Source organism: Ambystoma mexicanum, chromosome 5q (genome assembly GCF_040938575.1).
Source record: "Ambystoma mexicanum isolate Mex_15411 chromosome 5q, UKY_AmexF1_1, whole genome shotgun sequence".
Taxonomy (NCBI): domain Eukaryota; kingdom Metazoa; phylum Chordata; class Amphibia; order Caudata; family Ambystomatidae; genus Ambystoma; species Ambystoma mexicanum.
In genome coordinates this window covers 999,521,994-999,666,172 of record NC_090933.1, presented here as the reverse complement: position 1 = coordinate 999,666,172, position 144,179 = coordinate 999,521,994, and positions in this window count along the sequence as shown.

Below are 144,179 nucleotides of genomic sequence, written 5' to 3'. Positions count from 1 at the left end.
GAATCTGTGTTGCAATTGTGCCCTTTGAGTTTGAGTGTAAGCTTGGAAGGCCGTCAGTCTAAGTCCTCCGGCAGCTGCTGCTCTACATATCAAAGGTGGACTTTCTTGGAGCAGTTTATCATTGCCACTGCCTGAGAGCCGTGTTAGCTACCACTGTTTGTTTCTGTTTTATCCCTGCGTCTTACTACGTGGGACTTGTGGTGGTTTGCCTCTCTGGGTGCTGGGATCATACAGCAACAGACATGTGGGACAGTCTTATTAGAGCTCAGAACTGCCACCGAACTAAACTCAAACCAGATGCCTGACCACTGGATCCATGGCCGAGAGCACCCTGAATTGGAACAAACTAATTGGGCTTAGCGAATCTTAACATTCTTGGATTAGAGATCCCTTTGGGGAAGGTGACCACTGATATTTAAAACTCTATCTTTCATAACTAACATTTTACTCACCTGTTGGCTTTGCCACTATTGCCAATTTCATCACTTTTAAAGATTTGCAATATCTGACCAAAGGGACATGGGACGTCACGACCCTAGGCTTATTTACCTTTGTAGAGAATAACTTATTAAATGTAAGGCTCCTCATTTTAGATGTTTCTGATGTCTCACTTCTTTTGTATGCCTGCTGTATCCCATCTTGCCCTGAGCAATGAATTCCAGTCTTCATTCACTTACCCACTTTCTCTAAATTGTTTGTCTGCGTGTCTGATATAGACCCTAATTCCATGGGGCAAGGCTTTTCCAGTCTTCAGTGACTTACCTGCTTAGTATAATTTGTTTGTCTGCATGCTTGATGTAGCCCCCAATTCCATGAGGTGAGGTCTTTGCAGTTTTCAGCCAATTACCTGCTTATAGTCCAAATTGTTTGTCTGCATGTCTGATATAGCACCTCATTCCATGAGGCAAGGCTTTCCCACTCTTCATTCACTCATACCTCATTGTCTAATTACATTCTGGGTTCCTAATTCAATCTGCCTACTTGTGCCAAGCACTGTTTTACTTGTTTTTGCATGTATTCTAACTTTCACCTTCCCCTCCTTCACTTCCTTTTCCTTCCCATCTCCCCCTTTTTCTTGTTCATCATTTGCACATTCCAAATCGGCTCACAATCTACTCAGAATGTTTAATGTTTGTCTCCTTCCCCAATAACCATCCTTCACCTCTCCATCCATGCCCCCCGCTATTTTGCTTTACCACTTTCATGTTCCAAATCTTTCAAGACCTTTTAAGAACATTTTGTTTTTATTTTGTACCTTGTTCCTCTACCCTTTCCCCGCCCTTGCACCTCGAAACAGACATTTGCTGTATAGTGCACATTACAAATAAACAATAAATAAATAAAATAAATAAGTGCAACTCATATACTTTCTGGAGGGGCCTTAAGCTACTCTATGATAAGTATGAATACACAATAACTATTTTAGAATGCACAATGCGATTCAGGAAAAGCAAACCACTATTACACTTTAAGAAAGACACAATGGGCCTCATTATAATCCTGGCGGTGGCCGTGCCTGCTGCCGCCGGAGTTTCATTTTTAATGGCATTCGTCATTGAGGAATTACCGGCTAATACCAACATTGCCGGATCCCGTAACTCCTGCATTGCCAGGTGCCAGTGCCTGTCAGTCCCCATTCCCATTGAGCCCTATAGGGCTCAATGGGAATGGGGATGTCGGATGCACCTGCACCATCAAAGACGGTGCTGGTGCATCCAACATGCTGCGCTCGCGGCTGCTGCTCTGCCCGCCAGGCGAGCACTGCTCGTGGTATGGCATTCTGGGAACTACGGTACCGGCATGCTTACCGGTATCGTAGTTCCTGGACCGCCATCCTTATAAGGAGGCCCAAAGTATTTCAAGGTAAGTAATTGACCTATTGACACATAACTATCAACTACCTAATAGCTAGTTATATCAGTATACTTTCATGAAGTGAATAATACAGTTTCTAATGTAAGTAAGATTTTATGAACTATTCACCAAAGCAATTCAGGGAAGCACAACCCAGGGTTACAAGTTTAGAAGAGCAACAGATATTCAAGGTGATTAAATTGATATAATTTTAAGAGTGGCTACAAGAAACCCATAGACAAGCATTAACTCAAAATACTGTTTAAGATCTGTATAAAGCAGATCAGGGAAAGCAAAACCCAAGGGTACACTTTAAGAATGACAATCTGTTATTCAAGGTAGGAAAACCCTATTGGTAAGATTTTACATTCATTCAGTTAAGAATAATAAAACAGTACGTATAACTTTTCAGAATGGTTGAAGCCCCATGCAAAAATGTATATTCTTTTTAGAGGAACAGAATGCAACTCAAAGGTAAGCCTAAACTTAGGGAAACTTTGTCAGTTCTTCTTTCACAGAGATGCAGTTACCACACTAACCTCTTTAGAAAGTAAGTATTGTTACACTTCATATACTTTCAAGATGGAAAACATATAAAGTCTTTCCCTAGTCTATAGCATGGGTTATCACAGAGGCAGAAGAGGGACAACAGTGGTCAAGGAGCCAGCTGAAATGCCGGTCAGGATAGGTTTCAGTTGCAGGAAAGTCAATGTTCCAGAGGGTATCTTCTTAAACAAGTAGGCATTAGTTTCAGAGTTAGTTAGGTTTTCAGGAACTTCACAAAAGGCTCCGTATATGCGTTCCAGTGTTAGGCCTGGGCAAGTGGTATGGGCAAACTCCCAACCTCACAAATCACCAGTCATCATCACAGGATGCACACCACACTTAAGGAAAGTATCACCAAAACCCACACAGTACCTTAGGAGAAAAGAAGAGCTTCTGGGTTGATACTTTCAGTATGCAGTAGCGCAGGACCCGGTCCATTGATCCATGGTCAGGAGACGAAAGAACTGGACACTGGATGGGAACTTGCAGCAGCAGTAATCAGAGGAGGCCTCCACAAAGGCTTATTCACAGATTCTTGCAGCTCTACAGATGTGGCACCTTTTTACAGCAGCCAGAGGAAGAATTAATATGGCTGGTCAGATTCACTTCACTCTCTCGGTCCTGCACTCTGGTGAGGGGAATTCAGGGATTACAATCATGTCTCTGGAGTACCAGCATAAGTCTGCCAAAGTTTGGTATGGATTCAGCCCTCAGAAGACCATGCACTGCACTCAGCCTTGAGTTCCTAGGGTATTGGCAGTTTGCAGCCCAGAAAGGTCACAGCATGTCATGGGATGAATCAAAATGCAGGTCCTCCTGAGACTAGTGGATCATGCCAGACTCTGGGTTGGACTAATTGTTCTCAGGACCCCCAGGCTAGTTGAAAGGAAGGGTTGTGTGAGGCTCTGGTTATACAGCAGGCTTTCTGGTAACTGGAAATCACTACAGATGTCTTTTCTTCATCTTGCTCTTTGGATCATCTTGCTCTTTGGATGCTCTTTGCAGCATTTTCCAGGTTCCAGGTAATCATCAGGAACTACAGCACAACATCTGCACACTATCCCTGCAGTTTACAGAAAGGGGGCGGGAGGGTCTGACTGTTCAACCAGGACAGCCAGTCCTCCATTTGTACTTGGTTCCTTTCAGCCAAGATGAAAGACCAAAGGGTTGTGGAGTTTTGGACTCCATCGCTTTTTGCCTTCTCAGGCACTTTGGAGCCTCTGGCGGGAATAAAAAGGTTTCCCTCTGAATGCAAAACCTCCACCAAGGTCATTCCCACCAAGAATGGAAAGGGAAGACATCAGAAATATGAGAAATGGCAAAAAAAGTAGTAGTCTTCCATTCGAGCACAATGATGGCCCTTCTTTGCATTACCAAGGCTGATTTAACAGCCTGCGAGTAAAGATGACTAAACATCATAAAGGTAAAACCACTGCCACCAGCCATTCAAGTAAACTTGCAATTTTAACACAAATGATACCAAGTAAGTAAAAAAGAGGATTATGTGGTATCTCCCCAGCACTTCATATAAGGTGGTGTGTGCTGGTACACTTAAATCCATGTAAAAGGGATGTGAATCCCAGTTTACTTCTGGAGAACAGTATTTCACCCAATAAATAATAAGAAAATTAAAAGGAAGCCATTGCATTTAAATTGCTGGGTGCTGTCACAGTATATTACAGTCAATCCAAAGTTATAGGAAACTATAACTCCAATCACACACTATGGAGAGACATATAAAGGCCACACATACAAAGAGTAAAAGACTAGGTGGTTGGGAAAAAGGATTCCCACTCACCTAGGGACAAGGTCAAATAATTACCAAGTCCAAGCAAAAGGTTCTGGGGTTGACACAGGTCAGGAAAATTTATCCTAAATATGAAAATCATACCTAACACCCGCAGATGTGAGTGCTGCTGTTGTGATCATGGATTTATAGAAATAGAAAAGAGATTAAACAGACAACTACTTGACCCACATGTTAACCCAGAATCAAGTACAACACATAAAGTCCTTGAAGAAATAATAAAAAATAATAAAAAATAAGAAATAATAAAGCCCATGCCTAACGATATTGCGGAACATATGGAAAGTCTCATGACATACAATGCAAATACTGGGACTTTCATTTCCAAACTACAAACTGGGTGATCTTGGCTACAAGGCTTAGACAAGGCCCACCCGTATTTCCTCTGGGAGGATTTGAGAGATTGGGTGTGCACATCCTAATGCACTGCTGGCAGCACTGGATTTCACCTCAATATATTTCAACCTTTTACAGACAGCAAGAAAGCAGTCTGCCTGTGATTACTGACAGAGTGGTTGTTGACCTTGTTGACCTTGTGATATTCACACTCACAAATAACAATGTGTAATTCAATGGACAAAGCTAACCTCAACACACTGAGTGGCCATGTGCAGAAAAAGTGTTAATTGATATGAAAACCTGTTGTTGCAGGCCTGAGGAAGACCTCCTACAAAACCAATTCCAGAGACCACTAACACACTTATGGTACATTAATGGCATTTTCATGATTTGAAAATAAGTCAAACATTTACTTAAACAACGTAATGAATCATTCAACATATTCTATGACCACATTACATTTTCAATAGGAACTTCCAAGATGAGCATACGCCTTCTGGACACCATCATCTCTGTTGGAAAGAATTGCAAGTTGTATACAGAAAACCTAAAGACTGGAACAAGTGACTGCACAGGATAAGGTTCCATCTGATCCACACACATCTGTAATCCAACCAATCTAGTACCAGAACAGGAGGACAAGGGACAAGCAACTCATCCAACTCCACACATCCTTTCTGCAAAAGGGAAATTCAGTCATACAATTTCATAGGGAGCTGTGCACTGAATATTCCAAAAGATAACCTGCTACAATTCAATGAAAGCAGAAAAAGTACCACTATTGGTCACTTTTAGCTGGAATTGATGCAACTGTACAACATTGTTAAGAACCTTCAACCAATATTCAACAAGGATAAAGAAATGAAAGACACCTTTTAAGAAATCCAGTCTCCCCCAGATTTAAGTATACGCATATAACTAATCAAAACAATCTAGTATATCCCTAACAAGATGTTATTCCAATTGGGTCAAGGACAAAGGAGACCCGGAAAGTTAATTTTCCATGTTATGAGATGCAGAACATGTCTACACATCTGAGCTGAATTTGTATGGCAACACTACCCTGCAGAACTGAGCAGTACAGACTCAAAGGGCTTCATCCAATATTATTTACCTCATCCAATTAAGAAAATGCCAGCTAATGAAAAAAATGTAGCGGAAACCTACCAGGAATTTAGTGAAAAAATGAACCTAGATAGATATACCATTTGAACCACAAACAGAAACACCAGAGAGACAGTACATCACACAGACTGGTCACACACTAAATGTTCTAATAGATGTGGAATTGAAAGGAGCTCTCCCAAACACAAGACACAGAAGAAAATGGGACCTTTGCTTTTTGAGGACTCATGAAACCGAGATGTTGGTTGCATGTCTCACTGTGGTGAACTTTGAAGCAAAGTCCATCAGGCAGCTTGCCATGTAAATATTGGTAATGCATCTCACATGTGAATGCAGGTGACAGTTCACTATGCATATCAATTCAAGTGGGCATTGTTCCTGGTGTACATGGGTGACTACAAAGACGTAAACACTACCATCAGATCCTTTCCACCAACCATAGGACACGAAAAAGTGTCCTGTCTTTTGTACGCAGACGATCTGATCCAACTAGATGAAACACCCATCTGTCTCCAACGCCAGCTTGACGTCCTATCTAAATACACATTGGCCAATGACCTCGAAATAAATAAATCAAAAACTACGATCGTGATACTACTAGAGAACCTGCAAAAGAAAAGAGAAAAATCGAGCTGGGTCTTGGAAGGTGTCACAGTGGAACAGGTTTCTGAAATCAAATACTTGGGAGTTATACTTGATAGTACAAAAAAAGAAAAAGCAATACAGCAACCTCTCTACAAGAAAATTGGGGCACCTTACCTCTCAAGCAAAAATCATTGACAGAAAGTACGGCAAGTTCTCTTTACTTCCCACAATAAAATGTTATTGTGGCAAAGAGATTCCATCAGTCACATATGGTGCCGAGGCCATGCCGCTTTTACTAAAAACAATTTGGTCGCAACTTGAAAGTCTGTTTCGGAGAGCAGTCCTTAATCTACCCAAATCAACTCCAATGGTCCTCATTAGGCACGAATTGGCCATAACATCACTCGAAGCAATCATAGCTCGTAACAGTATAATGCTCTACAGGAAAATCTTTGATCCAGCCAGTCAATCGATTTTCAGGTTGGCTAGAATGGAGATGGAATCCAGAGCAAGCAAAATGATGACTGAATGGGAAATTGATCGTAAAGAAGATCTCTTGGCATGTGGCAGCTCTACAGAAGAGCTGCTCCAAAATCCCCAAAAAAAAAAAAGATTAGATGAGACTGACTGGATTCTATCCTTGGATAAAGTCTTCAACTATAAATTGACAGCACATTTGCCAACAACTCCAAGAAAGCATGGCTTAATCTGCTTCCATCAAATGAAATCATGAAAATAAGAGGTTTGTCGTCTACATCTGACTGTCTGTTCTGTGAAAAACCCAAAACAATTGAATCATTGCGACATCTTCTCGTGTCTTGCCCAGGAACTGCTCACTTCAGGTCTCCATACTTGTGACACCATCTGGCTAAAGCCTATATAGTTGAAGAAGAACTCTGGTGGTCCCGGTTGATTAGTGGAGCTCGACCATCATGGGCTATTGCTGTGACAATAATATTAGACCAGATCTTTTCGGCTTTGGGGGGGTCGAAATAAAAGGACTTACATTTTTTGCGGTGAGCAAAAAAAAATAAAGAAGAAAAAACTCATGGACACATTTCTACATTGCTACAAATTGCTTGTTTAAAGGATAGTTCCGGGACTTTTTTTTATTGTCCCTACGGTTCGGCCATGTGTTTTTAAGCATAAATCGGTAGATCGTAGAAAACTTTCCTATGGACCTTACCCGACTTTTCGTCCATTAACGCACTCGAAATCAGCCGCCATTTTGTGATAATCCTATCATTTCCCCCCATCGGCCTGGCACACCTGCGTTTGCGGCACTAAATCAAATCCCCCGCCCCTGAGCCTGACATCAGCAGACGCGTACCGCCCATTTCCCAACGCCAAAGCACGTTTCGTGTCAACAATCGCTGCGCCTCAGCTAATGAAGTGTCGCCATGGAAATGGCAGGACGCCTCTTTCCTCAATAAGTATAAACATACCGTTTCACAACACACAGCAGCAGATTTTCAATTCCATTCCTCTCTCTATGTTACTTTGAGTATTCTGTGACTCGTTTCTGTGCTCTGGTCAGCTACCTTCGCCACTTCTAGGCCTTGTGAACACCTGTACCATCTCTGTAAATTATTTTACTTTCTTTACCACACAATGGCTACAATAATGCCGTATATGTACGAGCCCGAGTACACCGAGGAGGAACTACTGGAAAGGCAAGCACGCGAAAACGATGGGGATTCGGACGGCAGTTGGGAGGACCAGTCAACGGATGAAGAGCCTGGACCATGTCGCATGGACGGCGTCTCCACCTGGTGCACGTGCAATCGGTGCGAGCTAATGCCAACTGAGGAGGAGAACTGCTGCTGCCGTGAAAATTCCGGGTGCTTGGCCTACATTTCGGAAGGCGAGCCAAGTCCGCAATGCATCACCGAGCTGCCAGAGTTCGGGGAAGCCTGCCTCTCACGGACCGTGTTGAGGATGATGATGGTGCTTATGCACGAACTTCGCGGCACTGTTCGCCCGCGTAATCCGAGTAACGAGTAAGTATACCCTGGTTGTGATGTCAGTGATGCCACTACTATTTCATAGTCGTCTCCCACATATAAAATTACATCTACATATCATTCGAACGCATGTAAATTGGTTCCATATTGTGCATTTTCTAGATAGAATTTTTTTCAAAGCAGAATGACATTTTTTACCTGAATCGACATTGATAAGAAAGTTTTGTCATTTTAATACAGTTTGCATCTTTCTTTTTCACAGGTGGTACAGGCTGGTGGCCTATCGTTGCTTCACTTGGTGGCTTCACGGGAGGCTTGGACACCGCGTTCGGAGAGTAATACCTGCCTGTGCGGTACTTGCCATTAGACAACATTTCCCCAGCGACAGTGGACAATACCGCGGATTTTCCCTGGATGTGCTGCAACCGGAACTTTACAATGTGTAATGTTTATTATTTATGTTCAATTGAAATTAAGATCTAAAATAAAACCCAACATATATTTTAACAATGGTTGTTTTGATTTTTTAAATGAATCTAGTATGTCTCCATTGAATAGTCTTCCTGTGCCTTGTCTTGTCACACCACATGTCTCCGGCCAGCATCCTCCCTCACGCTGGCCGCCCACCTTCAATCCACATAACCATTGAACCCACATGCAGCAGACATACATATGTTATTTTGCGGGTTGGCATCAAGCCTCCCGGCCTTGCCTCCTCCCCCAAAAATACTTACCACACCACTTTGTTCAAGCATTGGCAATAAAAGGCCATTGGATTTTATTGATACAAAACATGGTTATAGGTAAATAATCAATATGGTTGATCATAATAAATCATCCTTTTGGGCACCGGGTACAGGCTGACTAACTGCCTAGGCATCCAGGGTCTCCAGGGTGAACTGCACCCATATATTCTCCTGGGAGGGTGAGGTATTTATAAACTCACCCCCCTGCCTTCCATGTACTAGATCCTGCAGCCTGCCTCTTACATGCAGTTAGATGGCCTCTCCTTGGTGAGGCCCTGCGGCAAACGAGTCTTGTCTGCACGACCACCGCCCCAATCCACCCCCCGCCATATCAAAGGCAGTTTGCACCGGGGTACTTGCGCTGGCAAGTGGAGCTGTCAGGGAGCGATAAAGGCCAAGAGGTGCCAAAGACCATGTACACTTCAAAGTGGTCTATAGAGCATGGGTTGTTGTTCCCATGTCTACCTCCAGACCCCGTGTCTCCTGCCAAGCATCCTCCCTCACGCTGGCCGCCCACCTTCAATCCACATAAGTGTGTCTCCATTCATGAGTCTTCCTGTGTCTAGTCTGCACGACCACCGCCCCAATCCACCCCCCGCCCTATCAAAGGCAGTTCGCACCGGGGTACTTGCGCTGGCAAGTGGAGCTGTCAGGGAGCGATAAAGGCCAAGAGGTGCCAAAGACCATGTACACTTCAAAGTGGTCTATAGAGCATGGGTTGTTGTTCCCATGTCTACCTCCAGACCCCGTGTCTCCTGCCAAGCATCCCCCCTCACGCTGGACGCCCCCCTGCAAACCGCATAATGCCACGACATATACACGTCATTCATTCACAAACACACCCCTGTTTCGAATTCTTTATAACCCACTTCATATTTCGAATGAGAACTTCTTTGCGCTTTGCTAGTCAACCCGTGAAGGTGCTGGTTATCTGCTCTTCGTCTCTGTGAACTTCCGTGACCACTTCGAGCAAACTCGTCAGTTTGCAACCTGTGAACTGCTCCCTATTCTACGACAAGAAACTACTCTGATCCCTGCATCTAACTGTTTGTTCGTCAAGGTAAGGCCATGTACCATAATCATTTTGCGTCCAATTTTTTAATTTATATCTATTTGCTAGTAGTCATCAAATTGCATCCATGTTTTCTTTTCGTTCAAGACAGTACATGCAAGGAACTAGTCACATGTTCTGAGTTTAGTCAAATTATTTTTCTATTTTTTTAAAGTTATTCAAATACTTATCCGCATGTGAATAACGTGTATAGTTCCAAGAACCAAAACGAACCTTGCATTGGACCTTTTATGTGTCATTTAATTTTTTAACACATTGGTATTCATTGAGAATTGTTGATCTTTACTTTTCAGAACTTTCCACAATGCCTGCCTGTTCCATTGGCGGTTGCCCTTCGAAGACCCATAATAAATCTGAAGGTACTATAATGCATGTTTTCCCTAAGACAATAGATCAGATAAGAGAATGGGTCCGATATTGCGGATATCCACCGTCTGAGCTTGAAAGTAGAGTACTAGAAGTCTTTGCGGACAAGAGGGGTGATCGATACCGCATCTGCAGCAGGCACTTTAGCTCAGACATGTACTACACATCATTGCTAATAAAGAAGAAAACACCGCGAGTGAGGCGAAAATTGCTCTCAACCGCTATTCCCACTCTATTCGTCCACATCCCTCCACTGGTGAGTCAAGTTTACAGATTTAGCTCTCGGCCTTGCGGTAGTGTGTAGCATTAGCTAACAATAATTTCCCCATTTATGTATCCACTCAATATGAAGGCGGAAGATTCTCCATCCGTGTCGTTATTGCAGTCATCAGCCACTTCAAGCGCCTATCGGGTAATCTTACTTAGCTATTCTGCCACTGACTTGTTTTAGGCATGTAAATCAATAGTTTTAATTTATCGTGTAATTATTTTACCTAATGGTACACCCTAGTACTCGCCCTCTAGTCTTTGTTTTCAGTTATAATTATTGTTATCCAAAATAATGCAAGTACTGTCTTTCAGGGAGATGCTGAGGAGTCCAACGCATTGACGACAACCGTTGATGTCACTCAAATGCTCGAGGTACGTTTCCGGACAGTTCCATCGATGGAGATCATCAGATCTTGCATTCTTGTAGCGTGATTGTTACACACAATGTTTCTTTCGTTTTTAGCCATTGATATGTCCTTCTGTCGTCGCCCTCCTATGTGTCTTCTTTTTTCAATATTGTGTTCATACTAATGAAAGTCCCATGTTTCAGGGAGTCGATGGAGCATTAGTCCAAGAAGAAGGGGGAGCATGCAGTTACGGGTCGGCGCAACAGCTTGCAGAAGTGTGCAACGCAGTTACAGCGTCCCTTGATGTTCTTATGCATTTCGAGGTATGGATACTGACAGTTCGATCAAGCGAGATCATATGACGTGATTACATCCACTATACTTCCTTATTTATTAACGCAAGTACTATGTTTCAGGGAGATGACGGAGCCTCTTCTACAAGAACATCACCCCTAGTAGTGGATGCAGATCTCTGGGTGGTGACACTTCCTACGATCGAGCAAATCGAATCATATTTAGATATCCATTATTTATTTTAGACAACTGATCATTTGTGCAGGTCTATTTAGATGAGCCGTTGACGCCTGCACAAAGTTTATGTTCTTTTTAACAAAATAGAAAACCATACTAATGCAATTACTGTGTTTCAGGGAGTTGCTGAAGCGTCATCTTCAATAATATCATCAATGGAAGTCTATGCGGAGCCCGAGGTATGGATCTTGACAGTTCCATCTAACTAGATCAACAATGCGTGAATAATTGTCGTTTGAATGTTCTACACAATGCGTTCATTCGTGTTTTGCTATTGAGATGTATGTGGGTATTGGTCCCCAAGTACATTTTGTGTTTTCAATATTATTATACATACTAATGAAAGTTCTATGTTTCAGGGAGTCGATGGAGCGTCAGTGCGTGATGGATGTGCTTATCATGAAAATATAGTCGTTGCAGCGCAAGAGGAAGTGGAGACATGCACACACGAGTCGGAGCAACAGCGTCCAGATGTTGAAGTTCGAGGCAAGAAAGTTTCAAAGAAAAGAAAGCAAAAGAAGGTTAGTGTCCTGGTCACTATATTATGTTGTTTTTCACTGTTAATAGTTCAATACTGTAAGTTGTGTTTAAACTGAACATCCCTTTTCCAATCTGTCCTCTAGTTGCGAGTGGGTGTACGAACTACATCTACACAGACAGTGAAGCGAACGAGAGATGTTGCTTGTCAAACCTTTTGGCAGGGACTTGAAACTGGAGATGCATCGTGCCAATGGGAAGAATATGAAGTGATTGACAACGGAGCTATACCACCACCAGCCATTGATAGCGAATGTCCTCCTGGTAGTTCGGATGCAGTCGAAGATCAATTCACAGAATCCACACCCGTAAAAACTAAGACCGCGAGAAAGTTGAAGAAATTGTTTTATTCTCCCATCGCCGGAGAAGGAACAGATGTTGCAATGGAAGAGAATGTAATGGACGACAATGAAACACCATCAATATCACTGAACATAGCAGAAGACGATATCAGAGATTGTACCTTTAATGTGAGTGACATGTCCTCAACGTTACAGGCCGAACCAGCTGGGATGCAGAGTGACAGTATAAGGAAAGAGGCCAAATTCATTGTATTCGATAGTTGTTTGATTGATATTATTATTATGCTGAAATGTGGGCATTCAGTTGGTGGGGAAGTATGTGGGGAGCCATTGATTAATGTGACTCGTGCAATTCAAGGCACTAACCTTAAAATACATGCCACCTGTACACAATATCATCCGTTCTCATGGTCTGCACAACCCATGCTGGGGCAACTGCCAGCAGGCAATCTACTTTGTGCAGCGGCCGCACTTTTTAGTGGTTCAAGTTTTAAAAAGTTAGAGTATTTCTTTCAGTTTGTGGGAATCCATTTCATTGTGAAAACTCAGTTCTAGAAATACCAAACCGATTATCTATTTCCAGCCATTAGCGAAGCTTGGAGAATGGAAAAAATGTCTATTGAAAGTACATTCGCGGGCAAACGGTTCAGGCTAGCCGGTGATGGACAGTGCGACAGCCCAGGATTTTCAGCCAAGTACTGCACCTACCACTTTCCACTTGGAAAGTAAGAAAATTGTGAGTTCGGTGGTCGTGCAGGTGTCACAAAGTACATCCTCAGTGCCCATGGAGAAAGTTGGCTTTGTAGCATCATTGCAAGAACTACAATCGCGGGGAATGGTGATCGACCTGATAGCCACGGACAGACACGTTTCAATTGCCAAGACAATGAGAGAAGAGTACAAAAATATAAATCACCAATTTGACATATGGCATCTTGCAAAAACAATCAATAAAAAAATGTCGGCTGCAGGTAAAAAAAAAGATATGCAAGGTATTTCACAGTGGTCCAAGTCAATCAGCAACCATCTTTGGTGGAGCTCAAAAACATGTGAAGGGTCGTTGGAAATTCTACTGGAAAAATGGCGGTCAGTAATGCTACACTGTAGCAACGTTCACCGCTGGACCACAAACCAACATTTCCACAATTGTGAACATGGCCATTTGTCCACAGAGGAGGCACGGAAGAAGAAGTGGTTGATTCCTTCATCACCCACTTACAAAGCCATTGAAAAGATTGTATTTGATAAAACTATAACAAGAGATTTGAGGGGACTCACGGAATTCTGCCACACAGGAGATTTGGAGGTGTTCCACAATATGTGCCTAAAGTACAGGCCAAAACGATTGCATTTTGGCATGGAGGGCATGATAAATCGGACTCTTCTAGCGGTCTTGGCACATAACCATAATGTTGGCCGTCAACAAAGTAGGACGACCGGAACTTTAGGGACGCTTCGCTACAATAAGGCCTTCACTAAAAGAAGTAAACAATGGGTGATCAAACCAGTGTTTGAGGATATGCAATATGAGTTTATTGAGAGACTTATTGTTGATGTCCTAGATAGGCACATACATGGAGTTGTGAACGAACCTGTGCAGCGGACAACTGCATTGCTACCCAACATTGCCTCTGTTCCATGTCCACCTAAAGCAGAGCTCATTGAGAAATACACATCACGGTTTAAATGATTGTAATTTGATTGTCTGTTCTCTCGAGTCTCCTCATGTTGCAGGCCCATTGAATATGTGTAGCTATGTATTGTGTAAATAAAAGTGATTGCTCAGTGTACATGCAATGTGTCTATCCAACCTTGTTCATTTGCGCATTAAATTAAACCAAACAGTAATATAAATCATTTTTCAAAACATATAGAATGTCTCCGTATTTATGGTTCTCTGGGGCTGCAAAGCACGCAGACAAAATGCAAAGATGGAGTGTAAATTTCAAGTCCTGTGAGATGGCCTTACACTGAATGTAGCTAACTAGGAATGTGTGCTCGTTCAAAGTGAAGGTCAGCTGCTTTGATTTTTTGCTCGGGTGCCGGAATGGCCCACGACTCAGTATAAGGTTCTATTGTTATTTGACCTTGACAGGCCGGGACCATCCCGAAAGACTTCTTTTTGGGGGTGTGGTGCAATAACGTAAGAAACGATAATGAATAAAATTTCAGAAACGATAGCCATTTAATGTTCGTTCATTAGAAGAAATAACGTCGGCATAGAAGGAGTGGTATTTCGGGGCTGCCCTACGCACAGACACAATGGAAAATGCAAATATAATGTAAGTAACTCTTTAGATGAGTTTATACCGCAATTTAATTACTATACAGTAGCTTTAAAGACGGGTTAAGTTGTACTTGTTCGTTCTATGTGGCATATTGTTTTGTACTGCGCACTATCTTGAGGAGAACCATCTCCTTTTACGGAAGCACCTCAAAACCTTCCTCTTTGCTTCTGCTTTCTCTCTCCCTCTCCCCTGCTACAATTGGTCCACTGTCTGCGACCTCGGTCCTGGGCCCTTCCACTCTCCACCTGCACTGCCTCCCTGTCAACCCTTGCACTGGGGGACTGTCTCAGTATCCTACAGCCCCCCCTTCCCAGCACTTGTTCTGCACTTACCTTGCACTCGCCACCAGCTGGCCCTATGTATTTATTATTTTATGCTACTTACCTTGTACTCCACTTCCCCCCTCCCCTTCCCCTTGCACTTTTACCTTCCCCCTACCCCTGCACTTCTTCTCCTTGTTCCCCCCCCTCCCTGCCTCGCCACGCCTTGAAACACTTGTGTATAGGCGCGTTGCAAATGCCATATTATATCATATCAGTGACGAAGTGGTCCACTGGCGCTCAGGCGGCTCTGAAAAAGGCGGAGGAGAGGGGGTGGGTTACTGGAAATGACGCACTGTCCTAGCTATGAAATAATTTCCCGACCTAATATATAAAATGAATAATTTTAATAAAGATCTGATGGTGAGACTAATTTCATTTTTTATGTTTTTAAAACAGGTACATCCTTCATTATTGTCTGTGTCACGAGTACCAGACACCGGCGGACGGCTTTTATAACCGCCAGTTGCTTCTCCGCGTGAACAACGTTACCACCCTGACCATTTTATGGGACGATCGCCAAGTACAAGTATGCCCTTACGCGGTACTAATGGCTAGATGCAACATACATACCGTTGTGGTGGCCTAGTGCCTCGTTGTTGGAACAGCCATGCGATTATCAGTGCGACCGAAGAGCTTATTTTATCGTAAACCAACACCCTGTGTACTGCACACGAACATCGCTTGCCTCAAGACGAACTATTTTGGATCGAGAGCAAAGAAAAATGCAAATCGCTGAATATTCTCTAAACATTTGATGTCCAATAAATGTACTTTACCAAATGTACCGTGTTGCTGTTTGATTTAAAAGTACAGTTTCATATTCCGAATTGTGGCGGGCTGTGTTGTGAGCTGATCTGTGTTGGTTTCCGGGTTCTGTGTGGAGTCGCGTAGAAGACGCCTGGGCGCGTTTGCCTACGCAGCACAGTCACTTCACGGAGAGAGGCGGGGAATATGAATGTTTTGATAAAGTCTGTTTCAGGTGCGGGGGATTTGATTTAGTGCCGCAAACGCAGGTGAGCCAGGTCGATGGGGGGAAATGATAGGATTATCACAAAATGGCGGCTGATTTCGAGTGCGTTAATGGACGAAAAGTCGGGTAAGGTCCATAGGAAAGTTTTCTACGATCTACTGATTTATGCTTAAAAACACATGGCCGAACCGTAGGGACAATAAAAAAAAAGTCCCGGAACTATCCTTTAAGTAAATCTTCTCTTCTTTTCTTTTTCAAAACTTCTTAGAAATCTAGTAAAAATCGCTATTGGCGATTCAACCTCATAATTAAAAAAAAAGTGCTTTTTACAAAGTGTTTTTAAGAGGTAGAATCACTGCAGTCACTCAGTAATGTGTCATCAGAATAAACTAGGATTTTAACATTTGTTGCCTTCTTTAAATGTGTTCATTGCTGTAACTTTTTATGCAAAAATAATTCACTATAATATATATATATATATATATATATATATATATATATATATATATATATATATATATATATATATATATCTATCTTCAACCATTCAACCAACTAGTCAACATCACCAGTAACTGAGTTGCACTCCCACAGGTGTTACATGCACATAGATCAGCCAGAGTCCGGGTCTTTATTTCTTAAAAATCTTCGGAAGCATAGTCAAGGAGTGGCGGCATTACAACAATGACGCGTTTCAAAATGTACCCGTTGCTTGTTGACATTACCCAATCCCCGATGAAGACACATTTAAATAAAGAAGTAATGAGTGTCACATGACCAGGAGACTCGGCAACTAGAGTAACAACCATAGATCCATATACATGCATAATGCTTAGTCCAACCTTTGTGTTGGATTGCATCATACGCTGCTTCTCGTATTGAATTCGAAATTACATCGCCCATTTTGGACTGTGTCCTTGCACTGTATGCTACAACATTTGCTACACATACAGCACATACCTGAGTTGGCTTGATAAAGCGCTCTGAGCTGGTATAAAAACATTTTCCGGTCCCTTCATCTAAAAGAACATTTTTAATCCATACCCATTGTAATTCATCCAGTGACAGCTCATATTTTTCAAAGTACGGATTATTCATAAACATTGTATAAATGTATGCATATGTTCAGAGGGCCATGGTGAAGAATAAAAGTAATGGTAAGATGTAATATACTGGTACTAGCTATAGGTTCTAATGTGAACTGCACATGTAAAATGGAAGATGTGTCATTCCAAAGTGCGATGTGCGAGTGCAAGAAGCAAATTCCTATACACATCGCATTAGTTAAAGTACAAAGTACTTGCCCCGGGAAGATAGTTCAGCTGCAACCTGCTCGCCTTGGAAACAAGACGACACGAAGCAACACATATTCGAAACCCGGGTCCGCGCTTAAAAACCTCTGGGTACTAAGCGCATTATGAATACACAACTAAGAGACATATTCCTGTAAAAGCGCCTCGATGCCCTCGGGCTGAGTGAGTGCTTTAAGAATGTAAATTAAATAAATAAAAAAGTGCAATACGTAGCCAGCAAAAAATAATAAAAGGTATAATAGCAGCATCAGAAATCAAAATGCAGCTGCAACATTCTTCATACCAAAGTGTGATGTGCAAGTGCAAATAACAAATTCCTATACACATCACATTAACTAAGGTACAAGGTGCAATGTGTAGTCAGTGAAATACAAAACATAGTGAAAGCATCAACGATGCATCTCATATATAGTGTATAATGGACTTTCAAGTTCCCAAGCCTTGCTTACAAGACTAATGTCTCGTGAACTGCAAACCACAGTCGCAAAATTATGACCCTTAAGTGGTACTCTTAAATGCAAAATGCAAATTCCAAATTAGAACAAAGAGTGGACAGAGTGCTCACCATAAAAAAAAAATCTTGACTGCAAGCCATATCATAATTAAGTATGATTAACTGCAATAGACCCACATATAAGCCTATACCTCATGTTATCTTGTAGCAAAAACCCACCTTGGTAATACATAGTGCATTCTCAGCCTATATGTAACAATTGTCAAAATGGAAAGTTTCAAGTTGACAATGGCTACATATACATTAAGGTGCAAAGTGCTAGTCATCATTGTGGTCATAGGCTGCACAACAGGGAGCGCAACGGTAAGGTGGGTTTAGTAGAATTTCCAGGGCTTTGTTGCATTAAGTTTTCACCTTAACGTCCGTGCAACTAAAGATGTTCCTTGAATTTCAACAGTTTTGTTACAATGTATTGCTCACCTTAACGTCCCTGCAACTAAAGTGTTTTCCTTGAATTTCACGGGTTTTGTTATTGCAAACATAATTGACATTAATAATACAGACAATTCAGCTTATCGAAACACTGTATTATGTCTAGAAAGTAAAATAAAAAGCAATTAGACAACCACATTCACCCCAAATAAACATGTTGTTACAAAAAAAGTGTTTGCATACGTACTTAACTTGTTAGAATATTTACATGTATGTACTGTTCATGAATAGTTATTAAACTCTTACAGTAACTGGCAAGACTAATGCCCATATATATGTTGATGTATTTAAAAAATAAATGTTTAAAAGCCGCGTCTACTAAGGGTACATGTGCGGCTACGCACAGCAATGACTGTGATGAGGGGGTAACCCACATGTGCGAAATGAGCTAATAGAACATCTGCATCCTTCGGCGCATCCACACATCTTCACACCTAATATGCCAGCCAATGATTTCATTTGCTGCGGTTCCGCGCCTGCATGCTATATGTGCTAACAAACAAACCAATTGAACATTGTGAAGTATGGACGCAAGTATGCCCATGCGTTTGACGTGACCCACGACTATGTAAGTCAATGGGCCATAGAACTCCTGTGACACAGCTAAGCGGCTTCTCACAAAATGCATCAGCCAATCATAACACGCGTTGCAGCTCCGCCCCTACACGTGACTTGTATACGTGTAAACGAACCATCCAATCACATGGTGCGCTGTATCAACATGGCTATGCCCACATTGTTTCATGACATGCGCGTATACGAGACCGCCCAAACAGATGCTTGGCAAGTTTGTAGCCGCGAACAATCACCACACCCACTGAAACATAACTTTACATTATTCATTGCTTTCTGTGCTTGCTAGTGAAAGGGTTTTTGAGTAAGTAAATGCACTTTACCCCTTAATCTCTTCATCCTTTTTACCCAGTTTTCCCAAAATACAATTTTCCTTTGTCTTGTGAATTGTTTAGTTTGTCTATTTTTTGTTTGACTTTTATTTTTTTTATTTTTTTAAACGTTTACATTTCTTTCAGCATAGTCTTGTTCTTGTTGTCATTTGATTCTTTTATATTTTCCTCCCCGGATGGACATTTTAACATGTCCGACCATGACAGTAGGAGCAGAGAGGATGATGTCATCATTTTGGTCGACAATCCTTCACCACCAAGGAAGAAGCATACAGGTATGAAGAAAACTGCAGACAGTGGGTGCTTCTTCAAAGGGAAGGAACACCATTCCAAGAAAGAGGTGGAGGAGGTACTGTGGACCTTCTGCAATAATACTCTATGCCGTGGGCCTTCCAATATTCCATCCAAAAGTCTGTGAACATCAATAATGATTAACCATCTGGTGAGAGTCCACTGGGACAATGTTGATGATGAACATCGTAAAGCCAATGAACATCGCAAAAGAGAAATGCATGGGACCCATTCCTTGTATAGACAAACATCAGCACCACCTGCAGAATCGCCATCCACCAGTACAGCAACAACACCAAGTGGAAATGAAGCCTCTACATCAGCAGTGGTATTGATTGCACTGACTCTGTTACCGACACCCTATCTTTTCCAAGATGTAAATCATGTGCAAAGGATGCTGTGAATGGGTAGTCAAGGGAGATGCCACAATTGAGCAATGGCTAAAGTCAATGGCTGAATATCAGATTACCTGTCATGCTTAGCATTTCTTTTTAAGTGGCAATTGTTTCCCTTTTCAAAAAATATCTATCAAAAATAATATATGTTGGCTTTTATTTTAATTCCCTTTGTTAAATGTTTCGCCCTTATGTATTTTCCTCCCCTATTCCACCCACCTCTTTCCATCCCCCAAAACGGCCCTTTAAAGAGCCACATTTACGTTACAAAAATACATAAAAGTAAACACAGACTGCAAAAATATATTACAATATCTATTGTAATTTATTTTATGCTGTTTCAGTACTCAAAATTGTCAATTGCTGCCTGTAGCCATGGTTATCAGAGCTCTCCAGGCGTTGCGCACCTTAGCCACACAAAAATAAATCCTGCTATTCATTGGCTAATACTGTAACCATGGCTAGAAATATATATTTCTTTTTATTCTTTCTATGTGCATATATACATTACACATATAAATGTATCCAAATTCATACCAAATAACTTTCTATGTCCTTGCCACTTTCTTCCATATATGAACTCTGAAAAAATGTGCTTAATATTAATGGTAAAGGCCATTTATACCATGCACTATCACCACTGCAGTGATACTACAGAGTTTATCATAACAAAACAAATACAGCATTGTGTATGTTTTTTTCTCATAAAGATACTAAAAGAATATTGATTGTATTCCAAGTATATAACCATTACCAAGTTGTGTTATTTAATCATGCTATAGAGGAAAAAAAACCCTGAATGGAGAAAAAAACATCTGTTCTGTTATTTTGAATACTTAACATTTAAGTCATTATGAAATTCGTTTTGCATCAGCAAATTCGAAAAAATATTGCCTACAATATCCACAGTTCATACACCAATAAATGCATTTCACTACAATGCACAGATGTAACAATACTATACAAAGATTACTTTATGCTACATGATGACTAATTTGCAGATTACTTTATGCAACCTTCACCAGGCAACCAAGACATATAACATAACTATGTCTTCAGTTGTACAAAGAAATAAATGAAGACACACCAACAGAGTAACATTATTGTGAGTATTTATCTTTTTAAACTATAGTCATACCTATATTATGAATAATATATAGACAATAAAAATTAACGTATTAACACTTATCAAAAACTACACTAATAACATAACAAATGTAATTTCCATAGGACTTATAAAATCTATGTGCGCCCTTTGTTTGGCCAGCTACACATATGAGAATGACATTTCATATCATATACATCATATTTAAAAAAACTTAAAACTACACATTATTATCTAAACTACTGCTAGCATTGATACTGCTACACAGTGTGGAATACCTTGTTTTACTATCTCAAATGAATTTCTTAATTATAACAATGATATCTGCATTGCAATTTCATAACTTCTTTCATAATTTGGTGTACATCCTTTTTCTGGCCACCTGCACACCTTAGAAGCTAATCACAATTATCTTAAACCTACCATACAAAATTAAAGAATATGCACAGTTTAATGACTGAATGGATTGTCTGACATTTCTAAAAACTCATCACTGCACATAAAACATATTTATACAATTAACAAAGTTATGTTTTCAGTCAGTTATTTTGATTTTGTATTTCAATTGCACTATATGTTTTTGTATTTACAACATATGTTTTACTTGTGTCATATGTAAACAGATGTCAGCTTCTATACTACCTCACACTCAAAATAATGTACATGGAACTATTTATATAACCTCACACTTATAGGGAACATGTGTACATATTAAAATATGCACAGCCCGATTCATGGAATTAATGTGCGCTGAAAATTCCCGTGCAAGCGTACGAAACCGTGCGAATCGCAGTGCAAGTGCGAAAATAGCAGCCAAACCCGCGCACATCGATTCATGGAAGTCTGTGCGCGAGTAAAATGTGGGATGTACGCTGAAAATCTGCGTGGCGCACGCCGGCGCACAGGTCATCTAACGGCGTGCTCTACAGCCACAGCGAAAGCGCACATAGAGCGGCGCACATAACAAAAGTAGGCGTAACACAGGGCGTGACAGGTGGAATGGGGAACAATGCGTGAAAATGTGGGTGTCATGGGGGAAGTACAGGAGGCAAGTGTGCGGAACGCCCAAACGCTCGCCTACAACACGTATACAGGGAATCGAATAGGGCAAACCAGAGCACCGGCGAAGACTTGCACAGGCCTAAACACGTACGCCACACGAAGGCAGGCGGTAGCGTCCCTGCGCATGTTAGGGAGAATTCTCTGTTTAGGCTGAATTTCCTAAGCTAGTGATTCCCCCAGCAGCTTTGCTGGATTTTTGGGGTTATATTTTCTCCTGCCAAGAGTGAGACTCGTGTACCCTCACTCTTGGGCATGATTTGAGTGTGTTTCTTTGAATCTAGATGTGTTTAATGGGCTATGGGGTCTTTTACCCCATAGGGCTTCATGTGTTTTTGTGATGTGTGTTACACAGCACCCTCAGTGCAGTGACACAGGGGTGTCATAGTGACCCCCCAGTATAGACTCCATACCCTGGGACTGACTACTGTCTCCCAGGGCATGTAAAGTCACCATTGACTTTACTAGTCTTAAATTCTGAACAGAACCAGTACAAACCATCATATTGTGGACGTACTGGCTGGGGCAATTCACTTGCCCCGGGGTCTGTTAGTCGAGGGGGCACGTCTCCGTCCCCCCTGATCGAGTTTTGGCTGGTGGCAGTGGATACTACTTTTTATATTCAACCGTGAATATTTTCCTATGGGATTTCCCATTGTTTTAGGCTATTACCTTTATTTAATTATTTACGGTAGCCTCGAACATGCCGCTGGTTTATTTAATTAATATTAATTCTCCGGTTGGTATTTTTTGCCAAAACTTGATTTTAAAATGGCGTTTGTGTTCTCTTCTGTGACTCCAACCCAAGTCGAGCCCTTTGTTCCACTTTTTGGCGGGCTTCTCCACAGAAGCCCTCCAAAGTGGTGCCACTGTGTCTGGGGTACTTAGGAGGGGTGGAGGGGTATTTAGGCACCCTGGACTGAGTTGCCTAGGCAACTCAAGTCGCACTCCATCCTGATTGGCCCAAGTGGTGAGCCAGCCGGCTCACCACTTAGCATGTTTGAGTGACAGCTAGGCTGAGTGAATGGGGGTTTGCTGCATAAAAGCAGGGCTTTGGGGACTGGAACTTGAGAAGTCGCCACAGGAACTAAGAATCCGACGAGGGAGAAGCTGAGCCGACCTGCCACGACACCACCACCGGTGGAGCCCTGCTGGACTGCCTCACCACTTTTCCCAACGACAGAGGAGATCTCCCGCCGGAGAGTCTTCTTCCTTTGACTGGTGGGGATAACCAGTTTCACCGTCTTTTCGCTTTCCCGACGTATCTCGTGGCCACCTTGCCCGTGCCAAGCACCCCGGCAACCGGGATACCACGTTTTACCACAACCGCGAGACAAAGGTACCACCTTTAACCGGAAAACTCAGCGGCTGGTTTCTGCCCTGGTAGTGCAACGACCTTCATCTTTCCTCCAAGTCGAGATCTTCTCTTCCCCTGGACGACAACGCAACTTGCACCCACTACCAGGAACAACTGCCACCGCTGGAGGATCCTTCCAACTTAAGGTACCATGTCCCGCCTGGCTTCCCTTGCTACCGACTGTACGGGGTAGATTTAGCCCCCGGCTTTCGAACCTGGGTTAGCCTGGGACACCTTGGCTAAACTTGTCTAAGTCGCTCCCAACGCTTTTCTGAACCCTCTGCAAGACTTTCTAAGCCTAGTGTAACTGTGTGATCTTGGGCGCATTTGTGCTCTGCTCTCTCTAAGAGTGGGCCCAGCCTTTGGACTTTGACTCACCAGTGACTTTTTGCTCTCTGCCTTGCTAACAGTGTTCCGGAATCGTAGAGTGGTGTGCCTTTTCCTTTTCTGTCTTTTTCCCTCCCTTTTTCACAAACTTATTAGAGTGCAATCTAGTTAAGCGCTCACCTCTGTATGAAAATAAGTGGTGTTTTACTGTGATTTTCTAATAGGGAAAAAGGGGTGCATATATCATAATAGTAACTGTGTTTAGAATATTTTACAATAAGAGTGCTGGAGTGTTTCAACTGTGTGTTTTTAAATAAATTATTATATACTTTGATACCAAAGCTCTGGTCAGTGTTTGCTTGTTTTATTGTATCTGAGTGCCTATTGAGTATACTTTGCATACTGCCTAACTCTCTTGAGGGAAGTCTGACTGCTCAGCCACAGCTACCAGGTAAACCTGTGTGGTACAAACTGCTACCAAGTGGGTTTACTGCCAACACCTGTAGTCTTAAATCTTTTGCAGTGTTCCCTAAGGGAACTGCACAGGTTTCTGCCTAACAGCGCATGAAAAAAATGTGCGCCAAAATGTGCGCTAACAAAAAGCATGTATATACAGCTCTGATGATTGTCCCATACTGTGGCCCTCTAGGACAAATGACATGCAAAGGGGTACGCGACAAAATACGAACACCCGCTGTGTCAAAAAAAGCGTGTGCGTGTATTTCGGGGGTGCGCGGGAAGTTTCACACACGATTGGCCTTGGGCGAGCAGGGTGCGTGTAAATCTGGCGTTGCGGGAAGTTTCACACGCGATAGGCCCTGTGCGAGTGGGGTGCGTGTATTCCTGGGGTTCGCTTGATGTTTCACATGCGATTGGCCTGGGTATATGTAAATCTGGGGTGCGCAGGAAGTTTCACACGCGATTGGCCTTGGGCGAGCGGGGTACATGTATTTTGGGGGTGCGTGGGAAGTTTCACACGCGACAGGCCCTGTGCGAGTGGGGTACGTGTATATCCGGGGTGCAGGGGAGTCCTACACATGAATTGGCAGTGTGGGTCCTCCCAGGTGTTCCCTCTACACCCTCCACGGCCCCTGCAGGCAGCCCACACCACAGGGGACTACCCTGCACCCCTGGTCATGTCCCGCAGGCAGCCCATCCACCATGGGCATGCCCCCCAGCCAAGCCACATATCACCTTGCTCTACTGATCACCAACGCATGACCCCCTTCACCCTCACCCCCCAGCAGTGCAGTGCATCTGCCAGCAGGCCCACACTCATGTCCCACTCATGTCGCCTTGCACCCCCACCCCCCAGCAGTGCAGGGCACCTACCAGCAGGCCCCCACTCATGTCTCACTCATGTCCCCTTGCACCCCCACTCCCCAGCTGTGCAGGGCACCTGCCAGCAGGCCCCCACTCATGTCCCATTGCACCCCCACCCACCAGCAGTTCAGGGCACCTGCCAGCAGGCCCCCACTCATGTCCCCTTGCACCCCCACCCCCCAGCAGTGCAGGGCACCTGCCAGCAGGCCCCCACTCATGTCCCATTGCACCCCCACCCCCCAGCAGTGCAGGGCACCTGCCAGCAGGCCCCCACTCATGTTCCCTTGCACCCCTACCCCCCAGCAGTGCAGGGCACCTGCCAACAGGCCCCCACTCATGTCCCACTCATGTCCCATTGCACCCCCACCCCCAGCAGTGCAGGGCACCTGCCAACACCCCCCCACTCATGTCCCCTTGCACCCCCACCCCCAGCAGTGCAGGGCACCTTCCAGCAGGCCCCCACTCATGTCCCCTTGCACCCCCACACCCAAGCAGTGCAGGGCACCTTCCAGCAGGACCCCACTCATGTCCCACTCATGTCCCCTTGCACCCCCACCCCCCAGCAGTGCAGGGCACCTGCCAGCAGGCCCCCACTCATGTCCCCTTGCACCCCCACCCCCCAGCAGTGCAGGGCACCTGCCAGCAGGCCCCCACTCATGTCCCCTTGCACCCCCACCCCCAAGCAGTGCACCTTCCAGCAGGACCCCACTCATGTCCCACTCATGTCCCCTTGCACCCCCACCCCCCAGCAGTGCAGGGCACATGCCAGCAGGCCCCCACTCATGTCCCCTGCACCCCCACCCCCCAGCAGTGCAGGGCTCCTGCCAGCAGGCCCCCACTCATGTCCCATTGCACCCCCACCCCCCATCAGTGCAGGGCACCTGCCAACAGGCCCCCACTCATGTCCCCTTGAACCCCCACCCCCCAGAAGTGCAGGGCACCTGCCAACAGGCCCACACTCATGTCCCCTTGCACCCCCACCGCCCAGCACTGAGGGGCACCTGCCAGCAGGCCCCACTCGTGTCCCCTTGCACCCCCAACCCCCAGCAGGGCAGGGCACCTGCCAACAGGCCCCCACTCATGTCCCACTCATGTCCCATTGTACCCCCACCCCCCAGCAGTGCAGGGCACCTGCCAACAGGCCCCACTCATGTCCCATTGCACCCCCACCCCCCAGCACTGAGGGGCACCTGCCAGCAGGCCCCCACTCATGTCCCCTTGCACCCCCACCCCCCCAGCAGTGCGGGGCACCTGCCAGCAGGCCCCCACTCATGTCCCACTCATGTCCCCTTGCACCCCCACCCCCAGCAGTGGAGGGCACCTGCCAGCAGGCTCCCACTCATGTCCCCTTGCACCCCCACCCCCCAGCAGTGCAGGGCACCTTCCAGCAGGACCCCACTCATGTCCCACTCATGTCCCATTGTACCCCCACCCCCCAGCAGTGCAGGGCACCTGCCAACAGGCCCCCACTCATGTCCCATTGCACCCCCACCCCCCAGCACTGAGGGGCACCTGCCAGCAGGCCCCCACTCATGTCCCCTTGCACCCCCACCCCCCAGCAGTGCGGGGCACCTGCCACTAGGCCCCCACTCATGTCCCACTCATGTCCCCTTGCACCCCCACCCCCAGCAGTGGAGGGCACCTGCCAGCAGGCTCCCACTCATGTCCCCTTGCACCCCCACCCCCCAGCAGTGCAGGGCACCTGCCAGCAGGCCCCCACTCATGTCCCATTACACCCCCACACCCCAGCAGTGCAGGGCACCTGCCAACCAGCCCCCACTCATGTCCCCTTGCACCCCCACCCCCCAGCAGTGCAGTGCACCTGCCAGCAGGCCCCCACCCATGTCCCATTGCACGCCCGCCACCCAGCATTGCAGGGCACCTGCCTACAGGCCCCCACCCATGTCCCCTTGCACCCCCACCCCACAACAGTGCAGGGCACCTGCCCGCAGGCCCCCACTCATGTCCCCTTGCACCCCCACCGCCCAGCACTGAGGGGCACCTGCCAGCAGGCCCCCACTCGTGTCCCCTTGCACCCCCAACCCCCAGCAGGGCAGGGCACCTGCCAACAGGCCCCCACTCATGTCCCACTCATGTCCCATTGTACCCCCACCCCCCAGCAGTGCAGGGCACCGGCCAACAGGCCCCCACTCATGTCCCATTGCACCCCCACCCCCCAGCACTGAGGGGCACCTGCCAGCAGGCCCCCACTCATGTCCCCTTGCACCCCCACCCCCCAGCAGTGCGGGGCACCTGCCAGCAGGCCCCCACTCATGTCCCACTCATGTCCCCTTGCACCCCCACCCCCAGCAGTGGAGGGCACCTGCCAGCAGGCTCCCACTCATGTCCCCTTGCACCCCCACCCCCCAGCAGTGCAGGGCACCTGCCAGCAGGCCCCCACTCATGTCCCATTGCACCCCCACCCCCCAGCAGTGCAGGGCACCTGCCAACCAGCCCCCACTCATGTCCCCTTGCACCCCCACCCCCCAGCAGTGCAGTGCACCTGCCAGCAGGCCCCCACTCATGTCCCATTGCACGCCCACCACCCAGCATTGCAGGGCACCTGCCTACAGGCCCCCACCCATGTCCCCTTGCACCCCCACCCCCCAGCAGTGCAGGGCACCTGCCAGCAGGCCCCCACTCATGTCCCCTTGCACCCCCACACCCCAGCAGTGCAGGGCACCTGCCAACAGGCCCCCACTCATGCCCCACTCATGTCCCCTTGCATCTCCACCCCCCAGCAGTGAAATGGCGATCTCTTGACACAAACCAAAAGTCAACTATGTACATCAACACATGTCCGCCACACGAAGGCAGGCGGTAGCGTCCCTGCGCTAACAAAAAGCCCGAATATACAGCTCTGATGAATGTCCCATACTGTGGCCCTCTAGGACAAATGACGTGCAAAGGGGTACGCGACAAACACGGACACCCGCTGTGTCAAAAATAGCGTGTATTGCGGGGGTGCGCAGGAAGTTTCACACCCGATTGTGCCTGGGCGAGCGCGGTACGTGTACTTCAGGGGCTCGCGGGAAGTTTTACACGCGATTGTGCTTGGGTGAGCGGGGTACGTGTACTTCAGGGGCTTGCAGGAAGTTTTACACGCGATTGGGCCTGGGCGAGCGGGGTACGTGTATTACTGGGATGGACGGGGAAGTACAGGAGGCAAATGTGCGGAACGCCCACACGCACGTGCCAGAAAAGACGCGCTAATACGGAAACACATATGCCAGCAGGAAGCAGGCGTACGTGGACCCACGCAATATAAAAGTGCGCGCAAACAGCAAGCAAGCTCAGACGCCAGGATGAACATACCGTTCCTAGCAGCAGTGGTCGTGGGATACCGCATGAGGCGGAGGAGGATAGTGAGGCCCAGAATTTTCACACCCAGAACCAGCCTTTTTGGCATGCCTGATGACCAGGTGTATGGGAGGTACAGGTTTCCACCTCACATAATACTCGACCTGGTCAGTGAGTGGGAGGATGACCTCACATCACCCACGCTCTGCTCCCAAGCACTCAGCCCCCTGGAGAAGGTCCTCAATGTACTGCACTTTTTGACCACCGGATCATTTCAGCGGACAAGTGCCATAGTGGGGGGGAGTCACAGGCCACGCAGTCACGCTGCCTACACCAGGTCTTGGCCATCATGACTGCACGCCCATCAGTTCGCAGGCACATATACCTGCCCAGGACACCTGCAGAAAGGCAGGCTGCCGTCCAGGATTTCTACAGGGTGGCACAATTCCCCAAACTCCTAGGTGCCATTGATTGCACCCATGTGGCTCTACGTCCCCCCAGGGCATCAGAGCACATCTATAGAAACCGCAAGCACTGGCATTCCATCAACGTCCAGGTAGTATGTGATGCCAAGGGAATCATCACCTCAGTATATGCCAACTATCTAGGGTCCACCCACGACAGTTTCATTTACAGAATGTCAACCCTAAACCGGGACATAGAAGCTGGGCGGCATGGCGATACATGGCTGCTCGGTGAGTATAAATGCCACAGCACATGCATGCATGCCAGATAATGAGTAATGTCACAACCCTACTAATGATACCCATCACCACCTCCCTAGGGGAAAGTGCCTACCCTCTGAGCACCCACATGATGACGCCAATTTAGAACCCCACCACGCCACCCGAGGTAAGATACAACACAGCCCATATTGCAACCCGGGGCATGGTGGAGCGCACATTCGGAGTGCTCAAGTCACGCTTTTGCTCCCTTGACCGTTCTGGCGGGCAGCTGTTATATGCTCCCCCAGAAGTGTGCAGGATCATAGTGGCAGCATGTGTCCTGCACAACGTTGAAACATGCCGGGGCCTGCTGGTGGACATGGTGGTGCCCCCACATCCCCAACCACATACATGCCCGCTGCGCATGGGAGGGGAAAGGGCACAGGGTGAGGCAGCCCGAACGCAGCTGGTGGCTAATTACTTCACTTAGAATCACACCCCTGTGGAGTGCACACAGCCCTGGCACATACCACCTGACAATCAATGATGATGACTCAAGGGACAGTCAACTGTCACTACCATACCTGCCTGAGATTGGTCACCTGGAAGTGTCACAATGTGTGCATACCTACCTACAGAAACACCACCAATGCTGTGTCATCAAAAGACACATATGCTGCTAAATGCATGACCCCCTTGCAAAATACAACATGAGAACAGTGCCATGTCACCCAACCCCTCCCCAGCACCAGCACCCAACACACCATGGCATGTCATGCTATGTGAGAGCAAACAAAGCAATCCCAAAAACCTGACACAAGTGTCACAAAGTACAGTGTCCCTAATGGAAACTGGCCACAAACAATATGCTCCCTGTAATGTTGAACTAACAACACACATGACCAAATACTTACCAACAATACAATGCAGCTAAACAAGCTCAAACATAACTAAAACATGACAGTACTAAGTTAAAGTAGTCGTAGTCTTACAACCTGAATATGCCACCACATTGCCCCCTTCCATTGTAGTCTTGCAGGCTTCAAAACTTGTCTGTGTACTGCATACAACATGAACTCCATCTCCAAAGTAGACGGCCTTGTGAAGACATGAGGAATGAACCTGCATATTCAGAGGGAGACATGGAAGCAGAAGCATACATAATTCCAACATGCAGTGTACAATACAACTACAATATACACAAGGAATGTCTACACAGTATTGACTACAGACTGCCCACACAGCTCATGGGAGCCCAACATCACTGTGTACATCACTCGCACTTGGTCACACCCTTTGCAAGCCCATGGAAACGGGAAGCAGGAGTGTTGTGTGTCTCACGAACCCAAGCATCGAACCCAAACTCAGGACAAGCCTGCATGTGCCCAGCCGGAATACAGTGGATGCCCACGGGAGCCACACAAGGCAACACACTGTCAATAAATAATCAAAAATCAAAAAAGCAAAAATCAAAAATCAAAAATGGCCATGTGGGGCCTGGGGGGGCACCCAGGAGGTCCGAGGACAGGGGGGGCACCCAGGAAGTCCGAGGACAGGGTGCGCACCAACAGCCGTCTGTGTGGATGTTGGGAAAAAAAAACTCCTCCATGGGCTCATGGCCTGCACGGCTATGCCAATGTGGGAGAACTGCTGCTGTCGCTCTGAACACCCTCTGCTGCTGCCACATGAGGTGGTGGTGCTATGGGAGGCAGCCCACGCAAAGCCCTGGTATGGTCCTCCATGGCAGCAAGCATGCAGGTGTGGAAGGTCTCGTTCTGGCGGATTATAGTGCGGAGATCCCCATGCAGCACCTGACGTGATGCCCGGATCTCCTCCCGAGTTGCCTGCATCTCAGCTGAGAGCAAACGTGTGAGCCGCTCCAGCTGCTGTTCTGTCCTCAAGTTAGTGGAAGTCTCAAGGTCAACAAGAGTCTCCCTGAGGTGATGGAGTTCTACCATCAGGGCTTCCCTGTGGCCCTGGGACTCTATTGAAATTGATTGGCGTAGAGTCTCCAGTGCTGCCCGTCTGTCCCTGTTGGACGCCAACATGTGCTCCCTGTGTGATCGGCAAATGGAGTCTGTTGCCTGCTGTAGTAGCTCCATTTGCCTTTCAGGAGGGACAATGGAAGTGGCCACCCTCTCCATTGCTTGAGCCATCATCTCAACTGATGCTGCCTGTTGGGTTGCCATACCGTAAATGGATTGTTCCCATGTGGTATTGCCTGGTGGCGTACGGCCACCGCGTCGGCGGGCACCACCCCTGTTTGGGGCAAGGCGATCTGCGTCTTGCTGTGCCGGCACTGCCTGAGGCTGCAGGACTGCATTCCCCCTCTGATCAGCTGGCCCAGGAACAGGAGCAGATGTTGTGGAATGTGAGCCTGCACCCGCAACCGCCAAAGGCTGACTAACCAACACTGACATCCCTATAGAGGGTTCTACCCCTGGTGCAGGTGGGTTGGACAGAACAGAACCCCTTCCAGAAACACTTACCTGCGACGCCACATAGGTCTCATCATCCGAATCAACACCTGAATAGAGGTCTGGGGAGGTGCACCTAGAGACACCCTTTGACAGTATCGTCTGCAGCAAGAGTGGGTTCTCACCCACCACCACACCACGTCCCCCACTGGTGGCCGGTTGTGCCTCAGGTTCCTCCTGGGTCTGCACCATCTCCCCAACCTCAATAGCATCAAGTGCGTCATCCCCTGCAAAAACATGAAAGACAAAAAATGGAAACAGGCATTAGCACCATAGCACACAAATAGGCCTGACAAGCTACAGAACCAGTACCTGATTTACACATGTCCCACATGACTATAACCCTCCCATGCATGCACTGTCACAGAGTTGGAAGGGGAGGCATAAGTCTGACACTGATGACACCAAGATGGAAGAGCAACACATTTGCGGCATGCTGCGTAGCACTGCCATCACACATTGGCCTGTGAGTGCCATGTCCTATACACATAAATGGCACATGCCATCCCACTGATGGCATGTACCATAGCCATGGTACATTCCACAAGTACATCCATATGTCAGTGAATGAGTACTGTCACCCATCCATGTGAGATGGACATGAAGAGATGAAAAATGCCACATAGTGTGAAAAGATACGCCATGTGCCACACACTGCAACACATCCAGTGTACAAAAATACAGTGATTGCAGGGCCATGTACACATCAATGGTTGTGCACTTCAACATGACAGGAAACAACTAGCATGTTCCACATTCAAACAGGCCCAAAAACATCATGTGATCAGGACAAGACTCATTCAGCCTGAATGGTCAAATCTTTCAACTACCAAGGTGACACATGTGGGCCTATGTGGGGTTCTTCACTGACAGAAGCATGTCACATATGTCACAATAGGGCTGAGGAATGTGTTGCAAAAGTGGGAGAATTGAAACAATCAGCCTGAAAGAACACTGAAAAATACAAACAATGTTGTTGCATGATGCCACCTCAAGGGCAACTGCCGTAATGTTGCGCTAAATTACTACTGTGGGCAGAAGGGATAGTGTCACACCCAAATTCAGGGCCGCAGAATGTTTTGGATGAAGCACATGAGTGACCCATACTACTCAGTCACACACACCCTCACCTGCCACTCAATCAGAATCCGTCACCCAAACAACATACACATGCATTACACACACACGCATGGTGTCATGATGCCTACCTCTAAGGAGCCAGGCCGGGCCCAGCAACCCCAGAGGCAGACATCATTTTCCCCAGGGAAGTCTCAGCGGGCCCAAGTCGGGGCCCTTTGGACTCAGTCCTGGCGCCTTAGGCGCCAGGCTCATAGGGACCCCAGTCCTGGCGCCTTAGGCGCCAGGCTCATAGAAGAGGATATGTGTTTAAGTGCTTGGGTGCACACTTACCTGATGCAGACTTTGCTGCTTCATCCAGGCCCTCTTGAGGCCTGAATGGGACTAATTAACCTGTAGGACTACTTCACCACCCGGGTGTGGTCGGGGACGGATACATACCTGATTGGTGGAAGGATACATACCAGGAACTTCTTCCAAGGCTATTTAAACCCCACCCGAACAGCCACACATGCTTCGCGTTGTTCTGCACCTAGCAGCTGGACGCTCACCGTGTCAGCTCCTGCATCCTGACTTCAGCCACGCCTGCCAGCACCCTGGAACACCTGCAAGGGGAGAAAGGAAGAGAATAGGAGAAGAAAAGCCCTTACCTGCTAAATCTGCATCCAAGAGTCATTTCTCCAACGGCCCTGAAAAGGAAGACATCATTTTAAAGGCATTTTGTTTCGATTGCTGCAGCGCTGCATTTTACTCACCTTTGCAAAGCGCTTCCATCTTCAGCAGCGATCTTCCGGATTCAGCTACGCCCCGGCGCCTAGAGGAAAAAAGACAAGAACAAAGGTGAGAGGGAGAAAAGGAATAAGGAAAGCTCAGTTTCCTTTTAAGTCTTACCTGTTGGATTATTGCCACTGCATTTCGGGTCCTGCCGCTTCCTGGCATCTCCGGACCCCGGCCCCTATGGGGAAAAAAGACAAAGACATTGAATGAGCGAATGCAAAGACATTACCTGAGCGCTCATCCAGAACTGTTTCACTTCGGGTCGGCGCCATATCTCCGGCACTCTGAACCCCGGCCCCTAAGGGGAAAAAGACATAAGCATTAGCGCTTGCTGCAATTAGACAACGAACATTATTATTAAGCTTGAACTTTTGAACAGAACTTTTACAGCGCCTTACCTGAACAGTCAAGCTTACCTGAACTCCCATCAATCCTCAATCCAGTGAAGTAACTGGGTTTCAACGCGACCCTGCATCAGAAGCAGGATGGAGAGCTCATCCTTCCAAACCCTAAGGTGAGGCTTCACGGGGAATCATGGAGGAGGTATCGTGGAGGGTTGGAAGGTAGTGGGAGGCTTGAGCATTGTTCCACAGTTGGTAATACTCCCTTTTCACGCACAGGAGGGTATCCAACGAGCCAGGGAAGCCAGAATAGAGGGGCCCTTCCTGTCCATCTTCAGAGGTCTGCGCCTTCGACGCCGCGCCTCCGTGGGAACCAGGTGAGCGTTACAGAACGCGAAGCCTTACCACAATTTCCCACCTGGGCGCTATGGAGACTTCCGAGACAGATCAGCTGGTCCATCTTTTAGGGGAATTACGGGCAGAAGTGCACTCAGCCCGCCAGGAGACTAATGCTCTCAGAAGGGAACTAATCCTATCCAAGGAAAGAACTGATGATCTGGCCAAAAGGTTATTGCAGGGCCAGGCAGAGCACACTCCTTTACCTGTTTCCGGAGATATTTCTACAACAATGGGTTCGAATAACCCGGTACAAATCAATCTACCTGGACACATGCCTTTGGCCCCGCCGGAACGTTTTGCGGGGGATCCCAAGAAATATGCCGTTTTTATGAACCAATGCCGTTTACACTTTTTATGCAGGCCCGGGGCCTTCCCCAACGACCAGACCAAAGTAGCCTTTGTACTATCTTACCTCAGTGGCTGTGCTGCCGATTGGTCTATTCCATTGGTAAATCAGGATGATCCCATTCTCCGGGATTTCCAGGGCTTCCAGGCCAGCATGGAAAGATTGTTCGCTCGACACTCGCAGGGACAGGCCCTTGACAACGAACTGCTATCCTTACGACAAGGTAATCAGGATCTTTTGTCCTATATCGCCACCTTTAATAGACTAGTTGTGGAAACCGGATGGCCTGAAAATAAAAGGATCACATTGTTTCATCGAGGCCTGCGCGGAGAGCTTAAAGATGTTATAGCTCAGATAGTAGATCCACCCCAGGCCTGCGCAGACTACATAGACTTAGTGGTTCAACTTGATCACAGACTTCAAAATAGAAAAGAAGATCGGCTCAAGTATGAAACCAGAGTACCTATCAAGACCCACGTTAACTCCAAGAGTACTGACGTTTCCGAACCTATGCGAATTGGCAGTGTTAAAGGACCATTAACGCAGAAGGAACGAGAGAGAAGGCGACAAATGCAACTTTGTCTGTATTGCGGAACTTCCGGTCACTTTCTTCAAAGTTGTCCAGTTAAACCACCCAAGAAGGTGGTTGGAGCACTGATAACGAGTTATTGACACCTGGTTCGGGAAACGACCTAGCCCGACAAGCGTAGGGGTCCGCTTGCCGAGCTTGAAAACAAACTCTTTGACCTCGCATTTTGTCATGCCAATGGTGCTTGTGAACCCAAAACAGCCTCAGCAGTTGCATGCTATAAAAGCATACATAGACAGTGGAGCTATTGGAAATTACATAGACCGTGAATTGGCTTCCAGGATTAAGCTTCCTCTCCGCCCGAAAGTAACCCAAGATGTAATTACTACAGTTGATGGAACCGAAATAGCCTCAGGGCCTGTAACGCATTCCAAAGTTGAAATCACTCTGGTGGGTCAGGACGGACATCGGGAAGCAATCGTGTTTGATGTGATCAAGGCCCCACAATTTCAAGTACTTCTTGGAATCCCTTGGTTAGAAACACATAATCCGAGAATAGACTGGCGAGCAAAGAAGATAACTTTTCCTGATTGTGAACCAACCTGTTACCCAAGGAATCCAGCTATGGGTCTAGCCTCTGTAACTTCCACCCCTATACAGCTACCATCTGAATCCCAAGAATTCCAAGACGTTTTTCAGAAAGAGCAGGCTAACACCTTACCTCCCCATCGATCTTACGATTGCCAAATCGACTTGGTACCCAATGCACAACTACCTTGTAGTAGGATTTATGCTCTTACTGAACCTGAGAACCTGCATTTGCGCCAGTATTTGGATCAATACCTGGCCAATGGTTTCATTCGCCCATCAAAGTCACCAGTCTCTTCCGCTTTGTTCTTCGTACCTAAAAAGGAAGGAGACCTTAGGGCCTGTATTGACTACCGCGCCCTAAATCAGATAACGATTAAGAATCGTTACCCTTTGCCCCTGATACCTGAGCTTATCGACCAAGTAAAAGATTCTCGTGTGTACACCAAGCTAGATCTCCGAGGAGCTTACCACCTGGTACGTATAAAAGAGGGCGACGAGTGGAAGACTGCATTCCGCACCAAATTTGGGCTCTTCGAATATCAAGTAATGCCCTTCGGTTTGTGCAACGCACCTGCCGCCTTTCAGTACTTCATGAATGATGTTCTTCAGAAACTTATCGATGTTTGTGTCATCGTTTATATTGACGACATCCTGGTGTATTCCTCCTCAGAATCTGATCACAGAAACCATGTTAGGGCAGTTCTTGAGAAATTGCGCCAGCACAAATTATTTGCCAAGCTCGAAAAATGCGTTTTTCATACCACAGAAGTGGAGTTTCTCGGATTCATCCTGACACCTCAAGGAATCCGAATGGACTCGCGGAAAGTGGACGCCATTCTCAAATGGCCATCTCCTAGCTCTGTGAAGGGAGTGCAAAGCATGCTTGGCTTTGCCAATTTCTATCGAAGGTTCATCCCGGAATTTTCTCGAACTGTTCAACCCATCACAGCTCTCCTAAAGAAAAATAAACACTTTGAATGGACTCTTGAGGCTGAACAAGCCTTTCAGGACCTGAAAACCAAATTCACCTCTGCACCTGTATTGAAGCACCCTCGCCCAGATCTCCCTTACATCGTGGAAACCGATGCATCCAGTTCGGCCATGGGAGCTGTCCTGTCGCAAAGAGACCCAGAAACTAACCAACTACACCCTGTAGCCTTTTGGTCCAGAAAATTCTCTCCACCTGAACTCAATTACGCAATTACCGACAAAGAACTACTGGCTATTAAATCAGCTTTCAAGGCTTGGCGTCACTATCTTCTCGGTGCAAGACACACCATCACCGTAATTACGGGCCACAGAAATTTGCAGTATTTAAAGACGGCCAAAGCTCAATCTTCGCGACAACTCCGATGGGCTTTATTCTTTGCGGAATTTGATTTTGTAATTACCTATCGCCCTGGCTGCAAGAATGGTACGGCAGATGCCTTATCCCGGATAGGCATGGAAGAACCCAATTCGAGTTTAGAACCTGTGCCAATCATACCGGAACAAAGAATTCTGGGCTTGACTTCATTGCAAACCATTGAGGACATCCAAGCTCAAGTAAAATAGCTTTTTGACTCTTCTGCCTTACTGGAATGGAGTCAAAAGGGTCCTCACTACACCGTTAAGGATGATTTACCCTACTTCCAAGAGCGGTTATTTCTGCCAAGTAAAGAATTGCAGGAACTTGTCATTACCCGTCATCATGAATCATTAATGGAAGGACACCCCGGTATCGCGAAAACAGAAGAAAAGATCAAACGCCACTTCTGGTGGCCTTCTTGGAGAAAAGACATAAAGTCATTTGTGTTGTCTTGCGGAATCTGTGCCCAAAATAAGAGTCAAAAGAAAAGGCCAGCCGGCCTACTTCAACCTTTGGACATTCCACCAGCACCTTGGCACACCTTGTCAATGGACTTTATAACTGACCTGCCTCCTTGTGGTGGTTACAACACGATTCTCGTAATAGTGGATCTATTCTCCAAAATGGCCCATTTTATCCCTTTAAAAGGATTGCCGTCAGCTTCCACCTTGGCCAAGGAATTTATGGAAAATATAGTGCGGTTACATGGTTTCCCTTCCATATTAGTCTCAGACCGTGGAAGTCAATTTATCTCCCACTTTTGGAAGAAATGTTGCCAACTAGCACAAATAGACGTGCGGTTATCCACCAGCCACCACCCCCAGACCGACGGACAAACCGAGAGAACCAATCAGACTCTCGAGCAATATCTGCGGTGCATGTTACACCAATCCGAGTTGAATTGGAAGGACATCCTTTGGATTGCAGAATATGCATACAACAATTCAGTGCATTCTGGAACCGGACAGACTCCTTTTTATACCCTGTATGGTCACCATCCTCGGACCTCTGACCTAGATCCACCTCTGACCCTGGAGATGCCTGCAGTAAATCACCTACATTCCACAATAACCCAAGCCTTCAAAGAAGCTACAACCCACTTACAGCAAGCCAAGAAAAAATATAAAGAAAACGCTGATTTGCACCGAAGTAAAACTCCTCCTTACCAAGTAGGAGATCAGGTATGGCTAGCAACTAAACATCTACCCCTCAAGGGTCAGCAAACTTTTAATCCCAGATTCATTGGGCCTTACCCCATCAAAGCTATTATCAACCCAGTGGCCTTTAAACTCGATTTACCATCCAACATGCGGATTCATCCCGTTTTTCACGCATCTCTTCTAAAACCAGTACAACCTGGAACCAGACTGTCTGAGCCCCCAGGCCCTGTCCAAATTGATGGAGAATTAGAATTCGAAGTGAAAGACATTTTAGATTCCAAGATAGTTAAGTCGAAACTCTTCTATCTTGTTGATTGGAAAGGATATGGACCTCAGGAAAGATCTTGGGAACCCAGTAACTATGTTCACGCACCACGATTAATTCAAAGATTCCATCGAAGATTCCCGCACAAACCAAAACCCCCGGAGGAAAAGACCTTGGGAGGGGCCTTGAGGGGGGGTACTGTCATGATGCCTACCTCTAAGGAGCCAGGCCGGGCCCAGCAACCCCAGAGGCAGACATCATTTTCCCCAGGGAAGTCTCAGCGGGCCCAAGTCGGGGCCCTTTGGACTCAGTCCTGGCGCCTTAGGCGCCAGGCTCATAGTGGACCCCAGTCCTGGCGCCTTAGGCGCCAGGCTCACAGAAGAGGATATGTGTTTAAGTGCTTGGGTGCACACTTACCTGATGCAGACCTTGCTGCTTCATCCAGGCCCTCTTGAGGCCTGAATGGGACTACTTAACCTGTAGGACTACTTCACCACCCGGGTGTGGTCGGGGACGGATACATACCTGATTGGTGGAAGGATACATACCAGGAACTTCTTCCAAGGCTATTTAAACCCCACCCGAACAGCCACACATGCTTCGCGTTGTTCTGCACCTAGCAGCTGGACGCTCACCGTGTCAGCTCCTGCATCCTGACTTCAGCCACGCCTGCCAGCACCCTGGAACACCTGCAAGGGGAGAAAGGAAGAGAATAGGAGAAGAAAAGCCCTTACCTGCTAAATCTGCATCCCAGAGTCATTTCTCCAACGGCCCTGAAAAGGAAGACATCATTTTAAAGGCATTTTGTTTCGATTGCTGCAGCGCTGCATTTTACTCACCTTTGCAAAGCGCTTCCATCTTCAGCAGCGATCTTCCGGATTCAGCTACGGCCCGGCGCCTAGAGGAAAAAAGACAAGAACAAAGGTGAGAGGGAGAAAAGGAATAAGGAAAGCTCAGTTTCCTTTTAAGTCTTACCTGTTGGATTATTCCCACTGCATTTCGGGTCCTGCCGCTTCCTGGCATCTCCGGACCCCGGCCCCTATGGGGAAAAAAGACAAAGACATTGAATGAGCGAATGCAAAGACATTACCTGAGCGCTCATCCAGAACTGTTTCACTTCGGGTCGGCGCCATATCTCCGGCACTCCGAACCCCGGCCCCTAAGGGGAAAAAGACATAAGCATTAGCGCTTGCTGCAATTAGACAACGAACATTATTATTAAGCTTGAACTTTTGAACAGAACTTTTACAGCGCCTTACCTGAACAGTCAAGCTTACCTGAACTCCCATCAATCCTCAATCCAGTGAAGTAACTGGGTTTCAACGCGCCCCTGCATCAGAAGCAGGATAGAGAGCTCATCCTTCCAAACCCTAAGGTGAGGCTTCACGGGGAATCGTGGAGGAGGTATCGTGGAGGGTTGGAAGGTAGTGGGAGGCTTGAGCATTGTTCCACAGTTGGTAATACTCCCTTTTCACGCACAGGAGGGTATCCAACGAGCCAGGGAAGCCAGAATAGAGGGGCCCTTCCTGTCCATCTTCAGAGGTCTGCGCCTTCGACGCCGCGCCTCCGTGGGAACCAGGTGAGCGTTACACATGGGCACTCACCGGACAATGTTTCATAATCGGGTAGTTCTCCCACACCTCGGATCTGTTCCTCTGTGACGAAGGTCCCAGCAACAGACTCATGTTCAGTGAGTTTGTTGTCCTCTTGTGGACACCCATCGCCAGTCACCAGAGTAGCAGCATGACTTGAGGCCAGCTTGTCCTTTGCTCTGCATTTCAGGTTGTTCCACCGCTTGTAGCAATCATCAGCTGAGCGCCTCACAAATCCAAGGGCACTTATGTCGTTGGCGATGGTCTGCCAGTGTGCCTTACGTTGACCAGGTGTGGTCTTGGACCCTGCAGTCACCACCATTTCGTGGCTATGTTGCAACACATAGCTCACAAGTGCATTAAGCTCTGCGTCATTAAAGCAAGGCTTCCTTGACGTGCGGGAGTGTGTAGCCGTGCCTGGGGTCTCAGCCTGTCGTGCCAGAGCACCCTTCTTCCTCTTTTTAGAAGGTGGAGCGGAGCCAGAGTGGCTAACGCTGCTCTGGTCAGTAGGGGAAGAATCACCGGTGGACTGGGTTGTTGGAGTGTGCGAATGCACATTGACCATAGGACTTGGTGCAGGTATTGTCTGAAGTGTGATGTTGGCAGGGGGAACATCAGTGGACCAGGAACGACACTGTCCTGGCTGGGAGAGTCAGAGCTGGGGCGGATGGAGCTACAGCTGCCCCTGCAGCCTCACCACCCTGCATACTTGGGGCAGCAGATGACATAGCTGCCCCAGATCCACGTGCGTTAGTGGCAACTTGCACCGCCACACGTGGCCTAGACTTGCTGACCTGGAAGTCAGCCAGGGAGTCATCCTGTGGCAGGTCAGGTGCCACAATGGGCTGGTACAACAGGGGCTGAGCTGGGATGGTCTCACCCACATTTCCCTCAACCATGGGGGGCGGGCATGGGTGTCCCTGATTGGTCCTCCACACATGGGGGACTACGGGCACCCTGAAAATCATGGCCACATCCCCTACTGTGCCCACCACGTCCCCCTTTTGAAGGTTGGCCACCTTTGCCTCCCTTACCGCTTGGTCGCCTCCCAACCATGGCACTGATGTTGTTGTGCGTATGGGAGGAGCAGTAAATTATTGTCCTGTGCAATTGGGGGTGTTAGGGAGAATTCTCTGTTTAGGCTGAATTTCCTAACCTAGTGAGTCCCCCAGCAGCTTTGCTGGATTTCTGGAGTTTGTTTTTTTCCATCCTGCCAAGAGTGAGACTTTTTATCTCCCACTCTTGGACATGAATGTGTTTAATTCCTTGGAATGTCAATGTGTTCTATGGGCTATGGGGTCTTTTACTCCATAGGGTCTCATATGTTTTGCCATGTGTGTTACACCGCACCCTCCGTGCCGTAACACTGGGGCGTCCTAGTGGACCTCCATCATAGACTCCAAACCCGGGGACTGACTACTGTCTCCCCGGGCATGTAAAGTCACCATTGGCTTTACTAGACCTAAATTTACTAACAGAACTAGTACAAACCATCCTATTGTGGACGTACTAGTAGGGGTAATTCGATTACTCCTGGGTCTGTTATTCGAGGGGGCACTGTCCCGTCCCTCCTCGTCGAGTTTTGGCTGGTGACAGTGGAAACTACTTGTTATATTTGACCCCGAATGTAACCCTATGGGATTCGTCCCAGTGTTGGAGATTGATACTTTTTCTCGTTAATCTCTAACATACCACCGGTCTACTTATCTTAAATAAGTCGATCGGATGGTATTTTCTGCCAGAACTCGGCTTTTTAAAATGGCGTCTGTGTTCGTCTCTGTGACTCCTAAACCAAAGGTTGAGCCCTTTGTTCCACTTTTGGCGGGCTTCTGTACAGAGACCCTCCAAAGTGGTGCCATTCTGTCTGGGTTACCACAGGGGCGTGGGAGGGGGTTTAGGCACCCTGGACCGAGTTGCCTTGCCAACTCCAGTCGCACTCTGGTGTGATTGGCCCAAGTGGTGAGCCTCCCCGCTCACCACTTAGCGTGTTTGAGTGACAGCTAGGCTGAATGAATGGGGGTTTTCTGCATAAAAGCAGGGCTTTTGGGACTGGATCTTCAGAAGTCGCCACAGGACCTAAGAATCCGACGAGGGTAAAGCTGAGCCGACCTGCAACGACGACACCTCTGGTGGAGCCCTGCTGAACATACTCACCACTTCCCGACGACAGAGGAGATCTCCCTGCCGGAGAGTCTCTTCCCCTGACTGGTGGGAACAACCAGTCCCCTTTGCTTTTTTTATGCCTCAGGATGCAGTGGTCGAATTGCCCGTGCAGAGCACCTCGGCAACCGGATAGCCACTACCCCTGCACCGCGACCAAAAGGTGGTGCCTTGTGACGGCGCACTCCGCGGCTGGTCTCTTCCCTGGTGGTGCAACGATCTTCAGCTTTCATTCGAAGACGAGATCATCTCTTCTCTTGGCAAAGACCGGACGTGCATCCACCACCAGGAACAACTGCCCCCGCCGGAGCTGTCTCTCCACAATCAAGGTACTGTGTCCGCCTGGCTTCCCTTGTTGCCGGATAGAGTGAGGTGTCTTAATCCTCGCCTCTTCATAGGGTCGCCTCCAAGCTTTTTCTAGCGTGTTGTTCTGAACTGGTCCAATCTGCCGATAACAATTTGCTACAAAGACTCGAACGCATCTCCACTAAGGTACTTTTTGGGACATATCGCCTTGCCTCTCTCCGAGTGGGCCTGGCCTCTGAACTTTGGACTCTACAGTGGTTCTTGTCTTCTTGTCTTGCATCTTTGCTCTTACACGTATTGGTACCGAGTTGATTTCTTAACCCGCCTTTTTCTCTCCCATCCTAACGAATACTAGAGTGCCATCTAGGTTAAAGCATACACCTCTGTCTGCAAATAAGTGATGCCGTTGAACCTAGACTTGTCGAACTATTGTTAGGGGGATTGATCTTTTTCTCATAGTAATTGCGATTGAAGTTGTTTACCGTATTAGTGCCAGAGTGTTTTATATAGATGTGTCGTTAGAAATAAATACCTTTATATCTTTACACCGAAGCCTTGTTCCGTGTTTGCTTGTTCTACTGTGCAGATTGCCCTATCTTGTATACTCCACATACTGCCTAACTCTTCTTGAGGGAAGTCTGACTGCTCAGCCACAGCTACCAAGTGAATCTGTGTGGTGCAGACTGCTACCAAGTGGGTTTACTGCCAAACACTTGTAGTCCTAAATCTTTTGCAGTGGTCCCAGAGGGAACTGCACAGGTTTCCGCCTAACACTGGTGTACAGCGGTGGGATTTGTATCGAGTATACAGTTTAGAGTGCTTTTTGACACTTTAGGATAACTAACCACAAAGCTTAGCACTAAAAAGCAACTTTCAAAAACATGTCTACTATGGAAGCTTACAGTCAAGAATCGTTGTCAGGTGAAAATACTGAGAGTTTACGAGCTCTCTGTAGGCAAGAGAATCTTCCTGTAAGGGGCAAGAAGTTAGAACTAATAGAGAGATTGCTGGCGAACCAAAGTCTGGGTACTGGTTCAGAGGAACCAACTTCTCCAGCAAATGTAGATAACAGTGATGGTGTTGATCTAAATCATAATTCTGATGATAGTGATGAAGAGGCTGAAGAGGAAGGAGAGGCTAACGAAACTGTCTCCCCTGCTCCTCTACCTGCCTTACCAGCTGTACCTACGGGGCCCATACCAGGTCCCACATGTAACCCTGTTTATTTTGAACTTGAAAAAATGAAGCTCGAATTAGAATACAAACGGTTCTTGGCTCAATCTGAACGAAACCAAGAGCTCGAGTTCAGACGGATGAATGCCCAGGCTGAGCAGAAGCAAGCTGAGTTAAGACCAGGGAAATAGAACTTAATCACGAGTTAGAGATGAAAAAATTCTCTGTGGAAAATGCTTATCTCTCCTCTGGTTCCTCTAGGAGCTCCAGTCCCAAAAGACCCCGGATGCCGAAGGAATTAGTGGGTATGTATGAACCGAGATTGGATGTGTTGGATTGGTTAAAACTGTTTGAGTACAATCATGGGCTCCAGGACATCACTGGAAATGATTTACTTCCCTGGTTGTTCTCTAGGCTCCCCCCTGTTGCGACTGATGTGGTAATGGAGTTGGGGGAGGCGGATAAGAAGGATTACGAAAGTGTGAAACTAGCTTTGATAGCTAGGTTCGGGAAGACCCCTTCCCAGTATCTTAAGCGGTTTAGAACCCTCACTATGCATGATGGTACCCCTTGGGCTACCTGGGTGAGTGAAGGGTTGAAAAACTTAGAGGGATGGATTAAGGGTTACAAAGTGAACACTTATGAGGGTATGAAGAATCTTTTTATGTTGGTGTCTATTTATGATGCCTGTTCTCCTGAGCTCAGACAGCACTTGGCTGATTCGAAGGAATTGGATTCCCGGAGGCTGGCTAAGGCTGCTGACTTATGGGTTGCCAACCGGGCTACTCATAAGGATTCTGGGGCAACTCAGAAAAAGGATGAGGGAAAACAGCCTAAAAAAGACTCAAAAGAGAATTTGAATAACTCAAATTCCAAAGAGGGCCCCAAACAAAACCAGAAGGGTAAGCCACAAGGAAAACCGCAGTAGAATAGTGTGTCTTCTGGTGCCAAATCGGAAGGAGGCCAGAACAAGCCACCATTCCAGAAAGCATTCGGTAAATGCTTTTTTGTGGCTCGACTGACCACGTGAAAGGAGATCCCAGATGTAAGGGTAAACCTTCAGGGGTCCAGCTTGTCTCCTTAGCCTTCGCTCCAGAGGAGGAAGTCCAAATGGCAAGTGTAAACTTTCTACTGCTAGCTGATGAACCCATCGGAGTCTCAGCCAGCGTTTCTTTAGTATCTCTGGGGTTGTGGGAACAACAGAATTTAGATGTCTATAATTCTATCCCCGATAATACTAAAGAGTATTATAAGGACAGTGTCCAGGTGAATGGTCAGGAGACTCCTGCCATTAGCGACACTGGGGCCAGCATAACTGTGGTGGACAAATCATTTTTTCCGGCTGAGGATGTTGCTAAGGCACCCAAACGCCTCACCAAGTTAGCTGGAGGGCCTGTGCAGATGCTTCCCCAATTACCAGTTCTCATCCAGTGTAACGACATGACTGTGAAGATACCTGTCAGCATACAGAGTGAGGTACCAGGACGCGTACTGTTGGGTAACGATTTGAAAACTCTCGGAGTTGTATCGCATACCACCAGACCTCCTAGTAAACGGTTACAGGAGATAACCAGACCTGCAAGAGAGAGGACCATGCGCAGTACTCTCGGGGAGATTATGAAGAAAGAAATCACTCCTGCCCCACTGGAATTGTCGGCCGCTGTCTCCAAGACATCAGAAGCAAAAGGGAAACCTAAGGCTTCTATCCCGAAACCAGCAGCCAGCATTCCAGTGCAGCCAACGAGGACTTCCCCGCGGTTGTCCAACGTTACACCCGTAACTCCACCTCCAGCTGAGGCTGAGAGGGAGGTCCCAACCCTGTGTGGTAGAGTTAGACTCTGAGGAAGAGCTAATGGACGGCCAAGAACTCATTGGAGATCTGGATCCTGTTGACCATCCTGAGCTGCAGTCTTTACTAGCAGAAGGTGGACCCAGCAGGGCAGACTTCAGTAAGGGACAGAGAGAATGTCCAACTCTGGAAGGTCTTCGCCACCAGGCAGAAGCTCAGGCTGAAGGGCAAGAGCCTGGGAAATACAGGTTGCACTGGGAAGATGGCCTCTTCTACCGTGAACCGACCTAGTCTGCACCTGGAGACTACAAACGACTTGTAGTACCCCAAGAGAACAGACCACAGTTCTTGCAGTTAGCCCACGAGATTCCTTTGGCTGGTCACCTGAGTTTCAAGAAGACTTACGAAAGGCTCTCTCTCTACTTCTATTGGCCGAAGATGGGGGCCGAAGTGGAAAAACACTGCAGGAGCTGCCAGACCTCTGGTAAGGTTGGCTCCAAGAATGTGGCACCTTTAGTGCCTCTCCCAGTTGTGGGAGTCCCATTTGAGAGAGTAGGGATTGACATTGTTGGTCCCCTTGATCCTCCAACCTCCTCAGGCAACAGGTTTATACTTGTTGTAGTAGACCATGCTAATAGGTATCCTGAGGCAATTCCTATGAGGACTGTTACAGCTCCGGCTGTGGCTAAGGCCCTCCTTGGTATTTTTACTAGGGTCGGGTTTCCTAAGGAAGTAATCTCTGACAGGGGGTCAAACCTTATGTCCCACTACATGAAAGCCATGTGGAAAACCTGTGGAGTTACTTACAAGTTCTCAACAGCTTACCACCCACAAACCAATGGGCTGGTAGAACGGTTCAACCGAACCATGAAGAGCATGATAGGTGTCTTAGAGGAACCCCTTAAGCGTAAGTGGGACCTTCTACTGCCATGCCTTCTCTTTGCTTATAGAGAAGTCCCTCAGGAGGGAGTAGGTTATTCTCCCTTCGAGCTTCTCTATGGTCATCCCGTCAGAGGTCCATTGGCCCTGATTAAGGAGGGGTTGGAGAGTGCTCCTTCCCCCAAGCCAGTCAGAGAGACTGACTACGTGATAGGTCTCAGGAGGAGAATGTCGCACATGATGACGGAAGCAAGCGATAACTTGAAAGCTGGACAAGCATTGGTCAAGCACTGGCACGATCAAAAGGCTAACATGGTTGAGTTCGCTCAAGACCAGCTCGTTCTCGTTATGATCCCAACAAGACAGAGGGCCTTGCAAGACAAATGGATGGGACCCTTCAGAGTTTCGGGTAAACTGGGAGAGGTCAACTATCTGGTGGACTTGGGCAATCCCAAGGAGGCTCCGACAGTCTTCCACACCAACCGACTCAAAGCGTATGTCTCAAGACCTGATGTAGGAGCATTGCTTCTGGCATCATCCGAGGAAGAAGAAGAGAGTGAAGCTGTTCCGGATCTCCTCAGAGGCTTACCTTTGGACGAAAAAGTTGAAGGAGTAAATCTCTCTTCAAATCTGACACCCGAGCAACAAGAAGAGTGCAAATCTATGTTGAATCAGTTTGCCTCTCTGTTCTCGCTCTCACCAGGCTTGACCCCTTGGGGCCAGCACGACATACTCACTGGTGACTGTCTGCCAGACAAAAGCAGAGGATACCGAATGTCAGAGAATGTAGGAACCCACATAAAAGGTGAGGTCAGCAAGATGCTCGATATCGGGGTAATAGAGCCCTCTACTAGTCCATGGTCTAGCCCAGTTGTGTTAGTACCAAAGGCCGGATCTAAAGAGCTTAGATTCTGCGTGGATTATAGAGCCCTTAATGCAGTCACCAAGACTGATGCCCACCCTTTGCCAAGAACAGATGAGTTGGTGGATAAACTTGGCGCCGCCAAGTTCCTCAGCACATTTGACTTGACGTCAGGCTATTGGCAAATAGCCCTGACAGACCATGCCAAGGAGAAAACTGCATTTTCTACCCCTGTTGGCTTATACCAGTTTAAGGTAATGCCTTTCGGACTGAATAATGCACCTGCTACATTTCAACGGATGGTAAACCAGGTTCTGAATGGGAATGAGGACTTCTGCATGGCATACTTGGATGACATCGCAGTGTTCAGCAATTCCTGGGAAGAACATGTAACCCACCTGAGAGATGTTTTGCAGGCTCTTGGACGAGCCGATCTGACCATAAAGGCGAGTAAATGCCAAATTGGACAGAGTAAGGTAGTCTATCTTGGACATGAGGTAGGAGGTGGAGAAATAAGGCCTTTGCTCAGTAAGATTGAAGCTGTGCAAAATTGGACAACACCTACTACTCAAACCCAAGTGAGAGCCTTCCTAGGCCTCACTGGGTATTAGAGGAATTTCATAGAGAACTATGGGACCATAGCTTCTCCACTGAATGTCATCTCCTCGCCCAAATTTCCTAAAAAGGTTAGATGGAACGAGGAGTGCAATCAAGCTTTTGAAAACCTAAAAAAGGCTCTTTGCCAAGCCCCATTACTCAGAGCTCCTGATTACCGCCAACACTTCATTGTGCAGACAGATGCTTCCAATGTAGGGATAGGTGCCGTACACAGTCAACTGGATGGGAAAGGTAGGGAGCACCCCGTTTGCTTCATCAGCCGCAAGCTGAAGGATCCTGAAACAAGGTGGGCAACAATCGAAAGAGAGTGCTTTGCTATCGTGTGGGCTCTGAAGAAGTTTAGGCCGTACTTGTATGGTTCTACTTTTGCCATTCAGACTGACCACCAACCCTTGAGATGGTTAATGCAAATGAAAGGGGAAAACCCAAAACTATTGAGATGGTCGATCTGCCTGCAAGGGTTTGATTTCAGCATTGAGCACAGGTCAGGGTGTCACCACCAAAATGCTGATGGTCTCTCTAGGATGTATGTCATCGACTAGAGGTATGAGATTCATCCAAGAGTGGATTAAATCCTCCTGTCCCTTAGTCTGGTTTAGGCTGAATTTCCTAACCTAGTGAGTCCCCCAGCAGCTTTGCTGGATTTCTGGAGTTTGTTTTTTTCCATCCTGGGAAGAGTGAGACTCTTTTTCTCCCACTCTTGGACATGAATGTGTGTAATTCCTTGGAATGTCAATGTGTTCTTTGGGCGATGGGGTCTTTTACTCCATAGGGTCTCATATGTTTTGCTATGTGTGTTACACCGCACCCTCCGTGCCGTAACACTGGGGCGTCCTAGCGGACCTCCATCATAGACTTCATACCCGGGGACTGACTACTGTCTCTCCGGGCATGTAAAGTCACCATTGGCTTTACTAGACCTAAATTTACTAACAGAACTAATACAAACCATCCTATTTTGGACGTACTAGTAGGGGTAATTCGATTACTCCTGGGTCTGTTATTCGAGGGGGCACTGTCCCGTCCCCCCTCGTCAAGTTTTGGCTGGTGGCAGTGGAAACTACTTGTTATATTCGACCCCGAATGTAACCCTATGGGGTTCGTCCCATTGTTGGAGATTGATACATTTTCTCGTTAATCTCTAACATACCACCGGTCTACTTATCTTAAATAAGTCGATCGGATGGTATTTTCTGCCAGAACTCGGCTTTTTAAAATGGCATCTGTGTTCGTCTCTGTGACTCCTAAACCAAAGGTTGAGCCCTTTGTTCCACTTTTGGCAGGCTTCTGTACAGAGACCCTCCAAAGTGGTGCCATTCTGTCTGGGTTACCACAGGGGTGTGGGAGGGGGTTTAGGCACCCTGGACCGAGTTGCCTTGCCAACTCCGGTCGCTGTGATTGGCCCAAGTGGTGAGCCTCCCCGCTCACCACTTAGCGTGTTTGAATGACAGCTAGGCTGAATGAATGGGAGTTTTCTGCATAAAAGCAGGGCTTTTGGGACTGGATCTTCAGAAGTCGCCACAGGACCTAAGAATCCGACGAGGGTAAAGCTGAGCCGACCTGCAATGACGACACCTCAGGTGGAGCCCTGCTGAACCGACTCACCACTTCCCGACGACAGAGGAGATCTCCCTGCCGGAGAGTCTCTTCCCCTGACTGGTGGGAACAACCAGTCCCCTTTGCTTTTTCTTCGCCTCAGGACGCAGTGGTCGAATTGCCCGTGCAGAGCACCTCGGCAACTGGATAGCTACTACCCCTGCACCGCGACCAAAAGGTGGTGCCTTGTGACGGAGCACTCCGCGGCTGGTCTCTTCCCTGGTGGTGCAACGATCTTCAACTTTCCTTCGACGACGAGATCATCTCTTCTCTTGGCAAAGACCGGACGTGCATCCACCACCAGGAACAACTGCCCCCGACGGAGCTGTCGCTCCACAATCAAGGTACTGTTTCCGCCTGGCTTCCCTTGTTGCCGGATAGAGTGAGGTGTCTTAATCCTCGCCTCTCCATAGGGTCACCTCCAAGCTTTCTCTAGCGTGTTGTTCTGAACTGGTCCAATCTGCCAATAACAATTTGCTACAAAGACTCGAACGCATCTCCACTAAGGTACTTTTTGGGACATATCGCCTTGCCTCTCTCCGAGTGGGCCTGGCCTCTGAACTTTGGACTCTACAGTGGTTCTTGTCTTCTTGCCTTACATCTTTGTTCTGACATGTATTGGTACCGAGTTGATTTCTTAACCCACCTTTTTCTCTCCCATCCTAACGAATACTAGAGTGCCATCTAGGTTAAAGCATAACCTCTGTCTGCAAATAAGTGATGCCGTTGAACCTAGACTTGTCGAACTATTGTTAGGGGGATTGATTTTTTTCTCATAGTAATTGCGATTGAAGTTGTTTACCGTATTAGTGCCAGAGTGTTTTATATAGATGTGTCGTTAGAAATAAATTCCTTTATATCTTTACACCGAAGTCTTGTTCTGTGTTTGCTTGTTCTACTGTGTAGATTGCCCTATCTTGTATACTCCACATACTGCCTAACTCTTCTTGAGGGAAGTCTGACTGCTCAGCCACAGCTACCAAGTGAATCTGTGTGGTACAGACTGCTACCAAGTGGGTTTACTGCCAAACACCTGTAGTCCTAAATCTTTTGCAGTGGTCCCAGAGGGAACTGCACAGGTTTCCGCCTAACAGGGGGTCAAAGGGGTAGGGTACTAGATGGAATTCGTACCCTAGTGCTCTAACAAGGCTGTCTGAGACCCCTGGGGGAAGATGACGGGTCACGCAACCCACAGGCAGCCCAAACACAAAAATAAACGTGCACGCAACCCCTCGTTGACCACGTGCGTGGAAAAATAAACCCACACTATGCTGTGGCACCCAGAAACACAAAAATAAGCGTATGCGTAATACACACAGCCTACAATGACCTCTGAAGGGGTAAGCGACACACGGGGCAAGCACAGTAGCTAAGTACGTGCGGAACTCACCGTCTGCCTGGAAAAAGAACGTGAAAAATACGCTGGCAACACCCCACCAAAAGAAGAATTGTACGCTGTCTGAGGAGACAGGACAAAAGGAGAAGTGAACACTGTTTGAGGAAACAGGCCCAAAAAAAGTAGAAAAATGAAAGCTGTCAGAGGTAACAGGGAGTACGAAATTGCGTGTGAACCGACAAGAAGTACAGAATCCACCCACTCGCTCTCCACAAAAAGCACGTACAAGGAAATAGTGTCCTACACGTACCTTTTAAACCAGCCGACACGTACACGTCACTTACGCGTGTACGCGCCCTTTCCTCCAATTACACGCGCTGACACTCGGACGTGCAGCTTTTCCACGTGTGCTCTGTCATCATGTGCTATGAGGGAAACACCCGCGCGCGTCACTTCACAGACGCGCTTACACGCTAAGGGCCTTTGGTCCAATGAAACCACGTACGTGCGCTGACGCGCTTACACGCTAAGGGCCTTTCCTCGAATTACACGCTGACGTGCAAGATTTTCACGTGCCAAATCACTCCGTATCAAGCTGGCCACGCGTTCACACACGGAAGACCACGCTCCTGCCCAGAAGGCTGAATTACTGCCCCCTAGAGCCCCGAGCACGCTCCAACCTGACATCTGCTGCTGCCTGATTGCCTGCTGCCCACGTGCCCTGCTATTTGGTGCCTGCACGTCAGCCATCTGCAGGGGTCCAGTTGCTGTGTCCACCCCTGCTGGAACAGAAGACTCCCGACTGGGATTCCATCGCTCCACAGCCCAGCCCCAGGACCCAGTTGCCCACCCACTCCTGCCTCTGGGGTTGCCATGTCGAGCACATCTCCATCTGGCACCACTGGCAACCCTCAGCCAGAGAGGCAGAGGGCCACCAGCTTAACTGCCACCGAAGTTGGTGTCCTGGTTGAGCATGTCCTGGGGCATTATGATGCCCTCTTCGGAACAAGACGCGCCAACAAGGAAGGACAGACCAGGATCTGGACGGACATCGTGACCGCCATCAGCGCGGAGGGGGTGGCAGTCCGCGAATTCCATCATGTCAAGCGAGGGGTGGTGGTGCAAGGGGACATGAGTGGGAAATGAGTGGGGGCCTGCTGGCAGGTGCCCTGCACTGCTGGGGGGTGGGTGTGCAAGGCGGTGATGCATTGGTGATCGCTAATGCAAGGTGACATGTGGCTTGGCTGGGGGGACATGCCCATGGTGGATGGGCTGCCTGCGGGACATGACCAGGGGTGCAGGGTAGTCCCCTGTGGTGTGGGCTGCCTGCATGGGCCGTGGAGGGTGTAGAGGGAACACCTGGGAGTACCCTCACTGGCAATTCACGTGTAGGACTCCCCTGCACCCCCAAAATACACGTATCCCACTCGCACAGGGCCTATCGCGTGTGAAACTTCACGCGCACCCCAGTAATACACGTACCCTGCTGAAATCGCGTGTGGAACTTCCCGCGCACCCCAGAAATACACATACCCTGCTGAAATTGTGTGTTAAACTTCCCCACACCCCAGAAATACACATACCCTGCTGAAATCGGGTGTGGAACTTCCCGCGCACCCCAGTAATACACGTACCCTGCTGAAATCGCATGTGGAACTTCCCACGCACCCCAGAAATATACGTACCCTGCTGAAATCGCATGTTAAATTTCCCCACACCCCAGAAATACACGTACCCTGCTGAATTGCATGTGGAACTTCCCGCGCACCCTAGTAATACACGTACCCTGCTGAAATCACATGTTAAACTTCCCCGCACCCCGGAAATACACGTACCCTGCTGAAATTGCATGTAAAAAAATTCCCGCGCACCCCAATAATACACGTACCCTGCTGAAATCGCATGTAAAAAAATTCCCCACACCCCAGAAATACACGTACCCTGCTGAAATCGCATGTGGAACTTCCCACGCACCCCAGAAATATACGTACCCTGCTGAAATCGCATGTTAAACTTCCCCACACCCCAGAAATACACGTACCCTGCTGAATTGCATGTGGAACTTCCCGCGCACCCTAGTAATACACGTACCCTGCTGAAATCACATGTTAAACTTCCCCGCACCCCGGAAATACACGTACCCTGCTGAAATTGCATGTAAAAAAATTCCCGCGCACCCCAATAATACACGTACCCTGCTGAAATCGCATGTAAAAAAATTCCCTGCACCCCAGAAATACACGTACCCTGCTGAAATCGCATGTTAAACTTCCCCGCACCCCAGAAATACACGTACCCTGCTGAAATTGCATGTGGAACTTCCCGCGCACCCCAGTAATACACGTACCCTGCTGAAATCACATGTTAAACTTCCCCGCACCCCGGAAATACACGTACCCTGCTGAAATTGCATGTGGAACTTCCCGCGCACCCCAGTAATACACGTACCCTGCTGAAATTGCATGTAAAAAAATTCCCGCGCACCCCAATAATTCACGTACCCTGCTGAAATCGCATGTAAAAAAATTCCCTGCACCCCAGAAATACACGTACCCTGCTGAAATCGCATGTTAAACTTCCCCGCACCCCAGAAATACACGTACCCTGCTGAAATTGCATGTGGAACTTCCCGCGCACCCCAGTAATACACGTACCCTGCTGAAATCACATGTTAAACTTCCCCGCACACCAGAAATACACGTACCCTGCTGAAATCGCGTGTGGAACTTCCCGCGCACCCCAGTAATACACGTACCCTGCTGAAATCGCATGTTAAACTTCCCCGCACCCCAGAAATACATGTACCCTGCTGAAATCGCATGTGGAACTTCCCGCGCACCCCAGTAATACACGTTCCCTGCTCAGCGTTTGCTGTTCGGCAGCCCTGTATACTGGTCCAGGGTTAGCGCAGCCCTTTGCACTGAATTGGGAATTTTGATGGCTTTTCCTTGCGCGAGGGCGTTCTTGGGGGCGTAACTGGCACTGCTGCAGTGTCGCTGCGCCACTCTGCGCCACGGCTGGTTTTGGAGGCTAAAATCCATGAATACGCTGTGCACGGAAATCGATTTTAGCGCACGCGGCTGGCGCAGACATTCGCACGCGCACACTGTGCGCCAGCCACGTGCACCACTTTTGTGCGAAATTCTATGAATTACCCTGTGAATTGTTATTTTCAACATTTGCATAAACGCATTGGGCATTGCCCAGAATTCTGAGAGAGGGCCAGGTTTGATTTTGATGGCCATAAGTAGGCCTGATGTAGGGCGCCCATTGTTGGCTCTACTTGCCAGATTAAAAAAAAATATCATATCCATCCCACAAGGGCGGATTCATGAGCCATGTCTCTTGTAACATTACAATGTCATGTTCTGAGAGATTGTTATTGGCGTTGTTTAGTAAATGTTTGAAACCTCTTGTGTTCCAGCTAGCTAGAGTTAAATTGCAGCTTTTATTTGGGATAGCTAGTTATTTTTTAGCTCCACTTTCTCTACAGGAGCATGCATTTTGGGTCAAACATTTCTTACTTGTGTATATTATTGGTGATTTGGGTATTTCATCATTGACCTTATTTCTGGCCATATTTCCTTCAATAGGCTGGACCTCTTCCGAGGAAAGTGTGAACCCCACATTGAATAAGCATTCTTTTGCCAACCAAATTGTTTTCTGTATAAGTCTGGAATTCATCCTAATTCTTACAGATGATCTCATCTGTGCCCTTTGTGAATTCACCAAAAGCTATGTCTGTGGACATGATGTCTTCCAGGTGTGGAATGTCAGAAAAGATTACTAATACAGATTTTCGATTTAGATTGTATTGTGTAGTTGGATGTGGACGACAGGCCAAAGTTAAAGAATATAAAGCTGGCCGTTTAATTGGAGCTTTGGAGACCATTTTGTTGTTCCCACCACCACATGATTTGCTAGTCGCAACCTCACCACGTACAACATTTGTACTAATGATATTGGCTAAGGCTGTTTGCAAAAGCTGTAGCACTTGAGGAGACATGTTTGGTGGAGTTGCATGGTTCGTAGTAATCTGTGGTAAACCAAGAGAGTCAACTTGGTGTTCAGTCGGGGCCTGAGTAAACTGTTTTTTATAGGATGGGGGGACGCCTTTTTAAACTCTATCTTCTGTGGATAAAAACAATTTGAGAAATCAATGGGGCCAACACTTGAGACCGTCAAGTGCTCTTTATCTGCGCTAGTATGAGATTTAGGGAAAATTGTTACCACACTGTCTAAGTTTGCCACTCTGGACGGCGTCATTGTAGACATACGACCCACCATGTAGGCATCCACAGCCATACAAATCTCCTTGCGATGATCAACAACTGCCTCGGGTTGCTTAACATTATCCTCCAACAGGTTAGTTGCTTTAACTACATCATCTAGCGGTGCATAGGATAATGCTGGTATTTCATTGGGCTCTGTGTCTCACTTTGTGCTTTGGCTAAATCTTGTCAATTATATTTTTTTGAGATGGCCGTAGAGGCTATTATAGAGTTTTTTGTTTGCTTTGGAACAGTAAGAGCTTTAAAAAATTGTTTTGTTTTTCAGCTAGTGTATTTACTCTGTTAATTTTGATTTTTGGGTAATTTAGTTTGTGCATGTGTTCCTTTAAGATCTGTTTTGGAGTTTGCAAAGATCGTGTAGGCAGTTTTTTTATTCTTAGGTGATTTAGATTAAACTGGCTGAGTATCTTCCGCCAGCGTTATTACCGCATTGGATATGTCAGGAATGTTAATGGTATCTCGCACGATTCCAATAATTGTAGGTATTGCGCTTGGAGTTTGATTCACTATTATTTCCTCTGTTGTTTGCGAGCTTTTAGAGATACCATTTGCGTGGTGAATGTGTTGGCTGTTGCTCCCTTCCATTTTATTCTGAAGGTGCAAGGTCATTTCAGCCTGCCATTGAAAATGTTTTTTTTCTATTTGGATGTATTGCTTATTCATCTTATCATCTAATATATCGAATAGCTTGGTCATTGTCTGTAATGTTAGGTTCATCGTGGTGAAAGTGACCTCTACTTCTTTGGATAGAGGATCCATTTGAGTCACAGTATGTGGCATCATAGGGACACTTGTCATTTTCCCTGGGGTCGGAGCAATGTAAGAGGCAAAAGAACTTATGTTAGGAAGAATGACATCAACAAATAATACAGGAGATCTCGACAAATTGTCAGACATTGATTTTTCCGAAAAACCTGAATTTTGGAAGCCTATCTCAATTACTACTTCATCATTGGACATGGGAAGGGATGTCGAATTAGTGGCAGTGTTTCCAAACATAGCCACAACATCTTCTAATAACATGCTATTTGTTGGTGAGGGATGTATGGCAGGAGTAACTGCTGCTACCCTATCTGTCATCATGACACTTGAATCTATAATCCTCACCGGGTGAATTTAAGTGGCCATTTCTGTTTGCAATGTCTCTGGCACTGTCCTTTTGATAACCGATGCTTGCTTTGTAGTAGCAACATGCCCTGGATGAAAGTCTTTCCAATATTTATGAATGTCCGCTCGATGTTTAACGCTCGATTCAACCCGTTGGCAGAGTGTGAGCGTGGTCTCGCTCCTTTGCAGGGAGGCATAGGTTCCATGGCATGCCGGCTTTCAATGTGGGAATATTGCACTACATATTGCTTCCTTAGTTCTCGCAAAGCTACCAAAATTAAAAAGAAGCGAGAAACTGCCTTGATCAATTTCATGGGCACAGCACTACGCCGTGGATTATATGAATACCCGCTCGAGAGCCGCCCCCCCGAACTCGGCGAAGAGGCACTCAGCAGGTACTCCGCTTGGTGCACACGCGCTGGTGCATGCTGGTGCCTGTATTTGTATCTTTGTGCCAAAAAAGGGGGTGGAGCTTAGGCAGTGACACCATTTTTTCTGTTTTCTTGATTCGTGCAATGTTGTATTGGCATAATAAGTTCAAACAAGTCCAAACGAGTAAGTAAGGTCCACCAGGAAGCACGGCAGGCAAAGAGGCACTCAGCAGGTACTCATATTATCTAAACTGATCTGAATTGTTGGAGGAACTTTGTTTATATGAAGTAGCACAACGCTACTCATATCGAAATATGGAAGCAAACAGTGACAGAGGACGGTTTAAAGTACATGGATGTAGTGGTTGTCTAGTGAGACATGAAAAGGCAGGTCTCATTAACCACCTGAAACTGTCTTGCCAAAGTGCATAGAAAAAGGAATGATTTTATTTTTGTATTTTGCAGTTGTTCTTCCAATGGCGTGCGTGATTTACTTGGAAGTTTTGAAACTGTTGACAAATAATTTTTTGCTAAAAGAAATGCTTAATTACATATCCAAAATGTGACCAATATTTGGAGTTACTGGAGAAAGAACTACGTCGAGAAGAACCTTTGGCAGCTGAATTAGCAAAAGAGACTACTGAGGGCAGTCAAGATTCTGCAGCAGGAAGTCAAAATGTTATTGGTGAGCCAATTATTCAAAATTATGTTGAGCTTGCTAGGGAGAAGTAGCAATTGCAATGCAACAAAGTAAAGTGGCAGATGTGAATTCTGATGGAATTGTTTGTAAACTTAATGTAGAGCAAAAAGAAGTTTATAATAAAATTAAAGATAGGTTCTTACATTTTTTACTGCATGACAAGCGAGAATTCTCTTGTGTGCAATGCAAACCTGTATTGTTGTATGTTAGTGGACAAGCAAGAACAAGTAAATCTTTTTTAATTAATGCAATAAGAGCTATGATCCAAAACATAACAGATTCCCCTTTGTCATGTATTGTAACTGCTCCAACAGTTTTTGCAGCTTTTGAAGTAGGAGGTGTTACTTTACATCGCCTGTTAATTTTACCAGTGGAGCATGACAACAAACTAGAATATCAGAAACATTTGCAGAACGCTTAATAAGATTTGTATAGGTGTTCTTGAGGAAAATGCGAAAGCAGTCTTAAAGGGAAGACTGATTTCCAACATGTTTCATGTAGAGTGCCGTCCGTCTGATGTTATGTCTTTTGTGTTGCTTTAATGTGCACACTTGCAGAGTGTAACACATTTAACTCTACAATGCTACTGTTAGAGAAGCAAAATATTGTAGAGATAAAATAATGTAATGTTTGAGACGGTCAAGTTATGCCTTTAGAGTTGGATAAGAGAGCAAAAGCTTGATTGAGTCAACTAGAGAATTTTATTTCGAAAACAGCAGGTGCGGAACGAGTTTTAAAACTGTGCATCAATGCACAAGTAATGTTGAAGAGGAACTTGAATGTAGAAATTGGTCTAGTCAATGGAGCGATGGGAAGAGTGATTGCATTTCTCACTTTTCCTCACATTAAAAGTATTGAACATGTTCAAGTTAAGTTTGATCATGTAGAAAGAACTCATTCTCAGAGCTCTGCACGTTTCATGCTTTTTAAGGATACATTTGTGAAACGAGCACAGTTTCCATTGTGCTCTGCTTATGTAATAACTATTCATAAATCACAAGCTTTGACTTTAGAAGCAGCACTTTTTGACATTGGTCATACAGTGTTTAAAGAAGAAATGTCATATGTAGCTTTGTCATGTGTGAAAAATATAGAAGGTTTATTTTTAACAAATTTTGATGAAAGCAAAGTGACATTTGACATTTCATGCATTGAAGAATATAATAGGTTGCCGTACTGTATGCTCCTCAGCTGAACCTTATACCTGTAACTGTGAAGCACTCATCCAGGAAACGTAAGGAGTCCGTGAAAGCATATTCAAATGAAATCAGTCCTTGTAAGACTAAAAAACAACGGAATTTAATGGAGTTGGAGAGTCAGTCATCTGTATCATACTCTCATTGTAGCTTTATTAATGAAAAAGGAGCTGAATGCTATTGTAATGCAACTTTGTGTATGTTGTTTCAAATGACTCAACTGATGCAGGAAATAGTTTCAACAGCAGCGAAGCAGCTATTTCTTGAACTTTCATTTCTTAAAATATCTGTAGATGAAAATCCACACAGTTTACATTAAGCAATGTAAAACCGAAATGTAGTAGCTGTTGCAAGTGGAAATCAACAACTTTCTCAAAATACGCACAAGGATAGTCAAACATTTTTAATTAATATCTGTGAGATATTAGTGAAAGAAACTGTTAATGTAGATCGGTATGTAGGAATTTGTTACAAGTGGAATCAATGTAAGAAAGGGTTTTCTACTCCAGATGTTTGTGAAAGATGTGTGTATCTGCATGTGCCTGATCAGAAGAGTGTAACATTTTCTTCTCTTGTAACTAAAGCATACCATGACATGCAATGCAGTAACTGTTGAAGAGGGAAAATGGAGACCAAATCCATGCCCCCGCACCCCAAGCGCCCCAGCGCACCCATGAGTGACAAATATGCTGAAACACACCCACTTCACCAACAGTGCAACTTCTATGCTACATTAGAATCAATGCTGCAATATCAGAATCTACAAACACAAAAATCCCTGTTTAAAGGCTTGCAAATGCCTATATGAATTAACATGGTCTAAATGCACAGTGTAAAGCTATGTTTCAGGAAAATTACAGCTAAGTTCATTTCACTCACTGAACACTGAACACTGGCTGCGGGAGCCTTATCAACATTCCTCGCAAAACAAGTCCGACTTGCCAAGGCCGCAAATTCAAGATAAAACTACTTTCTGCAGACAGACATTTTTTAATTATCCACAAATGCGAGTAAATCACGGCAACCCAGTGTGCTTTTTTTCTTTCTGGGAAAGAAAGACATTTTCTCAAGGACACGCACAACATTGAAACATAACTTGTAACAAGCCAGAACCAGGTGCGAACTGCTTGTCCAGCTAAAAAGTTATGGGAACAAAGTCACATTGCAACATGATTAGAATTAGGTAATGGGGGCTGGCACAGCTAAATCAACCCACTGACGCAGGAGGTAAATATCCAATTATCAGGCTCTCTATAAGTGCTACATATGTAACCCACCACTCTGCAGCCAATAACAGGAGGAGATAGGTTTCTGGGAGCTGATCCAATTCTGTGAGGTCAGCCTGCAGTGTGATTATAAAACTTACTTGCAAGACAGCCCCGGGGGAGACGGCGCCTGAACTCGCGATACACGATGCTTTTCTTTGGCTTTTTTTTTTCTCTTCTGTGCCTAGAAATAAAGCAGTTTGAAACATGTTGCTGCCTGCTTGGAACTCTGTTGCATTTCTGGGGGCCATATGGGAGGTGTTGGGGCCTCCCATAGCTGGTGAGGCTATGGCTGCTGGCCCCCCACTGCCCTGGGGGTGGGGGGGGATCCAGCTTCTCCCCGACAAGTTGGTGCCCTCTGTGAGGCTCATTGCTCATTGTAACATGAGTGATTGAGCTCTGCCTGCGCAAGCCCTGTGATGGACTGAGCTCCCTGCCGCCGACTCAAGGAAGCTGTGAGACCCTCGCCTGCACCTGAAGACCACCGGAAAAACGCGTAACCGGCTAAAGGCTTCGGGGGCCACTTGGAAATACCCCGCTTGAGGGCAGGTGAGAGCCCTGCAGGAGAAGGGGTCCGGTGAAGCGCATTGAGGGAGTGTCCAGCAGTGGTGCAACTGCCAGTGCAGCATAGGAAAATGTAAGTAAACAAGCAACATGGGCTCTGAGGGGGGGAAATGTTTAAAGTAGAAATGTTAAAGTGTTTTTTTTTAATTTTTTTTTTTTTGTTTTTAGGGAGGGATTGTAAATTGGGTGGTGGGTGATTGTACATTGTCACAAAATTCAGCGCATTGGTATTGATCGGCACGCGAATTGTAGTTGGGACTGGGGTGGTGGCAGTGGTCCCTTCTTGTGTTTTTGAGCATATTGGGTGGGGTAGTGACTCCCTACACATAGAACAGGAGTGCCGCGCTGATTGGTCTAGAACAGGAGTGCCGCGCTGATTGGTCTAGAACAGGATTGCCGCGCTGATTGGTCTGGATGGTGATTTCATGTACGGGGTCTGGATTTCCTATGAATTGACGTTATAGATCAATGAGTAGATGAGGTTCCCTGCTAATTGAGCGTTTTAGTTCAGTGAGTGGATGATGTTTTCCCGCAGGAGGTAGCTAGATTGTTCCCGAAGTGCGGAAGATAGTTGGCTGGTTAAGGTCCCCTGGTGAGGAGCGTATCATGCACTAGGCGACGCGGTGTGTGCAGTTCAATTATAAGAGTTTATTGTGGTTTACCTTGTTCCAGTTGAGACAGGAAGACAGCTGTGGGGATTGTGGGGTTTTATTTTGGGATTTTTTGTGGGGTTGGGAGAAATGGGTTATTGTTCTGTGTATGCACATTTGTCTGTTCATTTGCATTGTGTTTTTAGTTTGGTGACGTCACCTTCAGATTAATGAATAAGGACACAAAGTTTTGATGGTGAGGAGATAGTGGTGTGGTTTTGGATTTGGAGAATAGGTGACCCAGAGGCGGTGTGTGGAAGACACATGCGCAAGATTGTGGGGTGTGCCGGAGAAGGCAATGGTTTGGTGAAGATGGATTGCACGCGGAGTGCACTGGCTAAGGTGCGGAGCCAAGAAGGCTCACAGAAGTTGAATATTGTTCAATTATCTTCTAACTTTTGCTCCCTGAACAGCGGACTACCGAAATTTTCGAATTGAATAGAGGTAAAATGTATCACACAATACAGAAATGACTCCCCTTCACTTGTTGTGTAGCACACAGCTTCCATGCTGAAATAAGTCAGTAAAACATAGTGTGCAAAGATTCAAAAGTACTGAAGGTAAATTAAAAAGACCATGGCTGCTCATAGGCGGCTTCTCCAGAAGCGTGCAGCAATCGCTAAGGACACACATACACAGCACTTACACGGGAATAGCTTTAAAAGCACATGGCTACAGTTGAACTGTGTGCACGAAGGAAAAGGAAAATGCGAGGGGTCAGCTGATGTTGAACAAACACGAGCAGAGGGAAGAGGGGACTCACCCTTCTGAACCTCCGGGAGTGTAATATTTAATGACACAGGGGCAGAGAAAGGCAGATGAGGACAAGTAGGCACAAAATAAATAATTTAAGCATGCGATGGGAGGGGCAGTTAAAAACAGCTTCAACACACACGCACAAGAATCACAATAGCAGTGTCAACAATAACCACAATATGAACCGCCCATGTGGGGAGGATACATGGGGCAGGATGGGATCATTTCAGCAGACACCACAAGCACCAATGCAGGTACTGTTACCACTACATGTACAGACACAACAAATGACAGCACCACTACCCCAGGACTGACTAGAATGACAACACAGGGGCACTGCACAGCAGCCAGCACCCATACAGAACACTGACACAATAGCAATGGTACCGGTTACATGACTAGGTGGGGTCTTCCTGATGGGGAACAAATGTTTCAAAGGACATAGATTGACATTATACCGCTAATAGGACAGCCCAAGACAAACTTGATTTGACGGACTCTGCCACACACACTCATGCTCCGCTTCACCGACAGAGCGGGCGAGACGCGCGCCGACACACACACTCACGCACACTCAATAATGGAGAGGACAATTGCATAGGGGTGGTGATAGGTATCAAAACATTTTCTTTTCTGGGTGACAGTGGGGCGACTAGGCCATGCATTAGGGAAGAGACATTTGTGACATCATGAGCAATGTGGATATGACCACCTTATTAACAGAGAAATACATAACTTGTTAAACACCAGGCATACACATGTTGAAAGTAAGGAAGATTGTTTAAGAATAATGGGGGTGCACGGTACAGAGGGGGGTGCATAATGATAGCGCATCACAAGAGAGTACATTTAGCTACATTTTGACCACACATCTTTCAGTGAGGAGACTGGGCTCATGAATACACAATTAACACAGAACAATTAAATGAGACACACAAGATGGAAGAAAGTGCACTTGAGGGGGGAGGCCTACATTTCATTGACAGTTCACCACAGGAGGAGAGAAATAGGGGTAAAGGGTGGATGATCCATGTTCCCAACAGAATTAATTTGGCAACAAAATAACAGTGCAAGTGGTACTGCCACTAGCGCTTTTGAAAATAACACTGGCACAAATGCATTAGCCAACACACATAGGGAAAGAGGTCATTGCTGCACGAACTGGAGCATAATGGTTGTATTAAAATTTGAGAGCAGATATTGGGGGGAGAAATATATATTGTTTAAATGTAACAGTAATTAGAAATATATATTGTTTAAATGTAACAGTAATTAGAAATATATATTGTTTAAATGTAACAGTAATTACAGTAGTGGAGTAATAAAATACTAGACTAAATGAGTAATTAACAGAGTAGGTAAGGTTTAAAAAGTGGACATGGGGTGGGATAGAGAGAATGGGAGCAAATTGGTAGCGGGTTTCATTAGTACCAGCTTAAAGTGCCTGCAGTTAGTACCAGCTTAAAGTGCCTGCAGTTCACTGCGAGGCACGCCCTGAGAAGTGTGAGAGGAGCCATAGAAATAAATAAATAAATAAATAAATAAAAAAGATTTTAAAACCCTGCGATTATCTTAACTAAGTAACATGGTGCACTTAATTTAGAAACACAGCCACCCTATATGACAAATTTACCACCCTAATGTTTCCCTATTTAGCTTGTCAGTGCCTGATGCCCCACGGGACAAAGGCACGCACTATAAACAGCTTACAACAAAAGCACTGTAAATACAAAGATCCAAAGGCCCATTTGTACACTAGCACCCAAATTGCATATATATGATCCAAGTGTGTAATGAGTATCTTCACAAAAATTAAGTGCCTACCCATTTTCTGGGTACATTCCGAATTGTGTAATAATTTACAGTCAGACCGCCATTGAACGCCACCAGGTGGTGACAGGATGGTGCATAGGTGTACCATTGGCTCCTCCCACTAGGACACTGAATAATGTGAGAGTAGTGCAGAGAGGTTAGGTCAAGAAAATGAAGAATATGTAAATTCTCAGGTCTCAAGCGCTTCCATTTCATTTCTCGCCAGATACAAAGGACCCAGGGCAGGCCTGAAGACAACGGACAACCAACACCCAATGGCTATGGACTACAGTGGGACATTTTCCCCTCCTGACAGACTTGGTCAGAAGTGTAAGGCGTCAAGCCCTACAAAGCGGTGGCCACCCTGGCAACGAGGGAGCAACGATCAACAGGGCCAACGCAAGAGATTTTCATGAACTGCAAAATAGCACGAACTCTCCCGAGTTAGGGAAACATGGCCATCCCATGGTCCAACGCACACTAGCAACTAGAATAGGGACTGACACACGCATTTCCAAAGTTTAATTGAGTTTCATATTACATTTTGTGCACCTACAGCTGTAACACTGTTTTGTTTCTTCTCTTTTCCCCGCACATGCAGGTTGTTGCGTATGTATGCTGTTAGAAATGTGTAGGAAATTTCCTTAATGTTATCTTCCATTAGAAACTGTGAGGTCCACTGAGTAAAACATTGTGAAGAATTCCCCACTCAATTGCCCACCCTATCAAGAACCTCAGACCCCTTAGAACATGTTTCCCTGAAGTATATTTCCTTGCTTGCATTGAATAAACAGCCCAAGATTTTCCCTACCCATATTGAGAAATTTTGAAAACACGAAATGTCCAGGGGAAGGTTTGATTTTTGCCCCTAGTGATTGTTTAGTTCGCGGAGCTTGATGTTACTAACATGTACTAACGTATTAACGCTTTTCTTGCGATTTTCAGGCGGGCAACTTTATCATCTCATCAGCTGCAAGGACCCAGCAGCGTAAGTGGTTATGGGCACGCAAATAAGGACTTTTACCTTCACGATGGGACTATTAATGATGAACAAAATTATGGGGGTGGTACTTTGAAAATTATTTGTAATAATGAGCATTACCGCTGTATCCCCTGCTAACATTCCCTAACCTAAGCAGGAACAGTTACGGCGTCAGTGGGTAAGGAAAAGCTGCTGCTAAAGTAAAGAGAGTTAAGGGCAGACACAAGGGGAGTAAAACATACACATAACACACATATCAGAAGTGACCAGCAACATGCCCACATGTACAAAATTGGTAGGGACACCACTGGAGAGAGCTGTCCTGACTGTTCTTTAACATATGCCGGAAGAGAATTGATTACAACAGAAATTACTACAGCAGAGCATGACGCCCATGTATGACAAGGTGCGAAGAAGATTGCAAGGGAAGACAGCAACATTGAGATTGGAAATAAATAAATAAATAAATAAATAATAAAAGAAGAAAGAAAAACAAAAGGAGAGAAGAACAAATAAAATAATAAGAGACAAAAATATGATAAGTGCCTAACAGAGTGAGAGAAAAGAGCAAAGATGGTCACTGAAGAAGGACGTATACTGTTAAGGTACCAACGTTATGTTACCAGCACAACAGTGACAAGAAGTGGACAATCATGCTGGATGCAAGAAGGTTGAGAGAAGTTGCGAGATGAGAGCAGGAACATCACTGCTTATGGACTACTATTGAGCACATGCATCCAAAGATCAAGAGAAACTACCACTGAATTGGGGAGGAGAGTGTTGATTGGTGCGCATCAGCATGCCCTTGTTGGTGATGACCAAGGAAGATGTGAAGAGTGACACATTCACCAAGGTGGAAAACAACGGAAGAAGAGAAACAGACAGAGAAGTAAAAAGAGGGGGGAATTACTTCTCGAGCGAGAAAGAAGAATGAGTGGGTGCAGTACAAGCATACCAAAGAATGATCAGCAAAAAATGCATCTGAAAAGAGAAAGCAAAGAACTAGCTAGTGCTTGCATGGTGATGGATGACATCATGACTGCCTGGTTGCTTGAAGGTGATAACGGAAGGACGAGTACCGAGCACAGCACCCTTGTGCAAGATAGAGATACATTGCAAAAGAAGAACAGAAGAAGTTATCGGAATGCAAACAAGAGACATGGTGAAAGGAAGAGCCGGACTAAGATAGCGGTGCGCAACATGGTTCCAGCAGTAATAAAGGTGGCCACTCCCTGTGATCAGAGGAAGTACGAAGGGGAGTGAGTGTGGTGGAACACAGAAGGGGAACACTGCTATATGTACTGTTGATCAACAACAATGCAGAAAATTATGGACACTTCAAGGAATTGGCAAAGATATGCAGACCGGAAGGAGGTGAATGTTGCTTGGTGGTGTGGTCGACAAAGTCGACCAGAGGGGGGACTGAAGAGGGAAAATGGAGACCAAATCCATGCCCCCGCACCCCAAGCGCCCCAGCGCACCCATGAGTGACAAATATGCTGAAACACACCCACTTCACCAACAGTGCAACTTCTATGCTACATTAGAATCAATGCTGCAATATCAGAATCTACAAACACAAAAATCCCTGTTTAAAGGCTTGCAAATGCCTATATGAATTAACATGGTCTAAATGCACAGTGTAAAGCTATGTTTCAGGAAAATTACAGCTAAGTTCATTTCACTCACTGAACACTGAACACTGGCTGCGGGAGCCTTATCAACATTCCTCGCAAAACAAGTCCGACTTGCCAAGGCCGCAAATTCAAGATAAAACTACTTTCTGCAGACAGACATTTTTTAATTATCCACAAATGCGAGTAAATCACGGCAACCCAGTGTGCTTTTTTTCTTTCTGGGAAAGAAAGACATTTTCTCAAGGACACGCACAACATTGAAACATAACTTGTAACAAGCCAGAACCAGGTGCGAACTGCTTGTCCAGCTAAAAAGTTATGGGAACAAAGTCACATTGCAACATGATTAGAATTAGGTAATGGGGGCTGGCACAGCTAAATCAACCCACTGACGCAGGAGGTAAATATCCAATTATCAGGCTCTCTATAAGTGCTACATATGTAACCCACCACTCTGCAGCCAATAACAGGAGGAGATAGGTTTCTGGGAGCTGATCCAATTCTGTGAGGTCAGCCTGCAGTGTGATTATAAAACTTACTTGCAAGACAGCCCCGGGGGAGACGGCGCCTGAACTCGCGATACACGATGCTTTTCTTTGGCTTTTTTTTTTCTCTTCTGTGCCTAGAAATAAAGCAGTTTGAAACATGTTGCTGCCTGCTTGGAACTCTGTTGCATTTCTGGGGGCCATATGGGAGGTGTTGGGGCCTCCCATAGCTGGTGAGGCTATGGCTGCTGGCCCCCCACTGCCCTGGGGGTGGGGGGGGATCCAGCTTCTCCCCGACACTGTGGTTGTAATTTACGATCAGCACTGCAAACTATGTATTGATTATGTTTCAAAGATACAATGTAGATGGGTGGAAAATTAACATGCCAATAATTAATTTTGTAAATAGTCAAGTTTTGGTTAGTAAGAAAACATTTAAAATGTGTGCAATTATTTTTCACGAGGGGACATGGGTGCATACAAAAGTAGATTGGCTTGTTTGTAAAGACTCTATACTCACTCTATAGTCACACACCAAGCTAGATTTCTTACTTAATGTTGTTAGAAGCAACGTTTTAAAATATATGTGTAATATTCGTTGTGAATATAAACATGCAAAATACAAATTTGAAACAGAAAAATTGGCTAAAACATGTTTTATGTAAAGTAGGACAGGGTTTGTTGCTAGGATGTTTTTTAAAAACAATACTAAATAAATGTAGAGGTAGTATTGTAAATATTATCAGGGTAATTCATAGAATTTCGCACAAAAGTGGCGCACGCGGCTGGCGCACAGTGTGCGCGTGCGAATGTCTGCGCCAGCCGCATGCGCTAAAATCGATTTCCGCGCACAGCGTATTCATGGATTTTAGCCTCCAAAACCAGCTGTGGTGCAGAGTGGCGCAGAGACCCTGCCGCAGCGCCAGTTACGCCCCCAAGAACACCCTCGTGCAAGGAAGAGCCATCAAAATTCCCAATTCAGCGCAAAGGGCTGTGCTAACCCTGGACCTGTATACAGGGCTGCCAAACAGCAAACGCCGAGCGGGGAACGTGTATTACTGGCGTGCGTGGGAAGTTCCACACGCGATTTCAGCACGGTACGTGTATTTCTGGGGTGCGGGGAAGTTTAACACATGATTTCAGCAGGGTACGTGTATTACTGGGGTGCGCGGGAAGTTCCACACGCGATTTCAGCAGGGTACGTGTACTTGTGTATTTCTGGGGTGCGGGGAAGTTTAACACGCAATTTCAGCAGGGTACGTGTATTACTGGGGTGCGCGGGAAGTTCCACTTGCGATTTCAGCAGGGTACGTGTATTTCTGGGGTGCGCGGGAAGTTCCACATGCGATTTCAGCAGGGTACGTGTATTACTGGGGTGCGCGGGAAGTTCCACACGCGATTTCAGCAGGGTACGTGTACTTCTGGGGTGCGGGGAAGTTTAACACGTGATTTCAGCAGGGTACATGTATTACTGGGGTGCACGGGAAGTTCCACACATGATTTCAGTAGGGTACGTGTATTTCTGGGGTGCCGGGAAGTTTAACATGCGATTTCAGCAGGGTACGTGTATTACTGGGGTGCGCGGGAAGTACCACACGCAATTTCAGCAGGGTACGTGTATTTCTGGGGTGCGGGGAAGTTTAACATGCGATTTCAGCAGGGTACGTGTATTTCTGGGGTGCGTGGGAAGTTCCACACGCGATTTCAGCAGGGTACGTGTATTACTGGGGTGCGCGTGAAGTTTCACACGCGATAGGCCCTGTGCGAGTGGGATACGTGTATTTAGAAGGGTGCAGGGGAGTTGTACAAGTGAATTGCCAGTGTGTGTCCGCCCAGGTGTTCCCTCTACACCCTCCATGGCCCCTGCAGGCAGCCCACACCACAGCGGACTACCCTGCACCCCTGGTCATGTCCCGCAGGCAGCCCATCCACCATGGGCATGCCCCCCCAGCCAAGCCACATGTTACCTTGCACTAGTGATCACCAACGCATTACCCCCTTGCACCTCCACCCCCCAGCAGTGCAGAGCACCTGCCAGCAGGCCCCCACTCAGGTCCCACTCATGTCCCCTTGCACCCCCACCCCCCAGCAGTCAGGGGCACCTACCAGCAGGCCCCCACTCATGTCCCACTCAGGTCTCCTTTCACCCCCACCCCCCAGCACTGAGGGGCACCTGCAAGCAGGCCCCCACTCATGTCCCCTTGCACCCCCACCCCCCAGCAGTGCAGGGCACCTGCCAGCAGGCCCCCACTCATGTCCCACTCATGTCCCCTTGCACCCCACCCCCAAGCAGTGCAGGGCACCTGCCAGCAGGCCCCCACTCATGTCCCACTCATGTCCCCTTGCACCCCCACCCTTCAGCAGTGCAGGGCACCTGCCAGCAGGCCCCCACTCATGTCCTCTTGCACCCCCACCCACCAAGCAGGGCAGGGCACCTGCCAGCAGGCCCCCATCCATGTCCCCCAGCACCCCCACCCCCAGCAGTGCAGGGTACCTGCCAGCAGGCCCCCACTCATGTCCCCTTGCACCCCCACCCCCCAAGCAGTGCACGGCACCTGCCAGCAGGCCCCCACTCATGTCCCCCAGCATCCCCACCCCCCAGCAGTGCAGGGCACCAGCCAGCAGGCCCCCACTCATGTCCCACTCATGTCCCCTTGCACCCCCACCACCAGCAGTGCAGGGCACCTGCCAGCAGGCCCCCACACATGTCCCCTGCAACCCCACCCCCCAGCAGTGCAGGGCACCTGCCAGCAGGCCCCGACACATGTCCCCCAGCCAACACGTCATCACAATCTAGATCCCTGGCCCTTATGGCCAGCCTTCACATGCCAAAGACCCACCCAAGTATTGCATCCACCCACATAGAAATGCCAATTACATGATACAAACCCAATGGCAAGTATGTAAATGAACACATGTCCGTCACACACACACAATGGGTGCAAGTGAATGTCAAAACCCATATCATGACATGCATGAAACCAATGAGATAATACCACAAATGGAAGTATAAAAAATATATATATTAAAGATAACATAAACGTAAATCAAATTAAACACACAACAATGGGAATAACAAAAGAAATGGTCCATGTCCGATAAATAATGAAAATCAAGAAAACATAAGCAAAAGAAATCCAAAAAGAAATGTTGTCCAAAGTCACAGTCCAAAAAATCAAATCCAAGGGAGAATAAAAAGTAAAAACCATTGCTCCATGGTGAACACAAAAAAAATATTAAAAAAGATGAATCCAATGTAGAACTATGTGCAATTGAAGAATCCAGGGTCCATGAGCCCAATTTAAGAAATGAAACCTACCAAAAACTACTACATAATAAAAAAAATATATACAAAAATGTGGTGCATTGCCCAAGCGGTCCAAAATAAAGAAAAACGAAAGGAAACCTAATACTAACTAACTAACTATTTACAAGGGCAGCGGGCAAGTCCAACGGCTCACTTGTTGATGTCCCGGGCCAGGGCATCATCGAACTCCTGCTCGATGTCCCAGAGGCGGTCCTCTTCCATGGCCCCGAAGGCTCGCAGGCACGATGACATCTGGATCTCCAGGTCCCTGCGAATGGCCTCAAGGCACTCAGCCCGCCTCAGGGCCCTACGCATGGAGTTCTCCGCCCTGACCATCGTGAGCCGTGCCTCTTCCGCCTGCTGCCGCTCCGCATCTATCTGCTGGCCCAACAGCAACCACACGGCAGACACTCCCATTCCTGGGTCCTCCTGCCCTATGGCCGACGCCTGCCCTTCCGATGTTGATGGCCCCGAGCCATCATTGCTCCCACCTACAGCCTGCTCCTGCTGCTGCTGCTGTCCATGTGCCCTGTCCGATGGTGCCTGCACATCCTCCATCTGCTGGTCTCCAGTTGTGGTGTCCACCCCTGCAGGACCGCCAACTCCTGACTGTGGCAGGGATGGGATCTCCACCAAGCTGGCTGTGTTGGTCAGGCCAGGTCCACAGGGGGCCCTGGTGGAATCTGGGCTGGAAGACGATATGGAGAATGACCTGTGCATTGCCTCCACAGAGGAGGAGAGGTCTGCCAGAGTGTGAATCACATGTAGGAACCCACCGACCAGGGCCCCTCCCAGCAGTGCCATGTCACGACGCTACTCTTCGTGATGGCGTGCGTTCTCCGCCCAGGAACAATGCACGTCATCACGAATGTCACGAGTGCGCAACGCGACACCCACCAGGACGGATCCCATACGGTCGCGGGACCCCTCGCCCGCAGGTAGTGGAGAGGCAGGTGATATGGCACTCTCCCCTACCTGCGGACGGGCCTGGGACAAGGCCTCCCTGCTGGTGCATGATGGTGCAGTCACAGAGTCAAGAACAGCAACATGCACAGGCCCCTCCGCGGTGACCTGTGCTGCCTCCTGACCCTGGCCCTGGACTGCACCACTTGCACCAGTGGTACTACCCCCACCAGGCCCCATGTGCGGCTCAGTAGCGGGCTCCTCCTCCTCTGTGGAGACAACCAACCTGGATGTCTCCACACCGTCTTCCGCCATTGGAAGCCCCTGTGGGGGCTCACCCGGCCCTTCCGCCACAGCCGTTGTGGCAGAGGCAGTACCAGCCCCCTCGCTCCCGGATGATGGTAATTCCTGGGAGGGTGGCTGGGCCATGCATCGCCACCTGGTGGAGGCATCTCTGCCGCTTGGCTCCACAGCACCGTCTCTGCCCTCTTCTTCACTTGACGCTGCGTAGAGGGAGACATAGAACACAAGCATCAGGGTACAGCACAAAATACCCTAGACAGGAAGCAATAACACATGAGTGGCACTGTCAAATGTCACTTCCATCCTGTCCTTCCACAACACATGGGTCAATGCATGCAACACACATGCAGAAACACTCCCGGCGCCTGCAATCTACATCAACACCCATGTACAAGGGCCCCTGTATACCAAGATGTTGCCTTCAAAGTCACATGCATTCATGGCGTTTCAAAGTCAAACACACACATCTCTGGTGCACACACACACACACACACACACACACACATGCACCATACATGTATATGACATCAGCCAGGAACAGAGACTGGCATGCTTTCAGGTGTGCATTCTGCATAGAGGTCCCCATGTTGCATTAAAACACATGCACCTACCATGTGGTTCACACATAACTGGTCCCACATGCATGACCATGATGTCCATGCACACACACATCCATAGAAGGCCTATGTCACACATACAGGCAAGTATCAGACTACCAGCACACTGCAACATGCCCTGTCTCACACAGCAATGCTTGGCCACTTACCGCTCAACTCCAGACGGGTCTGCCTCCGAAGGATCTGGGCGTGGAGCGCTGGGCCTACGCGTTCCAGGACCCTCACCTGGATGTTGCTCAGACTGACCCGGCCCCCCTCCGAGAGGTGCCGGGCCTTGTTGAGGGTCCTGGACCTGAAGTCCTCCCAGCGCTTCTTGACATGATGGAATTCACGGACTGCCACCCCCTCCGCGTAGATGGCAGTCACAATGTCCGTCCAGATCCTGGTCCGTCATTCCTTGTTGGCACGTCTTGTTCCGAAGAGGGCATCATAATGCCCCAGGACATGGTCCACCAGGACACCAACTTTGGTGGCAGTGAAGCTGGTGGCCCTCTGCCTCTCTGGCTGGGGGTTGCCAGTGGTGCCAGATGGAGATGTGCCCGACATGGCAACCCCAGAGGCAGGAGTGGGTGGGCAACTGGGTCCTGGGGCTGGGCTGTGGAGCGATGGAATCCCAGTCGGGAGTCTTCTGTTCCAGCAGGGGTGGACACAGCAACTGGACCCCTGCAGATGGCTGACGTGCAGGCACTAAATAGCAGGGCACGTGGGCAGCAGGCAGGCAGGCAGCAGCAGATGGCTGGTGGGAACGTGCTCGGGGCTCTTGGGGGCAGGAAAATGGCCTTCAGGGCAGGAGCGTGGTTTTCCGTGTGTGTACGCATGGCCAGCTTGATACGGAGTGATTTGGCACGTGAAAATCTTGAACGTCAGCGTGTAATTCGAGGAAAGGCCGTTAGCACGTAAGCGCGTCAGCACACGTACGCGATATTATTGGACCAAAGGCCCTTAGCGCGTAAGCGTGTCTGTGACGTATTGTGCATGGGCATTGCCCTTTCGCGTGTAAAACTTGCCGCGCACCCCTGAAATTCACGTACTCCCTCGAACAGGGCCCTTTCGCGTGTGAACCTTCACGCGAACCCCGTAATACACGTACCCTGCTGAAATCGCGGGTGAAACTTCACGCGAACCCCGTAATACACGTACCCTGCTGAAATCGCGGGTGAAACTTCACGCGAACCCCAGGAATACACGTACTCCGCTCAACAGGGCCCTTTCGCGTGTAAAACTTCACGCTGTACCCCAGAACTACACGTACCTCGCTCGCACAGGGCCAATATTGAAGTTTAACACGCGATATGCCATGTGCAAGTGAGATACGTGTATTACTGGGGTTCGCGGGAAGTTCCACACGCGATAGGCCCTGTGCGAGAGGGGTATGTGTATTACTGGGCTTCGCGGGAAGTTTCACACGCGATAGGCCCTGTGCGAGTGGGGTACGTGTATTTCAGGGGTTCGCTGGAATTTTCACTCGCGATTTAGCTGTCAGAGCGGGGTACGTGAATTTCGGGGGTGCGTGGGGAGTCCTACACGTGAATTGGCAGTGTGGGTCCTCCCAGGTGTTCCCTCTACACCCTCCATGGCCCCTGCAGGTAGACCACACCACCGGGGACTACACCGCACCCCTGGTCATGTCCCGCAGGCAGCCCATCCACCATGGGCATGCACCCCAGCCAAGACACTTGTCCGCTTGCACCACTGATCACCAACTCATGTCCCCCTGCACCCCCACCCCCCAGCAGTGCAGGGCACCTACCAGCAGGCCCCCACTCATGTCCTCTTATACACCCACACCCCAGCAGTGCGGGGCACCTGCCAGCAGGCCCCCACTCATGTCCCACTCATGTCCCCTTGCACCCCGACCCCCCAGCAGTGCAGGGAACCTGCCAGCAGGCCCCCACTCATGTCCCACTCATGTCCCCTTGCACACCCACCCCCCAGCAGTGCAGGGCACCTGCCAGTAGGCCCCCACTCATGTCCCCTTGCACATCCACCCCCCAGCAGTGCGGGGCACCTGCCAGCAGGCCCCCACTCATGTCCCCTTGCACCCCCACCCCCAGCAGTGCAGGGCACCTGCCAGCAGGCCCCCACTCATGTCCCCTTGCACCCCCACCCCCCAGCAGTGCAGGGCACCTGCCAGCAGGCCCCCACTCATGTCCCACTCATGTCCCCTTGCACACCCACCCCCCCAGCAGTGCAGGGCACCTGCCAGCAGGCCCCCACTCATGTCCCCTTGCACACCCACCCCCCAGCAGTGCGGGGCACCTGCCAGCAGGCCCCCACTCATGTCCCCTTGCACCCCCACCCCCCAGCAGTGCAGGGCACCTGCCAACAGGCCCCCACTCATGTCCCCTTGCACACCCACCCCCCAGCACTGTGGGGTACCTGCCAGCAGGCCCCCACTCATGTCCTACTCATGTCCCCTTGCACCCCCACCCCCCAGCAGTGCAGGGCACCTGCCAGCAGGCCCCCCTCATGTCCCCGTGCACCCGCACCCCCCAGCAGTACAGGGCACCTGCCAGCAGGCCCCCACACATGTCCCCTGCACCCCCACCCCCCAGCAGTGCAGGGCACCTGCCAACAGGCCCCCACTCATGTCCCCTTGCACACCCACCCCCCAGCACTGTGGGGTACCTGCCAGCAGGCCCCCACTCATGTCCCACTCATGTCCCCTTGCACCCCCACCCCCCAGCAGTGCAGGGCACCTGCCAGCAGGCCCCCCTCATGTCCCCGTGCACCCACACCCCCCAGCAGTACAGGGCACCTGCCAGCAGGCCCCCACACATGTCCCCTGCACCCCCACCCCCCAGCAGTGCAGGGCACCTGCCAGCAGGCCCCGACACATGTCCCCCAGCCAACACGTCATCACAATCTAGATCCCTGGCCCTTATGGCCAGCCTCCACATGCCAAAGACCCACCCAAGTATTGCATCCACCCACATAGAAATGCCAATTACATGATACAACCCCAATGGCAAGTATGTAAATGAACACATGTCCGTCACACACACACAATGGGTGCAAGTGAATGTCAAAACACATATCATGATATGCATGAAACCAATGAGATAATACCACAAATGGAAGTATAAAAAAGTATATATTAAAGATAACATGAACGTAAATCAAATTAAACACACAACAATGGGAATAACAAAAGAAATGTTCCATGTCCGATAAATAATGAAAATCAAGAAAACATAAACAAAAGAAATCCAAAAAGAAATGTTGTCCAAAGTCACAGTCCAAAAAATCAAATCCAAGGGAAAATAAAAAGTAAAAACCATTGCTCCATGGTCTACACAAAAAAAATATTAAAAAGATGAATCCAATGTAGAACGATGTACAATTGAAGAATCCAGGGTCCATGAGCCCAACTTAAGAAATGAAACCTACCAAAAACTACTACCTAATAAAAAAACTATATACAAAAATGTGGTGCATTGTCCAAGCGGTCCAAAATAAAGAAAAAACGAAAGGAAACCTAATACTAACTAACTAACTATTTACAAGGGGAGCGGGCAAGTCCAACTGCTCACTTGTTGATGTCCCGGGCCAGGGCATCATCGAACTCCTGCTCGATGTCCCGGAGGAGGTCCTCTTCTATGGCCCCGAGGGTTCGCAGGGACGATGACATCTGGATCTCCAGGTCCCTGCGAATGGCTTCGAGGCGCTCGGCCCGCCTCAGGGCCCTACGCATGGAGTTCTCTGCCCTGACCATCGTGAGCCGTGCCTCTTCCGCCCGCTGCCGCTCCGCATCTATCGCATGGCCCAACCGCTGCCACACGGAAGACACTTCCCGTCCAGGGTCCTCCTGCCCTCCGGCCAATGCCTGCCCCTCCAATGATGAAGGCCCCGAGCCATCATGGCTCCCACTTTGTTGCTGCTGTTCTGCTGCCTGTGCCCTGGAACCTGCTGCCTGCACAATCTCCTCCAGCTGGGGTGCAGTTGTTTAGGTGGCCACCCCTGTTGGACGTCCGACTCCCGACTGTGGCAGGGATGTGTCCTCCACCAGCCCGGCCGCAGGGTCAGAGGCAGCTCCACAGGGCACCCAGTTGACACATGGGTGGGAAGATGGCACGGAGGACGACTGGCGCATAGGGGATTTAGTTGAGGAGGGGGTCAGAACAAGGTCCAGAAAACGGAGGAATCCGGCCCTGGTGAGCTGTCCCAGTGGGTCAACGCAGTCAACGAGCCATGCGAGAAGACGTGCAGTCTCCTCATGAAAAAGACTGCAGGTCAGCTCGCATGGCACGTTGACGCAACGCCACCCCACCCAAGACAGGCTCAACCCGGTGCCGGATAGCCACATCCGCAGGGAGAGGAAGGTCAGTTGGTGTAAGCTGATCCCCTCCCTGAGAACGGGTCTGGATGTAGGTATCCCTGCTGGTGCAAGATGATGCAGTCACAGGATAGGGGAAAGGATTACACACAGTCACCTCCGCGGCAGCCTGTGCTCCCTCCTGTCCCTGCCCCTGCACTGCACCACTAGCACCAGTGGAATCCCCAACTCCAGACCCTGCCTCTGTCCCTTGCACGGCCTCCTCCTCCACCAAACCCCCCACCAACCTGGATGACTCCGTGCCATCTTCCTCTGTCGGGCCCTGTGGGGTCTCAGCTGCCCCTTCGGCTGCCGAGGAGTCCAACTCCAACCTCCGCCTCTTGGACCTCCCCTCGGCAGCTGCAACCTGGGACTTGGCACTGGACTCCTCACTCCCCGACGAGATGACAACCTGGGAGGGGAGTCGGGCCTTGCGTCTCCGGCTGGCGGTGCGATCTCTGCCGCTGTTCTCCACAGCACCATCTCCGCCCTCTTCATCAGTCGACGCTGCAGACAGGGAGAGATAGGACACAGGCATCAGGGCACTGTACAATCGACTCATACACACATGACAGTTGCACACAAGTGTCATTGTCAAACTTCAGACATGGCATCACAATCCCCAGCACACATGTCATTTCAAATCACACACATGAGCTATTCCATAGCCATATCGCAACAGCCTGCACCATCCATACACATACAACAGCATGAGCAGGCAAAGGTGAGCCAGACATCACATGAGACACAGGGAGTGCACTAGACATGCACACAGGCCACCGCACTTACATGCATGTGTACACCTCCACCAAGTGTCTCAGTGATGAGATCGGCATCCATGTCACATCTGGCAATCAGTCTTCTACATATCAGTCTCACATGCATCCATGTTGCATGACAGTTGCACACTTGTCAGATACAAATACATGCACATGTACACAGTGCAGATACAAGCAGCTTGAACCAACATCCATGTGTGACACCACAACCTTGACAACTGACATACACAGTCATTCAAACATGTGTGCTCACACATCTGCATTTGGCCTGCATGCTTACCCACAAATACACCATCCCTGTGTCTCACACATGAAAGGACTCGCATGTGTCAGCCTCATGGCCCTGTACATACACATCCATACATGGCCCTACAAAACCACATGTGCAACCTGCACACTACTGGCACACCACCACACGCACAGCTTCCAATCAGTATGCATGTACACTTACCACTCGACTCCAGACGGGTCTGCCTCTCAAGGACCTGGATGTGGAGCGCTGGGCATACGCGTTCCAGGACCCTAATTTGGTCTTCCGACAGGTGGCCCCGGTGCCCCTTAGCTTCCGCTGCCTTCAAGAGGCGCTAGGCCTTGTTGAGGGTCCTGGACCTGAAGTCCTCCCAGCACTTCTTGACAGGATGGAATTCGCTGACTGCCACCCCCTCCACGTTGATGGCACTCACAATGTCTGTCCAGATCCTGGTCCATCCTTCCTTGTCGGCGCGCGACCTTCCGAGGGCATCGTACTGCCCCAGGACTTGCTCCACCAGGACACCAACTTCGGTGGCAGTGAATCTGGTGGCACTCTGCCTCTCTGGCTGGGGGTTGCCAGTGGTCTCAGATGGTGGTGTTCCCGACATGGCAACCCCAGAGGTAGGAGTGGGTGGGCAACTGGGTCCTGGGGCTGGGCTGTGGAGCAATGGAATCCCAGTCGGGAGTCTTCGGTTCCAGCAGGCGTGGTCACAGCAGCAGCACCCCTGGCTGACATGCAGGCAGCAAATGGCAGGGCACGTGGGCAGCAGGCAATCAGGCAGCAGCAGATGGCAGGTAGGAGCGTGCTCGGGGTTCTCGGGGGCAGTAATTTGGCCTTCTGGGCAGGAGCCTGGTCTTCTGTGTGTGAACGCGTGGGCAGCTTGATATGGAGTGATTTGGCGTGTGAAAATCCCTTAGGCCCTTAGCGTGTAAGCGCGTCTGTGACGTGACGCGCACATGTGTTTCCCTCATAGCACGTGATGACAGAGCACACGTGGAAAAGCTGCACGTCCGATTGTCAGTGCGTGTAATTGGAGGAAAGGGGGCGTACACGCGTAAGTGACGTGTACGTGTGGGCCGGTGTAAAAGGTACGTGTAGGACGCCATTTCCTTGTACATGCTTTTTGTGGAGAGCGAGTGGGTGGATTCTGTACTTCTTGTCGGTTCACACGCAATTACTTCACAGCGTTTCAAGTTCGTACTCCCTGTTACCTCTGACAGCTTTCATTTTTCTACTTTTTTTGGGCTTGTTTCCTCATACAGTGTTCACTTCTCCTTTTGTCCTGTCTCCTCAGACAGCGTACAATTCTTCTTTTGGCGGGGGTGTTGCCAACGTGCACACGCGCGTATTTTTCACGTTCTTTTTCCAGGCAGACGGTGAGTTCCGCACGTACTTAGCAACTGTGCTTGGCCCGTGTGTTGCGTACCCCTTCAGAGGTCATTGTAGGCTGCGTGTATTACGCGTACGCTTATTTTTGTGTTTCTGGGTGCCACAGCATAGTGCGGTGTCGGGGGGAAATTCTGCCGGGGTCGGCTGGGCCGTCCGCGGACCTCCGGGCAGGGAGGCCCCAACTCCTCCCGTATATCCCAAAAGAGATAGAGTATGAGACACACGCAAGAAGCAAGGTGGTTCTGCTGTTTATTAGACAAAACGGCAGGGATGGGTCAAGGATCGTACGCGTCCGTCCTGACACACACACAATCGTGGGGCTCGCAGGCCCTTTTTACCTTAGTATGACGCGCTACTTGCGTCACCTTGGAAAGTTAGCAAAAAACCTATCACCACTCTGGATTGGTTGCTCGAGTGGTAGGGTTAGTATAGCATACATAGAGAGAACGGTGTTAGTGGTTGAGGGTAAGTCAGGTGATATACTTGGGTTGTCCCTTCAATTTGATACATGAAAATTGTTACATGAAGACCCCTGAGGATTGGTCAATGTTAATGGCGTCAGTGATAAGAGCCCCATGTTCTGATTGGTTCGCTCGCGAGCCACCCAGTCTGGGACCATCGCTGTTCCCAGCTCGCGGTGCACCTGTCATTTGCAACAATGTTTCACTATGGGTAGGTGCAGACAATGTGAGGATTTATTCATATGTTGGAAGGCCGACTACTCCCACTGCCGCAGATGTTCATTGGGTCGCTTAATTGTATCTGCCTGTGTCTTGAAACGTGGGATCCAGGCGTCTCCTTCCTCCTGGCCTTGGCATCCTATTCAGGTTTGGCTTGGTCACGTGAGGTGGGACCGTGTTTGAGGCAGAATTCTGCACAATTAATATTGTTTTTCCCACTGTGTGCCTGGTTTATCTTGCAGGTGCGACCTTGGCGTCGGCTTGCGGCGTGCGAGATTGCAACATTGTGCCCTTGGCTGTGTGCTTTCGCCAGGCTCATTCTGCAGGGTCAGCAACCAAGCTCTTGCTCATTTAATGTTCATGGAAGCTTTTGCTTGCGGCCTACTTGGGCCTGGTGCATAGGTGGAACCGTTTGGTGCACAGGCTTTAGGTTACGGTATCATATTGCTCTATCCCCAGTACGTGTCTCCGTTATATTCTTCATTATGGTACATGGTTTTAGAAGAAGCGTGAGCAAGCCTTTTTAGATAAGTTCATTATGCGTCTTGCGTTTCTGCATTTTGAGAGCCTATGTGGAAAATAATAAAGATGCACGTCCGTGGGTGTGTCCGTCGCCTACGTCATAGCACTGAGTATGTTCTTCGTGTGGATTGGTGTGGGAGTGTCCAGTGTGCATGTTTGCACAGGTGTGCTGACCGTTGGCTAGGTCGTCATGGCATCTCGAACAATGTGTTGGTTTAGTCGAGTTGATCCATGCCGCAGGTGTCGGCATGGGCAGGGCGGGCTGCTGGGCAGGTGGGTGGGCACATCCGTATGTTCTTGTACCAGGGTATTTGGTCGTCTGGTAGATAGGCAAACTCCTCTCGTGGCGGGTGCCTCGGCCTTGATCCTCTAGGCCAAGCGCTAGAGGGGATTGGCGGGAGCCTGTTGTTCCATTTTCCCACTTCAGTCCCCCCTCTGGTCGACTTGTCGACCACAAACATATCCTTTTCTTTATCTCCTCTCACTCTCCATATTTTAGTTATTCCTCCCAAATGTCCATAGTGGTTAACATGGCCTTCAAATGACCAATACATATATGCACAGGTTCCTCCAGGAGTGCAGTATACCCATTTCCCTATGTAGCTCCTTGGGTTTCTTGGGTTTTCGAGCTTCACAGATGGTGGGTCCAGGTGGTTGGTGATGATCTGGTTGCGCAACTTCTCTCTCTCTTTTATGATTGTGCCTGTGTGTTGGCCGTCATCTGTTGGCATCAAGGGGTGCATACCAACCATTTCGATCATCTCGTCTGTGGTGCGTGCCTTCCGGGCCTTCCAAAATCTTATTATGATCAGTGTAGCTCCAGCCAAGATAGTACATCCAACTATAATCTTCAGTCCATCTGACAGCCAAGATGGTATCCATGACCATAATATTGAAAACCAGCTCTCATCCTTTTTCACACCTTTACTTTCATCCATCATTTTGGAGTGCATCTGGGCCAATTGTGAAACTGCTTCTGTCAGTGTAGCATTGTCAGCATCGTTGGCAGGGGTGAATGTGCAGCATGATTGTCCTATCTTTGCGCAAACTCCTCCTTCCATTGCGGTGAGGAGGTCCAGTACATATCTGTTCTGAAGTGCTACCATCCTCACAGCTCGCAGTTCCTCTTTTATTGCGTTGAATCCATTTACTGTAGAATTAATAGTCATCATTAGTTCCCATCGAGTTATCTGGAGCCATTTTGCGTTTGCGTAAGCCTGCAGTCCTGGATGTATTATTGAGGAGAAGAACATTGCTGCTCTGCTGAATAGTCTGTGTTCTGGTGGAATTGAAGTGAGTGCTGTTTCCGACCTTCCCCATAGGTAATTTCCTGTCAGAGGTTCTCCTTGTCTTTTCTTTCTATTCAGGACAGTATTATTGCCGTTGTTTTTGTTCTCTGGCCCCTTCTGAGGTTGTACAGATCTCTTCTTCCTCTTGTTCCCTTCATCCATTTTGGGGAAGTTCGCCACATTGACATGTTTCTGGGGTACCACTAGTGATGGTACATTAACGTGCACCATTGTGCATATACCATTCCACAGAGGGGCCAGTGTGTGGTATGCCTTTTCTCCACAGGCCCAGTAATGGTCCATTACTACTGCTGTTCGTGCTCCCCCCTCAGGTAACTCCATCACGCTTGCACAGTTGGTGTTGTATCCCACGTCCACCTCTCCTTTATGTTGGTAGCATACCTTAGGCGCAGTTAGCGGCAGTATTGTTATTGGGTCTTCATCCTTCTCCATCCACGTGAGCATGGGTACGTACTTGACCCAAGTCATCCAACATCTATGGCTGTGTCCATCAATAGTTGAAATATTTTCTCTTGTTACCATGTTGCTGCCAACCACTCCTATGTCCCATTTGTTGTTCATGTACACCTTCCCTGTTATTGTCACCAGTGGTCTTTCCCAACATCCTTTTTTACCAGGAACTTCAGTGGCGTACCAATCACATGGTAGGTACTGTAGTGTTACTTTCTTTGTTTCTCCTTTTTCAGGACCACTTGTTATGTATCTGAATGCTTCAGCATGTAAACTGCTCTTGTGGTAACTCAAATAAGTCTTGAGGAAGTTGTTTTCATATGGATATGTATCTCGTGTTTTCCACACCAGTTGCACCACTGTCCCTTGAAATCTTCCTTTCGTCTGGAACAGTGCCAGGTATATTATACATCGTGCTATCTTTTCATCTATTTCCGTGGCAACGAATGTTCCAGAAGCGCTCATGGCGTATGGGATAAATGAGCAAACGTAGCAGCTGTCTTCTGTTGTCTGCTTACCTATGTGGGTCATGTGTTGGTACCATATGTTGTTTGAGATGTGTGCTGAATCTTGTATGTAGTTGTCAATACCTTTATTATCTGAGTATGTGCTGCGTTTAACTCTATTTCCCTTGTGTGGAATTTTACTAGTACCACCTGACGTAACACCTGTTGCAGCTGGGGGTGGGGGTGTATTAGGTTTGGGTACAGCAATAATATTGATAGCATAGCTGTACTGCCATACAGAGGCAACCAAGAACCCGGTGATCATTAAAATCCCTATCAATTTTATTACAGAGGCAAATTTCACCGGCATTTTGCTCTTACCTTGCTGCAGTCCGGCAGCTTATTCTTGCGACGTTAAAGTTGCCCGCCTGAAAATTCTTAATATGCTTGTTATTAGTGTTAGTTGTCGTTTTTAAGCTCTCCCTATCAAATAGTCATTCAGTGCCCAGGCGAAGAGCTGTTCCCACGCCAATCTAAGCGATCTATCTCTTAGGGCAGGCAAGTATGGTTGGAGGTGGGGCATTGAATGTTCTATGGCCAAGAGGAATGCTGTGTAGTAGACACGTACCCTCCTTCTTTTCAGGTACGTTGGCCTTTTTATTTCATATACAAATTGGTGTGACAATTCTTCCGGGTAGTTATCGTCTGAGGGTACCATCTACTCCTGGGCAGTGAATTTGTTAGTTATCTACTTTCTTAGCAGTACAATAATACGCTGTACCTGCATGTGCGAGAGAAAAGAAAGAGAACATTCAGGTGTTTACATGTGTATATGTGCAAGACAATGTCCTTTAGTTCAGTTATTACTGCAGTGGGTAGAGGGTCAATGGGCAGAGGGTTTGGGGCTCAACTGGCGGAAGTCTCTTTACTCTTTGATCGTGTGACCATGGGGTGGGCGGTATGGGGATCACCCCTTTCTTTTCTAGTAGTTGTCTCTGGGGAATCTGGGGGGTGACAGGGTATGGAGACACTTAGGCCGTTAGCTGTGGTAGAAGTCTCTTCCTCCGTTGGTGACGCTGTTGTTGTTCTTTCAGTGGCCCTGTCGGTGGCGCTGGGGCGGGTCTGGAGTTTGTAGATCTTTACGTCGTGTAGGTGATTCCAGGCACGTTTGTCCTGTAGCTTTACTGCTCTCGTTGATACCTCCTCTACCAGATGAGGGCCAGTGAAGCGTGGGCTGTTCCACTTTCTGTTGAAATTGCGGAGTAGTACGTGGTCACCTTTAGCAACTTTGCACAGTCTTTCCTTTTCCAGTTCTTTGTCCGCGTCTTCTTGTTGATCGCTGTTAGACCCGCCCCGCGTGCGCTCGAGCTGTTGAGACACAAACACTACACTGGTAATCAAAGAAGACACATATTGGTACATTTCATCACCAAGAACAGTTGCAGTATTTTCGTGATCGGTGAATGCTCTTGATGTTGGCGTTAGGGGAAGGCGCATTTGACGTCCGGTAACCACCTCGTGAGGGGTGAGGTGGTGGTCGGAACCTGGTCTATTCCTTAGCTCAAATAGGGCTAGTGGAAGGCAATACAACCAACTCTTCTTTGTTGTTTGCTGTATTTTTGCAATTGCCTCCTTTAGTAGGCCATTCAGGCGTTCGCATACACCATTGGCCTGTGGGTGGTATGCACATGCAAATTTATGCTTGATGTTCAGTAAGGATGTGATGTGCTGGAACATTTCGTTTGCGAAATGTGGGCCATTATCTGACCGCAGTACCTCGCACACTCCCCACCTGGGCAAGACCTCCCTCACTAGGAATTTAGCTGCTCTGAATGCATCTGGGTGTGAACAGGGCCCTGCTTCAATCCACCTCGAGAATGGGCATACTACTACAATCATATACCTGTTTCCTTGACATACGTTGATTATATCAACATTGTCAATATGGAGATGTCGGAAGGGTCCCTCTGGCCGGGGTATAGTACCTCTTATCACCTTCAGAGTGTGACCGGCCGTAAACTGTTGACATGTGAGACAATTGCTGATAAAATTTGACACATGAGAATTTAACTCGGGGCAGAACCAGTCTTCCCTAATTCGTGCTGCAATTACTTCCTTGCCTGTGTCTGCTGGGTGGTGTAGTTGGCTCAGGGCGGTGTTCAATAGTGCCAGTGGTATTACAATCTTTCCAGTGTCACCCTGGCGCCATAGTGCGTCAGTTGGTGACATTGTGCATCCTCTTTTTACCCATATTTCTTTTTCTGCCATTGGTGCAGCCGCTTGTAGCTCCATTATTTATGTGGCTGGGAGATGGGTGTACCCTTCTCTTATCAACATCTCCTTAGCCATTCCCCTCCCTCTCCCTCTCTCTGACTCTGGGGGGTTCCATATCTCACCAAAATATGCAGCATACTTCGCATGTGCGTCTGCTGCTGCATTCCCTTTTGAAATGTGGTCTTCACCATTAGTGTGTGCGGTGCATTTGACCAAGGCTAATTCTTGGGGGTCATTTATTACTTCAATTAGTTCAGCCAATAGGAGGGCATGTTGCACTGGAGTGCCATCAGCTCTCCTAAACCCTCTTCTTCTCCATTTCGACAGCCCTGAGTGGACAGTGGACGTAACATATGCGCTGTCAGAATATATGGTCACTCATTTGTCAAAGCTTTCCTTCAACGCCAAGATCAGTGCAACTAATTCTGCTGCTTGAGCAGAATAATGCTGTGGTAGTTGTACACATTTCATTGCCACACACACCGGTACCTCCATCATTTTTACCACTGCTGCCCCAGTCCTCCTTATACCATCCCTTTGATCGATAGTTGATGACCCATCAATGAACAGGAGCTCACCTCCCTCTAGTGCGTTCTCTTCAACCTTTCTAGTACATGAGTACATTTCAGTGATTTGCGTACAATCGTGTGCATAATCTCCTTCCTCAATTACTTCTGCTAAGAACCTTGCAGGGTTGACCGTGCTACATCTAACAATTGATAGTTCAGCTCTCGATAATATGATCTCATAACCTGATGCCCTCTGCGTGGTTAGGGTGGACTTAGGTTTATTCAATATTGCAAATAGTGCATGTTCTACAAATAGTGTGGTAGGGCACCCCATGGTGATTGCTGACGCTTTCCCTACCACAAAAGCAGCTGCAGCGAGACCTTGTTCGCAAGGGAAATGTCCTAACATCACAGGATCTAAGTGGCCGCTGTAAAATGCTACTGGTTTGTAGCCCATGCTTGTTTTTTGAGCCAACACTGCTTTCATTACTGCTGAGTCGCAATGTGAAAATATAAAGAATTGTCGCTCATAATCTGGGGTTGCCAGTACCGGAGCAGTTGATATCGCATCTTTCAGTTCATCAAAAGCTTCTTTCATTTCCATTGTCCACCCCAACTTTTTCTCCCCTTTGTTAGCTTCCTTTAACGCATCAAGCAGGGGTCCTATGTATGAGCTGTAATCAAATACCCATGCTCTACAGTAGTTGCACAGACCCAGGAACTGCTGCAGTTCCCTCACTGTTTGTGGCACTGGCGTTTTTGAAATGGCCTGTGCTCTTTGTGGTGCAATCTTTCTTCCATGTTGGGATATGAGCTGACCAATCTAAAGTACCTGTTCCTGACAGTACTGTAACTTTTCCATGTCTACCTTGTAACCTTTTTCAGCCAATATTGTCAGCATCTTTAATGAGTCCTCTCTGCATGTTCTTTCCTTTGTGCTGCAAATTATTATGTCGTCGACATACTGCAACACTGTGCTTTCCACTTCAATGTTACCCAAATCCATCTGTATTACTCTGTTGAAGATTGAGGGTGATTCGCAGTACCTTTGAGGCAATCTGGTGTGTTTCCACTTTGTGTTTCTGTAAGTAAAGCTTGTCAGATCTTGTGAGTCTGGGTGCAATGGTATTGAGAAAAAAGCATTTTTAAGGTCGATCACTGTAAATCGTGATGCTTCTGCTGGAATGCCACACAATATTGTGGCCGGGTTTGCGGCTATGGGGTATTCTGCTTCTACTATGTTGTTCAAGGGCCTGAGGTCCTGTATGAAGCGCCAAGACCCCCCTCTAGCCTTGCGCACTGGGTATACAGCCGTGTTACATGGTGATTCTGAGGGGACCAATATGCCATTATTTATAAGGGCCGTTATTGTTTCATATATGCCCTCACCTGCCTCTTTTGATAGTGGGTACTGTTTCACTCTGGGGAGTATTGCACCTTTTTTCAATTTTATCCTTACGCCCCCTATACTTTTTATTCACCCCACGTCATAGGGGCTAGTAGTCCATAATGATGTGGGTACTTTTGTCATATCCTCCTCAAAGAAGGGAACTGGGGTGGATGTGGGTGCCTCAAGTGCCATTGCAATTTTCTGAGCCACTTGTTTGTACGCCACTCTTAGCCATATTTCCACACTCATCATAAACACCATTTCACCTTCCTCCTTTTCTTCTGAGAACAGCTCCTCATCTGACATCTGGGTGAGTCTACATCCCTCTGCTAGTGCTATCACTGCCCTCCATGCTCTTCCTTCTCTGTCTTGGGCATGTACCGCAATGTAATCAGCTGTTGCTATAATGCTCTCTATGTCCACTGGAATCACCTTTCGCTCTGGTTCATTGGCTGGTGTTTCTGGTCTGAACAAATAGGCTGCTGGCCTCCTCCAGATCTTTCCTTCTATCCCTGGCATCCATGCAAATGCCATGTCTGTCCCGTACTGGAATAGTTCACCATCTACTGGCTCAGCCCTAATCGCTGTCTGTCCGCAGTGTGCTTGCATAATCTGTCGTGCTGTGAGCATGTTAAATCCTGGAGTAGAGCAAATTATGCCGTCCTCCGTAAAAGAGATCGTCATATTCAACCTGTTCATGATGTCTCTCCCCAGTATATTTACTGGTGACTCCCTAGAATATAAAAACGGGACTGACATGTCATAATCCCCTATTGATAAGGGAATGTTATCAGTAAAGGGAACCAACCCCCTAGCCCCAGAGAATCCTTGGGTGTTCATGGCTTCGCCTGACATCTTAAATTTACCTTCCCTTATGCAAGACCGGGTCGCCCCGGTGTCAACAAGGAATGATAATTTTTTGTCACCTATCGTTACCTCTATGCGTGGTTCCTCCGCACTATTAGGTGTTACCGACAGGATGGGACACACCAAGGCCGTCTGTGGGCTGTCCTATTGAGGGTACAACGATTGACCATTTCCTGTGTAAGGGTTGTGTCCCAGGACCGTTACCCTACCCAGTTGTGTTTGTTGTGCTTGGGGTTGTTGTGTTATCGCTACCTGTTGTTGTGGCAGTGAATATGTCTGTGGCTGTTGTTGTGTTATTAGTTGTTGCTGTTCATTTCCCTGTTGCAACGTCTGCTGTTGCTGTATGCCCTGCTGTTCCTGTGTGGGCCTTAGTTGTCCCTGTTCGCTCCATGATGGTGTTCCTGGTCTTACTCTACACGTGCGTGACATGTGCCCTACTAATCCACAGCTCCAACATACCGGTGGTTCCCTACTCTGCCATGGAAAGCTTCCTGTGTTGTCCTGGTATACTGGTTGCCCGATGGGGTAGGAATTTCTAAGTCCTCCCACCTGCTGTTGTGTGTTATATCCATATCCTCTCCCTCTCATTATTCCTCCTCTTCCCCTGTTGTAATTATAATACCCAGCTCCTGGCATTGAGTATCCTCCTCCCATGTCGGTCGTGTATGGTTGGAGTGGCAGCACCTGTTGTGTTATAGTCTGTGAGGATGGTATTTGGGAGGGATCTTGTGCAGCCACTACTTGTGTGGGGCTTTGGGTCATTGTTGTAGGTGTAGTTATTAGTGCCCCTTCCATTGTGTATTTAGTAAGTTTTTTCTGTACTAGTTTAGCCTCTTCCGTTTTCCTGTCCTCTTCCTTTTGTTTCATTTTTCCTTGCCATGTCCTGCAATGGTGCACTATTGTCAGTTGTATTTCTGGCCATGCTTTTGCTTCCATTCCCACTACTTTCTTCAGTTGTTTCTGAACTCCTTCTGGGTGCCCTTGTACTAGTATATGATAGAATATTGCTGGTGTTTTGTCCCATTGTTCTCTAGTTTCCATGCGCCACTTCTCTTGGATTTCCTGGATATAATCAACAGGATCTTCGTTCTCACGCATCTTGCGTGAGGTAATTGCTCCTATGTCTGATGTGTCTGGGTACTGTACCCTCAGTGCCTGCCATAGTGCATGTCTGCAGTTTGCGAATGGTGCCCCATCGTGCGATGTGTTTGTTATTGTTACCCCAGTGAACCCCGCTCTCTTCCAAATGTCATTCGCTGCATCCCCTAATATAGATATTAGAAGGCCCTTTACATCTCCCACTGCCAGTTTCTGTCCTGCGGTGTGTTTTTCCATTTCATATATCCATTTACCCGCACCTCCAATTAATGATGGGAGCCTGCACTTTATATTTTCTTTGTCTGCATGCTTCCAAGGGACGTATTGTGGTCTAACCCCTCCCCTCTCCAGAAGTGGCTTTAAGTTGTGTCTCGTTTTACCCCTTGGGTTCCATAAAATCGAGTCCTCACACCCCTCCTCGTCTTCCCTCTCTCCTACATCATCAATTTCGTCTGTATTTCCCCTGCTCGTAACTCTTTCTTCTCCATCCATCTTTTCCCCTTCTTTCATCATTTCCTGTATTTAATGTGGGCGTGTGTATTTGTCCTTCCTGCCTGCGTCTAGGGAGGTCTCTAAGCCTACCTGCATAGGGTGTCAGTTCGTTTGTGAAGGGCGCGAGTTTGGTTGTACGTAATGAGCGTGAGGTGGTTGAGCATGTAGGGTGGGATGGGAGAGGGTGTGATGGTGACGGTGTGGCTTCATGTGTCTGTCTTTCCGCTATTCCTTGCTCTTCCTCCTCACTTCTCTCCAGTTCATCCTTTCTCCTACAAATCCATGGTGAGTCTGTATTGGTCCGGGTGGTGTATAGTTTATCTAGGCTTTCCCTTTCACTATTTCTTCCTTCCTTCTCCATTCCTTCTTCTTCCTCACTACAAAAGTCATTTGTAAATGGCGGCCCCCACTCTGTCTTTTTCCCCTTGATCGTTACTGTTTTTAAGTCTATTAGGTCCGGTTCTCCCTTTTCTCCTTTACCAACCGCTCCCCTTTGCGCTTATGTTGTTGCTACTTCTGTGTCTCTATATACATACCTCCTTACTTCACTCTCCCCTCTCCTATCTTCTCTTTCCCTTCATTTCTCTCCTCCATCTCTCTACCAATTTCCTCCCTTTTCCTTTTTAATTCCTCCATTACTTCACTACTCATCTTTTCCAATATCCTTTCATCCTCTTTCTTCTTTTCCCATCTCACCCTCTCCCGTTCTAATATACTCTCTATCACCCTCCCTTCTTTGTATTTCCTAGTCGTTTCTGATAGTAATCTCTTCTTCCACATTGCCATTTCTTTTTCTTTCTCTTCTTCTTCCTTTTTCCTCTCTCGTAGTACTGCTCTTGATACCCTTTCTGCTGCTGCTTTTACCCTTTCGGCTTCTCTCCTTTGCTCCTCAGTTCGTTCCCTTATTTTTTCCAACTCATTCTTACCTTCCTTCCTTTCCCTCGCTCTCTCTCTTTCCTCCCTCTCGAGCTGTTTGATCAGTTCATTCTGCTCATCCCTTAACTCTGCTAGTCGTTCCTCCAAAATCTCTTCCTTTTGTCATAACAGCTCTTCCCCTTTCATTCCACTCTCCCTGGTATTATCCTCGTCCATTTTCCTTACTACCTCCTTCTCTTCTCCTGTTAATGAACCTCGTAATTTTAATAGTATCTGCGCAGCTACCCACTCATCATGTCCTATTTGTGGGGTTTGCTCTTCTCCAGTCCTCCCCTCCCCTGCTGGCATCTTCCTATGAGCTGCATATGGTGGCGGGCTGTATGCCGGGTTTGAGTACCCCTCACCCGCCCTTAACTGTTTTCTTTCTATTTCTCCTAGTTCTCTTAAAGGGTACAACCCCCCTCCCTCTGTTTTCACTACCTTCGCTAGGGGTATATCGTCGCCCTGTTCCTTTTTTATTTCATTTTCTTTTGAGTTATTATTCTTTTCTCCTCCCTCTTGTCCGTTCCCCGTGTTCTTTGGGCCTTCACTCTCCTTTTCCCCATTCTCTCCTTCCTTCTTAATCTCTTTTTCTTCCGGTGTTTCCCGCACAGTGAACATTCCATTTGGTCCTGGTCGGGACCCTTGGAACATCCTCCATAAGTTAAACGCCTCCACGTGGTGTGTCAACTTCTTCCCCTTGTATGTGTTATGCAGATGATTTAATAGTGAATGTTGGGTATATGGATCGAAGCTACCATTAGGCGGCCATGGTGTTGTCATTTTGTTGTCCGTCCCCTGTGTCCATTCTATGCTATACTTAATCAGTTTCTCCCTATGGGGTGACAGTGTTGTACATATCTGTTGTAGTGGGGTGGTGAGGGTGTTCCCCCACCCTCCCGATCCTGCCCCATATGACATAGTAGCGCTCCACTAGTTATCCTTCCTCTATTTGGTAGCTATTATCTTACTAACACTTACGATACACAGCCTTATACCCTTACCTGGCCCCGTGAGTTTGGGGACTTGCGATAGTCCGCTAAGGAAAATTATTAAAATATAGTATTTACATTTGTATATTCTTTTCTTTCTTTTCTTCCTTTACAGAACACCCTTACGGCCCCCTGCGGCCGAGGCGCACGTAGCCCCCTGCGGCTGCGTACCCCTTGTGACGTTCTTATACAGCCGTCCTATTTTCATTTGCTCCTCCTCCCTCTTCTACACTTGCCGTGGCCAACGTTCTCCGTGCGCAGCCACGTCCCCTGTTTTGCCTTCCCCCGATCAACTCATTACCGTTTATCTCCGTTTCCACTCCCTTACCACAACTCTCTTCCCCACCACTTTCAGAAAGAAAGATGCCTTGTGCTCGGGATATCCTATGAAAGTCCTACTGGTGACGTCACCGATCTCTTCAAACTACTGGTAAGTTCTTAATACACTTGCAATCTACCCCCGTTAACCCCACCACTGTCTTCCTGTCCCTCCTGGAACAAGGTAATCAATAATATAATCGGACTGCGCACGCTGCGTCGCCTCGCGTGTGATACGCCCCTCGACAGGAGGGCTTAACCAGCCAATTATCTTCCGTATTGGGCAACTAGCTAGCTACCTCCTACAGGGAAACGTCATCTACCTATCGAGTTTCTTGCTCGAACAATTGGGATCCTCATCTACTCATTGATCAATAAATGCCAAATCGTAGGAAACCACACACACACACCCTTACACGTAGTCGCGACCTAGGCCAATCAGTGTCTACGAGCGGCCGCACGTGATGTTTTCGTGCTCCGCCCCCCTCTCTCGCGTAACGTAGCCGACTGCTCTCGCACTCGTTCGGCTACCATTCATTTCATTGCCAACACTAAATTGTCAAACCTTCGCCGCGCACCTGTACAACACCTCCCACCTCCCGTATTTAATTCCTCCCCCCTCCCTCACAATTTCACATTGCTTGTTGTGCGCGGCATGCTCACCAAGTTCTCTTGATGCGGGGCCGCTCGACTGCGTGCACCCCTCCAAGCGGCTCGCCACCTCCCCTCGTCTGGACCACGTCTGGACACTCGCCAACCGCGGGCGGGATACTTCTCAACCGGCTCCCGAAGGCCAATCTCCGGATTGCGCTGTCCGGTCTTCTCGCAGTTCCGCGATGGTCCTGTAGTCCTCAGAAGGGGGCAGCGGCAGAGGGGGCCGCGCCGCCGGGCCTCCTCGCAACGGGAGTACTTGGAAAAATAAAATAAAAAGCAGATCTTAAACAGATCTCAGCAGTGCCTCCAACTTGTCAGGGGGAAATTCTGCCGGGGTCGGCTGGGCCGTCCGCGGACCTGCGGGCAGGGAGGCCCCAACTCCTCCCGTATATCCCAAAAGAGATAGGCCCTCATTACGACCCTGGCGGAAAGTAACTGACATGACCACCATAGCGTAAATAGCGTTTCCGCCATTGCACGATGGAGTAAAGTGCGGCTAATTCTGACCCATCGGGCACGAGCATTACGCCATGGCGGAAGTGCAAAGTCCGCGATGGCGGAAATGAACCCAAAACGCCCCTTACCGCCGTCGTACGCCGCCCTAGGTGCAATTCCGCCACCCATCTTAGCGGTCACCGTAATGAGCGGTCAGCGCAAATTACGGTCACCGTAAATATATGGAAACGGAAGTAAAAACATGGGGCCGGAACAGGAAACAGCACGCCGTACACCTATAAAATCAGAATCCCAACACAACCATTAAAAATCCGACCCTGAGACACATCCCAACCCGTTAGCCACCCCAGTAAAAAAAAAAAATATGGGAAAAGTTGCTAAAAAAGCGTGCGATCGCAAGCGGCAGGTCCACTTCTCCCATGAGGAACTCACCGTGCTCACAGAGACCCTCCAGGAGAATGCTGCCGTCGTATTCTCGACGCAAATGACCAGGACGGCACTTGCGAACAAGAAGGCCATATGGGCCCTGGTGGCACAGCGGGTAAGTGCGGTGGGGACCGCACCCCGCAACCCACAGCAATGCAGAAAGCGATGGGACGACTTGCGGATACGCGTCCGGAGCATACTTTCTGCCAACCGAAACATTGCCACAGCTACCGGGGAGGATCGGAATCACCCATCAAGTTGACCCCCTGGGAAGAAATCTGTGCCTCCACCATTGGAATGGAGAGCATAGAGGGAGTCGGAGGGATGGAGAAAGGAGTGCAGATATCCGAAGAATCAGGTAGGTGGCCCAAATAAAACAATGCTAAATCCACAATGTCCAATCATGTGAAGTACCATGTGTCCCCATAGTGCAATAGAAACACATGTCCAGGAGAACGTCCACATACATTGCCATGATAGCGCCCTTTAAAAGTCAGATTAAATACATAAATAAGTAAAAATCCTAAAAACACCCTCTACATGTGCAGCATGCACACCCTAACTGCAGGCTGCAAAATAACTGCATCCTCAATCCACACAAAAATGAGACCACCTCCAAGGCCCTGACCCAAATCACCCTCAGGTACCACCCCAATGCATGTGATACATTGCCATTCCAATTACCACAGACCCATAAATAACGCTCGCCCTCCTTCACTCCACCACAGGGTCCGATTCAAACGACGAGCTTCAGGACACTCCTACCAGCACACCTGCAAAGAGGGCCAAGACCAACGGCCAAAGACCCTCCACCTCAGCTGCACGGATCAAGACACGGCAGCAGCACAAATCAAGTGGCAGCACACTGGAGGGGACTTCAACAGGCACCCCAGCAGCCAGCATGTCCACAACAGCAGCACCACAGGTCCCCCCAATGGATGCCACAGAAGGCACTGCTTCTGGTGGCAGCAGCACCCTAGGTGACACTGCTTTCATGCCAGCATGCTCAGACACAGAAAACGGTGCTGTCGATGTAGGACCCATCCATGACCTGTCTCAATCCCCCTGTTTGTTTCATCCCGTACACCATGAGGAAACCACGCAGGGGCACCCACAAGACGACGACTGGCCAACCCCCACAAGGCCTGTGGCAAGGCAACATGAGGTGATCAGCCCCTCTGTGACACCACCGCAAATGGGCATGGCCCAGCAGAGGCAACAGTCCCTCGAGCAGATGATTGTGCAACAGCAGCAACTGGCCACGCTCCTCAAGGAGCATGCTGCTGAATGTGGGGGTTCTAAGGCAGCCATTGAAACATCTACTGAGACACTTAGGGCAGAAATGGAGCGAAGTACCGAGACACTAAGGGCACAAATGGAGGGAAGCACCGAGAGCCTGAGGGGACAAATGGAGAGAAGCACCGAGAGCCTGAGGGGGGAACTGCATGCAACGTCCAAAGACGTATGTGGTGAACTTGCCGCTGTGCGCCGTGTGCTCACTGAGCTCTCACAAACCCTTAGGGACATGCATGGACGTGAGCAGGCAGAGACATCATCCGTTGCAAGTTCCGTCCAGGGCAGCCCCCAACGTAGATCTGGGAGGAACCTGCGCTCCACAGGCAGGGGTGCCCCTGATACCCGGAGAGGGGGCTTGCAATAGCGTCTGCCCACTGACAATGAGCATCTTTGGACACTGGTGTTCGGGGGGGAGGTAGGAGGGTGGAGGGGGTGTGTTGGGCTTTTTTGGGTGGCGGGTCGATTGGGTGTGTAATATCATTTCACATTTGCTATACATTTCTTCATATTCATCCAATGAGATGTGTGGACATTGATCTTTGTGTACGAGGCCTTTCTTGGCATACAGTCCACATTGTGCATGTTCCAGACACACACAGTGCCACAAGTCCCGTGTCCATGTAACAGCCACCAGACGTGAGTGCTAGAAGCATGCATCTATGAGATTCTGATGAATTTCACGGGCCTCCTGTGCCTCGCGGACTCCTTGAGGTGCTGCCACATCCCCACCCTCATCATGACCATCTTCAGGTGCTTGCAGTTCTGCGTCAGGGGGCATGGCCACATTTCTACGTACGCACATGTTGTGTAGCATGACACATGCCATGACCATCTTTGCAACCTTCTCATGGCGGTACAGGAGTGCCCCGCCAGACCTGCTGAGGCAGCGGAAACGAGCCTTCAGTAGGCCGAATGCCTGTTCTATGACTACACGGGTACGTGAGTGGGCATGGTTGTAGTCCTCCTCATGCTGGTTCTGTGGGTTCCGGATTGGTGTAAGGAGCCATCTCTTCAGTGGATACCCGGCATCACCTGTATGTGGACAATAAAGGATGTTTGTGGAATGACATTGCTACGTACGCATCCCCCCCCCTTCCTGCCAGGTCATTGACGCATCACCTACCCCACATTCTCATGCATTAAATGAGACTCACCGAGTAGCCAGGATCGGTGCCCTGCGTGTCGCTCCATGTAGCGTGGTATTGTAGAGTTCCTCAAGACCATAGAATCATGGGTTGATCCTGGAAATCGGGCACAACAATGTGTAAAGATCCTGTTGGAGTCACACACCATTTGTACATTGATAGAATGATATTGTTTCCGGTTGCGGTACTGGACCTCCATGGCATGTGGGACAACCAATTCCACATGGGTGCAGTCGATGGCACCAATGCAACCCGGTATGCCGCCAAGTGCATGGAATCCCACTTTTGTGTTTGTAATCTCCTGCTCCGAGCGTGGTAAATAGATGTAGTCGTCTGTGTGCTTCAGGAGGGCATCAAGCACTTGGAATAGTGTCCGTGACAATAGTGGCTGTGAAATGCCATGCAACTGTCCGACACAGGCACCTACCAGCAGCTGGTAGGTGCCTGTGGCCAGGAAGTGGAGTACAGACACCACCTTCAGTAGGGGTGGGGTGGCGGTTGGGCTATCTATCATGCTGACAAGGTCAGCGTTTGTCATGTTGACAATGGCGGTTATGGTGTCCCGGTCCAAACGGTAGAGGGTGTGGATCTGCTCAGCAATGAGGTTGAACGGATTAGCTTGGAGGCATGGGATTGCGGGCTGCCTGCGTGGTGGTAGTGGCTGTGCTGGTGGGCCTTGCTGCCCCTGCCTTGCCCTCCTCCTCCTCCTCCTGCGTCTCCTCTGTGCGGCCGGTTGTTGTAGTAGTTGGTGTTCGTCTTCTTCTTGAAGTTGGAGTACTTGCAGTGCTATCAGGTCCCCCAGGCCCAACATCGCTAGTCCTGTCGGTAGCATTTTGGAGTGGGTGTGGTTGTGGGAGGGGGTTGGGTGTGCAATTTATGTGTTTTCAGGCTGTATAGCCTCCACCTGTGGTGATTCATTCCACCTGTGCCAGCTGCAATAACTTTTGGGCGAGCATGTCCCGCACACAACGCTGCAATTTGACGCATGGCATCTTGCAATTACAATCATGTATTTAATCCCGATGGCAGTGAAATATTGGTTTATATGTTAATTCTGCTATGGTCCCATTGTTTCACATACTATATTTGCAGTCGCGAACAAACTTGTGAAGGGTCAGTGGAATGTAGTACTCGATCAACCGTGGACCCTCATGCAGCACTGTACCGACGTTCACCGACGGGCGGGGAGTCCCATTAGTGATTGAAGCCAGTTACCATTTTCACACACAGCCGCACTACATAGATGTATTTGTGAATTCAAGCGTTCACAGATGCCTTTTCGACGTGATGTTGCTAATGAGGAATTCGAAGGACAGCGCTTTTGGTTTTCAACTAGCGGCGAGGAAACGCCCACAGGTCTGACTGGAAATATAACATTCTATTGTTGAATGGCCTTGGGACAGGCCCATGACGAGAATGCAATGATTGATATGAATTGAATGGGATGCGCAATAGCGTAGTGGACGATAAGGCAGGACGTTCCCAAATACATGTTACTTCACTACACTAGAAATCCGGGCAGGAGCACAGTGGATTATGCAGACTGCATTACGCACAGACTCAATGGAAATTTCAAATGTTATGTGAGTAAATATTCAGGCGTTTTTATACCGGGATGAGGGAATGATGAATGGATGAATGGACAGATGATTGGATTGAGAGTTTGCCATGTACATGGCTTTTTGGAATCTATCCCCTTCCCCTGCGCTATGTGATCAAAGCTGCCATAGTGGGACCATCGTCTATCTGCCCTTGTTGAACCCTCCCTGTCTCGACGCGCCTTCAAACACTTGTGTCTATGCACGTTACTAATCCCATCTAATGGATTCTGTTTTAACAGACGCATGCACACAAACACTCGTTTGTAATAGTGTATTCACCTCGATTTATGTCGTTATGATTCGCAAGTGATTTTTGGGTGAAATTAATCCTTTTGAGTGGGCTAGCATGCATATGGTTGTAGATTTAGTGTGTTGAATGAAGTGAGTAATACATATGAAGTTCGGATGCCCATATTATTATTTTTTTTTTCATTTGGGTGACAGGTATCTCCTCCCCTTTTGCCGCTGCCATCTGTACGCCACTCCTGCAGATGGCTTTTACAGTCGACACCTGCAGCTTCGAGTTAATCAGTGGAGCACCATTACGATCTTATGGGACGATCGCCAATGGGCCACATGCCCTTACGCAGTACTAGTGGCTAGGAGCAACATATCAACCTTTCAGCTGGACTAGTGCCTACTTCATGGGACGGCCCTGCGGTTCTAGGCGCTTCCATGTTGCCTTTTTGAACGTAAATGTAGCCCCTGTGTACCATGAAGGAACAGGGCGTCACACAAGAAGAAGCTGGTCATTTATTGCGGATGCAGCCCACAGTAATGAAAATTATTTGGGAGTTTATGAGCAAATAGCTTTATGGGCTTGGTGATTTTGATGTGCATTAAATTTATATTCAGATATTAACCGTGTAGCGTTATTCTTTGCTAGTAATGTAGCATATTCCGATTTGTGGCGCGATGTATTGTGAGATGATCTGCATTGGGTTCCGGCTTCTGAGTAGAGTTGTGTGGTACTGTACTGGCCGCGTTTGCCTACGAAGCCCAGTAAGGTCAGGGATAGGGGCTGCCATTATGACTGTTTTTATGATGTCATGCTCAGGGGCGGGGGATTAGCTTTTGTGCAACAGATGCCGGTCAGCCAGGTGGATTGGTGGAATGATGGGATTATCAGAAAATGGCTGGTCACAGGTGCCTGTGTTTGCGTGCGTTTCTTGGAGGGAGACTGAGGTCAGGTCCATTGGAATTGCTTCTGTATTCGTGCCATCTGTGCCCTACAGCTCCCATTGGCCCCTCTTGAGATGAGCCTGGCTGCTCAGTCACTCTGCCAACTTGTGTGGTACATGCTTATGCTGATGGTTGGTTTGTCTACTGGCAAGAGTACAGGGCTGGTGCAGTCTCCCTCAGGATACTGCTTTGAATGTTGATTTACACTGGTGGCAAGCGATGGGGGACTATTGTTGTTTTGTCTCATGGAATATTTCAGTTCATTTTGGTGTACTTGAACCTTCAGATGCCTGTGCTGCATCAGTACGGCAATGGTGACATGCCAAATATGGATGGCCACTCACAAGGCACTTGGAGCCCCTGCATGCATTTGTTCGTTGGCATGCATGGGTGACTTGTACATTTCACTGGTTGCATAGTGTGACTACATTGCGCCTACGAGGAGTTGTGCAATGTGGGCAGGGAGTGGAGTACAGGCACTCAGTAGGGCCATTTACGGTTGGTTCGCGATGCCGTAATTCTCACCATGGCGGAATGGTACTTTCCGCCATGCTTGATGGCGTTAAGTAAATGTCCGCTAGGGTCAGAATTCGCGTACCGTTGCGCCATGGCGGAAATTACGGTTTTGCAAGGCGCACGTGCGCGTACTTGGTGCAGTTAGCGTTGGCGTTCACTACGGTGTCGCTAATGGCATCGTACTTTACGGTGACGGGTCATAATCGCAACGGGCGGTATTCGATGGCGGTATTACATTCCCGCCATCGTTTTTCGAATTCCACCAGGGTCGTAATGAGGGCCATAGAGTATGAGACACACGCAAGAAGCAAGGTGGTTATGCTGTTTATTAGACAAAACGGCAGGGATGGGTCAAGGATCGTACGCGTCCGTCCTGACACACACACAATCGTGGGGCTCGCAGGCCCTTTTTACCTTAGTATGACGCGCTACTTGCGTCACCTTGGAAAGTTAGCAAAAAACCTATCTCCACTCTGGATTGGTTGCTCGAGTGGTAGGGTTAGTATAGCATACATATAGAGAACGGTGTTAGTGGTTGAGGGTAAGTCAGGTGATATACTTGGGTTGTCCCTTCAATTTGATACATGAAAATTGTTACATGAAGACCCCTGAGGATTGGTCAATGTTAATGGCGTCAGTGATAAGAGCCCCATGTTCTGATTGGTTCGCTCGCGAGCCTCCCAGTCTGGGACCATCGCTGTTCCCAGCTCGCGGTGCACCTGTCATTTGCAACAATGTTTCACTATGGGTAGGTGCAGACAATGTGAGGATTTATTCATATGTTGGATGGCCGACGACTACCACTGCCGCAGATGTTCATTGGGTCGCTTAATTGTATCTGCCTGTGTCTTGAAACGGGGGATCCAGGCGTCTCCTTCCTCCTGGGCTTGGCATCCTATTCAGGTTTGGCTTGGTCACGTGAGGTGGGACCGTGTTTGAGGCAGAATTCTGCACAATGAATATTGTTTTTCCCACTGTGTGCCTGGTTTATCTTGCAGGTGCGACCTTGGCGTCGGCTTGCGGCGTGCGAGATTGCAACATTGTGCCCTTGGCTGTGTGCTTTCGCCGGGCTCATTCTGCAGGGTCAGCAACCGAGCTCTTGCTCATTTAATGTTAATGGAAGCTTTTGCTTGCGGCCTACTTGGGCCTGGTGCATAGGTGGAACCGTTTGGTGCACAGGCTTTAGGTTACGGTATCATATTGCTCTATCCCCAGTATCGTGTCTCCGTTATATTCTTCATTATGGTACATGGTTTTAGAAGAAGCGTGAGCAAGCCTTTTTAGATAAGTTCATTATGCGTCTTGCGTTTCTGCATTTTGAGAGCCTATGTGGAAAATAATAAAGATGCACGTCCGTGGGTGTGTCCCTCGCCTACGTCATAGCACTGAGTATGTTCTTTGTGTGGATTGGTGTGGGAGTGTCCAGTGTGCATGTTTGCACAGGTGTGCTGACCGTTGGCTAGGTCGTCATGGCATCTCTAACGATGTGTTGGTTTAGTCGAGTTGATCCATGCCGCAGGTGTCGGCATGGGCAGGGCGGGCTGCTGGGCAGGTGGGTGGGCACATCCGTATGTTCTTGTACCAGGGTATTTGGTCGTCTGGTAGATAGGCAAACTCCTCTCGTGGCGGGTGCCTCGGCCGTGATCCTCTAGGCCAAGCGCGAGAGGGGATTGGTGGGAGCCTGTTGTTCCATTTTCCCACTTCAGCGGGTTAATTTTTCCACGCACGTGGTCAACGAGGGGTTGCGTGCACATTTATTTTTGTTTTTGTGCGTTGCGAGACCCGTCATCTTCCCCCAGGGGTCACAGACAGCCTTGTTAGAGCACTAGGGTATTCCATCTAGTACCCTACCCCTTTGACCCCCAATTGCCCAGGACAATAGTTTACTGCTCCTCCCATACGCACAACAACGTCAGTGCCATGGTTGGGAGGCGACCAAGCGGTAAGGAGGCAAAGGTGGCCGACCTTCAAAAGGTGGACATGGTGGGCGCGGTAGGGGACGTGGCTAGGATTAGCAGGGTGCCCGTAGACCCCCATGTGTGGAGGACCAATCAGGGACACCCATGTCCCCCCCATGTTTGAGGGAAACGTGGCTGAGACCATCCCAGCTCAGCCCGTGTTGGACCAGCCCATTGTGGCACCTGACCTGGCACAGGATGACTCCCTGGCTGACTTCCAGGTCAGCAAGTCTAGGCCAACTTGTGGCGGTGCAAGTTGTCAACAAGGCACGTGGATCTGGGGCAGCTATGACATCTGCTGCCCCAAGTATGCAGGGTGGTGAGGCTGCAGGGGCAGCTGCAGCTCCATCCGCCCCAGCTCTGACTCTCCCAGCCAGGACAGTGTCGGTCCTGGTCCATCATACTGATGTTCCCCATGCCAACATCACACTTCAGACAATGCCTGCACACAGTCCTATGGTCAATGTGCATACTCACTCCAACACACTCCACTCGCACACTCCAACAACCCAGTCCACCGGTGATTCTGCCCCTACTGACCAGAGCGGTGTTAGCCACTCTGGCTCCGCTCCACCTTCTAAAAAGAGGAAGAAGGGTGCTCCAGCATGACAGGCTGAGACCCCAGGCACGGCTACACACTCCGGCACATCAAGGAAGCCTTGCTTTAATGACGCAGAGCTTATGCACTTGTGAGCTATGTGTTGCAACATAGCCACGAAATGGTGGTGACTGCAGGGTCCAAGACCACACCTGGTCAACGTAAGGCACACTGTCAGACCATCGCCAATGACATAAGTGCCCTTGGATTTGTGAGGCCCTCAGCTGATGATTGCTACAAGCGGTGGAACGACCTGAAACACAGAGCAAAGGACAAGCTGGCCTCAAGTCATGCCGCTACTCTGGTGACTGGCAGTGGGTCTCCAAAAGAGGACAACAAACTCACTGAACATGAGTCTGTTGCTGGGACCTTCGTCACAGAGGAACAGATCCGAGGTGTGGGAGAACTACCCGATTATGAAACATTGTCCGGTGAGTGCCCAGGCATGTGTGTGTAATGCATGTGTATGTTGTTTGGGTGACGGGTTCTGATTGAGTGGCAGGTGAGGGTGTGTGTGACTGAGTAGTATGGGTCACCCATGTGCTTCATCCAAAACATTCTGCGGCCTTGAATTTGGGTGTGACACTATCCCTTCTGCCCACAGTAGTAATTTAGCGCAACATTACAGCAGTTACCCTTGAGGTGGCATCATGCAACAACATTCTTTGTATTTATCAGTGTTCTTTCAGGCTGATTGTTTCAATTCTCCCACTTTTGCAACACATTCCTCAGCCCTATTGTGACATATGTGACATGCTTCTGTCAGTGAAGAACCCCACATAGGCTCACATGTGTCATCTTGGTAGTTGAAAGATTTGACCATTCAGGCTGAATGAGTATTGTCCTGATCACATGATGTTTTTGGGCCTGTTTGAATGTGGAACATGCTAGTTGTTTCCTGTCATGTTGAAGTGCACAACCATTGATGTGTACATGGCCCTGCAATCACTGTATGTTTGTACACTGGATGTGTTGCAGTGTGTGGCACATGGCGTATCTTTTCACACTATGTGGCATTTTTCATCTCTTCATGTCCATCTCACATGGATGGGTGACAGTACTCATTCACTGACATATGGATGTACTTGTGGAATGTACCATGGCTATGGTACATGCCATCTGTGTGATGGCATGTGTCATTTATGTGCACTCACAGGCCAATGTGTGATGGCAGTGCTACGCAGCATGCAGCAAATGTGTTGCTCTTCCATCTTGGTGTCATCAGTGTCAGACTTTTGCCTCCCCTTCCAACCTGAGGCACAACCGGCCACCAGTGGGGTGAACCTTCTATGGGGATGTCAGTGTTGGTTAGTCAGCCTTTGGCGGTTACGGGTGCAGGGTCACACTCCACAACATCTTATCCTGCTCCTGGGCCAGCAGATCAGAGGGGGAATGCAGTCCTGCAGCCTCAGGTAGTGCCGGCACAGCAAGGCGCAGATCTCCTTGCCCCAAACAGGTGTGGTGCCCGCCGACGCGGTGGCCATACGCCACCAGGCAATACCGCATGGGAACAATCCATTTACGGTATGCTAACACAACAGGCAGCATCAGTTGAGATGATGGCTCAAGCAATGGAGAGGGTTGCCACTTCCATTGTCCCCCCTGAAAGGCAGATGGAGCTACTACAGCAGGCAACAGACTCCATTTGCCAATCATACAGGGAGGACATGTTGGCGTCCAACAGGGACAGACGGGAGGCACTGAGACTCTACGCCAATTGATTTCAATAGAGTCCCAGGGCCACAGGGAAGCCCTGAGGGTAGAACTCCATCCCCTCAGGGAGACTGTTGTTGACCTTGAGACTTCCACTAACTTAAGGACAGAACAGCATTTGGAGCGGCTCACACGTTCGCTCTCAGCTGAGATTCAGGCAACTCGGGAGGAGATCCGGGCATCACGTCAGGTGCTGCATGGGGATTTCCGCACTATAATCCTCCAGAACGAGACCTTCCACACCCGCATGCTTGCTGGCATGGAGGACCATACCAGGGCTTTGCGTGGGCTGCCTCCCATAGCACCACCACCTCCTGTGGCAGCAGCAGAGGGTGTTCAGAGCGACATCAGCAGTTCTCCCACATTGGCATAGCCGTGCAGGCCATGATCCCATGGAGGTGTTCTTTTTCCCCAACATCCACACAGGCGGCTGTTGGTGCGCACCCTGTCCTCTGACCTCCTGGGTGGCCTCCGTCCGCCCTAGCCCCCACATGGCCATTTTTGATTTTTGATTATTGCTTTTTTGATTTTTGATTATTTTTTGACAGTGTGTTGCCTTGTGTGGCCCCCGTGTGCATCCACTGTATTCCGGCTGGGCACATGCAGGCTTGTCCTGAGTTTGGGTTCGATGCTTGGGTTCATGAGACACACACCACTCCTGCTTCCCGTTTCCATGGGCTTGGGGGTGTGACCAAGTGACAGTGATGTACACAGTGATGTTGGGCTCCCATGAGCTGTGTGGGCAGTCTGTAGTCAATACTGTGTAGACATTCCTTGTGTATATTGTAGTTGTATTGTACACTGCATGTTGGAATTATGTATGCTTCTGCTTCCATGTCTCCCTCTAAATTTGCAGGTTCATTCCTCATGTCTTCACAAGGCTGTCTACTTTGGAGATGGAGTTCATGTTGTATGCAGTACACAGACAAGTTTTGAAGCCTGCAAGACTACAGTTGGAAGGGGGCGATGTGGTGGCATATTCAGGTTGTAAGACTACGACTACTTTAACTTAGTAATGTCATGTATTAGTAATGTTTGAGCTTGTGTAGCTGCATTGTATTGTTGGTAAGTATTTGGTCATGTGTGTTGTTAGTTCAACATTACTGGGAGCATATTGTTTGTGGCCATTTTCCATTAGGGACACTGTACTTTGTGACACTTGTGTCAGGTTTTCAGGATTGCTTTGTTTGCTCTCACATAGCATGACATGCCATGGTGTGTTGGGTGGTGGTGCTGGGGAGGGTTTGGGTGACATGGCACTGTTCTCATGTTGTATTTTGCAAGGGGGTAATGCATTTAGCAACATATGTGTCTTTTGATGACACATCATTGGTGGTGTTTCTCTAGGTAGGTATGCACACATTGTGACACTTCCAGGTGACCAATCTCAGGCTGGTATGGTAGTGACAGTTGACTGTCCCTTGAGTCATCATCATTGATTGTCAGATGGTATGTGCCAGGGCTGTGTGCACTCCACAGGGGTGTGATTCTAAGTGAAGTAATTAGCCACCAACTGCGTTTGCGCTGCCTCACCCCGTGCCCTTTCCCCTGGTTGGGGATGTGGGGGCACTACACATGCTGCCACTATGATCCTGCACACTACTGGGGAAGCGCATAACAGCTGCCTGCCAGAACGGTCAAGGGAGCGAAAGCGTGACTTGAGCACTCCGAATGTGCGCTCCACTATGCCCCGGGTTGCAATATGGGCTGTGTTGTATCTTACCTCAGGTGGCGTGATGGGGTTCCGAATTGGCGTCAGTCATCATGTGGGTGCTCAGAGGGTAGGCACTGTCACCTAGGGAGGTGGTGATGGGTATCATTAGTGGGGTTGTGACATTACTCAGTATCTGGCATGCATGCATGTGCTGTGGCATTTATACTCACCGAGCAGCCATGTATCGCCATGCCGCCCAGCTTCTATGTCCCGGTTTAGGGTTGACATTCTGTAAATGAAACTGTCGTGGGTGGACCCTGGATAGTTGGCATATACTGAGGTGATGATTCCCTTGGCATCACATACTACCTGGACGTTGATGGAATGCCAGTGCTTGCGGTTTCTATAGATGTGCTCTGATGCCCTGGGGGGACGTAGAGCCACATGGGTGCAATCAATGGCACCTAGGAATTTGGGGAATTGCGCCACCCTGTAGAAATCCTGGACGGCAGCCTGCCTTTCTGCACGTGTCCTTGGCAAGTATATCTGTCTGCGGACTGATGGGCGTGCAGTCATGATGGCCAAGACCTGGTGTAGGCAGCGTGACTCCGTGACCTGTGACACCCCCCACTATGGCACTTGTCCGCTGAAATGATCTGGTGGCCAAAAAGTGCAGTACATTGAGGACCTTCTCCAGGGGGCTGAGTGCTTGGGAGCAGAGGGTGGGTGATGTCAGGTCATCCTCCCTCTCACTGACCAGGTTGAGTATTATGTGAGGTGGAAACCTGTACCTCCCATACACCTGCTCATCAGGCATGCCAAAAAGGCTGGTTCTGGGTGTGAAAATTCTGGGCCTGACTGTCCTCCTCCTCCTCCTGTGGTATCCCACGACCACTGCTGCTAGGAACGGTATGTTCATCCTGGCGTCTGAGCTTGCTTGTTGTTTGCGCGCACTTTTATGCTGCGCGGGTCCACGTACGCCTGATTCCTGCTGGCGTACGTGTTTCCGTATTAGCGTGTCTTTTTTGGCGCGTGCGTGTGGGCGTTCTGCATATTTGCCTCCTGTACTTCCCTGCCCTTCCCAGTAATACACGTACCTCGCTCGCCCAGGCCCAATCGCGTGTAAAACTTCCCGCGAGCCCCTGAAGTACACGTACCCAGCTCACCCAGGCACAATCGCGTGTAAAACTTCCCGCGAGCCCCTGAAGTACATGTACCCCGCTCACCCAGGCACAATCGCGTGTAAAACTTCCCGCGAGCCCCTGAAGTACACTTACCCCGCTCGTGCAGGCACAATTCCATGTGAAACTTCCTGCGCACCCTCACAATACATGCTATTTTTGACACAGCGGGTGACCATGTGTGTCACGTACCCCTTTGCACGTCATTTGTCCTAGAGGGCCACTGTATGGGACATTCATCAGAGCTGTATATACAGGCTTTTTGTTAGCGCAGGGACGCTACCGCCTGCTTCCGTATGGTGGACATGTGTTGATGTACATAGTTGACTTTTGGTTTGTGTCATGAGATCGCCATTTCACTGCTGGGGTGTGGGGGTGCAAGGGGACATGAGTGGGGCATGAGTGGGGGCCTGTTGGCAGGTGCCCTGCACTGCTGGGGGGTTGGGGTGCAATGAGACATGAGTGGGACATGAGTGGGGGCAGTTTGGCAGGTGTCCTGCACTGCTGGGGGGTGGGGGTGCAAGGGCACATGAGTGGGGGCCTGCTGGCAGGTGCCTTGCACTACTGGGGGGGTGTGGGTGCAAGGGGACATCAGTGGGGGCCTGTTGGCAGGTGCCCTGCACTGCTGGGGGGTGGGGGTGCAATAGGACATGAGTGGGGGCCTGCTGGCAGGTGCCCTGCACTGCTGGGGGTGCAAGGGGACATGAGTGGGGGCCTGTTGGCGGGTGCCCTGCACTGCTGGGGGGTGGGGGTGCAATGGGACATGAGTGGGGGCCTGCTGGCAGGTGCCCTGTACTGCTGGGGGGTGGGGGTGAAAGGGGACATGAGTAGGGGCCTGCTGGCAGGTGCCCTGCACTGCTGGGTGGTGGGGGTGCAAGGGGACATGAGTAGGGGCCTGCTGGCAGGTGCCCTGCACTGCTGGGTGGTGGGGGTGCAAGGGGACATGAGTGGGACATGAGTGTGGGCCTGCTGGCAGGTGCCCTGCACTGCTGGGGGGTGTGGGTGCAATGGGACATGAGTGGGGGCCTGCTGGCAGGTGCCCTGTACTGCTGGGGGGTGGGGTGCAAGGGGACATGAGTAGGGGCCTGCTGGCAGGTGCCCTGCACTGCTGGGTGGTGGGGGTGCAAGGGGACATGAGTGGGACATGAGTGTGGGCCTGCTGGCAGGTGCCCTGCACTGCTGGGGGGTGGGGGTGCAAGGGGACATGAGTGGGGGCCTGTTGGCGGGTGCCCTGCACTGCTGGGGGGTGGGGGTGCAATGGGACATGAGTGGGGGCCTGCTGGCAGGTGCCCTGCACTGCTGGGTGGTGGGGGTGCAAGGGGACATGAGTGGGACATGAGTGTGGGCCTGTTGGCAGGTGCCCTGCACTGCTGGGGGGTGAGGGTGCAAGGGGACATGAGTGGGACATGAGTGGGGGCCTGCTGGCAGGTGCCCCTCAGTGCTGGGGGGTGGGGATGCAATGGGACATGAGTGGGAGCCTGTTGGCAGGTGCCCTGCACTGCTGGGGGTGGGGGTGCAATGGGACATGAGTGGGACATGTGTGGGGGCCTGTTGCTGCACTGCTAGGGGGTGGGGGTGCAAGGGGACATGAGTGGGGGCCTGCTGGCAGGTGCCCCTCAGTGCTGGGGGGTGGGGGTGCAATGGGACATGAGTGGGGGCCTGTTGGCAGGTGCCCTGCATTGCTGGGGTGGGGGTGCAAGGGGACATGAGTGGGGGCCTGTTGGCAGGTGCCCTGTACTGCTGGGGGGTGGGGGTGCAATGGGACATGAGTTGGGGCCTGCTGGCAGATGCCCTGCACTGCTGGGGGGTGGGGGTGCAAGGGGACATGAGTGGGGGCCTGCTGGCAGGTGCCCTGCACTGCTGGGGAGTGGGGGTGCAAGGGGACATGAGTGGGACATGAGTGGGGGCCTGCTGGCAGGTGCCCCTCAGTGCTGGGGGGTGGGGGTGCAATGGGAAATGAGTGGGGGCCTTTTGGCAGGTTCCCTGCACTGCTGGGGGGTAGGGGTGCAATGGGACATGAGTGGGACATGAGTGGGGGCCTGTTGGCAGGTGCCCTGCACTGCTGGTGGGTGGGGGTGCAAGGGGACATGAGTGGGGGCCTGCAGGCAGGTGCCCCTCAGTGCTGGGGGTGGGCGTGCAATGGGACATGAGTGGGGGCCTGTTGGCAGGTGCCCTGCACTGCTGGGTGGTGGGGGTGCAAGGGGACATGAGTGGGGGCCTGTAGGCAGGTGCCCTGCACTGCTGGGGGGTGGGGGTGCAATGGGACATGAGTGGCGGCCTGCTGGCAGGTGCCCTGTACTGCTGGGGGTGCAAGGGGACATGAGTGGGGGCCTGCTGGCAGGTGCCCTGCACTGCTGGGGTGTGGGGGTGCAAGGGGACATGAGTGGGACATGAAAGGGGGCCTGCTGGCAGGTGCCCTGCACTGCTGGGGGGTGGGGGTGCAAGGGGACATGAGTGTGGGGCTGCTGGCAGATGCACTGCACTGCTGGAGGGTGGGGGTGGAGGGGGTCATGCATTGGTGATCAGTAGTGCAAGGTGACATGTGGCTTGGCTGGGGGGCATGCCCATGGTGGATGGGCTGCCTGCGGGACATGACCAGGGGTGCAGACTAGTCCCTTTTGTTGTGGGCTGCCTGCAGAGGCCGTGGAGGGTGTAGAGGGAACACCTGGGAGGATCAACACTGCCAATACACATGTAGGACTCCCCTGCACCCCAGATATACACGTACCCCACTTGCACAGGGCCTGTCACGTGTGAAACTTCCTGCGCACCCCCAAAATACACGTACCCCGCTCGCCCAAGGCCAATCGCGTGTGAAACTTCCCGCGCACCCCAGATTTACACGTACCCAGGCCAATCGCGTGTGAAACTTCAAGCGAACCCTAGGAATACACGCACCCCAATCGCACAGGGCCTATCGCGTGTGAAACTTCCCACAACCCCAGATTTACATGCACCCCGCTCGCCCAAGGCCAATCGCGTGTGAAACTTCCCACGCACCCCCGAAATACACGCACATGCTATTTTTGACACAGCGGGTGTTTGTGTTTGTCGCGTACCCCTTTGCACGTCATTTGTCCTAGAGGGCCACAGTACGGGACAATCATCAGAGCTGTATATACGTGCTTTTTGTTAGCGCACATTTTGGCGCACATTTTTTTCATGCGCAGGGACACTACCGCCTGCCTTCGTGTGGTGTACGTGTTTAGGCCTGTGCGCGTCTTCACCAGTGCACTGGTTTGCCCTATTCGATTCCATAAATACGTGTTGTAGGCGAGCGTGTGGCCGTTCCGCGCACTTGCCTCCTGTACTTCTCCCGTGATGCCCACATTTTCACGCTTTGTTCCCCATTCTGCCTGTCACGCCCCGTGTTACGCCTACTTTTGTTTTGTGCGCCGCGCTATGTGCGCTTTCGCTGTGGCCGTAGCGCACGTCGTTAGATGACGTGTGCGCCGGCATGCGCCATGCAGATTTTCAGCGCACATCCCACATTTTACTCGCGCACGGACTTCCATGAATCGATGTGCGTGGGTTTTGCTGCGATTTTCGCACTTGCACTGCGATTCGCACGGTTCCGCACGCTTGCGAGGGAATCTTCAGCGCACATTAATTCCATGAATCGGGCTGTCAATCTTGTGTATATGCGATAATAAATCTGTACTTGAATCTGTTCAAGCTAGAAAATCTAAATTTAGAGCCGACAAATGAGAAACTTTAAATCATCCCAGAGAAATCAGAAGTGCTTTGCTTGCTCGAATTAAAACCCAATATAAAAATAGGCTATGAGGAAGACGAGCCACACTTTATCAAAAGGATGGTGCAAACATGTTAAACATATTGCAATCCAAAAACATAGCAACGACCTGGGCCATATTGAATCACACGTCCCAAGGTAATCAAGAAATGATTCAAGCAAATTGTGTCACTGAAGGCAAATGGATAAAACATTTTACGGATTTAAAGGCAACACCAGCAGGTTGTCCGATTTTGGATTCCTTGACACCCCCAAAAAGATTCCATTTTTCATTTGACCTCCAGGACATATCACTATGAATTACATCTATTAGTCATTCGAGAGCCTGTGGTCCAGATGGCCTATCGAATTTCTTATTCAAACAACATCCTGCTCTCTGGGCAAAGATCCTCTTCAATATATTCACTTTGATAAATCACTCCCAAACAATTCCCTCTACGTGGAGACACTCTTTAAAATTGCCCATCTATAAAAAGGGAGATCAGCTCATACCAAATAGCTACAGGCCGATTGCGCTATTAGACACTCAAGGGAAAATATTCTCTCGAATCTTATTAAAAGAACTTAACCGATGGGCAATTAACATGCAATTAATAGATCCTTTCCAATCGGGCTTCATGTCGGGTATGGGAACGACACCTAACATTATGGTTCTCAACATGATAAAATCCAAATATGCTGCGCGGAATCAATCCATATACATCGCATTCGTTGAATTTAGGGTTGTGTTTGACTCAATTGATAGGGTATTATTATATCGGAAATTAAGCAATTACAACTGCCCTCCATCCTTATTAGCCTTAATTATGCTCTTGCATACAAATACCACCATGCAGGTCAGGCTAACTCTCGATGGGACCCTTTGAGCCAGCATCCGACACAGAGAGGACTTAAGCAAGGTTGAATTTTAGCCTCCACATTTTTCCACATTTTTCAATATGTTCATCCTAGATGTAAGAAATGCATTTCTAGAAAAAGTGATGCACCAAAATTAGGCTGGCAACAAATATTTTATCTTTTATACGCAGACGATTTAGTTCTCCTGTCTCAAACTCCAATTGGATTACAGAATCTGTTAAATAGTCTAAACAAGTGTGGTCTTAAAAACAACCTTGTAATAAACACAGCAAAACATCAAATTCTAGTATGCAAAAACAACATAAACACTAGGATTAACCTATATCAGTGGAATCTTGGAAAAGTGAATCTTGAGAGAGTATTGGAACGACCATGAAATATATTTAAATCCAGCTCTGAAGCCTCCAGCTGTTCGTCCCATCTCAGGTGTTCTAACTGAAGTTAAAATGAAAGAAGGGTTGTCCTCAGTATTTTGGGCAGCACCCAACAAATATATGCTGATGGTTAAAGTTATGATGGGGAATGTCAGCTATGCTATACTAAATGTCTACTGGAACCCTATTGCCATGCCGGATGATACTTTTCTTTATCAAATAAATGGCCTTTTAGATCTGGTAGTGGAAGATCATACTGTCAGTGCAGTAGTGGTGGCAGGGGACCTGAATCTAAATTGCTTAGTGGAATCTGAGAATCGAAAAAAGTCAAGATATCAAAAATGGACCGCATTGGTGCTGGCCAGGGGCTTGATCATGCTTAATGGAGCCTTTGACTCCGATATTCCACCAATGACGACATGGCATAAGGGCGAAAGTAAGTCAACTATTTACTATATATACATGAATCAGGTATTGTGGCCCAGTATGTCAAATTTCGAGGTAATCGAATCTAGAGCAAGTGATGATAATATGCTCATGGCTTAGTGGGAGATGGGGGTAATCAGAAATTGACCTGCCCTTCCTAGGGTGAAAGGCTCATTTGTAGTGAATGCTAGTGGGAATCGACTATTAAGGACTGAGAGTGAAGTTATTTAGTTGGAAAGATTTCTAAGGTTGGGCGTATCCAACAAGAATAACCTGCTGAACGAGGTGAGGTGTATATATTCTGATCTATTTCAAGTCTTTCACCAACCTAAGTTTGAAACAAAGGCCACTAAGTGCCATCTCCATATATTCGATATGGCGATCAAAGAGAAAAAAACGACTACGTGTAGACCTGAGAGGCATAAGCAGCAGACCCGAAGAAGAGAGAAAGCAATTGGCCAGTAGGTTAGAAACCAGGTATCGAAACTGGTCCAAAGGCCATCGGGCGACACTGTTCCAAGTGGATAGTGCGACTATGCTAGAAACCTTAGCTAGTAAAAATATTTCTAAAATGCGGTCTGTGATAAACCAAGTGGCAGTGGCACCACAATTGACTCTCCAAACATCAGCAGTCCATGTGCATACTTGGGTTGAATATTTTATTAAGCTTTATGCCCCAATTATTCCCGTAAGTGAACAACTGAAATTCCTGATAGCTTTTCATTTAGAGTTTGATTTAGCTGATATACACCATTTGATCATCACAGCAAGTAACTCTAAGGCAAAAGGCCCAGATGGGCTATCTAACTATGGTCTCAAAAAATATCCTGATCTCTGGGCCTCAATCCTGTTCCAAATCTTTTTGCTAGTCAATGTGTAACAGACCCTACCCAAGCTTTGGACGGAAGCAATAACAATCCCTATTTATATAAAAGGAGACAGAGGGAACCCAACAGCTATAGACCCATCTCGCTGGTAGATGTCCCCGGGAAACTTTATTGTCGTCTGATCTTGGACAAATTACAATCTTGGGTAAGAAGCAAGAACCTGACACATCCACTGCAGTCAGGATTCATTAAGGGTCTTGGGACTATCCCGAACATCAAATCACTGAAAATGATTAAAGCCCAGCAAGTCGAACGAAGTCGCCCCCTGTACATGGGGTTTATTGACTTCAAAGTGGCCTTTGACTCAGTGGATAGAACACGGTTATACAAGAAACGTATACTGTATGGTAGCCCGCACTCACTGATCTCATAATAATGCTTTTCCATACAAATACATCAATGGGAGTATGCATAAGTCTTGATGGGAAGTTATCCCCAAAAATTGTGACTTAAAGAGGATTAAAGCAGGGGTGTACATTGGCAGCCTTGCTGTTTAATTTCTTCATCATAGACTTAGGTAATGATTTCTAAAGTTGTAATGGAGATGCCCCGAAACTCGGGGATTAGAAAATTCCTTACCTCCTATACGCAGACGACCTTGTCCTACTCTTGCAGACACTGCAAGGCCTCCAACGAATGCTGCAGCGATTGGGAGAGTATGTACAGTTAAACAACTTAGTTATCAATACTGAGAAATCACAAATAATAAGGTGTACCCCCTCTGTAGTCAAGGGCAAGACCCCCACGTGGTCGCTCCAAGAAATTCAATTGACAAGTGTGACCCAGTATAAATATTTAGGGGTGTTCATTGAGCAGCAAAGGGATTGAGAGATCAAGAGGTATCAGCCAGGAGCAAAATGGGGCACTTAATTTCCCAATCTCGGATATTAATCAAGAAATATGGCAAATTTTATGTGCAACATGCGGTATTATTCTGTAAAATGAAAGTAGTCCCATAGTCACATATGGGGTAGAAGGAATCCTCCCTCAAAAACAAGAGTATTGGGATTGTTTAAAATCAATGTACTGGAAACAGCTATTGTGTCTCCCCCCTAGTGTGCCTATGGCAATTATTCGCCATGAATTTAGATTACTGTTCTTGTATGCTGCTGTTTTGTGGAAACAATGTGCGTTTTACCGTAAATGCCTATTGGGTTTAAAAAGTGCAACTATTTTAGCAGCCACTGCTTTCTATCTAATTAAATCAGAATGCGCTTTTGCTAGAGCTTGGAGGAATCATGTGATGGATAAGCTGGGTGATTGTGATGTAACCATTGATCTATTGTTATCAAACCCTGATTGTGCCGAAGCAAAGATCTATTTGGGCGATTGGGCTTTGAATGAAGAAAGATATGTCAAATATCGAGATTTTAACTATTTGAACTTTGGTACTAAAAAAAATGGGAATTATGGAATCCTACTTGCTGAAATGTCCCTCCTCCACGATTAGTAAGGACTTCCTGAGATTTAGATTGAACATCTGGCCTACACGGGAAATACTGTGTAGAAGGAAAATCTTGTTGGTTGAACAAACCTACTGCAGGTATTGTAGGCTCCCTCAAAAAGTGAAACATTACAACATCTCGTGGTTGAATGTATAGCGCTAAGGGAGCCTAGATTAAGGTGCTTTGGTAGGGTGATTCAACTGCATAATGATATGAACAGCGATGAAATATGGCACTTAATCTTTTCAAATAACCGAGCATGGGCCCAAATAGCAGTAGTGTCGTTCCTGCAAATGGTGTTACCAAGACTGATTGTAATTGAACCAAACTCTATATGAGGGACGACTATTCAATCAAATTGTAATCGATCAATCCTAGTCTGGATAGCGGAGCTCCCTCGTCCGTCTGTGTATGTGGGAGGGTTAATGAAAGCGTAGTTCATTGGTTTTATTATTTGTATAAAATTCCCTTAGTTTTAAATGTATTGTGCGAATATGTACTGTGTTTTCAGTTTTTTTGTGTTTTGTTAGGTTTTTTAATTTGTTCCTCCTTTTTTTTCTTAAAGTGTAATAAGTGATTTTGATTAGTTTTATGCGACATTGTGACTAATGTGACTATTGAGATTAATGTTGTAAATATTTGAAAAGTTACTACATGTAACTAAACCAAATTTAAAAAAAAGTGAATCTTGAGAGAGTATTGTCGTACAAGTATTTAGGTGTCACTGTAACGAATATGTTGAAAGATCACGCACATGAGGTGAATACAAAATGCAAATTACAAGCCTTGATATTACAAGCTAAAGTACTGACATATAAATTTGCGAAATACTCATATAATCACATTATAAAAATAAAAAGCAATTCCAGTGCTCACATACGGCTCAGAAGCCTGCTTACCAAATAATCGCACATTTTGGGACATGCTTGAATCCACATTTTGCAAACAGATTCTACTCCTTTGAAATAGCACCCCTTTACCAGTAATTCGATTCAAGTTAGGGCTACCCTCTTTATATTCACAAGTGCAATGGAAAATGTGTGCAATGTCGAGAAAATGCTTGCTAGGTTTGTTGTCGGCAAATGTCTTGGGAGTATTGGCACATTATTTTCTATCAGCAAGACACTCTCCCAGGTGTATGGGATCAAAGCACACTGAACATACTTGCAGATGCTGCAATACCTTTCGAAACTCTAATACATAATCCCACTCGAGCCAAAATTAAATTATCTCAACACGATTGGATCATCACCTTAGGCAAATGTGCTACCTACAAGGACTTTTGACTTCTACCTATTTGGACACAAAAAAGTCGGGATATTAGCCGACTATCTCTATCAATGTCGATCTCTGTATGTACGTAAGCAATATCTGTACTTTAGGCTCAATTTATGACATACCCGGGATGTATTAGCTAGAAGGCGACTAAATTATTGTCGATGTTGTGGTGATAAATTACAAAAAGAAACCCTATGACATTGCTTGAAATCTTGCCCTAATCTTGCTGGTAAACGCAAACAATATTTTGGGAAAGTTACAGCTTCACTAAATCCAATGGATCAGTCTCAAGCTTGGCATTTACCAACACCAAATTAACAGTCTAGCTTCTTTTGTGGGTTTTGTTTTTCTGTTTTAAGTTGATTCTATCTCACTTATTTCTTTCGCATTTTAATAAGTTAATTTTAAGAAATGGAAATAGAAATGATGTAACAAGGTTTGATGTAAAGTTTTGAAAGGTTCAATTTTTGAACCAACCAAAATAAAAAAATAAAAAATAATAATATGTATCAATCAAGTTGGTTTTCAAAATCTCTGTACTGTTTCTAGTACTGGCTGGTCCAAGACTTAACCAAACTACATTAACGCTATGTCCATACAGAAGCAAACTAGATAACCGATTTAGCAGATTCATAGCTACCACACTCTCTATGTGAAGCATCTTAATACCAAAGCTTACCAATTTCTGATTGAGGGAGTCATTACGACCCAGGCGGTAGAGGGTTAACAGCGCCAGTAGAGCTGCCGGCACCGTTAACCCTCTACCGCCTCATTACAAGGTCAAATTAATGGGGGTGCATAGTGGGTTGAGGGAAACAGTATTATTGATGAGGTTTTATGTGGCTGGTTAGGGCATATGGCCATTGAAACTTTAGCAGAGTGGGGATCGACAGTGAAGGAAGGTCATACATGCTGATATCTTTTTGTTGATTAGCAGTAGTAGTTATTAGTTTATAGGGGAAAGGCAGGATAGTGCATTAGATCATTGTGTTATTATGCTGAGATGGGTGGAATTAGGAGACGTAGTGAATTGTTCATGCTTTTTGTTGAGGATGGCTAAGGAGGAGCAATTAAATGGGTGCTGGGAAAGCAAGGGTGTGGTAGGGCCTAGTTATGTGAATACTAATATACTTAATGCTTTGTACTTGGAGTTGTCGTATAGATGTTGAGTAGAGGTTTGCGAGGCGTTTTATGGTGCTGCTTGGGGACTTAGCCATTCAAACTGTAGTGATAGTGGGGATGGGTAGTGGAGGGAGGTTGGACATGCTAATGTCTTTTGTTGAGTAGTAATAATTCTATTTTAAAGGTTCCATTTTTAATTATGGTGGCAATTTGGAACCTTTTTTTTGTACGTTTGCTGTCATCTGAAAAGGGAACCAGTATCTTTTTGATTTACATCGTGGTGGTATATTTTTTTCTGGTGGGATGTGTACTCACTTTAGTATATATCTTGTTAGCAATACAAAAAAAAAAATTATCTGCACCCAGGAAATTTCCCTGGATGCGAATAACTATTACACTTGGGATGACGGGCAGACACAGGCTTTTCTGTTCTGCAGATTCGAGTGTCTTGTTTCGCTTGGCCTTACAAATCCTGGGTTGGCAGGCCATTAAAATCCATATCCATCTGTTAGCTTGGGCGTGAAACGTAACATATATAGAAAATATAAAGAAACACAGTGCATGAACTTCACCATTTCATATTTTTTATACAGCTTTTTTGTAAGATGCCATCAAGAAAAAAAACAACAACAAGCTATAAGAAAGGGTTGTCTGCAGGGAAGTAGAGTTAAACAGTATCATTTTCAAAAAACGTCTTATTTTTAAAACCTGTAGATACAAATCCTGTAGATACTGCAACAATTTCTAGTGCTGACAATTGTTTTAAAAATGTTGAAGCTGATGTAAGAGATATGCCAACACAAAGTTTTGCAGCAACCGATAATGTTTTTTATTGAAAGTAAAAAAAGAAAACACGTTTTTTTTGCAAAAGAAAAAAGTAGAAGTAATCATTATTAACGTTTTTGATATGAAAAGAACATTTTTAATTTTCATATTACATAAACTTAAGACATTGCTTAAGGTGACTATAAATATACAAACATTTTATGTGCTTACACGTGACACATTTTGTGACATCTTTGATGGAGAGTGCAAACGCACTTCTCGTACTGAAAGATGTTTTAATGAGGAGAGTTACATTCAAGGAAAGAATGTTCCACCAGATATTGATGAGAGTGTATGTAGCTATGAAGTCTGAAATGGTGTGATTTCTAATAAGAAGAAATCTTAAAGTGTAATAACACAGAAATGGAAACTGAAGGTCACTCAAAATTGAAATGAAAGAAGGATTGTGAGGTATGGACAATACAATATTGATACATTTTCTTGTAAAGATTTAATTCGATTTTTGCAAGTGTTCAAAGAGAGATCAAGAAGATACAAAGAATATATTACTGTGAAGTTCATTAAAAAAACAGGACTTTTGGGTCATTCTCTAGCTTGTCTTGATAAAAGTAGATGTAAGAGTCAGTTTCATCATATACAGATGCTGACTGCACATCATACTAAAATGAGATACCTTCTAGTTAAACTGTATGAGTGCAAAACACCAAGTATTTCTCTTGCAGTTTTAAAACAAAATACTCTTGAATGTAAGTGTAGAAAGTTTAGTTTCTACAATGCAAATGATAAATATGATACATTTGAAAGAGTATGTATACGTAGATGAAACACTTACAGGAAGTGGAAATGATGATCCTATGCTTTCAAAGGATCAGATTTTTGCAATATTCCCCATTCCCATTTGAGCCCCTATAGGGCTCAATGGGAATGGGCAAGGCGCTAATAAAGGGCACGCGAATAGCAGTCCTGTTATTAGCACCCTGGTCCCTTAGCTGGACCCATAAAGGATGTGTGGTCAGACCACACGTCCTTTATGGTTCCCGCTAAGGGACCTCGGAATTGGGCAGTAAGGGATTACCGGCACCGGTCTCCTTACCGGTGCACGGTATCCCTTACCGCCCAACTCGGAATGACCCCCATAATCAAATAAACGATTTTAGCAGTATCATAAGGGGCTTCCCCTCTTCGCCCTCCAGCTCTATCAGCCATATCAGCTCTTAGCCAAAGCCCTTGCACAAATGCGCACGCGCAAAAGCGCGTGTGCAGTAGATGACATGGGCTTCTGGGAGTGGAAGGAGGGGCCACGTGGAGCACTAGGGAAATAAAGTAAACACAGTTGTAACTCTTGCTGGAACAGTTGTAACAGACTGTTTGAAATGTCTCTTTCACAGCGCCCAGACTGCAGCTTTACCGTGAATGCAATGTCCAATGATTTCACAGATGCAGAAACGATGGAACAAAATAAAGTCTTCAACACACGAGCAGCACGATCAGCCATATCAGACTTCGCCAAAGCTCTTGCCCAAATGCGCTTCGCGAAAGCGCGTGGGCAGTAGATTATATGATATTCTGGGAGAGGAAGTAGGGGTCACAGGGAGCATGTGAATGCAATTTCCAATGATTTCACAGATTCAGAAACGCTGGAAAAAAATGAGGAAGTCTACAGAACATGAGCAGAACGATCAGCAATATCAGCCCTTTGCCAAAGCCCTTGCCCAAATGCGCAAATGTTTATCGATACTGTGCTGCTGTGGATCAGGTCTGCCCTTTCTTTTACAGGGAGAACCACCTTACAAATGCAGTGCAGTAAGGTTAATTAAAATGAAATCAGTCCAAGCGAGTAAGCTGCTATTCGATGCGGCTACAGATCCTGATTTGTACACACGACTAGACGCACATTTTCGTGCAAGTCCCAAATCAAACTAAATTGGCCTTCAAATCTTCAAATTAAATAAGTAAACTACTAAAAACATAAAATAAGACACACAAATAAAATGTTAACCTATATCATCCACATGAACATATGATTATAGTACAGAAAATATATATTTATTGACGCAGCATTAAATACATGCATGGCTCCAGCCATAACAAATGAAACACAGGATAGTATTGATGTGCATATGCATGTGCTTTTTTACAGACACGGCTCTACCACCTTGATTTCTGCTGGTAACTGTGACTATTTGCAAAAACTGCGAAAATTGCATTTCCACGCCACCAAACTCCAAAAACGGTATCCAACATGCCTACCAGCACCACCGCCACTCCTCATGGTCCTCCTTCACTACAATCCCCCAAAACACTCAATGCATATAAGATGCCACCCCACCCAAGATTGTGGATAGCTGCGACCACACATCCACAAACCCATGACGTGTCACTTGTCAAATATAGCCGGGTCTACAATGGGGAGGTGTGTGTGAGGATCTACCTGCAATTAGCAATGCTGCACACTGGGCGGCTGTTGGACAACTGCAAATACAAAAAATAGCACCATCGACCAATTAGAAAGTACAACACACACACATCATACATACCCTGCTCATACAAACTACTAGAAACAGAGAAATACTGCAGATATCATGGCTGGTTTGAAAACGGTGTGACTGATTGGAGACAGTTGGCTGTTTTGGTTGCTGGCTTTTTGTTAGAAACTAAATATTAACATGGACCTAGGTTTTAGAGATTTAACAATTAAATGGTTTGGATTGCGGGAAATGTGTTGGTTCCAGGAATTTCCAAAATTGTTAAGCCTGAGAATTACAGGTCACCCATATGTCATACTATTCATTGGTGAGGCAATGATTTGGGAAATGTACAAGGGGTGGCCCTTACTTTAATAATGAAACAAGACATGGGCAAACTAATTGAACTATTTCCTCCCACCATCTTTATCGTTTCCCATCTCACTCAGAGGCAGAAATGGAGATGGATCACCAGATTTAATGGTAAAATTGAGAAATCCTGGAGAAATGTTAATAAAGCAGTTTCAGTATTCGTGGCAGACCAAAACCAATTATGGATTGCAAACATCAACATACAGTTCTACATGGCAATTTCTATAGACATGACGGAGTACACCTAACCGATGAAGGAAATGAAGTGTTCCTTCATAACATCAAAACAGTAATGTTGATGTGCTAAAGTTCTACATCCGGTGTACCCCAAAACACTTTTAAGGACTACTCATCATACATAAATGCACAAATACAATAAATATCAACTAAAACTTGTTTTTATTTTACCCGTGGCAACAAGAACTCAGTTAAAGGGGAGACTGACTTCAAGTTGTATACTACAATCAAACTTCAATGATGAATACAGAACAACACTACTCGTTTACGAATGTAAAGAAACTGAAAACTAACAATCATGAAAACAATACATAACAGTAAACTACATAGTCAAACATTGCACACCCACACACTACAATACCATAAGTGAGAATACACAATCTAAAATACATTGGCCCTCATTACAACCTTGACGGAGGACCATGGTGCAATTAGCACCATGGTCCATGGCGCTAAGGGTGCAATTCCGCCATGGTGGTTGGCGGACTTACCGCCCCATTCCGACCTTGGGGGGGCGGTAAGTCCCCAATCCCCAATTTTGCCCTTCCCCATTCCCATTCTTGCCCCATAGGGCATAATAGGAGTGGGGAAGGCGTTAATTACGCCACCGTAAATTACGGTGGCGTAATTAACATCAAGGTCCCTTAGCGCCATGGATTTTAACGCCTGCAAAAAGCAGGCGTTAAACTCACCATGGCGCTAAGGGACCTCGTACTCAGGTGGAAAGGGTCGGCGAAGTTTACGCTGGCGTAAACCCCTTTCGGCCAGGGTCGTAATGAGGGCCATTGTATGGTGCATCTAAAACTAGACTACAATTGCTCCTTTTTATAATAATTTAGTTTAACTATTTTCTTCTGTCTTTCTCCAAAGTCTCACATGCTCAAAGTCTGAAAACACGCATCCACAATTAAAAAGACTGTCTAATACCTACCAGGACACTGACCATGGCCCTTGGCCATGGTCAGTGATTTTTCACCCCCGATGTCACTATACCGAAACAAAGTACTCTAAAACACTGACTCCCCAAACTATATAGCCACGCTTACCATACTACACATACTCTCTGCTATCTGTAGTCTTTTATAGGCTCGGATATAGCTGCAAATATCGGCAAAACGGCTGAATAAAATGTTCCTGCTTCCCCTGAATCTAACCAAGTACCCCCCTAATCTGTGCCAGCTTCGCCAATCACCAAATGGCTTCCTCACCACCCCTGCCCTCTCCATTCCCCACCACAATACACCCTACTTCTATGACGCAGTTTGCTCTGAGATGTCGGCTTTTCGCGACTATAGCCGAAAGCTTTGTGTTGCAAACTCAGTCCCTGTACCTTCTCCAACTCCCAGATTTCACTTAGTGCCCTCTAGCCATCCCCCCACCTCTACCCTGACGGCATTTGTATTTTTTTTTTACCCGTGAATAGCTTTTTACTGCGTTTCATTTTCCCATAACCTCAGCTACAGCCGCAAATATCTCATGCATCGAGAGAAAAACAAGAAGACGGTTGTCAGAGGTACTAAAGTACTAGAGGTCGTCTAAAGTCATTGCAGACTTTTCGGGCAGTATCACGTGACCACGGGCTCGAGCGTGGCATGATGACGTGTTCGCAAATGCGTCTGCACTTCACAAACAAGTCTCTATTAGGCAGACAGTTTGGAACTGCATTTTCTGTTTATCTATGAACTTTTAAGCTCAAAATGAACCCTTGCACCACAGCTCCTACACTTATTCTTAGTCATTATCCATTAAAAATCAAGCACAGAACACAAACTTGGAAGAATTTTAGCAAAACTGCTATTTATCTTAAGAGAAGCCCAAAAACTCATCTTTAATCAGACAAAGCTAGACTTAGAAGTAGAACTGGCACGAAATCAAGAACCTTTCAAATTCCATAAAATGTCTATAGAAGATATGATAGAAATATATATATCAATGAAACCTACCGCTTAAGCTGAGAACATAATGCCATCTAAACTAGTTCTCGAGAATTAATCATCTTTGCACCACTACTCAACAAAATGGTGAATATCTCCTTTCGGGAGGGTAATGTCCCAACAGACATTAACACAGTCACAGTCACCCCGCTAGCTAAGAAACCTAAATTAGACCGGAGGGACTTGTGCAATCTAAGACCTATCACAAATTGCAATTTTTTATTTAAAGTGCTAGATAAGGTAGCCACCAAACAACTCCAGGGCTATGTAGAAGCTAATAACATTCTACACAACCAACAGTCAGGTTTTCGCGCTGCTCACAGCACAGAGACTGCCATGATCAATATCCAGTCTGACATGAGGAGCATTGTTGAAGATGGCAATGCGGGCTTACTTATTTTGCTTGACCTCAGTACAGCATTTGACTTGCAGGATCATAAACAACTTAAGCAAGCACTTATGAAGGGAGCTAATTGTTCCTCAGAAGCAATAGATTGGCTAACGCCCTTCCACACAAATAGGAAATCTAAGGTCCATTGGAGAGACAGCTTCTCCTATGAAGAAATAACAAGCTGTGAGGTGCTGCAGGGGGTGAGTTTATCGCCACTCCTCTTCAATTTATATATCAGGTACCTCTGCTGATCCTTGAAAATATCAGCGTATTGTTTACAAATAAGGCCCATGATACGCAGCTGATCATCAAGCTGAGTGGCGATTATGCTCAAGACAGTTCAAAGGTTAGCGAATTATACAAAACCATTGAAACTTGGATGACAAACAACTGGTTATGTTTAAATGCCAAGAAAACAGAAATAATGATCTTTGGGACCAACCAAACCAGAGCTTAACTTAGCCAACAATACAAATTCCGGCAGATAAACTACATACAATTTAAAATCGCAAATAAAGTGAAGACATTAGGAATCCACCTTGAGGCCTCTTTAAGTGCTAAAGTTCAGGTCCTAAAGTTCAGGATCTCAACTGGTTAATGATTGAGGACAGAATAAAATTCAAAACACTCACTCTGATGCATTGCTGTGTCTATGGCTCAGCCCCTGCATATCTCAAAGCTAAACTGACCCTGTACCAATGCGAACCCTGAGGTCCCAAGCAAATGGGCCAACTAGAAACCAACAGATACAAGAAAACAAATGGCATCAGCTCTGTTTTTCACACAATAGCAGCTACCACATACCACATGGAACAAGCTCCTTGTGACCTTCTATAGCACATTCCGAAAAAAAATTAAGACCTCCCTGTTCAGATAAAGACCTTCAGGGTAATTCATAGAATTTCGCAGAAAAGTGTCGCAAGCGGCTGGCGCAGAGTGTCCGCGTGCGATTGTCTGCGCAAGGCATGTGCGCTAAAACCGATTTCTGCGCACAGCGTATTCATGGATTTTAGGCTCCCAAACCAGCCGTGGCGCAGAGTATCGCAGCGACCCTGCAGCAGCGCCAGTAACGCCCCCAAGAACGCCCTCGCGCAAGGAAAAGCCATCAAAATCGCTAAATCATCGCAAAGGGCTGCGCTAACCCTGGACCAGTCTACAGGGCTGCCAAACAAGGAACGCAAAGCGGGTAACGTGCATATCAGGGGTATGCGTGAAGTTATACACGCGATTGGCCAGGGTACGTGTATTACAGGGGTACGCGTGAAGTTTTACACGCGATTAGCCAGGGCACGTGTATCACAGGGGTACGCAGGAATTATCACATGCGATTTGGCTGGGTATGTGTATTACAGGGGTACACGGGAAGTTCTACACGCGATTCGGCTGGGTACGTGTATTACAGGGGTGCGCGGGAATTCTCACATGCGATTTGGCCAGGTACGTGTATTACAGGGGTGCGCGGGAATTATCACACGCGATTTGGCTTGGTGCGTGTATTACAGGGGTGCGTGGGAAGTTCTACACGCGATTGGCCAGGGTACGTGTATTACAGGGGTACGTGGGAATTATCGCACGCAATTTGGCTGGGTACGTGTATTACAGGGGTACACGGGAAGTTCTACACGCGATTCGGCTGGGTACGTGTATTACAGGGGTGCGCGGGAATTCTCACATGCGATTTGGCCAGGTACGTGTATTACAGGGGTGTGCGGGAATTATCACACGCAATTAGGCTGGGTGGGTCCTCACAGGTGTTCCCTGTACACCCTCCACGGCCCCTGCAGGCAGCCCACAAAACAGGGGACTACCCTGCACACCTGCTCATGTCCCCCTGCACCCCCACCCCCCAGCAGTGCAGGGGCAGCCTCCACCAGGCCCCCACCCATGTCTCCCAACACCCCCACCCCCAGCAGAGCAGGGGCAGCCTCCACCAGGCCCCCACTCATGTCTCCCACCACCCCCACCCCCCAGCATCCAGGGGCACCCTCCACCAGGCCCCCACCCATGTCTCCCACCACCCCCAAACCCAGCCACCAGGGGCACCCTCCACCAGGCCCCCACTCATGTCTCCCACCACCACCACCCCCCAGCATCCAGGGGCACCCTCCACCAGGCCCCCACCCATGTCTCCCACCACCCCCACCCCCCAGCATCCAGGGGCACCCTCCACCAGGCTCCCACCCATGTCTCCCACCACCCCCACCCCCCAGCCACCAGGGGCACCCTCCACCAGGCCCCCACTCATGTCTCCCACCACCCCCACCCCCCAACATCCAGGAGCACCCTCCACCAGGCCCCCACCCATGTCTCCCACCACCCCCACCCCCCAGCCACCAGGGGCACCCTCACCAGGCCCCCACTCATGTCTCCCACCACCCCACCCCCCAGCAGTGCAGGGGCAACCTCCACCAGGACCCCACTCATGTCCCCTATCACCCCCACCCCCCCGCCACCAGGGGCACCCTCCACCAGGCCCCCATCCATGTCTCCCACCACCCCCACCCCCCAGCAGTGCAGGGGCACCCTCCACCAGGCCCCCACTCATGTCCCCTATCACCCCCACCGCCCCGCCACCAGGGGCACCCTCCACCAGGCCCCCATCCATGTCTCCCACCACCCCCACCCCCCAGCAGTGCAGGGGCACCCTCCACCAGGCCCCTACTCATGTCCCCTATCACCCCCACCCCCCCCCCGCCACCAGGGGCACCCTTCACAAGGCCCCCATCCATGTCTCCCACCACCCCCACCCCCCCGCCACCAGGGGCACCCTCCACCAGGCCCCCATCCATGTCTCCCACCACCCCCACCCCCCAGCAGTGCAGGGGCACCCTCCACCAGGCCCCCACTCATGTCCCCTATCACACCCACCCCCCCGCCACCAGGGGCACCCTTCACAAGGCCCCCATCCATGTCTCCCACCACCCCCACCCCCCAGCCACCAGGGGCACCCTCCACCAGGCCCCCATCCATGTCTCCCACCACCCCCACCCCCCAGCAGTGCAGGGGCACCCTCCACCAGGCCCCCACCCATGTCCCTTATCATCCCCACCCCCAGCAGTGCAGGGGCACCCTCCACCAGGACCCCACTCATGTCCCCTATCACCCCCACCCCCCCGCCACCAGGGGCACCCTCCACCAGGCCCCCATCCATGTCTCCCACCACCCCCACCCCCCAGCATCCAGGGGCACCCTCCACCAGGCCCCCACCCATGTCTCCCACCACCCCCAACCCCCAGCCACCAGGGGCACCCTCCACCAGGCCCCCACTCATGTCTCCCACCAACCCCACCCCCCAGCAGTACAGGGGCAGCCTCCACCACGCCCCCACTCATGTCTCCTATCACCCCCACCCCCCTGCCACCAGGGGCACCCTCCACCAGGCCCCCATCCATGTCTCCCACCACCCCCACCCCCCAGCAGTGCAGGGGCACCCTCCACCAGGCCCCCACTCATGTCCCCTATCACCCCCACCCCCCAGCATCCAGGGGCACCCTCCACCAGGCCCCCACCCATGTCTCCTACCACCCCCACCCCCCAGCCACCAGGGGCACCCTCCACCAGGCCCCCACTCATGTCCCCTATCACCCCCACCCCCCCGCCAGCAGGGGCACCCTCCACCAGGCCCCCACTCATGTCTCCCACCACCCCCACCCCCCAGCAGTGCAGGGGCAGCCTCCACCAGGCCCCCACTCATGTCCCCTATCACCCCCACCCCCCCGCCAGCAGGGGCACCCTCCACCAGGCCCCAATCCATGTCTCCCACCACCCCCACCCCCCAGCAGTGCAGGGGCAGCCTCCACCAGGCCCCCACTCATGTCCCCTATCACCCCCACCCCCCGCCACCAGGGGCACCCTCCACCAGGCCCCCATCCATGTCTCCCACCACCCCCACCCCCCAGCAGTGCAGGGGCACCCTCCACCAGGCCCCCACCCATGTCTCCCACCACCCCCGCCCCCCAGCATCCAGGGGCACCCTCCACCAGGCCCCCACTCATGTCCCCTATCACCCCCACCCCCCTGCCACCAGGGGCACCCTCCACCAGGCCCCCATCCATGTCTCCCACCACCCCCACCCCCCAGCAGTGCAGTGGCAGCCTCCACCATGCCCCCACTCATGTCCCCTATCACCCCCACCCCCCTGCCACCAGGGGCACCCTCCACCAGGCCCCCATCCATGTCTCCCACCACCCCCACCCCCCAGCAGTGCAGGGGCACCCTCCACCAGGCCCCCACTCATGTCCCCTATCACCCCCACCCCCCCGCCACCAGTGGCACCCTCCACCAGGCCCCCACTCATGTCTCCCACCACCCCCACCACCCAGCAGTGCAGGGGCACCCTCCACCAGGCCCCCACCCATGTCTCCCACCACCCCCGCCCCCCAGCATCCAGGGGCACCCTCCACCAGGCCCCCACTCATGTCCCCTATTACCCCCACCCCCCTGCCACCAGGGGCACCCTCCACCAGGCCCCCACCCATGTCTCCCACCACCCCCACCCCCCAGCAGTGCAGGGGCAGCCTCCACCAGGCCCCCACTCATGTCCCCTATCACCCCCACCCCCCCGCCACCAGGGGCACCCTCCACCAGGCCCCCACTCATGTCTCCCACCACCCCCACCCCCCAGCATCCAGGGGCACCCTCCACCAGGCCCCCACCCATGTCTCCCACCACCCCCGCCCCCCAGCCACCAGGGGCACCCTCCACCAGGCCCCCACTCATGTCTCCCACCACCCCCACCTCCCAGCAGTGCAGGGGCAGCCTCCACCAGGCCCCCACTCATGTCCCCTATCACCCCCACCCCCCCGCCACCAGGGGCACCCTCCAGCAGGCCCCCACCCATGTCTCCCACCACCCCCACCCCCCAGCAGTGCAGGGGCAGCCTCCACCAGGCCCCCACTCATGTCCCCTACCACCCCCACCCCCCCGCCACCAGGGGCACCCTCCACCAGGCCCCCATCCATGTCTCCCACCACCCCCACCCCCCAGCAGTGCAGGGGCACCCTCCACCAGGTCCCCACTCATGTCTCCCACCACCCCCACCCCCCAGCATCCAGGGGCACCCTCCACCAGGCCCCCACCCATGTCTCCCACCACCCCCACCCCCCAGCAGTGCAGTGGCAGCCTCCACCAGGCCCCACTCATGTCCCCTATCACCCCCACCCCCCCGCCACCAGGGGCACCCTCCACCAGGCCCCCATCCATGTCTCCCACCACCCCCACCCCCCAGCAGTGCAAGGGCACCCTCCACCAGGCCGCCACTCATGTCTCCCACCACCCCCACCCCCCAACAGTGCAGGGGCAGCCTCCACCAGGCCCCCACTCATGTCCCCTATCACCCCCACCCCCCGCCACCAGGGGCACCCTCCACCAGGCCCCCACTCATGTCTCCCACCACCCCCACCCCCCAGCATCCAGGGGCACCCTCCACCAGGCCCCCACCCATGTCTCCCACCACCCCCACCCCCCAGCCACCAGGGGCACCCTCCACCAGGCCCCCACCCATGTCTCCCACCACCCCCACCCCCCAGCAGTGCAGGGGCAGCCTCCACCAGGCCCCCACCCATGTCTCCTACCACCCCCACCTCCCAGCGCTGTGGGGCACCTGCCAGCAGGCCCCCACCCATGTCCAACCCATGTCTCCCACCACCCCCACCCCCAGCCACCAGGGGCATCCTCCACCAGGACACCAACTTCCCTGGCACTGAAGCTGGTGCCCCTCTGCCTCCTTGGCCGGGGTTGCCACTGGTGCCAGATGTTGTAGTGCCCGACATGGCAACCCCAGAGGCAGGAGTGGGTGGGCAACTGGGTCCTGGGGCTGGGCTGTGGGGCGACGGAAAAGCAGTCGGGAGCCTTTGGTTCCAGCAGGGGTGGTCACAGCAACAGCACCCCTGGCTGATGTGCAGGCAGCAAATGGCAGGGCACGTGGGCAGCAGGCAGTCAGGCAGCAGCAGATGGCAGGTGGGAGCGTGCTCAGGGCTCTGGGGGGCAGTAATTTGGCCTCCTGGGCAGGAGCGTGGTCTTTCGTGTGTGAACGCGTGGACAGCTTGATACGTAGTGAGTGATTTTGGACGTGAAAATCCCACACGTCTGCGTGTAAATCGATGAAAGGCCCTTAGCGCGTAAACGCGTATGCGCGTCTATGAAGTCACGTGCACGCGTAGGAAAAAGTTTCGTGACACGTCCGAGTGTCAAAGCGTGTTATTGGTGGAAATAGCCCTACACGCAGAAGTGTCAAAGCGTGTAATTGGTGCAAATGGACCTACACGCAGAAGTGTCAAAGCGTGCAATTGGTGCAAATGGACATACACGCAGAAGTGACAAAGCGTGTAAACGGTGCAAATGGACCTACACGCACAAGTGACAAAGCGTGTAATTGGTGGGAATGGGCCTAGCACGTACACGCCGCGTAAGTGACGCTGTACGTGTGGGCCTGCATATAAGGTACTTGTAGAACACCAATTCCTTGTACTGCTTTTCGTGGAGAGCGAGTGGGTGAATTCTGTACTTCTTGTCGTTTCACACGCGATTTACTTCACGGCGTTTCAAGTTCGTACTCCCTGTTACCTCTGACAGCTTTTTCTATTTTTTCTCTTGTACTGGTTTACCTGGGCCTGTTCCCTCAAACAGTGTTCCCTTCTACTGTTGTCCTGTCTACTCAGACAGCGTACATATCTTCTTTTGGCGGGGGTGTTGCCAACCAAACGCGCTCATTTTTCACACTCTTTTACCTGGCAGACGGTGAGTCACGCACGTATCTAACATCTGTGCTTGCCCCGTGTGTAGCCTACCCCTTCAGAGGTCATTCTAGGCTGCGTGTGACACGCATACGTTCATTCTTGTGTTACTGGGTGCCACAGCGTAGTGCAGGTTTTTCTTTCTGCACACGTGGTCTAGGAGGGGTTGCGTGCACCTCATCTCCCTTTTTTGGGCCTCCTGTGCGTTGCGTGACCCGTCATCTTTCCCCAGGGGTTACATTCAGCCTTGCTAGAGCACTAGGGTACAATTACCATCTGGTACCCAACCCCTTTGACCCCCAATTGCCCAGGACAATAGTCTACATCCACTCTCATACGCACATTAACATCAGTGCCATGGCTGGGAGGCGAGGATTCCGTAAGGGTGGCAAAGGTGGAAGAGCCACAAGTGGTGGCCGTGGTGGATCCGGTAGGGGACGTGGTCGTAACTTGCAGGGTGAGCCTGTCCCCCCATGTGTGGAGGACCAGTCACAGGCACCCATAATCCCCCCACTCCCCCCCTCCCGTTGAGGCTGATGTGGCTGACACCATCCATGCTCAGCCCTTGTTGGACCAGCCCATTGTGGCACCAGACCTGGCTGACTCCATGGCTGACTTCCAGGTCAGCAGGGCTACGACACGTGCGCTGGTGCACGTTGATGCCATCATGCCACGTGGATCTGGGGCAGCAAGGTCATCTGCTGCACCAAGGAGGCAGGGCGGAGAGGCTGCAGGGGCAGCTGCGGCTCCATCCACCCCAGCCCTCACACACCCAGCCAGGACAGTGTCGGTCCTAGTCCATGCTGCTGACATTCCCCCTGACACCATCACACTAGAGCCAATGCCTGCACCAACTCCCATGCTGAGTGTGCAATCCCACACTCCTGATACAGAGTCCACCAGGGCTCCTGCCCCTAGTGTCCAGAGCGACACAGGACACTCAGGATCACCACCACCTTCCAAGCGGAAGAGGAAGAGTGCTCGTCCGGCACAGGCTGATGCCCCAGACACGGCTACACAGTCCGGCCCGTCCAGGAAGCCCAGCTTCACGGATGACGAACTGAATGCACTTGTCGAGTATGTGTCCGGACATGACAACGAGATGGTCATTGTTGCAGGATCCAAGACCACACCTGCACAATGCCAGGCACACTGGCAGACCGTTGCGGACATCCTAAGTGCCCTTGGAATCGTGAGGCGCACAGCCAATGATTGCTATAAGCGCTGGAATGACCTAAAGCGCAGGGCAAAGAGTAAGCTGGCCTCAAGTCATGCCGCAACTCTAGTGACTGGAGGTGGGTCCCCAGTAGTAGACATGGAACTCACTCCACATGAGTCAGTCGCTGGGAACTACGTCACGGAGGAACAGATCCAAGGCGTGGGAGATGTGGCTGATTACGAGGCATTGTCCGGTGAGTGCACATGCATGTGTGTGTCATCCATGTGCATGGTGTGTGTGTGAGGGCTTCTGTTTGTGTGCCAGGTGAGAGTGTGTGCGCCTGAGTCGTATGGGTCAGCCATGTGCTTCATGCAATACTTCCTGCGCAGCTGCATTTGGCCATAGCAGTATCCCTTCTGCCAACCGTAGACATCTAGCCCAACTGCACGCCAGTTGCCCTTGAAGTGTCACCTTGCCACAACATAGTTGCTTATTTTTCACTGTTCATTCAGGCAGATTGTTTGCATTCCCCCACTTTTACTAGCCATGACGCTGTCCACTAGTCACATGTCTGACATGGTAAAGTGGAGTGACTTTGTTACCTGGATATCATTTGTACACAAATGTCCCAGTGCAATTGGACCATTTCAGACTGGCAGCTCCAGGTGAAAAATCTGACCTGTTAGAATTAGAAAAGCAATTACATGCGGGAACTGGACTGAATGAATAGGTGCTGCCCTCCTCTCCATCTTCACTCAATAGCAATGGTACATGCCATCTGTGTGATGGCATGTGTGTTTCACCTGGCAATCACAGGCCAATGTGTGATGCCACTGCCAGGCAGCATGCAGAAAATGTGTTCATCTTCCATCTTGGTGTCATCAGTGTGTGCCATTTGCCTGCACTTCATACGCAGTGAGGGTGCATGCATGGGAGGGTTTTAGTCATGTGGGACATGTGTCAATCAAGTACTGGTTCTCTTGCTTCTCAGCCCTCATTGTGTGCCATGGTGCTAATGCCTGTTTCCATTTCTTTGTTTTCATGTCTTTGCAGGGGAAGACGCACCTGATACTGCTGGGGTTGTGGAGATGGTGCAGACTCAGGAGGGGTCCGAGGGCCGACCAACCACCAGCGAGGGACGTGGTGTGGTGGTGGGGGAGAACCCACAAGTGCTGCAGGTCGTGCTCTCAAGGGGTGTCTCTGGCTGCACCTCCCCCGAGCTGTACTCAGGTGTTGATTCGGATGAGACCTACGTGCCGTCGCAGGTGAGTGTTCCAGGGAGGGATTCTGTTCTGTCTCACCCACCTGCACCAGGGTCAGAACCCTCCATGGGGATGTCAGTGTTGGCAGCTACGCCTTTGGTGGTTACGGATGCAGGGTCACACTCCGCGACATCTGATCCTGTTCCTGGGCCAGCAGATCAGAGGGGGAATGCAGTCCTGCAGCCTCAGGCAGTGCCGGCACAGCAAGGCGCAGTTCGCCTTGCCCCAGACAGGTGTGGTGCCTGCCAACGTGGTGGCCGTATGCCACCTGGCAATACCGCATGGGAGCAATCCATTTACGGTATGGCAACCCAACAGGCTGCATCATCCGAGATGATGGCTCAGGCCATGGATAGGGTGGCCACTTCCATTGTCCCCCCAGAAAGGCTGATGGAGCGACTAGAGCAGGCAACCGACTCCATCTGCCAGTCACACAGGGAGGACATGTTGGGGTCCAACAGGGACAGGCGGGCGGCACTGGCGACTCTGCAGGAGGCCATCTCCATTGAGTCCCAGGGCCACAGGGAAGCCCTGAGGCAGGAGCTCCTTCACCTCAGGACGACTCTTGTTGAGCTTGAGGCTTCAACACACCAAAGGACAGAACAGCAGCTGGAGCGTCTCACCCGTACGCTCTCAGCTGAGATGCAGGCAACGAGGGCGGAGGTCCGGGCATCCCGTGAGTTGTTGCATGGGGACCTCCGCACACTCATCCTCCAGAACCAGACCTACCACACCCGCATGCTTGCAGCCATGGAGGAGCAGACTAGGGCCTTGCGTGGGCTGCCTCCCATAGTGCAACCACCTCCGGATGCAGCTGCACAGGGTGATAATAGCGACAGCAGTGATACTCCCACAATAGGGTAGCCGTGTGGGCCATGAGCCCATGGAGGTGTTTTATTTTCCCAGGATCCACACAGGTGGGTTCTGGTGTGCATCCTGTCCTCGGACCACCTGGGTGGCCTCCCCAACCCCCCCGGGCCCATCAATGGCCATTTTTGATTGTTTCTTATTTTAATTTTTATTTTTATTTATTTTATTCCCTATTTTTTTGGGACGATTTGTTGGCTTCCGTGGTTCCTGTGGGCACACGCTGCATTGTGGCTGGGCACATGCAGGCTTGTAATGTATTTGGTTCAGATGCTTGGGTTTGAGTCACACACACCCCTCCTGCTTCCCGTTTCCATGGGCTTGCAAAGGGTGTGCCCAAGTGACAGTGAATTACACAGTGACGTTGGACTCCCATGAGCTGTGTGGGCAGTCTGTAGTCAATACTGTGTATACATTCCTAGTGCATATTGCTGTTGTGTTGTACACTGCATGTTGCATTGATGTGTAACTCATCTTCTGTGTCTACCTCCCAATTTGCAGGTCCCTTCCTCATGTCTACACAAGGACCTCTAGTCTGGAGATGGGGTCCATGTTGGCAGCAGTGCACCTACAACTCTACATGGCGCCAACACTGCACAGTTGGTAGTGGTGGGAGTGCAGGCATTTCCAGGTGGCGAGACTACTAATATGTAACATTTGTGATGTCATGTTAATGGTAGTACGTGCTCAAGTATGTTGTTGGTCCGGCATTGCTGTGAGCATTTCAGGTGTTGCAGCTTTCTAATAGGGACACTGTACATAGTGACACTAGTGTCATGTTGTGGGGATTACTTTGTTTACCTGCAAATAGCATGACATGGCACGGTGCGTCGTGTGGCGGTGCTGGGGTTGGGTTGGCTGACATGGCACTGTCCTCTTGTTGCATTTTGCAATTGGGTATTCATTTTAGCTGCTTGAATGTGTAACTCCACAAAACTGCATTGGTGGTGTCTGTGTGGGTAGGGATGCACACATTGTGACACTTCCAGGTGAACAATCTCAGGCTGATATGGTATTCACGGTTCATTCTCCAGACATTCAGGATCAGTGTCAGGTTGAGTCATCATTGATTGTCAGATGGAATGTGCCAGGGCAGTGTGCACTCCACAGGGGTGTGATTTCTATGTGAAGTAATTAGCCACTAGCTGTGTACGGGCTGCCTCCCCCCGTGCCCTTTCCCCTCCCATGCGCAGCGGCTGTGCATGTGGTTGGGGATGTGGGGCCACCACCATGTCCACGGCCAGGCCCTGGCGTGTTGCAACGTTGTGCAGGACACATGCTGCCACTATGATCCTGCACACTACTGGGGGAGCGTATAACAGCTGGCCGCCAGAATGGTCAAGGGAGCGAAAGCGTGACTTTAGCACTCCGAATGTGCGCTCCACTATGCCCCGGGTCGTAATGTGGGCTGTGTTATATCTTACCTCGGGTGGCGTGGTGGGGTTCCGAATTGGCGTCATCATGTGGGGGCTGAGAGGGTAGGCACTGTCCCCTGTGGAGGTGGTGATTGGTATCATTGGTGGGGTTGTGACCTTGCTCAGTATCCAACATGCATGCATGTGCAGTGGCATACATACTCACCAAGCAGCCATGTATCGCCATGCCGCCCAGCTTCTAGGTCCCGGCTTAGGGTGGACATTCGGTAAATGAAGCTGTCGTGGGTGGACCCGGGATAGTTGGCATATACTGAGGTGATGATTCCCTTGGCATTACATGCTACCTGCACGTTGATGGAATGCCAGTGCTTGCGGTTCCTATAGATGTGCTCAGATGCCCTGGGGGGACGTAGAGCCACATGGGTGCAGTCGATGGCACCTAGCACTTTGGGGAATCGTGCCACACCGTAAAAATCCAAGGCGGCAGCATGCCTTTCTGCAGGTGTTCTGGGCAGGTATATGTGCCTGCGGACTGATGGGCGTGCAGTGATGATGTTCAAGACCTGGTGTAGGCAGCGTGACTGGGTGGCCTGTGACACCCCACCCACTATGGCACTTGTCCGCTGAAATGATCCAGTGGCTAAGAAGTGCAGTACATTGAGGACCTTCTCCAGGGGGCTGAGTGCTTGGGAGCACAGGGTGGGTGATGTGAGGTCATCCTCCCACTCACTCACCAGGTCCAGTATTATGTGTGGTGGAAACCTGTACCTCCCATACACCTGGTCATCAGGCATCCCGAAAAGGCTGGTTCTGGGTGTGAATATTCTGGCCCTGACTATCCTCCTCCTCCTCCTTTGGTAGCCCACTGCCACTGCTGCTAGGAACGGTATGTTCATCCTGGCGTCTGAGCTTGTTATTGTTAAAGTGCGCAAATGTATGCTTTGCGCGTGTTCTAGGCGAGCGTGTGACCCGCGCACCCCTGGAATCCAGTTCCCAGTCCAATAGCGTGTGGAAATTCCCACGCACCACGGGATACAGGTGCGCTGACGTACTTGCGTGTGTAAGTGCCCGCGCACCCATGAAATACACGTACATAGGCCAATCGCGTGTACGCGCACTTTTGTCCAATTACACGCTGACGTGCAGTATTTCCACGTGTGCTCCGTCATCACGTGCTGAGTGGGGAACAGCCGTGCGGGTCACGTCACAGACGCGCTTACGCGCTGAGGGACTCTGGTCCAATAGAATTGCGTATGCATGCTGACGCGCTTACGCGCTAAGGGCCTTTCCTCGGATTTCACGCTGACGTGCAGGATTTTCACGTGCCAAATCACTCCGTATCAAGCTGGCCACGAGAAAACACACGGAAGACCACGCTCCTGCCCAGAAGGCCGAGTTACTGCCCCGAGCAGCCTCCCACGTGCCATCTGCTGCTGCCTGCCTGCCTGCCTGCCTGCTGCCACCGTGCCCTGCCATTTGGTGCCTGCACATCAGCCATCTGCAGGGGTCCAGTTGCTGTGTCCACCCCTGCTGGAACTGAAGACTCCCGACTGGGATTACATCGCTCCACAGCCCAGCCCCAGGACCCAGTTTCCCACCCACACCTGCCTCTGGGGTTGCCATGTCGGGCACTTCCACATCTGGCACCAGTGGCAACCCCAGGCCAGAGGGGCACCAGCTTCACTGCCACCGAAGTTCGTGTCCTGGTGGAGCATGTCCTGGGGCAGTATGATGCCCTCTTTGGATCGTCCCGCCCCAGCAAGGAAGGACGGGAGAGGATCTGGGCCGACTGTGTGGTTGCCATCAACGCGGAGGGGGTGGCAACCCGCAACGTCCTGAAGATCAAGAAGCGCTGGGAGGACTTGAGGTCCAGGACCCTTGTGAAGGCCCGGCGCCTCGTGGAGGGGGGCCGGGGCCGCATGGGTTCCATCCAGATGAGGATCCTGGAACGCGTACGCCCAGCGCTCCACGCCCAGATCCTTGAGAGGGAGGCCCGTCTGGAGTTGAGCGGTAAGTGTCCAAGCATTACTGTGTGAGACAGGGCATGTTGCGGTGTGCTGGTTCTATGATACTTGCCTGTATGTGTGCCATAGGCCATGTATGCATGTATGTGTGCTGGGACATCATAGTAATGCATGTGCGACCAGTGATATGTGACCCACATGGTTGTTGCATGTGATCAAATGCCGCATGGGGAGCCCTATGCAGATTTTGAACATGAGAGCATGCCAGTCTCTGTACCTGGACATGGGTGGGGGTGAGGGATGGGTGCTGATGCCAGGTACATATATGGTAGCCATGTCTGTGTGCCTGACCTGCGTGTCTGTGACTTGTGCATGCCATGGATGCATGACACATATGTGTGACAATGCACAGATTCAGTGAAGCAGCCAAATTACCCTTGTATCCGCTGTGTTTGGTGTGTTTGGGGCCAGATGAATGTGACTGAGGTGAAGTGTGTGCATGTGATAGGCATGAGCCATGATGCATGTGAGTTACATATCATTGAATGTTTCAAGAGTCCATTGGACATGCATGGAAATGTCCATGGCATGCACCATGCCTGTTACTGTGTGTGTTTTGCCTGGACTGACCCATGTGTTGTGGAGGGACATGATGGAAGTGTACTTTGACAGTGGTGCTCATCTGCTATTGCTTCCTGTCTAGGGGACCATTGTATAGTACCCTGATGCTTGTGTTCTTTGTCTCCCTCTACGCAGCGGCTAGTGAAGAAGAGGGCGGAGACGGCGCTGTGGAGCAAGGCGGCGGGGATGCCCCCACGGCTGCAGCGGAAGGGGTGGGTGAGCCCCCACAGGGGCCTGCTACGGTGGGAGACGGTGAGGAGCCATCCAGGTTGGTGGTTTGCACAGAGGAGGAGGAGGCCGCCACTGGGGCACACATGGGGCCTGGTGGGGGCATCCCTGCTGGTGCAAGTGGTGCAGTCCAGGGCCAGGGGCAGGAGTTAGCACAGGTCACCGTGGAGGGGCCTGTGCATGTCGCTGTCCCTGACCCTGTGAGTGCACCACCATGCACCAGCAGGGATGCCCCGTCCCAGGCCCGTCCGCAGGTAGAGGGGATGTCCATGTCACTTGACTCCCCTCCACCTGCGGACATGGGAACCCCTGGCCGTGTGGAGAAGGTCCTGATTGGGGTCGCGATGCGCACGGCTGTGATTCGTGATGCCATGCATGCTTCCCGGGAGGAGCACGCACGTCATCACGAAGTGCACCGTGCCGACGTGGCCCAATTGGGATCGGCCATGTTCGGGGGTTTGCTGCATGTGTTGGCCAATCTGACGGCCCTCTCCTCCTCTGTGCAGGCTATACACCAGTCGTTCTCCTTGCCGTCTTCCGGCCCAGATGCCACCAGGGCCCCCTGTGGACCTGCCCCGACCAATGCAGCCAGCTCGGTGGGGATCCCATCCCTGCCACAGTTGGGAGTCGGAGGTCCAGCAGGGGTGGACAACACAGCAACTGGACCCCAGCAGATGGAAGATGTGACAGCATCATCGGGCAGGGCACGTGCACGACGGCGTCGGTGGTTTCCATCAGCCTGGATGCCGTCGTGCTGGCAGAGGCAGTGGCGTCGGAGGCAGCAGCAGGCTCGACGTGGGAGGCATCATGGCTCGGGGCCATCAAGATCAGAGGGGCAGGCATCGGCCGGAGGGCAGGGCAACCCTGGGATGGTGGTGTCTTCCGTGTGGGAGCAGTTGGTCCAGCGGATAGGTGCGGAGCGGCAGCGGGCGGAAGAGGAGCGGCTCACCATGGTCAGGGTGGAGTTCTCCATGCGTCGGGCGTTGAGGCGGGCTGAGTGCCTCGAGGAAGCTCGCAGGGAGTTTGAGCTGAACATGGGGTTATCCCTGCGAGACCTCGGGGCCAGGACAGAGTCCCGCCTCCAGGACATCGACATGGAGTTCGATGATGCCCTGGCCAGCAACATCACCGAGTGCGCCGCAGGACTTGCCCGCTGCCTTTGTATATAGTTATTTAGTTAGTTAGTGTTATGTTTCCTTTATTCATTTTTATTTTTTTGGACCGCTCGGACAATGGCCACTTTTTGTAGATATTTTTTTCATTAGGTAGTAGTAGGTTTCATTTATGGTGTTGGGCTCATGGACCCTGGAATATTCGTGTATATAGTTTGCTTTTTGAAGAAACATTTTTTTTATTGATTATTGTGTTCACCATGGGGAAATGGTTTTTCATTATTTTCCTTCCACATGACATTGCTTTGGACAACATTTCTTTTTGGATTACTTTGTTTTTTTTATTTTTACATTTGTTCTCGGACATGGACCATTTATTTTGTTATCCCCATTGTTGTATGTTTGATTTGTTTACTTATTTTTCATCTTTAATACATGTTCTTTTAACTTTCACTTGTGGTATTTTCTCATTGGTTTCATACATGTCATGATATGGGTTTTGACATTCACTTGCACCCGTTGTGTATGTGTGTGTGACGGACATGTGTTCATTTACATACTTGCCATTGGGCTTGTATCATGTAATTGCATTCACTATGTGGGTGGATGCAATCCTTGCCTGGGTGTTTGTGCTGGGTATGCTGCCCATTACTGCCATGATTGAGTATCGTCAGGACCTGGGGGCAGGGGGACATGTGTGGGTGCCTGGTGGAGGATGCCCCTGCACTGCTGGGGGGTGGGGGTGGTGGGAGACATGGGTGGGGGCCTGGTGGAGGGTGCCCCTGGTGGCGGGGGGGTGGGGGTGATAGGGGACATGAGTGGGGGCCTGGTGGGGGCTGCCCCTGCACTGCTGGGGGGTGGGGGTGGTGGGAGACATGAGTGGGGGCCTCGTGGAGGCTGCCCCTGCACTGCTGGGGGGTGGGGGTGGTGGGAGACATGAGTGGGGGCCTGGTGGAGGGTGCCCATGGTGGCAGGGGGGTGGGGGTGGTGGGAGACATGAGTGGGGGCCTGGTGGAGGCTGCCCCTGGATGGTGGGGGGTGGGGGTGGTGGGAGACATGAGTGAGGGCAAGGTGGAGGCTGCCCCTGGTGACGGGGGGGTAGGGGTGGTGGGAGACATGGGTGGGGGCCTGGTGGAGGCTGCCCCTGCACTGCTGGGGGGTGGGGGTGGTGGGAGACATGAGTGGGGGCCTGGTGGAGGCTGCCCCTGCACTGCTGGGGGGTGGGGGTGGTGGGAGACATGGGTGGGGGCCTGGTGGAGGCTGCCCCTGCACTGCTGGGGGGTGGGGGTGGTGGGAGACATGAGTGGGGGCCTGGTGGAGGGTGCCCATGGTGGCAGGGGGGTGGGGGTGGTGGGAGACATGAGTGGGGGCCTGGTGGAGGCTGCCCCTGGATGGTGGGGGGTGGGGGTGGTGGGAGACATGAGTGGGGGCCTGGTGGAGGCTGCCCCTGGTGACTGGGGGGGTGTGGGTGGTGGGGGACATGGTTGGGGGCCTGGTGGAGGCTGCCCCTGCACTGCTGGGGGGTGGGGGTGGTGGGAGACATGAGTGGGGGCCTGGTGGAGGCTGCCCCTGCACTGCTGGGGGGTGGGGGTGGTGGGAGACATGGGTGGGGGCCTGGTGGAGGCTGCCCCTGCACTGCTGGGGGTGGTGGGAGACATGAGTGGGGGCCTGGTGGAGGGTGCCCCTGGTGGCGGGGGGTGGGGGTGATAGGGGACATGAGTGGGGGCCTGGTGGGGGCTGCCCCTGCACTGCTGGGGGGTGGGGGTGGTGGGAGACATGAGTGGGGGCCTGGTGGAGGGCGCCCCTGGTGGCGGGGGTGTGGGGGTGATAGGGGACATGAGTGGGGGCCTGGTGTGGGCTGCCCCTGCACTGCTGGGGGGTGGGGGTGGTGGGAGACATGAGTGGGGGCCTGGTGGAGGGTGCCCATGGTGGCAGGGGGGTGGGGGTGGTGGGAGACATGAGTGGGGGCCTGGTGGAGGCTGCCCCTGCACTGCTGGGGGGTGGGGGTGGTGGGAGACATGAGTGGGGGCCTGGTGGAGGGTGCCCATGGTGGCAGGGGGGTGGGGGTGGTGGGAGACATGAGTGGGGGCCTGGTGGAGGCTGCCCCTGGATGGTGGGGGGTGGGGGTGGTGGGAGACATGAGTGGGGGCCTGGTGGAGGCTGCCCCTGGTGACTGGGGGCGTGGGGGTGGTGGGAGACATGGGTGGGGGCCTGGTGGAGGCTGCCCCTGCACTGCTGGGGGGTGGGGGTGGTGGGAGACATGAGTGGGGGCCTGGTGGAGGCTGCCCCTGCACTGCTGGGGGGTGGGGGTGGTGGGAGACATGAGTGGGGGCCTGGTGGAGGGTGCCCCTGGATGGTGGGGGGTGGGGGTGGTGGGAGACATGAGTGGGGGCCTGGTGGAGGCTGCCCCTGGATGGTGGGGGGTGGGGGTGGTGGGAGACATGAGTGGGGGCCTGGTGGAGGGTGCCCCTGGTGACTGGGGGGGTGGGGGTGGTGGGAGACATGAGTGGGGACCTGGTGGAGGGTGCCCCTGGATGGTGGGGGTGGGGGTGGTGGGAGACATGAGTGGGGGCCTGGTGGAGGGTGCCCCTGGTGACTGGGGGGTGGGGGTGGTGGGAGACATGAGTGGTACCTGGTGGAGGGTACCCCTGGTGGCGGGGGGGTGGGGGTGATAGGGGACATGAGTGGGGGCCTGGTGGGGGCTGCCCCTGCACTGCTGGGGGGTGGGGGTGGTGGGAGACATGGGTGGGGGGCTGGTGGAGGCTGCCCCTGCACTGCTGGGGGGTGGGGGTGGTGGGAGACATGAGTGGGGGCCTGGTGGAGGGTGCCCATGGTGGCAGGGGGGTGGGGGTGGTGGGAGATATGAGTGGGGGCCTGGTGGAGGCTGCCCCTGCACTGCTGGGGGGTGGGGGTGGTGGGAGACATGAGTGGGGGCCTGGTGGAGGCTGCCCCTGCACTGCTGGGGGGTCGGGGTGGTGGGAGACATGGGTGGGGGCCTGGTGGAGGCTGCCCCTGCACTGCTGGGCGGTGGGGGTGGTGGGAGACATGAGTGGGGGCCTGGTGGAGGCTGCCCCTGCACTGTTGGGGGCTGGGGGTGGTGGGAGACATGAGTGGGGGCCTGGTGGAGGGTGCCCCTGGTGGCGGGGGGGTGGGGGTGATAGGGGACATGAGTGGGGGCCTGGTGGGGCTGCCCCTGCACTGCTGGGGTGTGGGGGTGGTGGGAGACATGAGTGGGGGCCTGGTGGATGGTGCCCATGGTGGCAGGGGGGTGGGGGTGGTGGGAGACATGAGTGGGGGCCTGGTGGAGGCAGCCCCTGCACTGCTGGGGGGTCGGGGTGGTGGGAGACATGGGTGGGGGCCTGGTGGAGGCTGCCCCTGCACTGCTGGGCGGTGGGGGTGGTGGGAGACATGAGTGGGGGCCTGGTGGAGGCTGCCCCTGCACTGTTGGGGGCTGGGGGTGGTGGGAGACATGAGTGGGGGCCTGGTGGATGGTGCCCATGGTGGCAGGGGGGTGGGGGTGGTGGGAGACATGAGTGGGGGCTTGGTGGAGGCTGCCCCTGGATGGTGGGGGGTGGGGGTGGTGGGAGACATGAGTGGGGGCCTGGTGGAGGCTGCCCCTGTTGACTGGGGGGGTGGGGGTGGTGGGAGACATGAGTGGGGGCCTGGTGGAGGGTGCCCCTGGTGGCGGGGGGGTGGGGGTGATAGGGGACATGAGTGGGGGCCTGGTGGGGGCTGCCCCTGGATGGTGGGGGGTGGGGGTGGTGGGAGACATGAGTGGGGGCCTGGTGGAGGGTGCCCATGGTGGCAGGGGGGTGGGGGTGGTGGGAGACATGAGTGGGGGCCTGGTGGAGGCTGCCCCTGGATGGTGGGGGGTGGGCGTGGTGGGAGACATGAGTGGGGGCCTGGTGGAGGGTGCCCCTGGTGACTGGGGGGGTGGGGGTGGTGGGAGACATGAGTGGGGGCCTGGTGGAGGGTGCCCCTGGATGGTGGGGGGTGGGGGTGGTGGTAGACATGAGTGGGGGCCTGGTGGAGGGTGCCCCTGGTGACTGGGGGGGTGGGGGTGGTGGGAGACATGAGTGGGGGCTTGGTGGAGGGTGCCCCTGGTGGCGGGGGGGTGGGGGTGATAGGGGACATGAGTGGGGGCCTGGTGGGGCTGCCCCTGCACTGCTGGGGTGTGGGGGTGGTGGGAGACATGAGTGGGGGCCTGGTGGAGGGTGCCCCTGGATGGTGGGGGGTGGGGGTGGTGGGAGACATGAGCAGGTGTGCAGGGTAGTCCCCTGTTTTGTGGGCTGCCTGCAGGGGCCATCGAGGGTGTACAGGGAACACCTGTGAGGACCCACCCAGCCTAATCGCGTGTGTAACTTCCCACGCACCCCTGAAATAGACGTGCCCAGGCTATTCGCGTGTGGAAATTCCCGCGCACCCCTGAAATACACGTACCCTGCTGAAATCGCGTGTTAAACTTCCCGCCCACCCCTGAAATACACGCACCAGGCTATTCGCGTGTGGAAATTCCCGCGCACCCCTGAAATACACGTACCCTGCTGAAATCGCGTGTTAAACTTCCCGCGCACCCCTGAAATACACGCGCCCAGGCTATTCGCGTGTGGAACTTCCCGCGCACCCCTGAAATACACGGGCCCAGGCTATTCGCGTGTGGAACTTCCCGCGCACCCCTGAAATACACGCGCCCAGGCTATTCGCTTGTGGAACTTCCCGCGCACCCCTGAAATACACGCGCCCAGGCTATTCGCGTGTGGATCTTCCCGCGCACCCCTGAAATACACGTACCCTGCTGTAATCGCATGTGGGACTTCCCGCGCACCCCTGAAATACACGTGACCAGGCTATTCGCGTGTGGAACTTCCCGCGCACCCCTGAAATACACGTACCCTGCTGTAATCGCGTGTGGGACTTCCCGCGCACCCCTGAAATACATGCGCCCAGGCTATTCGCGTGTGGAACTTCCCGCGCACCCCTGAAATACACGCGCCCAGGCTATTCGCGTGTGGAACTTCCCGCGCACACCTGAAATACACGCGCCCAGGCTATTTGCGTGTGGAACTTCCCGCGCACCCCTGAAATACACGTACCCTGCTGTAATCGCGTGTGGGACTTCCCGCGCACCCCTGAAATACACACGCCCAGGCTATTCGCGTGTGGAACTTCCCACGCACCCCTGAAATACACGTACCCTGCTGTAATCGCGTGTGGGACTTCCCGCGCACCCCTGAAATACACGCGCCCAGGCTATTCGCGTGTGGAACTTCCCGCGCACCCCTGAAATACACGCGCCCAGGCTATTTGCGTGTGGAACTTCCCGCGCACCCCTGAAATACACGCGCCCAGGCTATTCGCGTGTGGAACTTCCCGCGCACCCCTGAAATACACGCGCCCAGGCTATTCGCGTGTGGAACTTCCCGCACACCCCTGAAATACACGTACCCTGCTGTAATCGCGTGTGGGACTTCCCGCGCACCCCTGAAATACACGTACCCTGATGGAATCGCGTGTGGAACTTCCCGCGCACCCCTGAAATACACCTACCCTGATGGAATCGCATGTGGAACTTCCCGCGCACCCCTGAAATCCACGTACCCGGCCAAATCGCGTGTGAGACTTCCCGCGCACCCCGGTATACACGCACACGTATTTTTTGTCAGCGTGTCCGTGTTTGTGGGTACCCCTTTGCACGTCATTTGTCCTGGAGGGCCACAGTATAGGACATTCATCATGGCAGTATATGGGTGATATTTGTTGGCGCACCTTTTGGCGCACATTTCTTACAGCCGCAGAGACGCTACCGCCTGCTTTCTTGTGGCGGTCGTGTTTGTGCCTGTGCGCTGGTTTGAGCGTGCGCTTTTTTGCCCTATTCTATTCCATGAATACGTGTTGTAGGCGAGCGTGTGGGCGTTCCGCGCACTTGTGCCCTGTACTTCCCCCGTGACGCCCACATTTTTGCAAGTTGTTCCCCATTCCGAGTGTTACGCCCGTGTTCCGCCTACTTTTGTTGCATGCGCCGCGCTATGTGCGAATTTCGCTGTGGCCTGTGCGATTTTCGCTGTGACCTGGCGCACGCTGTTAGATGGCCTGTGCTCCAACGTGCGCGGCACACTTTTTATCGCACATCCGCTGGTTTTCTCGTGCACGGACTTCCATGAATCGACGTGCGCTGCTTTTCGTGCGATTTTCGCACTTGCACTGCGATTTTCGCTATTCCATTGCGATTCGCACGTTTTTGCCCACTTGCGCCGCGCTAATTATTCCATGAATCGGCCTGCTTGACTATTGACAAAGACTTGACCCTTCCCTCTGACTGAAACCTATATGTTATCTGATTTCTTGTAGCCTGTTTGTTCAAAGTCTAATGTCTAATGTGTTCATGTCTTGGCGCCCAGATGGCTGCAGGCTTTCAGTGTGGTAAAAGTAAATAAATAAATAAAACATAAATAAATAAATAATGGCCTCAGCTATAACTGTGATCACATGATTGGGTCATTCTCATGATAGAGAAAGCTGAAGAAGAAATCAAAATCCAGGAAGAAGAACTTAACACGTTAGAAGAAAAATAAAAAATAAAACACTATGATATTGGACATCAAGACCCACCTGGATAAAATCGAATTCACAATAGACAAAAAATTGTGGAAAATGCAAAACGAGATAAAAAACTACAAAGAAGAAAAAACCCTACCTCTAACTAGTTCCAGGATTTTATAACCAGCTGAGCCAACAGACATCGACCCACAGGCAGAACCAAAAGCGTTTCCCTAGGAAATGTATGACTTTTTCCAATAGCTTTAACGGTAGTGACTCAGATTCCACTAATTCCGGACAATCGACATCCAAGCAGTCCCCTAATCAAGGATGGGGACAACGCGGGAGACCCAGATACCAAGGACCACATCCAATGCAAACAAGACAATGGATCCCACCACTGCAACAAATGTGGTAATACAAAGATCCAAAAACATCACAGACCACAGAATGGACCTGGCCACCCCGAGTTCTTCCGCCACTATAACAAATGTGGCAATACCCATTTTCAACCTGAGCAACCACATCCTGTCAAGCGCCGAAACTGATATCTTAAGTAAGGGACTTGGCTTCATTCCCAGCACACATGCAGACAGATTCAATACAGAAATTGAATTGCAATTTTTTTTTAGGATAATCCAGTTGATAAACTTCTTCAGAGATAGCTCGGAATGAGACCCACCCAGATCTACTGGCCTTAAACCACCGTCAACATTTACACCCCTGTCGGCAATAGTGTGTCCAGAAATTTTAGGTTACGAAAACCGAATCTTGTCGGAAATGCAGAACCTCTCTTCAAGCAACATCCGATACTCAGATAATCTGACAAAAGAGGAAAAAACAGCTTTAAAAAACCTCAAAGGCAACCATGATTTCCTTATCAAGCCAGCAGACAAAGGAGGTGGTATCATAAGATGGAGCATACTTCTATACAACAAAGAAGTGAACAAACAGCTGTCAGATACCACATTCTACAGGCAAATAAACACCAATCCAACTAGTAGACTCCTCTCAGAAATAGAAAGCCTCATTTGTCATGCCTGGCAAGAAGGATGGATCGATGAGGATGAAAAGTCTTTCTTGGT